This window comes from Strongylocentrotus purpuratus, unplaced genomic scaffold (genome assembly GCF_000002235.5).
Source record: "Strongylocentrotus purpuratus isolate Spur 01 unplaced genomic scaffold, Spur_5.0 spur5_scaffold_1, whole genome shotgun sequence".
NCBI classification, from domain to species: Eukaryota; Metazoa; Echinodermata; class Echinoidea; order Camarodonta; family Strongylocentrotidae; genus Strongylocentrotus; species Strongylocentrotus purpuratus.
The window spans coordinates 35,812,829-35,957,007 of record NW_022145594.1 but is presented as its reverse complement, the minus strand read 5'-3'; the positions used below and the strand labels follow the sequence as shown (position 1 = coordinate 35,957,007).

Genomic DNA, 144,179 nt, shown 5'->3' with positions numbered 1-144,179 from the left:
ACTGGTAACCAAGCAGCCAAAATCGGTAATATTTAATTTGTATTGTTATCGATCATATACAAATCGTTTTCACATTCAGGTAGTTATACAAAACATTTCGGTACAAAAGAAAGAATACATGTTAGTACAATACAAAATTTGATTTTCAAGCAGCTGTGCCAAGTAAAATTGTTTTGACTAAAATTCGATGTATTCCGACGTAACAACTTTTACATGTAAATGCATTTGGAAGAATTTGAATTCTGTCTCAGAATATAAAACAACATACATGTATACATGATGGAAAAACACGAATAGTATAAAAAAAAAAAAAAACACCCCTCGGTTATTTCAAATAACAATAAATATCGAAATCATCTTTTACGTTTTTTAAGTAACACAATTGAGGACATTTTTTAGAAGGGAGTGTAATCACACTTTGAGTATCCTTAGTTTTTAAATTTTAAACAGAATGAGATTATTGTAAACACTCGTGTTAACTGAATTTGTCAGACGATATATGGGCGCAAAACTGTAATTAGGTGGTCTGTTATCAACAGACCACCTATTGTTTTCGTCAGAATTTTCTTTCTTTATTATTATTTATTTTTATTTTCCGCACTTTTTTGTGTAGAGGATAACTCAAGATCGGTTTAATCAATTTCGTTCAATATTGACACAGTCATAGGTCATTGTCATGAGACGTGACAGTAACATTTTCAAGGTCATCAAATCTTCATGACGTCATCCAGGCGCCATTTTGTGTTTTTTTTTGGTACTTTTTACTCATGATCATATCTTCATAACGGATAGGCATTTCTCATTCATATTTATCATGATTAAGGTCAATATTCGTCCGGTCAATTTCAGGTCAAAAAACGCGCGCGCATATGTACGTCCGCGCGTTAGCGCGCGCGCAAAAAATAAAAATGCTCAAAATCGTCTCAAATTCATTTTGCATACGTTTCAGGCCATTTTAAGCATTTTGCAAAAAAACGTGCACACGCGCATGGGCGCGCGTTTTCGCGTTTCCTGGCATTTAGCAACATAAAATCGCCAAATTTTCTCCGTCATCATATTTTAATCATTTTGCCAAGCATTTTGATACATTGTTCACCCGTTTCTGCCCATTAATAATGGAATGAGCGTCCGTTTAAGATAATGTCCGTGCGTGCGAGCTATTGTAATACATAGCATATATGGGCAAAAACATGCCATTTTAAAAATCGAAATAGCTCTTCAGATAGTCCGTCGACCCCCAATTTTTATATCATGGTTTGAGAAAACATGAGTTGGAGATATAATTTCATACCACCCTGACTCGTTCAAAGTGAAACAAAGTCATCATATTGGCATCTAAACTCAAACAAATGTATTTTGTTGATGACGTCATTTTTGTCTTTGTTTAATTGAGATTATCTCACTTATCGGGGATCGATTTTCTTCCATATTTTAATATGTTGTAGCTGAGATAATTCTCTATCACAAATAAGTCATTTATTTTGTATTTAAATGACGTCATCATACTTAAATATTCGATTAAATGCGACAATGCATAATTTGTCATATTTGCGTTTTATGTCTATGGGAGGTCACTTTTGTCAAAACATGAATCTGCATGACAAGGTGTTTCGACCAGTATCTCGGTTGTTATTCAACAGTTTTCTCCCAAATTTTAGTATGTTGTAGCTGAGACTATTTGCTATCTAAATATTTCCTCATTTTTTTTTAATTAGTTGTCAGGATCATGCTTATGCTCATCATCATCATTAACATTATCGTTTTTATCGTCATATAACATTATCATTATCATCATCATCATCACCTTTACTATCATGATCATCACCATGTTCATCATGATCATCATTGTTTACATGTCTATATAACTTCTCCCATTCTCAAATCTATCATAAGACTTAGACAGACCACCTTATTCGTCTTCGTGACGAATTAAATTCTAGTATCAATTTCGTTTCCATCTACTGCCACACAACCATACTCGATTCTACACTTATTTGCCATGTATTCATTTCCTCACAGTTGTACCAATATTCGTCATCCTTGTAATTGGAGCTGTTGCGATATTTGCTTTTCTATGGAGGAAACATTCGCGTATTTTTCGCAGGTTCACTACTGGTGGCTTTGAAACAGGTAATAGTCCTTGAAATGAAATAATTATGTAATCGTAATCTCTAAAAAAGAAAAATATTATCTGTAAATATTTGATCCTGCAGAAATTATCACCATGAATATACCGTTAGTGTACGCTATAGATATGCATATCCCACTCATCTATTTTTAAAATGTGATAACAGCTACATCATTGTATTCGGACAAAATGCAAGGTTTGAATAGTTTCAAATCAAAATCTGTTGCCACTGAGCTTACGAAACAAGATAAATCATATAATTAATATTTATTAAAACAAGTATTCTGCTAATATCTCTTGTGTTAGATATAGTTTGACATGATTATTTATTGTGTTTTCTTATGAGAAGCCAGTTGATATATTTATTATAAAAACATGAATAACCTAACAACACTTACCTACATATTAATTTAAATGTTCACGGAGCCATCTAGAGAGGTTTTTTCTGTTTTGTTTTGTTGTTGTTTTAATGAATTAACTTCTCCAAATTAAAGTCTAGTTCAACGCGGTTTTGAAGCGACCAATACTTTCAGACTGGATTCTATAATATATCATTTTAATAAACAAGGAATAGTTCAGCAGTGAGGGCGAGGCTCACTACCCAGGAAAAAGTAAAGGGCTCACGATTTGATAAGAAGATACCTTCAAGTTGATATTGCATTACATTACTTGTTTCATCTTACAATTGTATAAGAAAATACCTCCGAGCTGATAATGAATTCAATTTAGTGTTTTATTATTATTATTATTATTATTATTATTATTATTATTATCAATATTATTATTAATATTATTATTATTATTATTATTATTATTATTATTATTATTATTATTATTATTATTATTATTATTATTAATATTTTTGTGTTATCTTCATTTGACTAGTGTTGATCCTCATATGGTTATCTAAAATATGATTTTTCCTAGGGTTCCAAAGCTCAACAACAAGTAATCCCGAGGAAAGAATTCCAATGGTGGAAAAAGCCAATATTGCCGGTAAAATTTTATCCGAATATAATTTATGTTTATTATAAATGTTTAATGCAGCAGTTGTAAGGATTAATACTTCATTTGCACTTTTCGAAAATGCATGATACCTGTTCTATCAATAAATGGCTAAATGCATTTGTATGTGGGGTTGAAGAACGCCTTGTTTAAGTGGTACCAAGAACCTTAGCAAAAGGGGATGAAGATAATCTGAAAAGTTTTTTACATTTTATCAAGGATGACAAATAAAGGAGAAAGGTCTTTTTAGGATCCAGGAGAAAAATAAAACAATTCACTAAAAACACCTAAAAATATACAACGTTTTAATAGACGCTCAAATTCACAACTGTATGGTTTGTAATAACACGACGACATTAAAGAGATTCCCTCCTTGTAACAGTATGACTCGGTATCCCCATTAATGCACCCATTAATTAATCATCTTCAGGAGATATTTCCTTCTATGAACTATGGTCGCTCGCCTATGACACGCCAAGCAATGACATGAAGAAATTACACCAAGTCCTTCTTAACCTAGGCATCAAAGACGTCAACAAAGGATTGCCAGCACCAGATATATATGAACTTCTGTGTAAATGGAAGGATGGAACTAAACAAGAACAACACGCAAAGCTCTTGCAATCTGCACTGAAAAGTGCAAATTTGGAGAGGAGATGGGTGGATCTCTGTGGTTTGTACTTTCATCATGATCTAATGAACATCATTCAATCAAACTAACATATTAATTTTGAATATTCCCCGCGTATATTAAGGATTAAGTGAGGATATGAAGGAGCCTAAACCTAAGTTAACAGCAAAGTTTGAAGATATCAATAACGTCGTTAATATGTATAGCTGAATAATCTGCCCTGCGTATGCGCAATGGAAAACACATAAATCGTGTTTTTTTTTTTCATTTGCCTCTGTGAAAAAATAGTGTCCTGATTTAGTAATAATGAAGCTCAATTGATTCACGAAGAAATACGCTTGGAAAAACGACGTCAATATTTGGGTATTACATTGTAGGATACCTGAATACATTAGCATGATTCAATTACCTCTGTGTTTGAGAAGACAGTGGATGGCATCAATACTTGAATATTGCAATATGAAATACATGTTTGATATAAAGATTCGAACACATAACTGTTATGGAAGACATTTGACGCTCGTGGTAGTCTGCAGGCATAGACCTTAATTATACAAGCTTACTGTGACAGGAGCAGCTATGTCAGTCTAGAACCTATGCATAGTCTCAAATTAAAGACACTGAGGTAATACAAAGTTTTGGTATGGGGTCATGAATCTGGTTCAAATGAACATATAGGAAGCAAATGAGAACCTACAATATTCAGTGATCGTTGTCGCGGTTGAAATCGAGTCTAAATTATCAAATTGTAAATAATAAACTACACTGCCGCTTATATAGTTGGAATATTTTTGTTTTACCCCAATTCATGGAATTATTTTAAAAATCATTTAAAAATAATAGATCTAGATAATAATATACATTCTCAGATTTTATTGAATAATAATTTGACAATGTGTGTGTTTGCGTGACTGTTAAAGCATGTGTATACTACTATGCTTATCAACCAGGGGACCTACGCCCTTAAGTCATAAATGACAGTAATGAGGATTAATGTCCCACAAAAGGGCACTAATATAGCACATCGACACGGTTTTGATCCTGTGGCCTCACAGTTACGAGGCCGTTGCTTTGTCACTGAACCATAACTGTTCGCAGCGGGGGCTAGGGTAGGGGCAGTTTCCGTAAATAAAAATAAAAAATAAAATGCAATAAATTTTCAATAATTTATTGCATTTTACCCCGGTCCCCATCATAACAAAATCCTCTGGACGGCCTGGCTCAAGGCATGGGCACACAGAAGATTTGTTTATGTTGGGAACTACTGGAGACTGGATCCCGTTACTTCATCTGGAAAATATATAATAAATCATTTGAAAGAAGCACGTTGACATGGCTGTTAAGACCTTGAGTCATATTATATCGATCGATGGATAACTACTACGCTTCAACAAAATAATTCAATATTTTATTTTTGAGATATTTTTTTTTTTACCCGTTCATGTAAAATTTTGTTCAATAAACACGATTTATTTTAACAGAACGGCGACAAATGACAGATGTAAAAGTGTCACAAGTGACATTGGATCAGATAATACTAGACATTCAAAGTCCCACGAAACTCCAAAAGTTCCTTCGTAAGCTGATGCCAGAACAAACTGATAACATCGATGTACACGAAACGAGAAATGACCCCATTGTTGAAGCCTCAGAGTTATTGAGGAGATGGAGAAACGGCCCGTTCACGGAAAACCCCAATGCTGTACTAAGCCTGGCATTAGAAAGATCCGGATGCTCTCAAGTTGACAGGACTTTTTTCGCTGGTAAGATCTGAGTTAGGCATTAACATATTACATTTCGATTGAAAGCCAAGTCAGGGGTATTTTGGTATTATGTTCTTCTGCAGGGCATGAACAGTTTTATATGAATCAATCTATTATTGAAAAATCTCGAATATATGCTATGCGAATACAAATGTTGAATTTCTAAAATTGAATAAAAGTTTAATTAATGCCAATCACTGTTTAGTATTAAATGTGAAAGTCGTAGTGCTATACCGATACTACTTTTAGTATTCTTCCAAGGACATGATAATCGTATGAGCCAGACAAAACAATAATCTTATTAAGAGACAAGTAAATATTGCCCTTCTATTTAAAGGTCGGGTGACATGCACATATAATTGATTCCTGTTGATGTACAGGGTTGTATACAACTCATATTTTGGTATTCAAATATCTAAATATGTTTCATATATTTGTATATATTGTTTAAAATACTTTCCTCAGACTTGCTAAGCTCCACCCTAAAAAGTTCTCCAGATCTCATTCATCTTGTCACATCATCTGCCAAATATTATTAAGCTAACATGAGACAGTGGTATGTAATTTCCCCCAGCTCTGCACATGCTCACAACAAGAATTGCATTCTTTCATGCAATACCTCCACATTACCTTTTTTTTTCCTGGTGATGCCACAGCACGTCTGACATGACAACTCCTATGTTGGTATTGTTTGGTCTATTGTAAACAGGTGGTAAGCTCTGGTGAAGCTACATACCACTGTCTCTTGTTGACTCACTAATGATTGACAGATAATGTCATATGATGAATGAGATTTGGAACTTTGTTTAGGTTTGAGATTCGTAATTCTGAAAACATTATTACAAAAAAAATAAAGAGCTATGAATTACATTTAGATGCTTGAATAACAAAATATGAGTTGTATGCAACCAAATCAAATTCGAAACAGCAGTGGTTTTCTAAAATACAATAATTTGAAAAGATCATATCAAATTATAAAGATTTTTGGTGATGGTCTCAACCAGTAATTATCAAATACACATAATAAGTCTTGTAATGAAATATAAATATCGACTCACAATGCTTATCAATTAGACAAGTTATAGACAAAGAGAAAACAAGTGTCTGTGACATAAGGATGACAGGTAAATTTTACGTTTTTCCTTTTTTCAGGAATGGTATCATTTTGTGAACTCTGGTCATTGACTCGCAAGATGATGGGAAATGAGAAAGAGGCACGTGACACCCTCGAGAAACTTGGCATGGATCTAGGAGATGGGCTGACAGAAGAAGAAATGTATTTTCTTCTGTGTGGCTGGAAAGAAGCATACACAGCGAGTAATCAAGGGAAACTGTTACGTGATGCACTCGAGAGAGCTAATTCAAAAGAAGTATGGAAAGAAACTAGAGGTATGTCGCAATTGCCAGTTGACCTAGGTCACTACATGGTTATTTATTGATTTACAGAAATATTTAATTAAATCACCTATAATATTTGAATCTGTTTGTGTAAGGGTGTGTTTTTGTGCGTTATTGGTTTGGAAGGTTTATGGGTTTGAACAGTGCTATATACAAATGTGTATGTCAACTTAATAATTAATTGCTGAAGTTCGCATTTTTTTTAATGAATTAGGGGTCCCGTAAAAGTATGGAACTATTCATTCCAATATGCTATATATATATATATATATATATATATATATACTCGATTAGCCGAATAATTTTGAATTTAAATTAATGATGAAAAGGATTTCTATAATAGTATGACTTGCAATGCTAATCAGTAATGAACATTAATTTCGCATATTTGATATATCCATCCAGAGCTCAGAGAGAAGAGTATTAATCATGTTTCTGATCAGACGTTAGAGCATATCCTATGGCACATACAAGATCCTGAGAAGATAGGAACATTTCTTCAAAAGTTGACTTTCAACGACTCAGAAACATTTTTGGATGTCTCACGGGGGATGAAAGAAATCATCAAATGTGCGATGGTGCATTTGGTAAAGTGGAAGCAACAACGATTCGATGAAAACCCTATTGTACTGCTGAGCCATGCTCTCGATAACACGGCGTGTAGCCCTTTGGATAGATCATTTTTTAAAGGTCAGCCTGTATGTAAATGTCTATGTATATGTCAATGTATATGTCTAATTTCCCAGTGTTATAATTTATCGTCGTATTATTTATTAAAATATATTTCCTATTTCCTAAATTGTCCTGTATAAAATATGATATTTGTTTAGCTTTAACCTGAATAGTCAGCTTTACATTATTGAATGACTTTGGCGGTGTTTATTTGCACTTAAACTACATAATATGTCCTTTCGATTTGAAGTAACGCATAACTAAATCTGACTAATCATAAAATAATGAAATATTCTGTAGCCGAAACGATGTAGTTCTACTGGACTTCATTAAGAACCTGGTCATATGAATCCGATAGCAATATTATGTAATGTTATTACTATTAATATTATTATTATAATTGTTATAATAGATATTGGTTCGACTACTATTATTATTGTTGTTGTTGTTTAGGATTGTTACCATCATCATTTTCATTGCAGTTGTTGCTGTTTGTAACGTTAATAACAAGTATTAATGAGAATAATTTAATGAACATCACATTAAACAGTCTTTTATTTACTTTGAATCAAACCCTCCTTTTACTCCCGAAGTTATTTTTATTTGTTGATATTTCATTTCAACTAATAGAATGATGTTCGTTTGTATGATTACTTTATATTAATTCTAATGAATACTTGAATTCAATTGATTTTTAGGAATATTTGAGTAAAAGTGCATTTCTAAATTCAGATTACCACGTCATAATTATATGTTATTGTACTCCTTCAATTCTAGTACCTTTTGAACTAATGGCAAACATCATTGAAAGCGAGGTTGAAGGGTTTGTCGACAGTCTGACGAGAACACACATTCAAACTATGGCGCCGTTTTTAAACATCGACAATAATGAGGATACTATTAACGTGATCAACAAAGCAAACAAAGATACCATGTTCAACACGGAGGCCATGATCACTAAATGGATAGGAGAGGTGGAATGCAGCAATTATGAAAAGAGATGGAGGCTCAAAGAGGCAGTAGGAATGATTGGCCGACCAGACCTTACAGGTAAAAAGTGTGAATTTGGTATTGTACATTAATTCATTTTTGGACTGATTACTTGAAGAGCCCACTTTCTAAACACAAGTTTAATTGTTTTGTTTGGTGGCCATTATATTTTTAATAGTTAATGTTTTAGTTTCTTCTGTCTTCGTTGCCAATCGAAATGTAAATAAATGCATAACAGTATAACAATCTTTGTTTAATGACACGTCAATATGAACACAAACACACGCACACTTACACACACACAAATATATAAATACCTAATATTATTGCATCAATTTCCTATCTTGTACATGATAACCGCTTTGAATTAATTGGACAGAAATAAACATTCAGATTGTTGTGCTTCTAATTGTGGGTAATTTCCCATACTTCTGATTTCATGCAGCTTATATTCTATCTGTTTATTTAGGACACTTCCAGAAAGTAATTCCTGAAATTCACGTGGGTGTAAACAAGGGAACAAACTCAGCCGCTCGTCCCAAAAGTATGGTATATCCATAAATTTGGTAGTTAAACAAAAATTATGATTGCAAGCTAGAAAAGAGTGCCTAACCAAGATTTGATTTTGCTTAGAACGGCTGAATACTAATAACTTGTATTAGAAATATACAAAAATTGAATAAATGAATATTTTTCGATTTAAATAATATGGTAGAAGAACAAAATGAACGGAATTTTGAAACAATCAATCACATTTTAACTACCCGCACATTTATTTATTTGTGTCTACATCACATTTTGTTATGAAACAACGAATGCATGAGATAACAATTTACATTCTTAGTAAGACACAGAAATTAGATAAATGCCAAAATGTAATTGCAACACACTCCCTTTAAACCATTCTTAATGATAAAACCACATACCATTCTAGTATTTATATAATCCCAGTGTGTATTACTATGATTGTGTAGGCACCAACGCGAATTTCCACCTGAGTGATTTCATGGAAGACGAGTTTCAACGGATCGCTACTTATCTTTCTGCACCTCAACTTCGAAAACTATTTGGCGACGGTGATGATCCCCTAAATACGATTCGAGCATTTGTTGAAGAGTGGTTGGCAAAAAACCCTAAACAAGACTATAGGGAAAAACTCCGTAGAGTGCTTAAATCTGCCGGATTTAAAGGTAATATACTTTCAAACGTTTAGCATGTTACGTATATTCAAAATATTATGTTAATATCATTTTTTAATTTTCCAGCTAATAATCGAGGTTTAGGCAAAATAATCGTACATTTAAGGCATCGTTTAACAATGTTAAATCTGAGATGCACTGCCTTACGTGTTATTAGTCTCTGTGATATGGTGTAATATTGAAGCCCTAACAGAATTGCGCTTCAAAATGATCAAGAAGTGCCTAAACTTGTTTTCCCCATTAGACTGTAGTGTTATGAAAAACATTTGGGAAACGGTTTTCAAATTTTGTAATTCCAATCATAGATATCTTGATCATCAGACAGGCGATTGGCTTGTAAAAGTTATGGGGTGCTTGACTGACCTAAAGGTTTATATGTTATCATTGCAGCATGAGCTAAATCCAGGATTTTGTTTCAGAACTTGAGAGAAATTTACCAGATCCCTTTAAGCAAGGATAGTATTCTTCCAGTTTTGTTTGAGGAATTCACCAACTTAGTTTTGTTTTGTGTAATGCTACATATATATCTTTATATGTATATATGTATGTATACATATACATATTGTGTTTATCCAACGGATGTTGTTATTGTAACTGCCAAACATTCTTCAATACTGATGTTTGTATCTTTAGGCCTGATTCCAAATACATCGGGAAGCAACTTGTATCTCTGTGAATTGCTTGACGTTGCGTATCGGCTCTTTCTCGAAGATGTGTATCCGTTAGCAAAGGCTCTGGGTATTTCTGGTGAGATGCTCAAGCAACACAAAGTCGAATATGTTCCTGATCATCTCAATGAAGGAACTACTGCTGCATTGATGAAGTTCAGCAAGACCCACACTAATGAGAGGAAGGAAATGTGCGAAGCGCTGTCTAAAGCGGGATACAAGGACATTGCCCAAGTACTTGAATATGGTAATTTAAATGTTAATGGATGGGGAAGTACCTTGGTGGCCGGACAGATTTGTCCATGTAAATCAAATGCGAGAAAACAAGACCATAAGACTGTAAGCAAAGGGTCATATTATTGCATTCTTGCTACTTGCCAAGTCTTATTCCATTTTCTTGTTGTAGAACTGGCTTGGGGTTCACCAGTAATCAGTGTCTTGATGAATTAAAGAAGCCACAAAAAAAAGAGAGAAATATAAAACAATGCTTGAATTAACCTAGTTTACTAGTTCAGAATTTGATTCCACAATCTCAATTCTATCTACATTTTTGAATGTTGTAACTCATCCAGGTCACGAGACGTCTTTTGCTGACGAATTTGCTGTAGCTTCAAGAGCAAGAGTTGATGAAGACGTACTTGTGAAGATATCAAGAAACTTAGGAATGAGTCATACCAATAACTCAGAGACGGTGCTTAGAGACTGGAAGGCCATGGTTCATCCACCATCGTACAACCAAAGAACATGTTTGGCTGATGCCGTCTTTCCCGTCCTTGGGGCAAAAGTGGCTGATGCTATCCTCTCAGGTATATCCATACCCTTAACTAATTTGCATGAATATTCACAGGTTGATGATGTTTGGTGATTGTTTTTAATTACCATGAAGGGGCGGATCTAGCTTTTTGCCAAGGGGGGGGGGGTTGACCCACTGGCGGATCCAGGAATTTTCCAAGAATCGCGTCGTTTTAACTGTTTTACTTTTCAAAAACAACGTTTTAAATTTTCCCCTCCCCCTTTTTTTCTTTCTCACTTGGCTGCCCAAGGGAGGGGGGGGGGTTAAACCGCCGAAACACCCCCCCCCCTCCCTAGATCCGCCCCTGCCATGTTTGTTACTAAGCAACTACGTAACCGACGGCTTTAAGTCCTCTCTGGGAGACTTATTATTGAGGATTAATGCCTTACTTTGAAATTGACTTGATTTAGAACATAGGACCACGAGACCATTGCTCTACCACTTAACTTCCGAGCCTCCTCTTGTTTATGAGATGGACTACTATAAAGAGGGGGAGGGGGTATTTAATTGTTACATTTTGTCTGATAATCATCATAAATTATACATTATAGGCATATCCGTCAGTTTGTATCATCTGCTGGTTAAAATAACTAATACAGTGTGCGTCCAATTTTAATAATACAAAGTGAATTACAGGAGCTTTTCTGATCATTAACATTCAGTTTTGACTCAAATTCCACGTGTTTCCAGGGCAATACCGTGAAGATGGCAACGAGAGTTCAGCGGTCATTCGTACAATAAGTACTGCTATCGAGTCTTTTGAGCTATCTCTGGTCAAGAATATCCTCGGTTTGAAAGACTCAAAGAAGTTGCAAGATGAGAAGGGCATCATTCAATCTCAGAGAGCATGTCCCCAAGATGCCCAAGATGAGAGACTACCTACATGTATGACCGAACGGGATCATGGTATAAATATTCGTTGCTTACATGTACAGAGTGCGGAACGTGTTAGAAAATGAAAGAGGGACAGGTCCGATATAAAGAAATATGTTAAAAATAATGAAACCTTTAAAACAAAAAATAATCTGTAATTCAGTTAGAATAATCACCCGAAAAGCCTGATCAACTGGCCTATACCGACAAGTAAAATAAACACAAGACTTAGCGACCGTATTGATTATTCAAGATATTTTTATTTTTTTTAGATTTGGTAGCCAGTTATAATAATAATAATAATAGCCTAATAGTCCACTCCAAATTTTATTAAACCGAAACGGAAATTCTTTTTGCCCAATTGATCGTAAGCCCGGCAGCCACTGAGCAGCGCCAGATCGACGTTGCTCTATCCCTTATTGTTGAACGCCAAACAAGGTAGCAACAACTCCCATCTTTTAACGTCTTTTGGTAAAACGCGGCAGGGGTTCGAACCCACGACCTCCCGGTTGTGAGGCGGACGCTCTACTGACTGAGCCAACACTCCGGTATATTTGTTTTCTAAGGAAGTCGTGCGCAAATGAGATACTCATTGTAATCTTACTAATTTTACTGAAATCGAAGAAAGTCAAGGAACGATTTCCAATCCTTTGAAGTTAGATATGTCTCTTGAATTGGAACTATTTTTTTAACAAAACAAAAACACCAAAAGGCAAAGGCCAAAACTAATTGTGTTCGATAAGTAATCGGACATTGTGTGACTTATGTATCAATAAGAAAAAAAAATACACAGCGACAATGGTGACGGATCTCACACATTTTGATAATTCGTATTAAGATACATCGGGAAAAATGTTTATGTATGGCGTGATTTGTTATTACTTGTAGGTGAGAGCGTAAAGACTGAAACGGATAATGTTAGAGCGTACAAATCATCGATCGTACTCATGATAGCACAGATTCTTGGCGTGACGGTAGCTAAAAATTGGTCTGCACAAGAAAGTTCCATCAGACAAGTCCTTGAAACCTGGGAAGAAAAGATCAAGAAGAAGCCGTTAAACAAAAATGAGAGGAGAGAGCTAAGTGATAAACTCCTTAGGGCTGGTTTCAAGCAATTTGCGTTTGAAATAATGACAGGTAAGAAAATAAAAATAAAAAAGAAGATTCGATAAAAACAAACGTTGTTGTGTTTAAACAAAAATAATTGTTCTCCATTTAACAAGCCAGGTTTTTCGAAAAACATCATTAGGTACAAGTTCGCCGACAAGTCTTAACTTTTAATGCAATGTCAGTAAACCTGACATAAGAAGAAGAAGAAGTAAAACCTGAATTGTTGGTCGATTTCGTGAAACAGTGCATTGGTCTCTTTTTTGTTTGTTCGTTAAATGTCTGTTGGTCTTTTTTTCTCGTTTTCTTATCTTATTTTAGCATAAAAATTGGTGTCAACGTAAAGAGTTGACACACAAATGAATAAAACAGAACAATGATTAAACCGGCCCCTGTGGAAATCGTAGAATCACCGAGGCAAGTTCACCTCTAAACGAAACTATCCCATAGCATGAAAAAAGGTGTCAAAACTTAAGTTTGAATGAGCACGACACCTGACCACTTTGATGAACTTATTTTCGTCGATTTTCTTTTTGTTAGAAAAAACTTATGAATACAGAACACAGTTACTTGAAGACCCTTCGAAATTTTCTATGGAACGCCGGCATCTTTTGAGAGAGCTCATAAAATCCCACTGCTCACTTCCTTTAAGGACATACCCGTCACTAACCTTGTGTTATCCGAATTGTAAATTGTAAATGGCCAACATAACATTTCAACATTTATCTCTGTTTGTATGTTAACTGATAGGGTTCAACAATATAATCTACAAACGTTTTTAAAATATGACAGATGAAACTCATTCGTCTTGTCGTTTTCAAACCTAATGATAACATATATATATATATATATATATATATATATATATATTTATACATTAGGTCTCAGAATCACTAGATCAGTGCTTGCCAATTCAATCAAATTTTAAGTTTAAAGCGTATTTTCATTAAACCCATTACCTTGACTAAGTCTGCGCATTTTTCTCAAACTACATCCAAAGTAAAACAAAAACATTTATATTGCATGGGAATCTGATTGCTGTTATTACTGGAAAATATGCCTTTATTAAATACCTCAGCATTTTATTTCCTACATACAATTCCCCATTTACTCTAATTTGAAAGGTTTTACATCAAGCCCGCGAAACAAGTCAAAGAAGGAGAAGACGCATGCCAAGAATGACAAGCCTGCCAACCAAGACAATCAGGACAGAAGGGGCGATCCTGAGAAGCATGAAAGACGTGGCGAGCCAAAGAAGGAGTATTACAAGAAAGACAAGAACAATGGTAAACAAAACGAGCAGGATGAGCTGGACGATAATAGAGACTTTTAGATTTGCGTAGACTGATACGTGTGACGTCCATTCAAGGCAGTGCATTAAAAGGACGTCGACCGTAGCAATCAACATTGTCTTCGTGCAAATCTAAAAGTCCCTAATGAGAAGCATGGAGGGCGTGGAAAGCCATCCGAGCACGGCATGTCAACTGAGCCCGCCAACCAAACTGAGACAGAACTGGAAGACAAGAATGACAGTGCAGACACGACAACGGGTAAAAATCCAAAACACGATAATGAAGTTCAAGTCGAAGAAGCAAAAAAAAAATAAAGCTCTGGGCGACAAAGGGCGAGCTAGTCAAAATAACAAGGACAGAGGGACCGAAGAAGAAACCGACCAACTCATCGAAAAATAATCTAAGCAAGACGCGCAAGTATGTAACGTTAATTAAAGGTAATCACATAGATCTGGCTCAGGAGAGTCAACCTCTACAGAAATGTATATTTGTTACAAACCTTTTGAAAATATGCAAGTCATAAACTGCTAGTCAATCATTTGAAAACCCCATGAAGTGTAAGAACATGTACCAAAATATGGTTTCAATGTTTACAATAACATTGGGAATATTAACCTTAAACTAAATGTTGTACACCTGATTTTGTTTCGCAATATTCTCTACCTTACATTACGATTTATCTCTCTTTCTCTCCTTCTCACTTCATCCTTTACTAAAAATATGTTTATTTTCGAACATAATGTAGCTCTAACTGTCGTATTTTCTCTTCCATTCATATGATTATACATGGTCCTGTTGTAGAAACACTATTACATAATTGTTTGATATCGTATTTTAGTTACTAAAAAAATGATGAAGCGAATCGTATTTGTTTTAAAACAATAAGATAATAAGGCTTGACTTTATATCTGCTTGTTTTGTATATATTTTTTAGAGCTTTACGTTCTATATGCGCTTGTTTTTGTTATAAAGATTAACTAGACGTTATAAAGAATTCAATTCCATTGTTAACACCAGTTGTTTTGACAAGTTTCGGAGCTACAAATAAAATGTCATTGCGAACGTTTCTGATTAAAGCTGTGTTTTGTTCGGTCACATCAAATATATTTTTGCAAAAAACATTTAGGTTCATGACATGTATATATCGTAAACACATACCATGCACATATCAGAAGGAGATGCATTAAGTAGACTGGTATGTCCACACTAGCTTGATATAATGATTGTCTTCTTCTATATCCCTTTCTGTGATTCTCTCTCTCTCTCTCCCGTTCTCTATTTCTAAATATATCCCTCTTTTAAACAAAAAATATGTCTATCTTTATTTATGCCAAGAAGTCGAATAAAAAAAAATGAACACCTGATTCGGTCTGATATTTGTTCTTCCATATTCAAAATTATCAGTGTCACAATATTGTCTGTTTCATCTATTGCCATCTGGCATACGACATTGTAATTTCACTTTCCCAAAGTGTATTGCTAAAGAGATATTCAATCTGAAAGGATACGGCTCGACACAAACTTATGGGTGGTTACTAACCAGTTCACTTACATATAATTGCTGATACGACATCCATTATTTCCCTTTTCTCCGATCATCAGTCGTAAACGAAGAAAATAGTAGATATTAAACAGATAAAGATCAGCAAGTACCACTAAACACAATGTTTGTTGTTCATCATGGTAATCAATTTGTCAAAATGCATGTTTTAAAGTTTTAATAATACATTGCATGTAATCTATTTCGATTTACTGTTTGAAAAAGATATGTCAGTGTAACCACGATTCGGGTTATGTATAAGATGCATATGGAATTATTTTATAGCGACAACAGCAGCAGCTGCAGTCCTAAAACAATTTCTAGTTGTCTGCCATAAGGCCTGTGATTAATACATGTACACTGTATACAGGTGGCCATGCCTTGAACCAGAATGCATGGCCGTGCAGAGGAATGTTTTCCGTAGGGGACCGGTGGAAAATGCAATGAATTATTGATAATTGATTGCATTTTTGTTTTGCTATGTGAGGGGCTGCCCCCTACCCTAGCCCCCGCTGCGTGCAGTCATGGTTCAGTGGCAAAGCAATGACCTCTTAACTGTGAGGTTCCAGGATCAAAACTGTGTTGATCAGCTATATTAATGCCCTTTTGTGTGGCATTAATCGTCATTACTGTCAGTTATGTCTTAATTACGTAGGTCCCTAGTTTGTAAACATAGTATCGTAAACATGCTTAAGCGGTCACGTAAAACAAACACTCTCCAATTATTATTCAATAAAATCTGAGAATGTTTACTATTATCGAGGTCTATTACAAATAAATCATTGTCAAAATCATTCCATAAATTATAATTATTTTTTCTCCACCTTTATGACCAACAGTGAATGTGTCTTGCACGATGGATACGGTCCTTTCTGCCTGATTCTATACGAGTAAACTTATGTCATAATTCTTCATAAGGGTGGCATTATCGCAGAGCCGCTTTATCCAATCGTGTTGAGATGTTATAGTTATATCGAAATGTTTGTATGGTAAATTCTAGTAATTTAGTGGAAAATGATTCTTAAGGCATACATATTTATTGTGTGTGTTAAGCCCTATAATGATTTTGCAGTTTGAAAAATTTCGGGAATAATATGGAGCAATGAGTTTTGTATGGACATGTACGTTTGTAGTTATATGTATGCCCATATTTGTTTGTGATTTTTAAATATGGTTTCGAAGCACACATTGAAAAGGTATTGATAATTAATTAACTTAATTTCATCAAGAAATCTCTTTACATATTAAGTGCAATTGAGGTTTGCTTTGATATTTTGTATTATAGCAATTGAGATGCAATATATTTTGTAATCAATCGAATTGATGTGGCAATTTGTGTAAAAGAATGTGTGCGCGTGTGTGTATGTATGTTGTGTGTAAGCTGTGTTCGCGTGTAAATAGTTACATACTGTGTTGTTGTTATATATAACCATGATAAATACAATGTTACCGTCATATCATACAGATTTCCATAGAATATTCGTTTAATAAAAAATATCCATACAGTGTCTCCGTCAATGAACAGTATGACAGTTTGGGCATTTATTTATGGTGGAGTAATGGTATTAATTGTATTGGCCTTTAGTGTAGTTACACAAAGAGGAAGAGTAGAAGTTGTTGTAGTAGTAGTAGTAGTAGTACTAGTATTAGCAGTAATAGTAGTATAAGTAATAATAGTAGTAGTAGTAGTTGTTGTTGTTTTAGTCATACATGTAGTAGTGCTGTTTTAGTCATACATGTAATAGTAGTATTGGTTATTGTTGTTGTTAATGTTTAAACTAATTATCCATGATAAATTTCAGGAGACCAACATTACGAATATTAATGAAATATTATTTGCAGGCGGTACATATCTGAAGATTAGGAGTATACAGAAGTTATATAAATAACCATGGCATGCATTGTTTACTGTTTTTAATTGTTTTATTGCGGAAATAAAAAGAAATGTTGTATTTTACAAATAGATGCTTTGGAGAATGTATGAAAGCTAAGTATTTCAATTACAGTGATTACACAACTGGGGTTTATTCTCTGTGACCAATTTTCAATACGAGATGAAAACTGAGATACAAATTTATAATACTTGCATATCATGTCACAGAGCGTGCGCGGAACAGTTTTTTTTTGTTGTTCTGTGCTTATAGTAATTAGTGGGCAAATTCATCATTTGTTTTGTATAAATAAAAATAAGATGATATAATTATACGGAGAAGGCCTACCCTTATCTCAACGTTACCCTTGCTTTGGAAATGATTTATCAGAAATATCGTCGTTTGCACACACTTTTCATATTGGAAGAGGCATCACATTTTGTGAGAGCCCCTCTATCTCGAAATGCTTTTACATTACCCGCGCTTAAAATAGCCATCAAACTACATTCGCATTTTATGAAAAAATGCTTTGTAGAGTTCATCGAGTTGGTAGAAATGCGTTATTGTGAATGTCGTTGCTGTTGTTATAGTTTGTGTGAAGGTCTTCATAGCAATTTAATTTTTCGTTTTACTCAATCTTATTTTTTTGGGGTAAGAGTATATCTGTCATAATATCAATGCTATTGAAATATGAATGTAATTGCCATTATAGTTGCGTATTGGTGTGAATTTGTGCAAGCTAAATAGAAATACAATTTGACCAACTATATGTGTAATTTGTTATCATGATTAATCATTGGTAAATTGTGTTGATATTAAATACGTTGAGAAACCACAGCCGGTACACGGGTATGTTGAGGTCTTGCCCTCCAACTATAAATGTACCTGATTAATATCAAATATTGAAGTATTTCTGTCAGTCAGCATGGTCAGTTCAATACAACAATAATAATACTAGACACATGTACATACCGCATATATTCATCCTAGGGGATGCTCAAGGCCCCAATACAATTTAGTAGTATTGCCCTGAATTTAACCCTGAGGTTAAAAGCATTCATGAAATAAATTCCTACTAGGTACCCATTATTAAAGTAAATATGATGTGGAATGGCTATTGTAGATTAATGTCTTACAAAAAGCAATTAGTGTTGCGGCGAGACTCAAAACGCGAACCCTATGATCTACAGCCCGATGATGAATCCATTGGACCACGACACCTCTATCATCGTGTATTATATGAATATCTAAATTCGAGGAAAGTCTACTATAACCCCTAAATGTTATATCAGTATAATTTGTATTCACATTTCCTACTGGAAGCGAGTCTACAATGTATTTAGTATACGTGACAAGGATAATTTAACAGTGGATGAGTTAATTTAATGTATTTCTTACGCCCTGACGAACCCCTAATAATAGGATAGTGCTTAACATGGCAAATGATATCGTACCTTGCACGTAGCCTCAAATGATGTAAGAGGCTCCGAAACAAACATTGACAATATTATTAGGCGAGGCGTCAAAAATAAATATACCAGCCAGCGGCAGCTAACTGCACTTGTGCGTCCTGGCTGCATTTTTTAAATTAGCTCAGCCGGCTACCGCTGGCGGTAGGGAATGGCGTTCAAAAGCATACGCCGGCTGCCGCCTTTCGAATGGAAACCGAGCCTCAGATCCCATCCTGGCGCAAGCCGGCTGGGCTAACAAAAGAAAAATAATTGCCCCAGCCAGGCTTCGGCCGTAATTGCAGCCTCGATGCGCCAATACGTGAGGCGGCAGCCTGCTGGTATCGATATTTTTGACGCCTCGCCTTATAAGACTTCTTCAAAGTTCACATCTCGATAAAACTAAACGTTTTTTTCTCTTAAAATTCTTTCCTAAAGTTCACTTTATCTTTGAAATATTGTCAGGTGATTAGTTAATAATTGACATTTATGAACCACTATCGCGTGGGTTCGAGTTCTGTGTGCAATTCTGTTTGATATTCACACATGACAAAGAAAATACTGTGATTCACACTATGATACATATATCATTTGGTCTTCCTTACAAAGATTATAATACAAAGGTTGTAAAATGTCTATTTATGTTTATACAGGAGGCATATAGCTCTTTCGAAATCAGTTCTTCAGTAAAACCTTTACACTATTTTTGATATCCTTTGTCAACACATGAAATTATATTTATCATCTGATAAATGTAATGATTTAAATCTATGAGCTGCGAACACGCGGTTCAAAAGCGTTCGTTCTTCATACAGCTGAAATATATAAGTAACTATGATCAACTTGGTCTAACTCTGTTTATTTCATATACAGTTTGTTATTAAAAACTGACCTGCTGCAAAATAGACTATAATTTGAAGCATGGTTTTATTAGAGTATTTCAATCAATAAGACATATACATCAAAACGTTTAAGAAAGAAACAAAATCAGGTAGTTAAAAACATTTACATTATTTATTGTTTCATTGTTTGTTCATTTTGTATATCTTTTCAGAGCTTTATGTACGATATGCACTTGTGTTGCTTTATTTAGAATTAATCAGGTGAATATAAAGAATTTCGATCCTATTCCTTTGTGCATACTTCCGTTGTTTCGAAATCTTGTATTTTGTAGCTAATTACAGTTTCGTATAATTGTGGAAGTGTAGGAATGTAGCTGTTATGTTTTAATGCATTAATGTAACAATCTTTGCAAATCACGTACAGTCATGGTTTGTATACATCATACAAACGTACCTTTTTTCCATGCAGAGACCAGAATGGGATGTAGGATCACATTGTTTTGATGTGTCATGCCAATGGGCACACCAACATGTACACGCCAACTCGATATGATGATTATCTTGTTTTCATTATCCCTCTGTCTTTCTCTTCCAATTACGTACCAATTTGATCAAGAAATTTCTTTACCGAAGTTTAATTGATGATACCATATTATATTACATTTTTTATCATAGGAATTTATATGCAAGATGTATTTGCAATCAATCGAATTGATATGGCAAAAGGTTTGCAGGACTGTGAATGTGTTGTCTAGATATTGAGAGTGTGCGCGTGTCTGTATGTGTTTATACGTGGATATATGCGCGTGTGTGTGTGTGTGCGTTTGTGTGTGTGTGTGTGTGTATAATTAGTTATATCCTGTGCCAAATATATATAACAATGATGACTAAACGTTACGTCAGATCTTACTTTTCCTACATTATTAGTGTGATATGTCTGTACAGCGTTCATGTTAATGTAGAGAAGAAAAGTATATTCATTTACTTGTATCGTGTAGTAATGGTTTGAATTGCATTTGCCTTGGTAAAACTTATACGAAAAGGAAAAAGAGGATTAGTAGTAGAAGTGGTTGTTGTTGTTGATGTTGTTGATGTAGTAGTAGTAGTAGTAGTAGTAGTACACTGTACAAAAATAATAGTCGAAATAACTCAATAAAATTGAGGAAAAGAATTGCCTTATTTTTATTAAGTAAATATTACCTACGGCATCTTAAGTAGAATTTACTTATTTTGCTGAATAAATTTTTACTCAGTTAAATCGAGTTACATTAACGTAAATAATTTAAGTATTGTAATCATTTTAGATAATTAAAAAAAAGCTATGATAGGATTACATATTGCACGATTTGGTACCCATCTAATCTAACAAGTAACATCCACTAATCATTCACTACTTCTATTTAAGATTTAACCGTATATATATATCTACCACCATCACAAACTATTACTTACGCTTCAATTCGACACATATTGAAAGGCTCCAAATTTTATATATACTTGATCGTAGCATCTTAAAAGGAAAATTGGTTGACAATTTCCTGAAATATCAAGTTTTGATTTGTTTTGAACTGGGTAACAATTAAAAATTGTCTTGTCTTTGCTTAGCCATGTTAAATGAATTAGTAAATGTTTTAAAGTCCTTCAATTTTCATTCAACCACACAAAAGAATTGTTTTATTTAAAAAAGAGTTTAATTTGGTCTTAATGAATATTCATAAATTATGTAAATATTTTTTATTACGCACTGCATCGGTCCTTACTTTAAAAAGATAAGAATAATCAACTGAAATTACTTAAAGTTGTTATGTATTTGATTTTACTTAAATATTCCACGTATTTTCTACTAAATTGAAAGTTTGAGTTAGCAAGACTTAGATTTAGTGCGTAAGTGGCAAAACTAATGTTTTCAAGTAAATTCTACATGGAAAAAATACGTAAAAATTACCAATGAACAAATTCTTTTTTTACAGTGTAGTAGTAGTAGTTGTTGATTTAACAATTGTGGGTCAATTTTGTTTACTAAACATCCACGATATGTCTAGAGACCAAAATGAGTAAGATTTAGGATATGATATTGAAGGCTGTATTATTCAAAGAGGAGGAGTTTGCAGACCCCATGGACATAATATTGGAAGTGTTTCAAGTTTTAAATTATTTTAACATATAAATATAGGAAAAATTATCTTTTACACTTTAATGCTGTTGACATATAAATCTTAAGATATTATTTTTTGTTATAATTTCCTCCACTAAAAGGTTACTCCTTGGTACCTTAAACCAGGTTCAATACGAGGTAAAAACTATCATGTCACAGGGGGTGCACGGAAGTGTTATTTCTGTTCTAAGCAGGATGTAGAGATGGGGCATTTTCAGCATTTGTCTTGAATTAATAGAAATAGGATGAAATATACGTAGAAGGCCTCATCTGATCCGAACGTTCCTACCTGCTTTGTAAATCTGTCCTACAACCAGAATTTTAGAATAATTCAAAAATGTTAACGTACATGTACACATTTTATACTCAAAAGAGGCATCTAATTTTCTGAGAACCCCTTCCACCACCTATTCTTTCAACTCTGCTTATCAGAGATATAATCAGCAAGGAAACATTAGGAGGAGTTCATGCGTTCCAGAATTGTGTACATGAAATATGGTCTACAGTTCTGACATTCAGTAGTCGAAATGCGATTTTCAACGAAGATTTGTTTCTAAATCTGTTGGGTTTAGTCGATATGCCTTCAAATCAGCAGCGACTAGAATTCAAATTATATTTCACATTTGATTATAGAAACATGCATTGTAGATTTGTCATTGAATCTGATATCAAGTGCACCAGCTTTTAATTGACTAATCCTGTTGTGAGGGTCTGTACTTTGTCTCTTCCTGGAACGTTTGGTTGAGGCGTTCTTTGTTAATGTCTTTGCTGTTGCTGTTTAATTGTTGTTGTATTATAGGCCTTCGGAAAATGTACGTATATTTGTAATCAAAGGTTACCTTTTATACATATGTAGAAGTATAAATGACATAATGTTATCGATGTATGAATGCAGTTGCAATCATTATTGCGTATTGGTGTGAACTTTTGAAAGCTAAATAAATATACAATTGGACAAACTATGCATGTGTTATTTTGTTCTCATGCATAATATACCTAGATATTAAGAGTTCTAAACCCTCTAACTATAAATAGACCCGACACATCGAATATCGCTGTGTTTCGGTCGGCAGGGTGTTGTCAATATTAATTATGATAATAATAGTAAAAAATATTAATAATATTAATAATAATGATAATAATAATACAAATAATAATGATAATAACAATACTAATAATGATGCTAGTAATAGTACTATATATATTCATGTTGTACACACCCCCATTCTAGGAGAGGCGCAAGGCACAAATAGAAAGCAATATTATTATATTGAATTTAGCCGTAATGTGCTAAAAGCATTAAAGGAATACATTTCTACCCGGTACCCATTGACTACAGCTGGGTGGAGAATGACAAACGTGGATAAATGTCTGCCCATTTAAACATTATTGCAGTGGCAGAACTCGTGTAATCCATGTATAAATCTGCAGCTCGATGACCTATTCAGTAGACCACGACAACCATATTATAGTAAATTATATGAATGACATCTAGCCAAAGAAACTAGTTAAATGGCTGATGCTAATAGATTGAATTGGCAAGTTCTAATTAGATATAATATAACTACACAATCTTGTTATCAATGTATTAACTCTGCCTACTGGAAGCTAGTGGTCCCTGGGTTAAGCCTATAGGACTACGATAATTCAGTCAATGGCTTAATTTGAATTAATTACTTCGCCCTGACGTACCCTTACTAATTGGAAAGTGTTTAACTCTTATCCTGCCACAGGGCTAATCCCATTGTGCCAAGCCACAAATCCCCAAGTGCCAAATTAATTACGAGATAATCGGATTAACGCGATGGTACTACCAAATAGCGCGTGCAAAACACTAGGCACAGTCCAATGGACATGAACAATAACTGATATTACGAATGCGTGCAATCATGCAAGAAGCAGAGTAACAGTAGCTAATTGCTCGCGTGTACACAGCACTATAACAACAGCGTACATGCAGCCTTATGGCAGGCTATGAGTTAAAGGGATCGTTTAACAATGTTAAATCTGAGATACACGGTCCTACATGATACAAGTGTCTGTGATATGGTTTAATATTGAAGCCCTAAACAAAAAAATCGCGCTTTAAAATCATCAAGAAGTGCCTCAAAAAAGTAAAAATCTTTGAGGGACCGGTTTTACCATACTCGTTTTCCCCGATAGACTGTAGTGTTATGAAAACCGTTCGTCGAACGGTTTTCTAAATTTGTAATTCCAATCATTAATATATTGATATTCAGACAGGCGATCGGCTTGTAAAAGTGGTGGAGTTCCTGACTGACCTAAAGGTTTATAATTATCATTGCAGCATAAGCTTATTCAAGGATTATTTCTAAAGGATCTAAGACAAAGTTACCGGATCCCTTTAACATAACAATTGATATGTCACTTTGAACGTAGCCTCATATGACGCAAGTGGTTTATAAACAAACACTGAACAAATATTTGAATAAGACGTATAAAACACACCTTCCAAATTCACCTCTCGATAAATCTAAACGGTGTTTCTTTGTTATCTTAAATTTCTTGCCTAAACTTGCCTTAAGTGCCCTTTATTTTTGTAATGTGGCAGGTGATGAGTTAATATTGACTTTTATGAATCACGATCGCCTGGGTCTCAAGTTCAAGTTCTGTGTGCAGCTATCATAAATCTATTTGATATTCACATATGATAAAGAAACTAATTTGCTTCATGCCATAATACATATAGCCCTCAGTCTATTTACGTGTATACAGGCAGTATATATCTCTTTCGAAATCAGGTCTTCAATAGGATATATACACGTGTTTTTTAAATTCTATGTCAAAACATGGAATTATATTTTACATCTGATCAAATTAATGATCTATGAGCCGGGAACGCGCGGGTCGTGAGTTCTTGTTCTTCATGCAGCCTAAAGATATGAGTGACTAATACTTTAAAAATTAAAACGATAAAGAAAGCACTTGGTCGTTTCTAATAACAATGAAAACTAGGTATGAAGAGAGAGAGAGAGAAAGAGAGAGAGAGAGAGAGGGAGACAGCAAGTATAATTGAGGTATATTCCGGTGATGAATTTTCAATTCACCCTTTTCGAAATCTATGTATACATTTACTTTTAATTATGGACCTACTTTATCATTACAATTCTGTTCATGAAACTTTTGAAATTTATTTGTAGGTTCGTTGCAAACAGGTAACCATCTACTACATGTATTAAAGGTACATATAGATAATACAATAATGAAGTGACATCATCAACACAAATGACCTCCCCTCTACCCTCCCATTAACACACACACGCGCACGCACAAACTGCACTTAACGTGAACACATGTGAAAGGGAAGCAATCGGTTAAAATAATTGAATGGAATATGGCAGTTAGTGCACTGAAATGCCCACTTCACCAGTAACGTTGTAAACAGCGAGGAAAGAGAACGTCGAGGCAAAAAATGCAACAACATTTAAATGATGATGACAGTTAAATGATAGATTGTAAAGCGCCTCTACTATATAAATGTACTCCACTTTGCTAGGGTAAAGAAAAAAATCCTTAAAATGATGTATTACTGACACACAACCATATTCTAATTGATATAAACACAACCCCGATTAACTTCGATTAATATCTCTCAGTTCCAAGTTCATATGATGAGGTAGAGGCTTATCGAATTTAATATCCGCTGAATATTAATCATTAATTTACTGACACTCAAACGCGTGTGTCCCAAGTTCAATTATTGTTATTTATAGTGGACCTTTCTATTCTACATGCTTTGCAATCAAAATGCTTAGATCATCCTTAGTTACGTATGGAAATATCTTATCGAATTTCTCAAACACTCAATCATCACTGTCTGGACAATGTATATGAAGCCCCCTCAAACCTAAACAAGTGAACAGCAAAAAGGTAAAAACAAGTACATTGGTTTTAGAGGTAGGAAGCTAGTGGCGCCGCTTAGCTCGAAATAAGACATACCTAGTTACTAGGCTTTGATGACATAAATGGTATATTACATGTGAGTGTGCGTGTGTGTGTGTGTGTTTGTATTTGATGGGTGTGTGGAATGTGTGCTCAGGGGTTATAGCTTATATATATTCAGAAATGAAAATAAGCAATTCATTTCCCATGCCTACCAATTCGACGAAACAAAGTAATATTTTTGAGTTATGAACCTTCTTGTCTTTAAAGAGTAATAGTTAGGTACACAGACAGCTGTGATTATTAAGCATGTATTTTTGTCCGTATATTTGGAATTTCAAAGTAGGTGGTTTATAATACTTATTTATGATGAGGTCAAGAAAACAAGCAATAGTGTTAACGATTACTACATTATCCAAGCAGACAGTGCGCTGTTCGGTGGGCCGAATTTAAAGATTTAATCAATAAATTGGATCATAAAACTTGTGATTGAATGTGTAGGTGCCACCAGTGTATAACTTGTTATCCACATCTATCATCAATGAGTCCAACACATGATATATCGTATTTTTTAATAATTTAGTCAGTAAAATAAATGACTTTTGCACGCATTAGTACACCCCCCCCCCCCCCGGCCAATGCGTTTGGGGATTTTTGTTATAGTCACAGCAATACACTTGTTAACATGAGGAACACAAGTACCAGTACTGTTCATATACATTACAAGTTATACAAAGTTTTGGGAAATTTTGTAAATTGGGTGATTCTTTACAATTGTTTCATATTTTTTTTTTGTTTGTTATAGTTCCTGTCATCTTAGACTAGTACACTTTTCAACATGAGGAACACAAGTACCAGTACTGTAAATTTACATTACAAGTAATACGAAGTTTGGGGACATTTTGAAAATTGGGTGATTCTTTACAATTTTGATATATTTGGATGCCCCTGTGATGCATTATGCGCACTGGAAAAAATTAGGCCATAAAACCCGTCTGCATACAAGTAAAACTGAATATTAAAAAAAAAATACCAGTGCTCCCGGTAAATTTTGAAGAATTTCAAAGAGCGCCTATGGCCGTACATTGGTAGCTACGACTATGAAAATCTCAGAATATGTAGTGTGATATACAAATTTCCAAACGGGAATAGCTGATTGGTCGATATAAGTCAAGAAACATTGTTCTATAGCTTAATTAATATATTGACCTTGAGAGGGAGCTATACACCATAAAGAGTTTATAATTTACAATTTCATAACTTTGGACTCGAACCGCGACAACGATCACTGAATATTGTATGATCGCATATGATTGAAATATGTTCATTTGAACCAAATTCATGACCCCATACCAAAACTTTGATGCATATTTTGAGCCGTCGAGCATCGTTCTACGTTTGCATAGCTAACAATAAATGAATATGCAATATGATTATTAAATGTAAACAAATAGTATAAATATGTAAAATTCGTTTCCTGCAATTTTTATACAAGAGTCGGGGTCGTTTGAGTAATAATAGGCACTTATATTAAATGCAAAAACCGTCGTTTCTTTCTCAAATGTCGGAGATTAGTCGGTTTGTAGTAGGCAACGACCCATTAACACCAGCCGAAACCCTACCCGTTTTTGCAGTGTAAATGCTCGCTCTCAATCACCGGTAAATTATTCCGTTTTGGGGGCGACATGACTTCGTCGCAATCATGCAGAGAAGCGACACTCGGCGCATGCGTCTTACATACCGAAAATAGAATGTCTAAAAACTGACCATTTTGTATAGGTTTTCCCAGCATTGTAAATGGTAGATTAAAATATGCAAGCCAAGATACGTTGGGCAGAACCAGACACGGGATGTTTGAGAGAGAGAAACGTAGATGGGGATCATAAATGCACGGGAAGATAAAACGAACGAGAGCGAGTAAGGGGGACATGAAAACTGAACGAATCTAGATCATTACCAAATATTTAAACTGCCAACTGCAAACATATAAATCCCTATTTGTTTAAACAGAGAATGTTTGTTTAGGACCCTAAATAGCACTCAAGCTTATCAGAATACAATAATCAAGTATCATAAGACGTATGGCAATTTGGTGGTTAATATTAACTTCTCAGTATAAGTAAATGTTACAACCGCGCATTTTCACCGCGTGAATGAAAGAACTTGAACATGGCGGATCGAAGGAAAGGACTGCTTCTCTTGGCATGTGTAGGCTGTGTTTTGCTTGCTAGCTTCTTAGGAGGTAACTATTAGTAAATAGTAAACGGGAAATTGTATGCAATTACATATACATGTACATATATATATATATATATATATATATATATATATATATATGTATATGCTGGGCCTCATGCTTTTAGGCTCTTATAATATAATTTCCAAAATTCCTCCTAAACACACTCCATTGCGGGAATGCATGGAGCATTACGGGATATGGTGCCTCATGATACCGGGATACCCGTATGCTCATCTAAGACGAATGAAAACTATTGTATTCATGCTTGATCTATGGAGTAAACGTTTAACGGAGTATGGGTGAGTGTTAGTTTAAGCAGGGATGTGATAACGAAGGAATGGAAACTCTTGTAATCTATTCAAACGCATACGTGAGTTCTAAAGTGGTACGGGGTCATGAATTGGGTTCAAATAAACATATTGGTAACATATGCGATCCTACAATATTCAGTGATCGTTGTCGCGGTTGAAATCGAGACTAAAGTTATGGTATTGTAAATAATAAACTCTTTATGAGAAACTCTTTATGATCTTTATGACGATCCTCTCAAGTTCAAGATACTAATTAAGCTATAAAACAATGTTTCCTAACTAAAACCGACCGATAAGCTATTCCCGTTTGTAAATTATATATCACAACTATATATTCTGAGATTTACACATTCAACAATCGATGAGAAATTATTGAAAGGGACAGCGAACATTTGCTGAAATAACATGTTATGATGTAGGAATTCTAAATCCTGATATGTCATGCGCTTTTTATCTTACCACCTGGTCAACAGTTGCAGATTAGCGCATAACTTTTCGGCGGCTTGGAGCATGGGGTCAAAGGAGAGCAGCTTGAGTCCACTCCTTCTGTATCACCTCCCTGGTTTAAGGGGTGTTACTAGTAATGGGTAGGCAGTGCGTTTGGGTTTCATTTTTAGTTGGTGCTCTGACATCTGCACCGACGATTACTTTTGTTTCTGGAAAGATATAGGAATACGGTTGTCGTTGGGTTTTAGGTGAGGTTTTTGTTCAAGTGTAAGTGGGACAGGGTTGAAATAAGGAACTAATTTAGTATATAATAATACAACCTAGTAAGGGTTTTAATAGGGATGATCCATATAAGATAACTTTGGAAGAGTTTGATACGAGCAAAGCGACAGCCAAAGGTGTTTGGACTGTTTCGAAGCTACCGAGGGAGGATAATTACACTCATACCCTGACACTTGTATCTGTATCATTTGTTTTATAAATGTTTAAATGGATCATTGTTATTTAAGTAGATCACCTTTTTCTGTAACAGTAGGCCTACACATTGCTATTGTACTTACATAGTTAATAGCTATACAACAAAATCATGGACGATTCTTTCATTTCATTTCATTTATTTATTTAAACACGGTAACTCTCTCAGCCTAAACGGTTGTTTTTCAGAAAGTCTGTGTTAACGGAATAAGAAGTATACAAATCATATCACAAACAAAAATCAGTAACAAAATAAAACAAAACATAACCATATGCAAGATAAACGAATCAAATAAAAACAAAGGAAAACATAATTGGCATGGAAAATATGAAGAATAAGAAGAAAAAAAACACATTAAATATTATAAACAACAACATACAAATTAACAATAATGAATCAAAAGTAGATACTAACAGAGAAGTGTCTTGTAAACCGAGAGTCTGATTGACTCTCCTCCCAAGGGTCAGCCTCCCCCGCTACCTAGATCGTGACATGATGTTTTTCTTTTAAAACAGTTGTATTCTCTATGACTTTTAGTTCCTATAAAATTGTGTTTTAGCATTTCGCCCCTCTATAACTTAAACTCCTTAAATTCGTTTGGCCTTTTAATAGGTAATGTGAAATTATGAAAATAGTGTCGGGTCTTATACACAGGGTTGCGCTTGTCAAAGAAACGTAGAATAGGTTTTGGTGCATTATTATAAAATATTTGGTTCATCACTATGAATGTCCTTTTTTTTAAATCTTTCTAACATGTTATCTAAATTCAACAGTAGGAACGACTGATCTGTTGGGAATCTTGGGTGTTTCCTTACGACAATATTTTTAGCGCTTTATTATATAAAATTTGAAGATTTCTTAAGTTCGTAACCCCTGTATTTGCATAGACTGTATCACAGTAATCAAAATGATATTGTAACATGGGGTTATAATTATCCTTAGTATGTATAATTTAAACAAATAATCTTCTTATTTCGTTAATATGTAGGTTCCATCTTAGATTTTTTTTTCCAGAATTACGCCAAGATACTTACACGATGAAACTCTAAGAATGGGTTTACTCTTTGTTGGTAAATGTATATTAGGATCAAGTCTGTTTAACTTACTTCTGGTGCCTATAACAAGAAACTCACATTTCTTAACATTTAATTTCAGTCTGTTGCATTCTAAATATTCACATACGGATTATATGTCTTTGTTTAAAGTTGTTGTCAAATCTTGAACATTGTTACTACTGAAATATAAACACGTATCATCAGCATACATTAATACCTTAGAATACTTTACTGCAGTTAGTAGGTCGTTCACATATGTTGAAAACAGCATGTGTCCTACGATAGTACCTTGCGGTATGCCGCAATTAAAGTTCCTTAGTGTTCGAGCTTATACCATTCATTATAATACATTGCTTTCTCCCTATCAGATAACCTTCAAACCATTTGGTAACTTTTTCAGACATACCGATGAAACTTAATTTTTGCAGAAGGATGTGATGATCAATACCGTCAAATGCTTTTTGAAAATCAAGCATAACAATCCCTGTTTTGCACTCTTTGTCTATATTATCAAATAGATCTTCTGTGATATTTAAATGTGTAGTAGTAGTCGTGCAGTGGTTTGGCCGAACACCTGACTGATTATTACATAGTAAGTTGTTGTCATTTGAAAATTTATATCTGCTTGAAAACAGTTGTTTATATCACTTGTGCTAGTACTGGAATAACCAATATTAGTCTCTACTTGCTTTATTCTTGTTTATCTCCATTTTTTTTTATTGGATTTACACGTGATATTTTCCGTTTAAGCAGAACAATTTCTTGAGTCAACGACATATTTATAATATGACGCATTGGTTTGGCAATACATTGTAAAATATTCTTCATAAACAGTGCTGGGATCTCATCTGGCCCTGTAGCCTTTTAGACAAAAATGTATTTTTAATTCCATTAAAACCGTGCTTTCGGAAACATTGGCAAACCATGAATGCACGGGAAGAGAAAACGAACGAGAACGAAATAGTCATTGAATTAATTCAAAATAATATGGTAATAGATAATTTCTTTATTGATAAGTAACTGTGGAATATTATTGCAGACTTTCGTCTTACTAGGTAAGAATTGCTGCATAGATGAAAGAAGAGTATTGCTATCAGAGCTGGTGTCAATGCAATTTCCAATATTCACGTTTTGCTTTCCTAATAACAGCAGTGACTTTATTTCTTAAGGATTTATAAATGCGCCAGTCAGGGTCATCTTTTGACTTTTGGGCAGTCTGTTTAGCAGCATTTTTCTCTTCAATCAAATCTAGGATGTTTTGATTAATCCATTTTGATATTTTATTCTTGATTCTCATTCGTGTTATTGGTGGCATTTCATCTAATATAGAATTCAATTTACTCTCAAATGCTCCATACGCCTTTTGGGGACACACACATTCTTGTACACAATCAAAATTAATGCGTTCAATGCCACTTTGCACAATATTGGGCTTCATTTTTTGTAATCATTCCTCATCATTCTATATTTATGCATTACATTACAATTAGGAAGTTTCCCTTTTACACAATATACCATAAAGTGGTCACTCAGAGTCACATACAATACTCCACTTGACTGAATTTGCTGGGAATGTTCCGTCACAATCAAATCAATTAATGAACTTGAGTTATTTGTTACACGAGTTGCTTCCATTATAAGTTGATCACGTCTATTATCGTGCAATATTTCAGAGGGTTGTTTAGCTTGCCACTGGCAGTTTTTCTTCGTCATGTCACAGTTCTAATATCGTCTTACCTTATCATACTTATCGTAACTATTACAACCAACGGCACTTTAAATTAAGGACAAATAATACTGCACTTAGCGTATATACATGTACTACAGACAGGCAGTAGGTTGAAATAATTGAATGGAATCTGACAGTTAGTGCACTAAAATGCCGAGGAAGAGAATGTGTTGGCGAGAAAAGAAAGAACAGCAACTTTGTAATGACGATAACAGTAAAGAGATAGATTTATATACCGTAGCTACTATTTTGTATATGAACCCTATTTCCCTTAGGTGCAAAAACACACTTTAGAATGTTATATTAGAATATTATAATGATGTAGTCTTTAATCTCGTTTATCTTTATTCCTATCTCTCAGTTCCGAGTTATTTCATGAAGTAGAGATTCATCAAATTTAATATTCGCTGACTAATTAATGATTAGTTAACCCGTAATACGCGTGCGTCCCGAATTCAATTGTTCTTCTATTCTACATGCTGTACGATCGAAACACTTATACAATCCTCATTAACGTCTGAACATATCATATCAAGTATCTCAGACACGCAATCATCACCGTCCGGAAAATGTAGGTGATGCCTTTCCTTAGCCCTTAGAAATAAACAGCAACAAGACAAGGAAGGTGCAATGAGATAGACAATATAACATGCGAGTCAATTCTATGTTTAATTACCAGGTCACCATTTGTGAAGAGCTATGACTAAAGAAACATATATTTTAGCGTAGTCACTGACATTACAATCATCATCATCATCATCATCATCATCATCATCATCACAGTAAGTAATAAGCTAAGACTCCGCGGGGGCATGACGTCTCCGCCAGCCTTTGTATTCTATTTCTTTTTAATGAGATCGCCGACCGAAGTTGGTGCAGCTATCTCCTCCTGAACCCTTCCCTCGGGGTACCGGTGACCGGTGCCATCGTCCGCGGGAGAGTCTACTCTTTGGAATTGGCTATACTCCGCCCGAGGCCCTCCTCCGTGTCGACGTCCAGGGCGAAAACAGACGCGATATGCATAATGCATGCTATGCGTGACGGCAGAGATACCTCATGCATATTCAACATTACATCCGTATCAAAGAGACACACAACAGATGATCATCAACTCACATAATGTTGCGTATTAAATGCTCTAAGCAAAGGGCGGGATTACCCCGAGTAAACCATCATGCTATAGGATGTGCTTTGTACTAGCTGCACAAGCCAGAGAGATACACGGGGCTAATTCCCGTCGACGTCCAAACTTAGAGACCTATTTCCATCATGATTGCCGCGATTTGTATATAGTTTTCGTGAATGGAGGTATGAAATAAAAGCTTATTTTGTGATTATTGCGGCCATGTTTACTGAATTTTGATTATCATTTTCTAAAGGAAAGTTTTCACAACAAAACCATTGGACTGACAGTTCAGTTGCAAGCTAACTTCAGTCAACACACGTACATTATACACGGTGCTGCTGCTGTCACGTCGGCCGGAGCGCTTTGACTGAGTGAGCTGCGCTAGAGTCGAAGAGTATGGGGGGGGGGGCAAGCAGGCCAATATTCGTACAACTATACAACTACACATACGTCTATCCATCCATCGAAGAACCCGTCAACACAACAGCGTGCGGGCCGAAGTGCCAAAAATTAGTTTCTTATTTTTACAGTAAATTACAAGAAAGCATTAAATAAGGTTATGAATTGTACATTTGCATATTAATAGTTCAATATCAACCAGACAGAAGCATGTGATTTCATGCATTGCAAAACAGTCAGTTGCGTAATGAGTAAAATTGTTTGGGGGAGGGGAGGTGCAGACAAAAATATGCATCACCATGCACCATTCTTGCATGTTACATGAAGGCTCCAAGAAACGTTTTTCAAAGTGGGGGGGGGGGGGTTCAGTTAGATCGCAGCAGGTTGAGTGTATATAGGCGTAGGGTCCCAGGGTTTCAAGGGGCTATAAACCCCCGAAAGCTCAGGGGTTTTAGGCATTTAATTAGGGTCAGATGAGCATATTTGTAATACTTTATTTGTGACACTGGAAGGTCACTAATTTGCGTAGTGTTGCGTACCAACTACGCTGGCCTACGTTACTATATGCTGAGGGACGCAAAGGGGTACGCAAGATGGACGCAAACAATTCAACATGTTTAATTTTTCGCGTACTTTCGGCGTAGAAACTTGACACAGAAAGTATGCCTACGCAACAGTGCGCTACCCTACGCCAGATCGACAAAGCAGTAAAAGCTTTCCACACAGTAAGCATCCGTAAAGGTCCCGTCACACAGAGGGGACGCATGTGGGACGCACGGCCAGCGCATTGGAAATTTGCAATTTGGGCCAGTGCGTTGTTGTTCGCTAGGCGTGCGTCATCACTCGTTACTCGTTCGTCGAGCGCGCGGGACCCACGCTATGCATACGTCGTCATTCGCTGTGTGCGTCAGGATTTTTGAGCATGCTCAAAAACGTGCGCCGCGCGGCAACCCACTGGCCAATATTGCGAATTTCCAATGCGCTGGCCGTTCGTTCCCCATACGTCCCATCTGTGTGACCGGGCCTTAAAATCGCGTTTTACAGGTTTCAATTATTAGAAGTAGGCTACTTAGTCAGCCGATGATGCTCAATCGTTGTTTAGTTTAGCTGCCAAGGTTCCAATTATGAATCACTTAATTAAAAGGATGGATGATAAATAAGACAAAAGAAGACCAATCAAGAATTTCAGGTTGACCTGCACCTTTTTTGTAATGGATCATATCTAAGAATTAGATTTCAATGTGAGAAGCGTCACATTTTAAAACTAGGCCATGTAGGCCGAACTGTGAATTTAGAAAAGAGGGAAAAAATACAACCATTGTCAATATTTGATTTGTCTATTGATTTGATATCAGTAATTTTATCGAAAACAAATTAAGGACTGATATTACAAATCACACTAACATTCTTTATTGTCTTGTGTTTAAATTTGGAGAATTTTTTTAAAAAGAAACTAACATCAGCGACTAAAGATGGCGTCTTGTGGAAAAAGGCTTTTCCTTTCAGGATGCGTATTTTATGCTCTTGTTTCATGTTTCTTAAGAGATGGGTTATATTTTATAACATTGTCCGGGGTTGTCCATATTTTTAAACTTGAAGTGATGTTTACGTTTTCAAATGAGTAATTTACCAAGATTAATTATCAAATATGAGTTAATTTGAAACTTCGAGCGTGTACAGAGGCTTCGTTCATGCATGTGTTTATCAAATCCAGACGTGTAATAGTCGTGTAGTTGACAAATTTGACTAGAGATGAAAGGATTTGTGTTCGAGAACCAGTGCGGCACTTGTTTCCTTTGCTATTAGATAATAATATTCGTTAAACAATCTACACCCAGGTATTTAATAAATACTGGTACGAATAAATTCTTCTAATGGTGATTGAATACGATCGCAACTATTTTCGAAAAATCAACTCAACCGTAATTTCAATACCCTATTCGATATCCCATATAAATTATCTCCACATTATGTAATACCTCATTGTCATGTTCGCAGGTTTCAAAGGTGATGCACTTGGCCAATACGATTTTTCTAAATTGATAAGAGCCAAACTGGTAGTCTAGCCTGAGCTGGAGATATAGCTTAAACACCTTGCATGGTGGAAATAAGGCCTAAGAAATTATCCAATGCGGGTTTCTTGAAAAATGATTGAAGATGAATTTGTTGTCCGATACATTTATATTTTTAGGTGCTGCTGGCGATGTACCGGATGATGTAGTGTACACTGATTTACACAAAACTGTTAGAATTGGAGACAACATTATCCTTACATGTCAGTTTCGTGGGAAACCTTTAGCTGTCTACTGGAAGAAAGGATATGACCCACGAAGAGCACCGAACCTTGTTTCATGGATTCCAACCGATAATGTGACAGGAAAATGTGAAGGTGAAAGGCCATGTCAGATCATGGAGATGAATGAAGATCATTCGTTGGTCATCAAAGAAGTCGGCATAGCAGAACAAGGTCGATACATCTGTAGAGTATCAAACTACAAGGGGATACTGATACACAACTTTACAGACATCAATTTATTGTGTGAGTATATTCACAGACCCGATACAGTCCATGACTTTTTTCCCATTCATGCTAAGAGACTAAACATATCTTCTTTTGTCTTTTGCCTTTTGGCAGGTATTTTTTTCAAGGGGATACTTTCTTTTAGTAACCAATGTGTGTTTAGGATATTATAAAGAGAATCGCATGTTATTAAACCAATTTTACACAGATTGTCATACTGTAAAACAACTATTATAATTATACACCGAATATGGTGTGTATCTCCCAACCATCATAACACTTTATTATATGCCTATTGATCAGGCAACAGTGAAAGAGAAGAAATATGACGGAAAGCAACATACAAATCGTTTTCAATCTTTTAGAGGTGTTGTAGTCTAGTGGGTTCTATTCCGGACTGTATGTCATAAAGTTCGCTGTCCCAATCCCAGCCCGGAACGTATTGTTTTTGGGCACTACATTAATCTATATGTATCACTCTTCACCCAGGTGTAGTAATGGGAGCCAGGGGTGGTTCGCTAACAGCTAAAATTAATCCCTAATAGGATAAAGTTGTTCTTTGGCCAAGCTCGGATCCAGGGTTTCTTAGGGGGGTTGGGGGCCCAATTTCTTTTTTATTAGTCATTAATACTATACTATTATGGGTAGTAGCAGTAATCGCAGTATAAGTAGTAGTAGTAGTAGTAGTAGTAATTAAAGAAGTAGTAGTTTAGTAGTAGTATAGTAGTCGTAGTAGTAGTATCCGTAGTAGTATACGTCAAACAAACGTAATAAAACTAAATCGATTTTCCACAGTAGTTTTGCAAACGCCAGTAACAAAATATTATTGTGCATATAAAAAGTGGAATCATAAATAAGAAATGACCTCTTAACAGAACAGAAAAATAAAGTATCAATCAATTATTTATACACAGTCGTTTAAATTGTTTTACTGTGTTATTATTCTTGAATTTACATGTGGTGGTTATCGGTACAGACGTCCCATTTGGAGGTAGGTGGTTATTGCGGGAAATAGAGTATTAGTGTTGTAATTATTAATAAAGCAATTCGAAGTGAAATAAATAAGCTTTTGTTTGGACATATGTCACAATTAAAACGATACGTGATATGTTAAACGACATTGTCTTTTTGTTGTAGCTGCTCCAGCAGAACCTTACCCAATCATCAAGCAATGTGCCAACGATTCTACACCGGTTTGCAGTATTTCAACAAATGATTCAATTAAAGTCACCTGCTCGGCTACGAGTTTCTATCCGGACCTAGACTTGTTCTTTCTACATGGCTCTCAAAAGATCGCGGTCATCGGAAGTACTGAACTGACAAATGATGATGGGAAAAAAAACAAATCAATATCCATTAAAGCTTCAGCCAGTGAAACGTCATACATCTGTGTTGCGTCAGACATTCCTGGATCAAAAAATCAGAAAGCTGCGACGATATTCATTAACTCACCCATGATTTCAACAACCAGAGCCAATGGAGGATTCCCCGCTCCATATTCAACAACTGCGGTAACCCTGGACAAAACTTTTAGTAACAGAATCTCCAAAATTGGTAATGCTAAAACAAATATTTTCACTGCTAATAAAATGCATCTTCTATTACATTTGTGTGTGTTTGGTCCCAACAATTTCACAACGACTCAGCCAACCGCTGAATAAGTGCGGCGGGGGGGGGGGCTAAGAGGATATATATATATATATATAGATATATATATATATATATATATTTTTTTTTTTTTTTTTTTTTTTTTTGTGTCCCAAAATTTGCAAATTTGGCCGATCGGTATAGGGGGGGGGGGGGGGGAGGGGTAAGGTCTGTCATTTTGGGTCATCGATTACCACAATTTTTTTTTTCTCTTCGAGGGATACATTTTATAGGATTTTGTGAAAGAAACGTTATAATTGTTTTCTTTTTAATCTTCATTTGTGGCTGTCGGCTGTGTGACAATTTTGAAAACGAAGCATATAATGATAAACATTACATATATCATACCAACAAAAATTGGTGCTGTGCACCCCCTGGAAAAATTTCGGGGGTGCTATAGCACCCCAACCACCCCCGCTTCCCAGGGCCATGCCATGTACTGTCACAAAAACATGGAAGACTTTATGAAATCTATTCCACACTAATTGTATTTTCTGCCTTGTATAATTCACAGTTCTGCCGATAATCCTCGTCCTTGTAATTGGAGCTGTGAGTTTATTTGCTTTCTTCTTGTGGAAACATCCCGATCTTTTTCGCAGGATAACCATTGGTCACGAGGTTACAGGTAATAGCACTGGAAATGAAAATGAATGTGAGAAAGTGAGTTATCGTCTCTGTGAAAAGGAACAAATTATCTGGAGAATTTGTAATCCTCCAGTAATTTTGAACTTGAATAACACCGTAAATAGCAAATATAGACTACATATATTAAATACACGTTTAGCTCACATTGCCCAATTATATATGTATGGCATGTGATACATTACATCATTGGAATCAGAGAAGGTGCAGTGTTGGAATAGATGCCTTCCCCCCCCCCCCCCCAAAAAAAAAAAAAAAAAAAAAAAAAAAAAAATCAGTTTACATTTATCGACGATTGTGTTCTTGAGGGGTTGCTATTGAGCTTGCAAAAAGTGATATACCATGTCAAATGATACTAAGGAACTATTTACGTCATATCTTCTCCAGATTAAAGTCCATTTTAGCGCGGTTTCATTAACGACCAATACTCTCAGATTGAATTTTAGAAGAATTTGGAAGTCCTTGTCACAACTAAGGAGAGGGAGTGATGGCGTGTTGGTCCAGTGACAACTGATTTAATACAGAACTCAGACAAAGTAACAAGCGACGCATTATTTTAAGGGAATTAAGTTTAATTCCAGTCTCCAAACAATGTTTCCATGGTCAAAGTACGGAAATATCAATGTTAGCGTTCACTACGGAACATAAAATTCAATAGCGGACCAAGCATACAAATCATATACAAGTTATACTTTGCTTGCATAACAATCCATCAAAGCAAACTACCAAGCTTCCTACCCTGGTATATCCCAATACAAACTTTCATACATGCATTTAAATTAACATTTCACTGTTTTAGTTCAAGTTTAAGTCCAAAAAAATTTTCAGTTCAATTCCTGAACTCTGCTTAAACATGGAACCTGGTCTAAAGAACTTGAATTGGTGATAAAGTCACAATTTTGGGCCGAAAGGTAAATAAATTTAAACTGGAAAAGTGGAAAATAAAGCAGCGGTGAAATAACGACTGCAGAATATCCCTCGATGTTCTTTTTAGATAAGCCTAATTAAATATATAACCCGGGTGTAATTATAACAAGCTTGTCACATGCTTTTGTTTTTATTTTATACCTCTAACATTTATACCTCTGACATTTTTACCTCTGACATTTTTTCCTCTGACATTTTTTCCTCTGACATTTTTACGTCTGACATTTTTTCCTCTGACATTTTTACCTCTGACATTTTTACCTCTGACATTTTTTCCTCTGACATTTTTACCTCTGACATTTTTTCCTCTGACATTTTTACCTCTGACATTTTTACCTCTGACATTTTACCTCTGACATTTTTACCTCTGACATTTTTTCCTCTGACATTTTTACACCGAGCCGAAGTCAACTCGTTGACTGTCCAATGTGGTCGAGGTCTTCGCCGTTCAGCGGACTACTGTTCACTCGAGTGACTCAACACCTCGGATATTGGAGTGCTCAAATGAATGACGTGGACGTTACGTCGTAGTTTACTCCATATATTACGCCGTGGTTTACATCCTGGTTATTAACATTGACGTTTATGCCAGGGTAAAAGCCAACATTAACGCCATCTACGTCTCCTTAACAATATACAATCTTCATCTTTAGGCTGTTATAATAACCTTAATTTTTCCAAGAATAATCACAATGAAAATTTGAACTTTACATTCTAGTTTCATAATATACTTTCATGTTTCTGGTATTATATAACACACAACAATTATATAATACTGAACAGCATCGATATGGAAATAAGAACATTCCTCTTCTCTGTCAAGGATAATATTACATATGCAAGACTATAATCATAACATGACTTATGATTTAAGACTTCAGGTCAAAAGAGCCTTCAAATGATTTTCTTCCAGCTTTATCTTATCTCCATTAATTACTGTCTTTGACACCATGCTAAATAAATTAAAGCAAAGGAGAAATAACTAGATTTCACGTACAGTTTGACTGGTGACAGGAAAGCTTGAAAGACAGGAGCAACCCGTGTCCAGTACAGACCATTCTGGGGCTAGCTAGACATACGAGAAACTGCCACCCCTAGTTTCAAAAGGTGCAACCCAAACATGCTGCCGTCGCCCGACTCTGTCGGCCTAGCTGAATCCACCAAACCCCAAGCAGGATAGCTGCTGCGGCTACTCTTAGACATTAGCACTAAGATGTCTTGCCTCTCCAGATCCTAAGCTTAAAGTGCCCAATATTAATTCTAGCTAGAGTTCCTCCCGTATAAGGAATTTCAATCAACGTCCAAGCTACTAAAATATTGCCTTTACTTGCTTAACAACGAACCTTTGCAAGAAATCACCCTAATATTAATTAAGATTAGAATTCTAAACTTGCAATAAGCCTTAGACTGTGCTGGACAAAAGGAAGGAAGCACATGTATAGGAATATGCTAATAAGATAACTGCACCAGGCGCCCCGGAAGCAATTTGGGATGGGGGGGGGGGGGGGGTTGGCAAACGTTCCAGGGGGCTAACCTTCAAGGGGCAGTGGCGTAATTGGCAAAAACGTTTGAAAGCCCCGGCAGAGGGTCAAGGAGCTAAGCCCCCGGAAGCTCGGGGGTTTTAGGCATTAAATTACAGTCATATAAGCATATTTAGATACCTTATTTGTGACACTGTTAGGTTACTAATTGGTGGAAAGTCCAGGGGGCAGAGCCCCCGAGAGATCAGAGGTTTTAGGTATCAATTACGGTTAGAAGAGCATCCAGGGGCCATATTTAAGGCAATTTAAGTGATCCGGAAGCTAAGGGGTTTTAGGTATTTAATTACGGTCAGATGAGCATCGAGGGGCCCGCCTTAGGGCCCTTGGTGGGGGTCCAGGGGGCAGAGCCCCCGTAGCCTCAGGGGTTCTAGGTATTTGATTACGGTCAGATGAGCATCCAGGGGACCGTCATAGGGCCCTTGGCGGGGTCCTGGGTGGAGCCCCCGTAAGCTCAGGGGTTTTAGGTATTTAATTACGGTCAGATGAGCATCCAGGGGCCCTATTTAAGGCATTTGATGTGGTCCGGAAGCTAAGGGGTTTTAGGTGTTTAATTACGGTCATATGAGCATCCAGGGGTCCGTCTTAGGGCCCTTGGTGGGGATCCAGGGGGCAGAGCCCCCGGAAGCTCAGGGGTTTTAGGTATTTAATTACGGTCAGATGAGCATCCAGGGGATCGTCTCAGGGCCCTTGGTGAGGTCCGGGGGCAGAGCCCCCGTTAGCTCTGTGGTCTTAGGCATTTAATTACGGTCGGATGATTATATTTTGATACCTCGTTTGCGACATTGGCAGGCCATTTATTTTTTCTCTCTTTCTTGCTTTTTCTCTGTAACACACTTTTTTCAAAAAGTGAGGGAGGCTCGAGCCCCCTAGCCCAGCCGTTTCTGCAGGCCCTGACATGAAGGCTTCTAAATAAGCATATTTTTTGCCCGACTGTAAATTTGGGGATTTCTAATGTTTCAACAAACGCATAAAAAAGGTATATGACTTACACAAAAATTGAGAAAAAATGCCGGGAAATCATGTTATTTCAGCAACATTTGTAAACCACTAGTATCGAATAAGAAATTACCCCACCCCCCCCCCCCATTAGTAACGCGAGCGTTTAGGGGCTCAGGTCTTGTCACCACTAAAAAAAAAAAAAAATAGACACGCTTTCCCATCATCTCACGATATTTCCACGATATGCGCGTATCGCTTTTGTAAAAACCTCCATATAGGTGACATGCGGAATGTTTAAGAAAATTGAATTCCTGTTAACTTTCCTTTTCTTTGAATGGAATTTTATATGTGATTTAATTCCGGTTGTTATTTAATACTTTCATGTTCTTTTGGGTTGAAATACAAACCATCTTTACTCCTTTACTGCATTTCTCTTTTTGTGTGGAGGGGTGGGGGGGGGGGCAGGGGGTGGCACTTGCCCCCCCCCCCCATTTTTTTGGTAGGGGGGGGGGGGGCAAGTGCCACCCCCTGCCCCCCCCCCCCCAATGCACTACGTATCTTTGGACAATAGCAAAGATATGACTAGACTTACTAATTGGGTCAATGTTGTAAACAAAGTCTGAAATACACTGTTAGAAAAAAATTAAACAAGTTGTTTAAAATTTTAAACAACCACAAGTTAACCAGTGAATCGCTCAACTGTTGTTTAAAAATTAAACAACTTGAGGTTGTTTACGTTTTGAACACTTAGTTGTTTAAAAATTAAACAAAACTTTTAAACAACAGTTGTTTAGTAATAAAATCGCACAACTCGGTTGTTTAAAGCAAGTTGTGTAAATGTTAAACAATAATGTTTAAACTACTAAGCAACTGTTGTTAATTCAATATTACTGCACAACTGGGTTGTTTAAAAGGAGTTGCTTAAATTTTAAACAGAACTGTTTATGATTATTATCTGGTTGTTTGAATTTGTGAAATGACCTACTGGAACCACTCCTGCAATAATCACAACGATTACACTGTAACATGTTGATCTTGTTGCCAATTTACTTCAACATTTGTTCATCATATTCATTTAACAGTGACAGACAACATTATTTTTATTTGTCTTTATAACTTCACCTAAACCCCATCGGCGAAGCCGAGAAGAACCAAATCGTCGCCTTGCCCTTGTTCCGCCATTTTCGTCTGCACACTAGCACTGCACTAGCACTGCATACTTGCAAGCATGTACTATGTACGTACTCTGTGCATATCGCATGTGTGCACGCAAATTTCAATCGCGTATCGAGAAAATATCAACGACGCGAAATCATGATTGGTTAAATCTATCACGTGATTTTTCCCCCGGGACTTTTTAAACAACTCTGTTTAATTAAATCTTTTTGTTTTTTAATAGATAGTTGTTTAAGCCAATTGAGCACTGATTTTTCGATTTTGAACAACGTTGTTTACGTTTTTAAACAACATTCTTTTAAACCTTGATATTTTAAACACCGTTCCGTTAAACTGTGTAGGGATGACTTGTAACAGTCCTATTATAATGAAAAAGTTAATGGATTAGCAAGGTAGGAGAAAATCATCACCCTGGGAAAAGTACAGGGTTCTCAATTTGATAAGAAAATATATGAGATTGATTTACAGAATATAGTGATTTTCTTTCCGTCCTACTTTTCTTTTGCATTTGATAAGTGTTCATTCTGCTATGATTATCGAAAATAGAATGTCTCTTTAATTAGCTAAAGTCACAACTCAGAGCAGCGACCGACCGATTTGTACCCTGCTCGGTCGTCGCTGAAATTCAGGCATCGCCAAACGATTTTTGGAAAAGTCGAGCAGGCTGTAGAGCCCAAGTGACGCCTGGGCGATGCCCTGTCGATTTCCCGTCTGTCGCCGGTCGACTTTAGGTCAAAACTGGGCGAAATCGGGGAGCTTCGCTGGTCGGCGTCCCGGCAGTGACCGACTGATGACCCACCGATTCCCGAGCGGTCTCCCACCGGCCACCGGCGAATTTTAAAGAAATTGCCCGGCGGCCGGCCGGTGATCGGCGTGGCACAAAAATATGCTAGGTGCCTGGACGATCACCGCCCGGGCACCAACCTAATCGAGCGTTCCTCGTCGAGCGGTCGAAAATCGAAGCCGCTACGTCAAAGGCTTTGACCGATTTCGAATTCGCCGCCCAGTGACCGATTGATCTCCTAGCGGCGACCGGGCGAAATTAGCTAAAAACTCGTCGCCAAGCAGGCTACTCTTTGGGGTTGTGAGTGACCATAGCTTAAAGTTAACAGTAGTGCAACGACAGGGCATCCTCAGGAAAGAATTCTAATGGTGAACAAAGCAACGATTGCTGTTAAGTGACTCTCACACTCTGCCGTGTAGGCCTACCGTGTGCCACCGTGCGCGAAAATGTCTGCGGACGGTGGAGAACGGCGGGGGCACACGGTGGTTCGTTATCAAAGCGGGCAACACGTTAATAGGGCGTTGGTGCTTATTTACACCCGGTGGGACCCGGCGAAAGTTTTTGGCATGTTCAAAACTTTGGCCGGCTGGCACCGGCCGCAAGTAAGCGGCAAGAGGGCGGTGTTGAACGGTATGAGGAGGGTATGAATACGTTATGAAAACGGTCACACTGTATGAACACGTCCCAACACGCTCATAACCCGTTACAGAACGGTGATGAACGGGCCAAAAAACGGGTTGTAAGCGGGTTGTGAACGTGTCATGAACGTGTTGATACCGTGCCACCGTCTTCATAACGTATTCATACCGTTCTCATTACAGTGTTCATACCGGACTGCCAACGGGTGTTTCCAAAGCGGTACCGCCTGATTCTGACGGCGCCGCCTCCCTAACGCATGGGTAACATCCTGTTAACGCCTTGACGTTCCCATAACGTCCAATAACGGGTCCATAACGTGTCCTTACCTTCACAGTAGCGTCATATGAACGTGCCATTACCAACAAATTTACTTTTGTCACCGTGTGCCACCGTTTGTCACTAATTATTGGGTATATATAGAGGGGTTTCGTCAGATGTGCTTTACTTTTTCTTGTCATGACGTCAGCAGTCCGGGGACTCGCTCACAGGACGCTCCGAGCGGTGAGGGGACGCTAAGTGACTGGTAGGTGGCTGCTACAAACCCGGTGCACACGTTCGAGACCCGGTATGGGCCCGGTATGGAAACGGTCAGAAGATGGCAACGAAACGGTGAAAAGATTAATTTTATGAATTTTTTTGTTGCGGCCGGGGACAAGTTCGCTCAAAACCCAACGTTCTGGACTCTGTTGTTTTTTAATAGCCCGGCAGGTGGACGGTAGGCCTACACGGCAGAGTGTGAGAGCTCCATTAAGGAGGTCTTTAAATCCAGCTTCGTTTTAACATGTTGCTCCGATTGTCTCATTTTCGCTCGCTCGATTACTGCAGCACAAACATAACTCGTTCGACGTCACTACCAAACTAGCCAATCAGCTGTCAATGACGTCATATTGAATGCGGCGGCAAATATATTTTGTGAAATTATCGAGAAATTGACTATTTCTAATTGCAAACTAGTTTTATTTTTGGATGGAAAAGCAGCCATTGTTATCTTGACATTCATTGAAGTAATCAGAATAGGGTAAGTTACTTCTCAGATGATTCAAGAGGTCCATTTTGTAGATATTTGTTTAATTTCTTAGAATGTTCCACTGTGTTGCATGATACCGGGTGTATGCCATTGGGTGTGATGTGTTCGCGCGGTATAAGTACAGGCCACCGCGCCGTTGGGTGTTTTCTCGTACTGATGTAGGTGCAAAGCTAGAATGGCTACCACGCCCACTTCCCTCTCTATGCCTTTCTGCACATTCCTTTCCTTCTCAATACAATAACTTTCACCTGCCTAAGTTATTCAAACCATACCGCCTCGCCACTTCCATTACGTAAGCATTAAAAGGATCCGCATATACAACATTATCCTGCTATACGTTGTACTGCAGGAAAATTCCTAAATTATGCAAATAACATGAAGTATAATTAGAATTCTATTAATAATAATGAAGTACAAGTCGAGGAGGGTTAGCATATTTCCAGGTGCTAGGCAGTGAGATCACACAAAGGAAATTCAAAGAAAAGAATTTCAAAAGAGGAAAGGAACCTTATAAATAGGGTTCGCGGGCGCACGTAGCCATCTTTTCAAAGAAGGAAGAGGTGTCAACAAACGAAAACTCTCCCCAAAACAGAGTAAATATTTGTCCAAAAACCGAAATATCATATTATTGATCATAACAAAAGCTACAATAGATCAAATCCATTCAATCAATCATAATCAATCAAACAAAAACTACAATCGATCATATCCAATCAATCAAAACATAACTCCTGTCAAACAACAGCTAAAGTCCAAACAGACATGAAGCCAGGATATATACACTCCCAATTAAAAAAGAGAGAAGATTCTGTGATTTGAACAATAACAAAAATCCAGAAGGGAGGGAATCTTCAGCAAAAGATCTTGAAGGGAGGGACCCTCCTCGACTTGTACTTCATTATTATTAATAGAATTCTAATTATACTTCATGTTATTTGCATAATTTAGGAATTCTATTACATAACATTCGTACAAGTCTTCAGAGGGTTAGCATATTCAAAGAGCAGATCACAGAATCTGAAAAAAGACGAACTTACATGAATAAACAACCAACACTTGAATTGCAGGTGTATCAAATTTTTAATCATAACACGAACCTCAAAAATAATGAAGCATAAAAGGATTACTCAGATCTCCTTGACTAAATCAGTCTTGCTTAAAAGTAAACTACGATCACGTGAATCATGTAAATACATCTCTAGTAACCTAGGATTTTCCTTTAATGGAACTGTACCAAAAATTGATTACCAAAGAGAAGCGAACCTTCTTCTCATTTAACATAGAGCCCTCTTTCGTGATAATGTCATGATATAGAACATAAATTTCAAGAAGCTTGAGCTAAAACCGAAAAAGCGAAAGTTCCATCTTCAACGACGGGTTTGTGGTAAAAGGTTTTGAATGTTCGGGCATTTGACCAGTCAGCTTTCTTCATTATTTCTTTCAAGGTGACCCCATGAGCGAAAGCAGAAGAAGTAGCGGCACTCCTGAAACTGTGCGCCGAAAATACTGATGTGTCAATGCCTGAAGCAAACAAAGAGAATTTTAACCATCTTGCCAAAGTACTGGAGGTTACCGATTTGTGAGGTTTTCTAGTTGAAATAAAGAGCTTCGTTTCCCCATGACATTCACGAAGAGGTTTGGTACGATTAAGATATTCCTTAAGAGTTAACAAAACACACAACTTCTTATTCGAAGGAAAAGAAGGAAGCTCAACTATTTGCTTAGCAATACCCTTTTTTGGAGTAGTCGTTTTTAAGACATCCATGACCTGAAAAACTGCACGATCATCTGAAATGTGCATGAAAGAGATATCTAAATGATTGAGAGTCTGTGTACGTTGCGCTGTAACAAGTGCGACTAACGACACAAGTTTTTGACTCAAATGAAACAAAGAAAGTTGATAATTTTCTGCCATTGAACACAAATAATCCAAAACCCTGGAGACTTCCCACGTGCTTTGGTACCTTGGTTTAGGAGGGTTTGCATTAAATATCCCCTTCAATAATCTTATTACCATGGGATGCTTGCCAACTGGAAAGCCTTCCATTGGTGGTAGTACAGAAGAAAGGCCAGAACGATAAGAATTAATAGTAGAGTAGGATTTTCCTAAACCCTGTTGAGCACTAAGAAAATTAATCACGTTTACAATACACGAGTCAAAGGGATCAAGCGATTGTGAATCACACCAGCGAAGCCACTGTTGCCAAGCCGATTCATATTGTTTGTTGGTTCCATCTCGCCAAGAGAGGGCGATGAGGCTGGAAGCGTGTTCCGAAAGGCCCGCTGAGCGCCAACCTTTGTTGAGATAATCCAGGCGGTTAGCTTGAGGTTTGGGAATGGGTTTGAATGTCCCACGAGAGAGTTCGGAGGTAGTAGAAGGGGTGGGGCGACAAGTAACTGAAGGATCATGGGATACCATGGCTGGGCTCGCCACAAAGGAGCGATTAGAAGGGCAATGTCCACCTTGTCCTCCCGAAGCTTCTGCAAGACCCTAGTAAGAAGACAAAAAGGAGGAAAGAGATATATGTTCAATGCATTCCAAGAGATGGTAAAAGCATCTACTGCAAAAGCACAAGGGTCATACTTCCAGGTTACATAACATGATAATTGATTGTTGAAACGAGAAGAAAACAAATCAACGTCGAGACATACATTGAAATGCTGACAAATAGAGAAAAACCTATCGGGACAAAGATGAAGCTCTTTGTTTAGATCTCTACGTGAAAGCGTGTCTGCCTCAATATTTGCAATCCCAGCCAGGTGAGATGCAGAAAGCCAAATATTACGTTCAAAACACCATGACCAAATGGCCCGGGAGATTCCATCTAACATGGAGATACGCCCACCAAACTTCTTAATATAAGATACGGCGGAACTATTATCAGACTTAATATGAATATGGGCATTCATCCGTGAATTGCATAATGATGATAATGCGTGTTGAATTGCAAGCAATTCCAGAACATTAATATGTAGATCGGCATATTTAGATGACCAAACCCCTTGAGAAAATGAATAATCATTCTCACAGAAAGCTCCCCATCCCGTGCTACTCGCATCTGTACGTAATGTGATGCTGATAGGAGGCATTTTAGCGGGCGTAGTGAATGCATCCGATGGGATCGAGAGCCACCATTGAATTTCGCATAATGCGTCGGTATTGAGAGACACAAAAGAATCGAAATTCCCACCTGAAGATTCAAGCGCTTTAGTTTTGAAAGATTCCAATTTGCGGTAATGAATCCTCCCTTTTGGAAAGGCCTCAAATGAAGAAACAATAATGCCAATGAACTTCGCAAGGTCCCGAACAATGACCCGATTCGAAGCTAGAATAGAGCTTCCTACTGATTTCAATTTCTCCACCTTCTCACCAGGTAAACTTATCGACATACTAGCCGAATCAATGCAGAAACCCAGATAAGTTGTATCAGTTTTAGGGGATAAACAAGACTTCTCGAAATTTATTTCGAATCCCAAAGATGATAATAAATTACACACAAAACTAGTGTGCTCGAGACTTGCTTGCCTCGAATTAGCGAAAATAATTATATCATCCAAATAAATCATAGAACGAATGCCCCTGCATCTTATAGCGGCCATCACCGGTTTCAAAACTTTTGTAAATACTCTAGGTGCTGAGCTTAGTCCAAATGGTAAACATTGAAAACAATAATAGGCCTTCTCCCACGAAAAACCTAAGAAACGGTGATGATCTTCATGAATCGGGATTGAAAAATAAGCGTCCCTCAAATCAATTGAGGTCATGAAATCAGATTGCATCATCAGATCTTGAACATTTTTAAACGTTTCCATTTTAAAATGATCATACTTGACAAAAGTGTTCAGGTTTTTCAAATTAATAACTGGTCTGCGTTCTCCCGATTTCTTCGGAATCGTGAAAATAGAAGACAAGAAAACAAGGTCCTGTCTAGATGTTTTTCTAATTGCATTTTTCTCGAGAAGGGAAACAATCTCCCTACTAATTGCTTCCTTCTCTATAAGAGAGGCAACGTAATTGCTCGGTGAGCAACGTTGAAAAGGAAGAGAGCAAAAATCAATTTTATAACCACCGATTGCGTCTAAAACCCAAGAATCAGACGTCAGACGCGACCACTCATCTTTGAAAAACCTGAGTCTCCCTGACTGGGAAAGGTCACTTACTAGTTTTTTGGGAAACCGGGCTTGTTAAACTTGCCCCGATCTGCGTTGTACTTGGACTGTGGAGCCTTGGAAACTGTCGCTGGGGCGCGAAACTCCTTAAATCCAGATGGGCCGCTGTTGCGATCCCTCGAAAAACGAGAATAATCCCGCTTGTCCTGCCGATATGGGGCTGGTCGCTGATAGTTGCGCTTGGCACGCCCCCTGAAGTTCTGAGGCGAAATTTTCTGACTGACCAGAAACGAGTCTCCGACCCCTTTAAGGGTCGCTTGAAATTCACTTCCAAAGAGGCCCTCAGATACCGATACTGAACGGCTGCAAATACCCTTGTACTTGGGGTTAAAAGAGGGCTTCAATTCTTCCCTACGCCTCATGCTCACTTCGTAGGAGGCAAAACCGCTTAGTGTGATACCGTCGAGGGCGAGACGCTTAATGCGGTTGGTATCCACATCGCGCTTCTCCGAAGCCGCGCTCTGTAACTCTGAAAGAATCTCCGCATAGGGAAGCAAACCTTTCACAATATGAGTCTGCAACTTCTGTGCACGACTATCGGCAGCACGATAATTCGGTGGAATTGAGCCCCACAGTTCCTGGGGAATCCTCGGCGTGCAAACCGCTGGAGCATTCTCCGGTGTAAGATATTGAGTAGCAATCTTCTCAATGCTTTCCTTCTTCGGAGGAAGCGTTACTGCTTTGGTCATGCGAGCCGCCAGGCTATCAGACACAGGCGATCTGAAATCCAATGTGCCCTTATACAGGTCACAATCGGGTGGAAAGAAACTCGAAACTACATTCGATTCCACCACACCCGGTGTCTCCAATAGATCCAACTCAGGGTCGTAACTATCCGCCCTGCTTGGCGACGAACAAATAGATACACTGTTATCAGCGAAAATGCTGAGCAAGTCATCATCAGGTAAATCGCCCCCATGCTTCGCACGTGGGACTGTCTCATTTTGATTTGTGGACATAACATCCATAAACCGAGACATCTTGGAAGAAAGCTTCCTAAGTTCTGCGGACTGGGCGGCGACTTTGCCCACCAGGGATTCCGCCGGATCAGTCACCGTCGACTCATCGGCTCCCTGCTCGAAAATCTCCGTCTGCATGTCGAAGTCCGTCTGCATGTACTGTCGAAAGAAAATAGGTGTTCTTACTGCCACACACAAAAGAAAAGATGGCTACGTGCGCCCGCGAACCCTATTTATAAGGTTCCTTTCCTCTTTTGAAATTCTTTTCTTTGAATTTCCTTTGTGTGATCTCACTGCCTAGCACCTGGAAATATGCTAACCCTCTGAAGACTTGTACGAATGTTATGTAATAGAATACAAATCTCCCTGGTATACCTAAAGCTACAGTCCCATATACGTCCCGGACCGTCCCGGACCATCCCGGACCCCATCCGGGGTGATCCGGGATTCGGTCTGTGTTGACACCGTGTTGGCACCGGGGTGGTCCTGGATGGTCCTGGATGGTCCTGGATGGTCCTGGATGGTCCCGGGCGGTCCGGGAGTCGACCCCGGATGTTTTTGACGGTCAAAAACTGCCGGGGTGGTCCGGGACGGTCCGGGACAATAGTTTGATCCGGGGTGATCCGTGTAGCCACCGTGCTGGGTCCGGGGTCATCCGTAGTGGTGCCGGGGCGGTCCGTGTTGATCCGTGGCAGTCCGGGAGTGAGTTATTGAGCCCGGGTCACCCCGGTGCCCCTACGGATGATCCCGGACCCAGCACGGTGGCGACACGGATCACCCTGGACCATCCCGGACCCTATCCGGGATGGTCCGGTGTCATCCGTGTTGGCACCGTGTTGGCACCGGGGTGGTCCGGGACGGTCCGTGGCGGCTCCGTGCTGGGTCTGGAATGATCTTTACTGCTGCCGGGGCTATGCCTGGACGGTCCGGGGCGGTCCGTAGTGGTACCGTGTTGGGTCCGGGGAGACGGTCGGCGGTTGCGATTTTTTGAACAAAACATCCCGGACCATCCCGGATCACCCCAGACCATGGTCCGGGATGGTCCGGAGTGGTCCGTGCTCGTCCGTGCTAGTCCGGCTTTATATGGGACTGGGGCTTTACAGTCCAAACAATAAATATGTGCTTTTAACGAAGCAGGCGACAATCGGCGTAGCAGACGACACTTGATAGTAATTTTGTACGTGAGATTGCTTTGCTAAATATAAATTACTTTGTTAATAAATATCAACTAAATTTTCTTTTAAATTTCTTTAAACCATCATTGATATTTAATAATTCAAGAGTGAGTAAAAGAAACATACCAAACTATATAATTATATGAAATACTTGGTGGCAATTAGGGGAGTTTGACGTGATGACCGATTGCACCCCTCTGTTAATAACCGAATAGTCCATGGTGTGTCATGAATATTCATGATTTTCCTTACCTCGGCTAAATGTTTGCTTTTACTAAATTGAAAAATTACGGTGGGGGGTTGGCTGAAATGGACATGATGAAATAGGCAGAAGTGATCTATGATAAGTCATGCTTTTTATGTTTGGTGTGCTCGACCTATAATCTTGAAATCGCTTGGTGAACTAAGTCCAAAGTTAGACTTGTTTCACATGTGTATTATAGGCAATGACGAGCTTGCAACCTATTTTGAAAAATTACGGTGGGTGAACTTTCAAAAGTCAATGAGACATGTGGGCTCTAATGAAAGAGCTAGTGATAACGTACGTCGGGGTGAATGTGCTTTTCGTTTAAACAAAAAAAAAATGAATTTTTAAAGATTAAAAAAAAAAAACGTCCATAGGCTAACATGTTAGGCTGCTGACTCTGACCATGCTCTGAGGATAGGGGGCGTTGTGAAATGAGACTAAACGGAGCAATATGAGTATTTACTGCAGCACGTTTAAGTTATTACACAACGTGTGTACCTTTCGAACATTCATGATACTTATTCTTTCATCCAATACCAAAATGCATTTATTTCCTTAGTATTGATTAGCTAACATCTACCTAAAAAATAAGCCGACTGCTCACTTAGTAATCTACAAGTATTATTGTGTTATACTCTTTCATTCTGTTATAGATAAACTTCTTAAGATTAGTGTTAACCTCTGCCCAGTTTCTTTAACGACCAATTTCTCAGATTGATTTTAGAAGATATTAAAAATCTTTATTCTAATGATCAAAATTGTATAGGTCAGCAAGGAGGGCGAGTCTCACCAGCCCAGAAAAATAAAGAGTTCGCAATAATACCTCTACGCTGATAGTAGATTACAGTAATTGTTTTGACATTATTATTATTATTATTATTTTCCTGCTATTTGTTTGCGTATGATTAGTGTTGATCCTGCTATGGCTATCTAAAATATCATTTTACCTAGATATTAATAGTGCAACAACAAGTGATCACGAAGAAAGAAATCCAATGGTGGAAACAACAACGATTGCTGGTAAGTTTTCTTCAAATCCAGTTTCCGTTCATATGTTTACTGTAACGCTTTTAAAATATTACACATCACTTGTACCTTTCGGAATGTTCTTCCATTAAATGTCTGAGTGTATGTGAATGTGGGGTGGTATACCGCTTTCGATAAGTAATATCCTACGCTTGAGTAAATCGAAAGACGAATCAAAAAAGGGATTTTTGTTTGTTTTTGTAATCTGATTAATAAATAAAAGTTAAGATTATTTAAACATATTTGTGGCTTACACTCAGTAAATAAGATCGATTGATCGATCTGTATTGAAAATAAGTCAGAACAAATCTTGGAACCAGCGGGACTTAAACCTGCATCTACTGCTTGCCGGGCAGCGACTCTACCACCAGGCCATTACTGGTCCATGGCACAGTCACGATGAACTAGAACAAATACCTAAAGCTTTCATGATTCATTCTGACTCATTAATATTCATTAGTCCGACATAGGACAATAACTTTTATAAATGTAATGCTTCCTGGGAGAAATTTTAATTATTAAAACATATTTGTGGGTTACACCCAGTAAATAAGATCGACTGATCGATCTGTATTGAAAAACAAGTCAGAAAAAATCTTGAAATCAGCGGGACTTGAACCTGCATCTACTGCTTGCCGGGCAGCGATGCTACCACCAGGCCATCACTGGTCCATGGCACAATCATGATGAACTAGAACAAATACCTAAACCTTTCCTGATTCATTCTGACTCATTACTATTCATTAGTCCGCCATAGGAAAATAACTTTTATAAATGTAATGCTTCCTGTGAGAAGTTTCTGACTTGTTTTTCAATACAGATCGATCAATCGACAAATGTTGACGATAATATATTTGTAGGATTTGAAACCTGAGCTTCGGGTTGCGGGACAACCACATTACGACAAAATACCCATTATTTGTTCTCATATACTTGTTTGTATCAATTAAGGATATAATTGCTCATCATCTCCGTGGTCGTCTTCGTTTTGTGTTATCATCATCATCATTATCATCAAAAACAACTTATTCTTGTTCTATGTTTTCTGTTTCTATTTAGTCTTCTCCTCCTCTTCCTACTTATTCTTCTTCTCAGCATTCTCCTTCCTCTCAGCATTTCCCTCTTGTTCTTCTTCCCTTTCTTCTTCTTATACACTTGTGGTAATTGTTCTTCCTCTTCATTTTCACTTCTTCTTCTTCTCCTTCTTCTTCTTCTTTTATTTATTTAAGTAATATTCAACGGGCTGCTGCACCACCTATCACTGAGATAAAAAATAAAATGATATACAAATTTTATAAATTAATTAGGTTTGTATGGTTTCTTGTTCAATTATACGTGTGTACCTCTACTGTGATATAATATCATGGTATATTTGCGTTGTTATAGGGTCATCGGTATACTGCATTAAGTGCACGTTACTTATAGAAATTCATTTAAAAGTAAATATTGCGTCGTCTTGAACCTAAATCTCTAGTCAGAGAACGAAACATATTCGTTGATGTATACCTTTGCTGTTTCATGCAATTTAAACGGAAATCCAACTACTCCACAGATTAATATAAACTCTTTCTATATGCCCTTTTCATGTTACAGCACCTCCGAAGACGGTTACTCTCGAGGCGGTGAAGTCGTATGGTGCACGTTTTCTGTACCGGCCCCACGACGTGATACTGCATGCCGGCAAATATGTTATTACCGACACATACAACGGACGCATCGTGTGCATCTCCGCTACAGACGAGTATTCAGTGCTTTATGAGGACAAGCGTCCTGAGTTGCCATTTCGACCATTCAGTATTGCTGCTTTGTCAGAAACGGAAAATAGCTTTTTGATCACCGATACAAAAAATGGAAATGTTTTTAAGCTCAAATCTGAGAAGCTGAGTCCTTTTTCATCTACCTACAATGATTTCTACACTCCTTCTGGCATAACCTTGAATAGGAAGAGAGATAGGGTTTACATTGCAGATAGTGTTCAACATTGCATTCTTGTGTTTGATATGGATGGTACCTATCTAGGCCGGCGGGCCGAGAACTCTCTTTCTTCCCCATGGTTTATTGCTTGCAATTCACAAGACAAAATATACGTAACAGATGTAGAAGGAATACAAGTATTTGACCCAGAATGGAGATACCTTACAACCGTAACAATAACAAGAAATAAAAATACATGGTATTACCGCGGTATTGCAATAGACACACGTGATAACATATTTATCACTGCTCGCTCCCCAGATTCCGTATTCAACACGGAAGAGACGGTTGCAGCAATAGATGCAAACCACGTGCTAGTAAAAGAATACACTTCTTTCACAGGTAGCATGTTCAATTATAATGACCTTCGGGGTGTTTGTATCGATTATAAGAGGAACCGAGTCCTAGTTGTCAATGGCGAGAAACATTCAATTGCAACCTACACACTTTATTGAACAGCATTTTGATTAAAAAAGATAGGATATATGGACAAAGAGTGTAAAGCCTCCCTCTCCCTACGTCTTTGTCTAAACTGGCATAAATGTGAATGACTAAAACCATTGACATTTTAGCTTTGGGTAACTGTGCCGGCTCGTTATTGAACACAATCTTACTTCTTCAGAAAAAGTCTATTTGAATTACAAAGCATTTAGGCTTTTGAGCACACACAGATTTATTCTTTTACTCGAATATTTGTTTAAAGATACGTGATCAGTTTCTCATAATGTTAAGATTTTTTACGTTTTCACTCAGTAGGAATGAGTTACTGGAATTTGTTTGTAAACAATGCTTTAAAGAAATACCGAATTACAAAGCTACTCCACGAGGGGGTTAGTGGGTGCCTATCACCTTCTAAAAAATGAGAACCTTACTTGCTAGTAATAATTGTATTTTTACAGGGCCCACATTTTGGAATTTCCTTCCCAATAAATTGAAAGAATGACCCACTGCATATTGTTTCAGAAATGCACTCAAAAAAATATTATAATTTTTTTTTAATGCATTGTTGTTCATTTTTTCATTTCTCATCCATGTCTATCATGTTCAGAGAATTCATCGATCCAAACTTACTCCATACTAATCCTCTCTCTCTCTCTCCCTCGCTCTCTCATCCTCGATCTCCCTCTCTGTCTCTCTTTCTACATCAACCCACCCGTCTATCTATCTACCTGTGTATTAATCTATCTATCCCCCCTCTATTCCTATACCACTTGCATGGTGTATTTTGTTTCATTTATCTGTTTGTCTCAATCTAGGTTTTGTATATTCTCTGTTGTTTTCTCTGTACATGCAGAAGAAGTTTAATTTAGAGAGCCTACACGCAACGAGCCTAGCTTTAAAGTACGTTTACTTACCAATTCCGTATTTCATAAATTTTTAGAACTGTTACATTATTTGATGTTATTAATTACTATTATTCAGGATTATTTACTTTTATTCAAGTCATGTATAATCTTTAAAAATATCAAAATTTTGTAGAATATATTTATTTCTGTTAATTTTGTATGGAATATGAATAATATAGGTGACCAGTTTCATAGAAAATAGACGGACCATGGCTTACCCTGAAAAATATAGGTTCTCCAACCCAACTTCATACCCTTGATAGTCAATTTGATAATTTTTGTATTGAACTTCACCGAAAATTTGTTTACTGCTTCTAATGTAATTAAAAGTTAGATTCAAGTCATTCAGTTTAGCGTTCAAGGACGTGATTATACATTTTGACCTTTATATGAGTAAGATGTAAGTGTAAATTTAACCACATCGCTTTTGGAATCTGTTTGTGGCCAGAAGGACGCTCATATACCTTTAATGCATAGATAACGTCCTCGTCCTGGCTTTGAACAAGATCGGAAATATACAGGGGCGGATTCAGGAATTTCTTCCCGGGGGGGGGGGGGGGGGTAAGGTCACCGTTTTAGGCCAGCCATTGGAATTTTTTTTAAATTACATTTTATTATACATTTTGGGGGGCCGAAGGGGGGGGGTATGTCCCTGTTTTTCAGTACATTTTGGGCGAATTTAGGATTGCTTTTAACAAATGTTGGGGGCCGGGAGTGTGGGAGGGGGGGGGGGGGGGGCTCGTGCCCCCTGTGCTTCCCCCTAGATCCGCCAATTATATCCGCGTTTATTTTGTATTAATTAACTATATTATGATATAGTAATAATGACTGCTTTGAGTGACATATACGCTCAAGGGAAGGTTAAAATCGTGCTATATCGTGCTGCCAGAGGAGGCCCTCCCGGGGGGCAGGGGGGGGGGGACACAGTGCCCCCCCACTTTTCAGATACCCCAAAATTGCCCCTTTTATTTTGTAAGAAGTGCTCCTTTTACATAGGAAAGGTGCCCCTTTTACTTTGACAAGTGCCCCTATTACTTAGTAAAAGTGCCCCTTCCCCCTTTTCACCTCTGACGAGTGCCCTTTTTATTTTTTACACGCGCCCCTTTTCCTTCGACATGTTCCCATTTTCCTTTACAATAAATGTCCATTTTCCATTCTCATTAATCTTGAAATTATCTTGAATAAGTTTTTAATCTCTTTTCAGGTACGAGAAGTGCCCCTTTTCACTTTTAATAAGTGCCCCCCTTCACCTCTGATGATTGCCCTATTCAAAACTGAGAGGTGTTCCTTTTACTTTGACAACTTCTCCTTTTTTCCTTTGTTAGAAGTGCCACTTCTCCTTTTAATAACTACCCCTTTTTAAAACTCGGATGAGCACACCTTTCATTTTAACATGTGCCCCTCTTATTTCTAATAAGTGCTCCTTTTCCTTATGATAAGTGCTCCCATTTAAAAGAAAGAGCTCCTTCCCCTTCTCATAACTGCCCCTTTTAAAAATCTGAACGGTGCCCCCTTTTCATTCAACAAATGCACATTTTCCTTGATTATAAGTGCCCCTTTTCATATCTGGTTAGTGCCCCTTTTGAACTCTGATAATTCCCCTTTTAATAATGATACGTGCCCCTTTTACTTTCTAATAAGGGACCTATCCCCTTTTTACCTCTTATAAATGCCCCTATCAAAATCTGATGGGTGCCCCTTTTCCGTCAACAAATGCCTATTTCCCATTTTCGTAAACGCCTCTTTTTCATCACTGGTGAGTGCCTCTTTTCAGGTGAAAAAAAATGCCTCATTTTCACCTCTTATAATTATCCTTTGTACTTTGACACGTGCTCCGTTTATTTTCTAATAAGTGTCTTATCCCTTTCGATAATTGTCCCCTTTTCATGTAATTATTAAACGTGCCCTTTTTTTAAAGCGACTAAGAGCAATTTCCCCCAAAGTTCGCTCGCTGCACTCGCTCGCATTTAAAGATGATATAATTATGTTACTTATCAAAGGTCTTTCCAGTCTTCCGTTATATGAATGTGCTTATAACCCCATCACGATTGGCTTGTGTCCTCTTTATAAGATGTAATTTTTCGCACTGCGACCTCACATATCTTTAAAATTGTTCTCGCTCGCTTCGCTCGCTCGTAAATGCATATTCAGACATCACGACCAACTGTAAAGTATGATGCTTAAGCGATATATATGTATGAAGAGAAACAAATGTTGACATCATCCCTGATAATGTAATCACAATGTAGGGGTATATACCAATGTCTAACAAATTGTATATTTTCGCTTCGGTGCCCCTTTTTTTCCAGAAAGTGCCCTTTTTTGTTGGTGCCTCCCCCCCCCCCCCCCCCCAACTTTGGAAGTCGCTCGGCCGCCCCTGGCTATTGCCCGATGCGTGCCGAGGGTAATAGCACGATGTAACCTCCCCGAGCATTTTCTCCCTAATTCCTGTTAAATTTCAAAGCTGTTGAGTGTCATAACATCTATAAATACCTTGTGTGAAGAACTAAAGGATCATCCAAATCAAGCGGACAAAAATGCACACCATGCTAAATTGTATGCTTTAAAATGAATTCGAATGCACAAACGGTAGTCTTATGCAATCACATGATTATGATAAATTGAATGGACGATATAAGAAATGGGCTAAATCAAAGAACATATTGTAACAACAATTCATACAACGTTATTTATGTATTTGAATATGTTTTGTTGTAGTGTTTGTCGTAGTTTTAGTTTATATTGTTAAGAATATTTTCTGTCTTCAAACTTTAGCTTAACAATTTAATGTATTAATTCAAAATATATAATTAAGATCATTTTAAAACAAGATGATAGCTATTTCTACACATTCATATTAGCGTCCATTTAGTTCTTTTAAGTTTTGCTCTGCATTTTGACATTTTTTTACTCAGATGTCGCCGTTGTTTACGTTCTTTAAACCGAAATTATATGTCATGTTAATATTCTTGACTTATTGTGTCAATATACATACAATGAAGAGTCCGGCTGGAGACAATACTAATCTATGAAACAGCATTTTGTCTGTTTGGAAAACTATTATTTACATGTATCGAATGGCAAACATGCTGTGACACTTCAAACACAGACAAGAGCAGCACGACGTACATGAACAATTACTTAACTCTTATCGTGCCACAGGGCTAATCCCCATTGTGCCAGGTTGTTTTGGAGATAATCTGATTAACGCGATGGTTCTATGAATGGCGAGTGCAAAACACACAGCACAGCCCAATGAGCATGAACAATAACTGCTACTACGTAAGTGTGCACGCACGCACATGGCACTCAATAGGTAGCGTGCATGCAGCCTCGTGGCATGCTATGAGTTAATGACTTTCAGTTTTCCTTACAATAGAAGTTGACTCCCTAAATAGTTTACACTATTGGCATGATATCAATGTTTCAGCTGTAAACAAATAATTTATCCACAAATTTGAAGAAAAAGAATGATTTATCAGTTTTATAAGTATTGTGGTACCTGGCGTCTTACAAAGACGGGTTTTTATAAGGCATTTAGACGGAATGAGAATGAACTATGTTTTCCTAATTTACGTCGCCAAATGTGATGGTGAGAAAAAGAAAGATCTTAGTTTTAGTGAAAGGCATTTTGCAGTATCAAACTCTACCGATATAATCACTGCTCATTCGTTTGAAGAGTTACTGTCAATGTTATAGATTTTCTTTACCTAAACTGAGAGAATATGTGTACATTGTTTTGTCACGTGATGGTTGTCGAAAATGTTGCATTTTTAATCTGTGTAAAGGTTTCATATTCGCGACTCGTTGTATTATACGGCTTTGAATAAAAATATTGCATTACAAAAATATAATGTAGGTCATTTTACTTTTTTGTTATCAATTTATTTTTACTGTTTTTTAAACATTTTTTTGTTCATACCTTTTTCCCTCCACAAGGAGTTTATTGATTATCACTTTCAAAAAATAAGCAAACATATATTCAAGGTAATTTACATTTATATCATAAATAAAATTGACTACTCAAAATACAAATATTTGTTAAACTGTCGAATTCAAGTTCAGTTTATTTTACAACCAATACAAATTTTACAACAATATACCAATGAAACAGAGCCATTTGGAGACAGCATGCTGAGGCCTTCATCATGCAGTGGATCGATAATGGCTGAAAAAGTAAAAAGTAACAATGAAATACAATAATATATAAGGCAATATATGTATACACCATGTGATAATATAAGAACAATTCCAACACGAACAGTACCACTAAATATATATATATATATATATATATATGTTTGTAATTAATGGGTAGATTACATATGTGATGGACCAGAAAAAGCCATTGACCTATCTAGGCCAGTCCTTTTTTTTTTATACAAACCCATTAGTATAATCTAATATACAGCAAATATTGACAATAAAAACATTACATTAGCTGGGACAAACATACATATGTACATAGGACAAGCAGCATTGAAGGTACTATGCCCCTTTTGCAGGCCAAAAAAAAAGAAAAACTTAAATTCTAACTGCATTTGAAAGATAATACTAATTTAGAACTTCCCTAAAAAAGGTGGGGCTTGAAAATGTCTTCATGTGGGAGAATAACGACTATTAGTTGTCAAATTGACTTAAGGGCCATAGAGCCCAAAAGTAATAGTCTTGATTTTCAGACAATTGTACCGAATGGTCATACGTTTTATGCTGCGCAACGATTCAATCAGTTTAATCTTGGCCATCACAAGAAATGTGTTATTGATGTAGACACAATTTCATGTACCCTTTACAACTCTTTTCATGTATGTTATTACCAAAGAAGAAAAAACCAGTCAGTCACTCAATAGTATCTGACAGTGAAGTCTAGCAAGTAAACGTGTTTCCTTGCATAATTTGAATATGAGGACACTGCTAACGTTTAAATTTCACAAATAGGACATACATGACATATTCTTAATTCCGGCAAAGTTCTACAGGATTTGAGGTTGGCTGCAAAAGGGACATAGTACTTTTAAATAAAGTTTTACAAACATATTATAACTCGATATTTGTTTTTATTTAAGTTGACGCTTAAAAGTAGATAATGTTAGACATCCCTTGATATAATCTCGTTGTTCAACTTAACGGATCCCTTATATCTAATAATAGTTCTTGACAAATTATAGCGAAATTAGGGAATATAGAGTTTGTTTGAATTTCTAGTACTATATTGATTTATATCTGTTTTTTAAAATAAAATAATCATTCCAACAATCAGGCAAAGTAGTTATATTGTAGTTATATTGTACATGTAAAAGAACATTAAAGCTCCAATACGTATATACTTTAGATTATAACGTTTTACAAAATTCAAGTTAAACAATAATGTACCTGTATGAGCTCTATAATATGAGTTTGTTATAACCCTGACGGTTCTTTTTTTGGCAATAGAAATAACTTTTGAAGCAAATACGAGGCACAATTGCCCCATACAATTATACAATAATTGAAATCATAGCGTCAAACAAATTTACAAGTATGCACAATGGTCAAATAAATTTAAGTCTGTTTAAAACCTTTGTTAGAAATATAATTGATGTTGTCCTTTCAAGTTAAGTTTTCATCAATAATGAAACCTCAAAAGGTTACTTGGTGTACTTGCCTAATTTAGGCCTATATACTATTTATGCAAATCTTAATAGCAACTTCATTTACATATTCATTTCTCGTTTTGAAAATTACTTAGTTTGTTTTTTTCTAAATAAATCAATAATTTATTGCCAAGGAACCACTTATGTATTTTGAGCAATGAGGGAAATGAAATAAAGTATTTACTTTTACGGGGTCTTTACCAGATATAAACAAAGTGGTGTCATCAGCAAATGAAATATAAGATAAAATGTAACTTAATAGTAATAATAATATCTAAGATTTATAAAGCGCTGGTATACAGAAACAGTTTATTAACGCTTTACAAAACAAATTAAATTGAAATTACGGTTAAACTGAATATGTAATTAGGATAAAAAAAGAAACGCGAAATGAACATTCCGCTTAATTGTACGAATTACTTAACTAACAATGTATAACAATAACATGATAATGAAAAATGAAAATGAAAATACTGTAATGAAGTAACATTAATGAAACTGCAATACTTATGTACATTGTATAATGAATAAATTACAAGGAGACAGGACATTTGGTTATAAAGACGGTATGATGATGGGGAATCACTTCGTGTTGAATAGATAGGTCTTACGTCTACGTTTAAAAGCGTCAATAGTTGGGGATTCACGGACATAGACGGGGAGATTATTATTAGAAGTTGCTGGACTTAAAAAATTGAGCTCAGTCAGGACTGCTGAGTGATCGGAAGGAAGTCCTGATACGATGTCCATGGCCACAATAGGATGATCAACCTCTCTGGAAATCAAGAGATCTAAGGAATGACCGGCTTGATGAGTTGCTCCTTTTACATGCTGCCGAAGAGCAAACGTGTCTAAGATATCAAAGAACTTCCTAGCATCTCTGTCAGTTTCGTCGTCAACATGGATGTGAAATCTCCCATTGAGCACAAGGTGATGCTGATCAACGGTTACGAATTCTAACAGTGTCAGAAAATCTGCCACAAAGCTGTCATACATCAGTTTGTTTGTAGACGAGGGGGGGGGGCGGCCTATACATTGCAAATGTCTTAAAAACCACAGAAGGAGAGGCGGGGACCAGAACGTCGATGTGCTCAAAAGATAATAATAATAGCCTAATAGTCCACTCCAAATTTTATTAAACCGAAACGGAAATTCTTTTTGCCCAATTGATCGTGAGCCCGGCAGCCACTGAGCAGCGCCAGATCGACGTTGCTCTATCCCCTTATTGTTGAACGCCAAACAAGGTAGCAACAACTCTCATCTTTTAACGTCTTTTGGTATGACGCGGCCGGGGTTCGAACCCACGACCTCCCGGTTGTGAGGCGGACGCTCTACTGACTGAGCCAACACTCCGGTTGATGAGAATGAGAATTGTTTAGAGCAGTCTCTAGAAATGTTCAAAGAAGAGCGATATATAATGCATATACCACCACCCCGACTCTGGCGGTGTTCATGTACCACATGTTATTTAGTACAAAATATTATGATCAACATAATCAAAAGCTTTTGATAAGTCTAAAAATACACCAATTAAAAATTCATTAAGTTCATAAGCGTTCTCTAGTTTACTAATGAAATAAAGAAGACCATGGTAAGTACTATAACCTTTTCTAAAAGTCAATTGATCACATAAAATATGATCAAATATTTTACTAAACGAGATAACACGCTTAAAAACTGGAATTACCTTCAACATTTTCGTAGCATCGGGAAAAATACCTTGTTCTAAATCATTTAAAAAATGATTTATTGCCACTTTTAAAAACGGAAATTACATTTGCAATTTCAATAGTATCAGGGAAATCACCTTGTGTAATGGACAAATTTAAATACCAGGACTTTGATTTCATTACAATTTAAAACCACATCAATGATATCTGTGTCAGTAACAGGCCGTAAAAAAAGATTGAATTCTAAAAGTTACCCTTCAAGTGCTCGTCATATTTCGTTGAACCAATTTCGCAGGTGATCAAATTATCAGAAGTGTGCTATCGTTTTTGCCCGATTGTAGGCCTACACGAATAAGAGTTTAATACAATTAAAATTCTTCGTTTATCAATAATCTGTTCACCATCAACTTCAATATAATTGACCCCATGCTTTAATGCTTTCTGTACGTATTAATAATCTTGTTTGAATAACAAGAACCTCCATCACTTTAGTAAGCATATCCCTCGTGTAACACTGAAGATGCTTAGGTTATTTGTGTCATCTTTTCCACATTTCATAAGGCAGTGAATTTTTTGGACCAACATCTGGTAATATGATTTAATGACAACAATACTTAATTGGTCGATGCAATTGAAGCATTATCCATGGAGTTAAATCAAATATGTTATCATAGGCAAAATTGGCTATCAAATACGAAAGGTGTATCTACACACACCAAGCTTGAATATGGTCTTTACTTCCTAAAAAGACAATGGGAGTTATTCGGACAGTATCCCGTTTTCTAAATGCATGATCTCTTCCGCGAGTTCATGACACCCAAGATAAAACATATTGTTGTTTATCTTTTTGCGGTGTTTTAGTTTGAGCTGTGTTACTGCTAGCTTCGACTTCCAGGAAGATGGATCAAAGTCGTTGATCCACTTGTTGATCCCCTTGATCACGGAAATGATATTTTCTTCCAGGCTCTTTCCTCTTTTCAGATCTAGTAATTTGCAGAGATTGTTGATCTTGTCAGCTTCCAATCTTCTGCAGATGTTTCTGAGGACATTTTCGTCAGCTTGCATCTTTCCTTTTCTCCCTATGATGGGATATTAATATAATATTATTAAAGATGCCACTGTCTTCCTACCGTTTAATTACTAAGATTATTTATGTTTTAGGTATATGAACAGAAGTTTGAAACGTCAAACTTGGAATTGCATAACTGCCACGTGAGAGATTAAAATCGTAGATTCCCTTTTAATAGTTGAGTTGAGAATTTAAAAACAAAAATTAAATGATTTATAACTACGATAACACATGAAAATGGCTTCAGTTCACATTCTAGGCATCAACTTACATTTGGTGAAAAGAGTTGTAGACGATATATTTGTACAAAAAACCTCGTACTTAGCAGCTTAGCTATCCGCAGTAGCGAAGTTATGAATAAGAAATATCTAGACTGGACATGAAGTGCTCATTTCCATGAAAATAATTTCAAAAGAATCCCTCTAAGTTCGATTTTTTTTCGATGTGTGTTGTGCAAGCAAATTTAGACAAATAGAAATTAAAACAAATGAAAATTGATGCAAAGATTATTAGTAAACTTGGTCTGGTAATAATGATTGTAAAAAATAATGACATGCTTTTTACTGCCTACGATAATGCATATCAAGGCGTTCTATACCTGCTAAAATCTGATCAGCAACGTCCTGTCTCCCTGCAGCCCGAAGGCAAGTTCCTATCTCACGTCGGTAGTGGTATGGTACGGGCCGAATCTGATGTGTCCATCGCCTTACAACCTCGACGAGATTAACCTGCCCCTCGGTCCCGAGGCATGCTGCTTGATCATCTTCACCCAGTTCAAGACGTGTACAGATTTGCAACCTCTCGGCATTCCATAGGACAGAAACTGTAGAGTTCAACTCACTCTGGCTCGGCTCATAATCTGAATATGCGTGGAAATTCAGGGACAGAATTGTAACGATGATCATATTATTAATACAAATGATTATCATAATCATAATAATATTGACATACATATAATAATACAATGATAACAATTAAAGATACAAATGATGATAACAGAAGTTTCCTATAAATTCAAACATTTCCAAAAACCCGAATCTGCTTTTCATTGTATTGTAATATTGTGATCATTGTATTATACGAAATGATTTATATCGCCAACACACACACATACACATACACACACATATATATATATATATATATATATATATATATAAATACATCGTACTACAGAGAGATATTGATGTATCTAAATATACACACGATACAATGGCACCCGTTTATGGTAAAGATATTACAGTTGCTACCATTCCCTCACTATGAAAACAGATGTATCGAAAATAATAATTGAAATGTATAACAAAAAGTGTACAGCAGAAAGCACTAGACATTACTTTAATGAGGGTATAATGGATTGCAGAGGATTGGTCCCCTCTTTACGTCATTCGAGCATGGAGTGCCATTTCTTCCTTCAAGGGAATTCTAGCCATGATACAATAGTATAATACTATATTACTATATTATTGGATTTACTGTTAGATATTTAATTATGTTTTGGAAAATCACATGATTGGTTAAACAGAATTCTCAAAAAAACTTCCAAAGCTGTAAAAACATTTCTTAAAAGCAACGATTATTGTGTTGTTAACATCTGAATCGAAGCAATTACACATACTACTACAATGTACATTTATCTATTATTATTCGTATTCATAAACCACTGAAAAATATTGTCTAACCTAAATAGACTGATCGCGCTAAACCCTCGTATCCAATATTTCTCAAAGCAAGGCAGAAATCGCGGCGGCGGTGAGTGTCAGATTTGGGGGTTCTTTTCCAGAGTTGTTGCAGAAGGCCAAATGAACCTCTTTCCAGCTCTGGTGATGAAGCTTTATACTTGGTGATTTGTTTTGGGTTCATCCCGAGGGCGTCGATGAATGGGAGAACATCTCTCATCAGCAAGTTGAAAGCAATTCGAAGTAGCTCAACTTTATACAGGTATTTTGCAGGCGCCACATTGACGATGCATTCTATCAAGATACAAGACAACAATATTTCCAGCCATGTCTACATATGTATTGAGGGTTCTTTCAATAGTTGTTGCAGAAGGTCTAAACTTTCATTTTCAATTTCCTGATATATTTATATAAATACAGATTTTAAAAATATATCCAGACGCACGCAAAGACAATTTACGCACAAACACACTCACACATACACACGCATACGTAATCATCGGTTAAACAGAAAATGCAAACGAAAGGTTAACAAATGTAGTTTTTTTTTTTTTTAATTGATATTATGGAGGTAAGGATTAATGTTAATGTTTGGGAATTGAGGCCATACTAAGTTGATATTTGACGAAATTGCAGAGAATAATTCATATTTCATTGCAATGGTACCTTAAACTTCAATATATTATCGACATGAAATGCATCATCAAAGCGAATTCGATCCATTCAATGAAAAATAAGGAACGTATTTAATGAGGCCTGCAATCATGGGAGAATGAGACAATAATGAATGACTGACACACCGAGAACGAGAGTATTCAGGATTATGTATTGGCATCTAGCTCGATCCTTGACAGCATTGGTTTGTTTTGGAAAGAAAGACAGATTATATGCATTATAAGAAGCATGAAATGCTTTTTTTTCAAGTTTTGTTTTACTATCTGAATACTAGTGTTTTAAGGTAAAATACCTTTTAATCCAAGTGTTTCCAGAGACTTTCGCAGTTCACTGTGGCATGTTTCCTTCTTTCGATAAAAACTTTTCCATCTTTTCAACATGAACGAGACCGAACGTGGTGTATTTGATGGCGAATCACCAACTATTTGCTTTAAGTTTTCTTCGTTTTCATCATTACCATGGATCTCTTCTGAAAAAATAACACATGTTTATCATAGTTAAACGACAATTTTGTTGGGGATAGTATTTTTTAACTCCTATTTCTGTATAGTTTTGTTCTCACCGTTCTTCTTGATGGCGATTATATTTTCTTTAATTACGTTGTAGATCTCTATTTGTAATATAGATATTTCTGTACATCAAAATATTATTTGAAAGTCAATATACTGAGGTATATCGTTTTACTGAAGTGTTTCCAAAACGGAAATAAATGAAGAAATCAACTTTATAAAACCTGAAGTGAACAATAAACATCGATTGCTTAAAATGTAAAAGGAAATTTAATCTTAGTACCTCATTGGGCCAACTTAAAGGGAGAAGTAAGAAAAGCTGATTAGAGCACCAAATCGAAAACAAATTAGTAAGAACGTTATGAAAGCATTTGTAATTAATATTCTTTGTACTTTACACATTGGTTGAATCAGTATTATCACTGTGATATAGTGCCACATAACTCTCTTATTTGTTATAAACATATAAAGTGACAAGAACGAGTTTTGTTTTCCTTGTGTCACTATTTTGATTTATATTCACGGCTAAAATTACACATATTGTACTTTTCCTAAAGAGAATTTATGTCAATTTAGAATAAAAAAAACTATATCACACTAAATAACTAAAATAATTATGGCAATTCAAAATTTACCTGATGCTTTTTTCGGATGTGATACTTCATTTGATGCAGCAAGATGCGTGTTATTGCCTTCAACATCTGTTTTACTGGAATGTTCATTACTGTCGGCATGACAAGTCCCATCCACTGTGGTAACTAAAAAAAAAAATAATAAAAAAAGAGGAAAGTTTGGTTATCCAGATTTGTATGTTTACAAAACGTGATGCCTATAGAATAATATATATAGATTAATTACTTCATACAAATTGAACTGGAATAACATGTATATGTACAAAATTAGTATAAACGTATACCAAAAGAAAACGATTTGAAAAAAGGGCATTGATAACAATTTTAATAGAATGAAGGATGTCACTGACGTATCACCTTGAATACCATATACATGTCTGTTGATCTTAGCTGATTTATTTCGTTCTACTATCAGCAGATATAACGCCCGCCCCCTGCCCCACAAACCCAGCTTTGAAATTCAACATGATTAACAGATCACTAACATGTATATTTCATGTTTTGATGTCGATCTGCTAAATATGAGCTCCTTCAAAAACTTGTCGAAATATTTTTAACAATTCTGAATGCTTTTTCTTTGGCGCGTTCAACATTCACCACATTTTTATCATCGTTATTATCATTTAAAAAAAACAGAAGTAATTACTTTAAGTTGAACAAAAAGTGGTCTATTTTTACACTACTAATAAAGTTGCCCAATGAGGAAATTATGATGTATTGTGGGATGTTTCAGTGTTTTGGGGCTATTCGTAATTTGTCCATGATAGAAGTAAATGAATGATTACCTTGTTTATCCTCGGGAGCTTCGAGCTTTTGGCTTGCCTTCTTATCCCCATTGTCGTTTCCACTTCCGGTAGATGTTTTGTGAGGAGTTCCGCTGTACGCTGTAGAGATATGATTACCCTATATGATACTTTTAATAAGTTCGTATTTAAAGTTGTTTTCGTCAAATCCGTGTAACACTTCATAAATAAGGGCGGTCTTTAAAACTTCAGTCTAGTTAATTTTGAAAATTATGAATATCATATCCGTATGAAATTTCATGTATATCGTCCTTGTTTTCACAAAGTGACGGTAGTGAGGAAAATCGTCATGCAAAGTGAATGTAATTTTTTTTTTTACTACCGTCACTTCGTGAAAACAGCGACGATATCTTCGAGGCTTACTCAAGTGTTGTGTAGTAGTCTAATCGGAAAAGCAATTAACACTTAATGACCCTAATTTACAAAGGAGGTTTAAACTTAACCGTTGGTTTAAATCGTCATTTACATAACCGATAGTCTAAAAATTAACGCAAAATAAGCGATACGCGATCCAATATTAGATGGGTGCAAGGTAAGGTACGCTTATTTCTTGTAATTTTTAAACCATGGGTTATGTAAATATGGGTTTAATGTGGGTTAAGTTAATCTTCTTTTGTAAATTCGAACCAATAACACAACATCGAATGTGCACGGTTGTTTTTTTTGCAGGATAATTTTAAAGATCACTGCAGTGTAAAGGTTTGCAATGCAATATGTTTTGGGTTACCCCTTAAAATGCACTATTGTGACTAAACTATAATTCATGTCCAATTTAATTTATGTCATCAACAAACACTGTCAAATGTGGATTAATGTGGCAAAGGACTTTAGCGCCGGGCTGGGCTTTGGACCTTTAGCCCTTGGATTAAGAGTCAAGTCAACGAACTACTGACTTGGCCAGATATCTCAAAGTATATATGTACATACATACTGAAATTATTTGATACAATTATCGGCTAAACAAAACCAAGAAACCAACAAGATACATACAGCCTACTTATTAACCATACTGCTCAATGTCTCTTCTGTGGTGGTAGTGTGTGTGTGTGTGTGTGTGTGTGTATGTGGGGGTATTTATTCTTGCCTTTATCGGTGTTTGCTTCAATCCGTGTTGCATGTTGATGGTGACTTGGCTGCAATTTCGTGTTTGCTGCATTGATGAATTCGGCTGCTATTTCCAAATCTTCATCCGTTACCTCAAACCCTACAGAGAATTTTTTCAAAAATTGTTCATTTCAAAGAAACAATATATCGTAATTTGTTTAGATCCACTTTTTTAGTGAAAATCTTAACTTTATTAGCAATCTTTTACCTTTGTCTATTCAGACCTTCTACATCTACCATAGATCATTAAATCATGCATACAATCTTTCCAACCAAAGCGGCGACATGGTAACTGTTTAACAATGGAAATAATAAGAAGGAAAACAAAATGATAAAGTGCAACAATCACCAAGACAAATTGACCCTTGATGTATGGGGTTCCTTTTCCCTCTATGAACTGTATTCAAAGGATGTTCATATTCAGTACCATCAAAACACACAATCACACCCACACACTCAAATCTGCATAATCATTACATTGAATGAGTAAAGAATAGTTTATCGTTTGGGGTGTACAATAGGAACATTTGTTTTAAAAGTTGTTCGTCAATTCCAAAATAAATCATGTAAGAGAACACATGTTTATCTTACCGCGACAATTAGCCTTTGTTAAGGTTAGTTGGAAGCGTGTAGCAAGCTTTTCCAGTGGCTCGTATGAAGTGTTTGTTGCCGAGATCATGTTTTCCCAATCTTGTGGTTCAAGATGTTTTTCGTCTTTTCCGTCTACGTTTAAGGAGATCAGCATTGGTTTGCAGAAATATGCCCTTCTCTCTTTCGGAAGGAATGACACAATTTCTCTTATGTCATCAATGTAGGCACTCTCATGACCTGAAGAAAAACACAGATTAGACGAATGTATCGTGTGCTATGGAAGAGGTCAATCGTTCTTCTTGCCACGACCGCCCCCCCCCCCCCCCCGACTTCAAAAGTTCAACCAGCTCTCCGGGATCCCATACTCACAAGCTTGTACGACACGTGCTATTGAGACACAGAGTGCTCCATGGTAATTTCCTACACTAACCACTTAACGTTAACCCTAGCCCTAACACTTTACATAACTGAATACCAAATCCAAACCTACCCTAAAATCTACTTCAACTATAAAGCTCACGGTGTACTTGACAAAATGAAGCCTTGAGCAAAATGTGCCGGAACTTAGCTCTCTCCCCATACATTTCAATTTTTGTCAGTTTGGCCTATTTTTTCAAAATTCGGAAAGATACCGAGATAGCCTCATTCTTTGACCAGGATGAAACACTTTAAGGGACCTTCATCCATCAATTTCCGAGGTATGAGTACAGATAAATACTACCCTACAACTTACTGAACTGATGGGGATAAGGGTGTAATCCTCCAGGGTCTTTTCCGATTGAACGGTTATGGTCGTTTACTCCAAAACAATCTGTACGATGAGGCAAAATAATGGAATTAAAATGCAAATAATTAATATTCATCTCTGTTTCCAAAGAGGTATGAAATCACATTCATTATGATGATTACATGGATAAACGAATGACTCATTTCGAGACACATACTGTAAAGATAATTGACCATCTACGCTTTATCTACAAATGATCGCTAGTATTAATACCGTATTAATCTTTCCAAAACTTGTATGTCTCCAATTTATTCTAATGGACTTCTATAACAAATATTTTTTTTAAATCGTGTCAAGGTAAAACGCTTCTCACTAATCAAATCATGACGACCAATCTCGATAACTGCTTGAGTGAGTCTACATCTCTTGTCATAGTGGCTGCATTGTTGGCGATCGATCCAGTCACGAATCATTGACTGGGTGTCAAACAACGATTCCGTGTTTTCATTTATGGTTGCGGAAATCTTCTGATCATCGGAGACTCCTGCAGCCTTTGCCAATCGTCTGCAATGTCTACCAGTCAGACTATGGACACACGCCTCCACTTCCTGTGTAGATATAGGCTTCTTGAGATGATCAGGAACTGGTTGAGAGAATAATAAAAATGAAAGCGATATATGATAACTCTCACTTTATAGTGAACACCTTAATCTTTTATAATTCTGAACTTTGTTTGCCTTCAAAGTTCGTCTCGGAGTTCGTGGTGCGAAAATTAGACCCGTTTAGATTATGAGGAGAATCAGGGATAGTCTCTACCTTTGTTACAACGGACGCTTGCGGAATTCCTGAACAGGATCAAACGAGACCCAATCTTCTCTATGTATTAATGGATTTAAAAAAATACTTCAGGTGTTAAGGCAAACATTACACATAGTTTCTACAGTCAAATATACGTGTTTACCTGTAAAGCATTCTCTATCCAAGGGATGCATCCTGCTGTCTCAAGAGCTAGGCTAAGCAGGACGAAAGGATTTTGCTGAAATGGACCAGCGCTCCATTTCCTCAGTACCTGTGTTGCTTCTCTGATTGATTCTTTGGTCACTACTTGACTGAATTGCAGTGTCTTGTTTGCGGCATGATTCTTTCGGCCAGGAATCAATTCGCTAAGGAGGTCTTCTACCTTCCTGGGATTTTGAATATGCCACAGGATGTGACTCAGTGTGTCATCAGGCACATTGGCATCCCTCTTCTCGCGAAGGCCTTGAAGAAAAACACACTTGTAATTCAGTGATAGTCCTATTCACAATTTCTTATTTAAATAGTTATCACAAGATCACTATCACATGTATAACAATGTGATATAGTATTACAAGCAGAAACGGGATTGGAAGGGGATAAGAAGGACATTTGTCTTTCTATTTAAATCAGTCGTCTGAGGAAAATTGTGTTAAATATGACCCAAGAATTTGTACATGACAAATACATTATAATAGATTGGAATATCGATGATAGCGTGGCATATATGCGCATTTATTTCCTTTGCACACCGTTAAAAATGAAACTTACAAGAATGATTTTTTTTATATTTTGTATTTAATATTTAAATATAGATACGAGGGGTATTGATATTTACATGTACAATGCTCAGCAAAACAATTACGTTGTGAAAATCTAAGTTTTTTTTTTTTTTTTTTTGGGGGGGGGAAGTATGTCTGTTTCGGATTTTTATGTTTACTGTTATCTATAATTTTCCCCACAAACAATTAATTTTTTTCACAATGCCAAATCTGAGATGCATGGGCATACGTGTTATCAGCGTGTGTGATATGGTGACATAATAATAATAATTATAATAGTAATAATAATAAAAATAATTATTAATTTAGAGAGGGCAGAAATTATCCAACTTTAAGTATGTATTCTACTGTGCTACACGAGCGCCTGATATGCTTAATTGCACAGTTAATTGAAAAGATGTGTTTTCAATTTTGATTTGAAGGTATTTAGAGATGGGGATTTCCTGACTTCAAATGGTAAGTTATTCCAGAGTTGCCTCAAATAAGTAAACATCTTTGAGTGACCGTTTTTACCATACTCATTTTCCCATTATATCGTAATGTTATAAACACCGTTGGGAAAACGGCTTTTGACATTTCGAATTCCTGTCATAAATATCTTTATAATCAAAAGGGCGTTCGGCTCGTAAACGTCATGGGATTCCTGACTGACTTAAATGTTTATACTTGTGATTGCAGCATGAGCTTAATAAATGGTTTTGTTTAGAATCTGAGACAAAGGTACCCAATCCCTTTTAGAGGGATCCGGTAACTTTGTCTTAGATCATTAAGAAATAATCTTTGATTTAGCTCATGCTGCAATGATAATTATAAACCTTTAGGTCAGTCAGGAAGTCCATGACTTTTACAAACCGATCGCCTGTCTGATTATCAAGATATTAATGATTGGAATTACAAATCTTGAAAACCGTTCGCCGAACGGTTTTCATAACACTACAGTCTGTTGGGGAAATGAGTATGGTAAAACCGGTCACTCAATTTTGTTTTACTTTTTTGAGGCACTTCTTGATCATTTTGAAGCGCGATTTCTGTAGGGCTTCAATATTACACCATATCACAAACACTTGTAACATGTAGGACCGTGTATCTCAGATTTAACATTGTTAAACGATCCCTTTAATCTTTTTTTTCGAATGTTATTCTGTTGAATCGCTCAGTTACGATAAAGTATATATTTATACAGAGGACATCCTTACCATAAATGTGCTCCCATACGTCTGTCAAATTGGCTGCGCATAATTCATCTCTCAGAAGGTTCATCTGGTCGTCATGTTCCTTGTTCCTCCATTCACAAAGGCCTTTATAAATCCCATATTCGGTAGGGTTCACATCGTTGATACCCATGGTGTTAAGTAACCTTTGCAGCTTTATTATGTTGTCCTGTGAACCGTCGTAAGCCACTGACCAGAGCTCAAAAAAGGATACTCTCATCCCTGCAACACAGTAAAATATATGTTATATTTTATTTAATTACATTAAGATAGGAAATGGCTCTACCAACAATATCCATGACCGAAAGAAATACACAAGCTTTGAAAGAATGTCTAAAATAGATTATTTATTATTTTAACTTTCCCCGCTTCTCTAGTTAAACCCCTGTCAGCGAATGTTTTTTTTTCCATGGGTAATGGGGTAATTAAAAGTAAAATAAAAAATAAAATAATTATAACAGGCACTACGAGCAAAGGGATTCAGACACATATACAAGGGCACAGTATGTATTAGAGTCCCTATGAACGTTATCCAAAGAAATTAATCACATGAAATATATATATATAGGGTTTAAGGCTATATTGGGTAATGATTCTACCTGTAAAGAAAGTTCTATCGACTGGACGGCATTCTGCTTCCTCCAACGCAATGCTTAATAAGACCACCTGGTTCTCATTGTCTGTTGTGGAGCTCCATTCCTTCAGTTCGTTCACCATGTCCTGTTTGCGGATGCTTTTCACACTTCCTGGCGTCTCTGGATTGTGTGTTTCTCGTCCAGGGATCAGCCTGTTGAGGAACCTATTCTTGAGTTGATGATCATCAATGCTCCGCATGATCATTTCACATAGGTACTCAGATACCTTTGAAGACGTGTTTGCTCTTTGTTCTGGTAAAAAGGGAAAGAATGCTATAATAATCGATCATTATGATAAGGATAATAATATCAAGTTCTTGTATAGCGCTCACGTATGTCAGATTCGAGACTCCTAGCGCTCCATATACAGTGCGCCTCATAACTAAATACGTAACTCTAAACACAAATGGTGATTGTGAAAACAGTATGAGTTGAAGAAAAACAATTTCTTTGTTTATTGAAACAGACAGACTATGCTTCCAAGTGAAAATATTGCCTATTCTGAAAGGATAATTACATTTTATAATCGTTTAGTTTCTGCCTTATGTACGCATTGGACAAAACTTATCCCCCATTATAAAAATGTGAGGTGCCCCTTATTTTGATCATTGTGGAAATACCACGGGGCTCTTATCTTCGCTCTCTTAAACAGAAGCAGTTCTTACGAATTCTAAAATCACTGTTCCTGTCTATTATAGACCATGTTGCGTACAATATACCCTTTTCTTTCACCGTCGACATCATCCCTTACTGCATGCGGATAGCTAAAATCTTGTCCTCCTTAGTAAAAGAAACACATGTAAACAATCTTTTGATTCATTAATTCGGTTTTAAAGATAATGTTTACTACATGTCATGCTCGGTTAATGTTTGGTGAAAATCACCTCTTGAAACAATAATGCATACACGCCCATTTCGGCTGCTTTGATTAATAGCCCAGTTCAAAGAAAATCATTAATATTTCATGAATACTGCCATAGGATATTTACCACTCATATCCCAAACTCTCTCAAACTTTGCTTTCTCTAATGAATCCCTAAGTATCATAGTTTGATGTTCCCTGGTAGTATTGTCCTTCCAGCTGCAGAACAATGTGTATGCCCGCTGTTTGCTGAGGTCTCCTTCGACATCGATGCCTAGTTCCTGGAACGTACGACGAATCCCCGCTATATCCAAACATGTACTCTCCGTGTTGTGCAGCATGCACCAGATCTCGTAGAATGACAAAGTACCTGCACGACGAAGATGATAAAGATTTCTTTGTCAACTATCCAATTTATAACAAATATTATTTTAACGACAAAATATATATGTTCCATTCCTCAATATTTCCATAAAAAACATTGCTTTATTTCTTAACAAAGTACATTTCGTATAATTATACATGAATAAGAAACGAAGTGTTGGTTGTCATCTTAAGAGACGTCACATTTTTTATGGCATTCAATAAATTGTTTTGTTACAACGCTTTTCATGTCAAGTATTTTAGCATCATAATATCATACGTTTACACTCGATAAGTTCTTACGTGTAAAGAATGTCCTATCGATTGGACAACATCCTGCGTCTTCCAAAGCAAGGCTTAATAAGACCATCTGGTTCTCACTGTCTGTTGTGGAGCTCCATTCCTTCAGTTCGTTCACCATGTCCTGTTTGCGGATGCTTTTCACACTTCCTGGCGTCTCTGGATTGTGTGTTTCTCGTCCGGGGATCAGCTTGTTCATGAACTTATTCCTTAGTTCTTGATCATCAATGCTCCTTAATATCCTTTTCAGGGTGCCTTCAGATGCTTTTTCAATCACCTTTGACCTTCGTTCTGAAAGGAAATAATTCCGAATTCATGCACGAAACACGAATTAGTAGTGCTTCGATTGTTAAACGATACAATTTCAAATTCCTCTAGGTTCAGTTCACTCCGGATAAACTTGGCCAAAGTAATATATCACATAAAGCAAAAAGATAACATGGAATGTAATGAACTTAAGATATATAATAACCATTGATTACTAGAATGAAATACGAAATCACAAAGTTTATTTTGTTTAACTTTCCTTTACACGGTACTATAGATTGAGTGGACGAGAACGGCGTGAACGTCCACTGATCGTGTGAGTCCTTAACATAGGGGAAACAATCGCCGTGCGCGGGCTCGCTCTCAAAGGGTTAATTGGCAAGCCGTTTTAACATTTATTCATATTTCTGGATTTGGATTCTTGATATCAAAAAATTATTTTTTGTTGTAAAGCAATTGTAATGCTTGATATCAGGAATTGAATTGTTGATATCACGAATTAGGATTAAATGCTATAACGGCTTGCCATAGACAAGCATGATCAGTGGACGTTCATACCGTTCTCGTTCCGTTCTAAAACTCCTTAACGATAAATGAAGAGGACTATGACTGCCAGAAAAATATTGTGTTGTACCTGTTCGTGAAACATACAATTTTAAGAATACTAACCTATTATTTTCCAGGCCTCTTCATATCTGGCTTTATAGAAAGCATCTCTGATGAGCTTTGCCTGATCGCCTAAGGTAGTCCGGTCTTTCCATTTACAGAGAGCGCTGTAAGTCTGCCATTTGGTTGAATTCTCCTTGACATCTTCTACTCCTAGTTCAGTTAGCGCACGGCGTATTCCAACCATATCAATACCATTGGTGTTGTAAAGTAGTACCCAAATTTCGTAAAAGGACACGTTCCCTGTGAGTTTGGCAATAGAGCAAAAACATGCAACGAAATAAATTGAACTTGACAAGTGTTATCTCCCTCTTTCTCTCATTGAAACAATGCAACCATTAAATCAATATCCCTTCCACAACAATTTCCGTACTACCCCATTGCAAAACTCGAATACATATAATGCTACCAAAGAAAGTTCCATCGTAATTGTACAAACATTGAAAGTTGTAACTATAACAAAATGTAAATTATAAGCTTTCTACATTATATGAAATAGGTGTAAATTTGTACAGTACCTTTTTCTGGCTCTTTTTCCAGTATAGGAATCGACTCAGGGTCTGTGTCTGGAGGGTTGACAAATCATGTAATGCAATAATAAATAAACACAACTGGTATTAATACACGATTGGCGCAAATGAAACTAAATATTTGAAATAATACATTTATGAAGTAGCTTGTATAGATAGACATCCAATTTGAGGTCCCGAAACATGAATATTTTGAGGTCCTACCCCCCCCCCCCCCCCCCGAAAACCATTGTCTTACCAAATGTTGTTTTCATTTAGATTAGTGAATGTTTAAGGATAACTGACAAGGTGAGTACAATTTTCCGAAGGGTAAAGAAAATCTCCTTATTCATCATTGTCAAAATATATTTGCTCGTTTTGTATTTATTTATTCCTGTTATAGCAAACTTGTCGGATATATTTGTCAGCCCTACACCTGGTTTAACTTTTCAAAGGGCTAGCCTGAGTACCCTACTCTATTTATAGGTTGAGGAATCGTACAATTGTCTTGTACACTTGGAGTAGCTACCGAGGTGCTATGGATATGATATGAAGGGGTGCTATAGAAGGGTTTTTAGAAAATACAAATTTTCGAGGAAAATTAGGAATAGAAGTATGGTGAATCGGAGGAACGTGACAAAATGGTTAGCCCAAACAAGTTTACTATTTCTCTGGTTAGTTCATGTCCATGATATCGTGACACTACCTCGACCCAACCGCCATTCGGTCACTCTCTTACAGACTATTTTATCCTGTGATGTGTCCAAATAGAACATAGATACACGATTCAAAACGAGAATAGTTATAAAAGTGAGTGTATTTACCCTTGGTCTGCCGATGTTTTTTCCAAAACACGAAAGCAAGAAGAAAGCAAGTCAATAATATCACAATCAGAAATATCATCACAATAGGCACGACTGTAATAGAAACATAATGAAGGTTGTTACTCTCTGACGAAGATGTTCTGCCTTGTTGCATAACAAAAATAGACCACCTGCACAGGACTCGTTGAAATAATTGATAGAAAGAAGATTATACAATTTTTGCAACACATAACAACATGTAGTTGCATATCCTCTAGTGTTCTGAAGTGTTGATATTTGGTATATGTGTTATCTAGTTCTTCCTGTTACAAAAATTGTCAAATAAGTGGCATTGCGGATAAGTACACAACAAAAATATTCAGTAAACACAGTTGACCTACTAAACTACATATAACTAACACTAACAAGAACATTAACACTAACACTACGTGCATGTTCTGTAATATTAAAATGACTTATTCACATAATTTCGACTTAATTACTATTTTCATATTGTCATTACTGTTGAACTAGGTTAAAGATATATGTTTATTTTGTTAACGAGCACTATTTGTTAACTGTTCTGTATAAACGTTATAAAAGGTGTAAATATGTTCATGTTTATTCAGGGTCCCATGGAAGACCACTACTTATTGGTGAATGGGCTACCCTGTCAAAACATTAAAAATAAATAAATGAATAAATAAATGAGCATATTGTACACTTATTCGTATTAAAAATGTCCTGAAAGGACGAAATTTCGGGTGGAGGGTATTACTAGATGGCGATCCCCATTACAAAATATAAAAGTGTCAAAGTTGTGTATAGTTTATTAGAAGACCTGAACATTACACATATGCATTACGATCATTCTTCATCGTATAGTGCTATAATCCGTAGTCGGTCTGCTATATATATTGTGTATAGTTCTTGCTAGTCTGTATTCTACCTCATATCTTTACTCCCAGAGCTCTTCGTTTTCTGTCACCTTCTCTCTCTCCCTCACATTTCCTTTTTTCTACTTCAAACGACTTCTCTCTCTCTCTCTTTCATTTGTTCTTGTTTCTGTTTTTTCCTCATGCTCATACCGCGAGAGAAGGGGTGAAGTTCAGAAAACATTTATTTCATTTGTTTAATGCATTTTGTGCATTGTCGAGATTCAATTTTTAATGCAAGTTTTTTTTTTAATTTACATGTCAGTTTTGTTATTGCTATTATTATTGTTATTAGTATTGTTGTATCTGTTTTTTGGAACAATCGAATGTATATATTGTTTATGTTTATGTTGCTTTTATATGTATGCTACTCGCCAGTGGAGGATGATTTTTTGTATTTGTTTTAATCAGACAATGAATTATCTTGAATCTTGAAACTTAAATATATAATTCAGTTTCATTTAACAATTATCACCTACGTCAATATAATGATGTTTTAGTTACAACTTGCCTATTCAAATTAGTTCTAAACCTACTTAAATATTCTTACCAATATGGGAAACATGTTTTTCACTTTCCACAATATTCGTCGCCACAATATTCGTCGTATACAGCGGTGTTGTTTGGTCTTGAAAGGATGAATTATGTAGAGGTGTCTCGGATGCGTTGGTATCGTTGGAAACAATGGGAGCTACTAAAGCCGTAACAGTTCTTTGGCTTGTTGATCCAGGAATGTCTGAGGCTACACAAACATACTGTGTTTCACTGACTTTAGCTTTGATGGATATTGATTTGCTCTTCGTTCCATCATGATTTACTGCTTCCTCGACATTCAAGATATCAAGTCTGTTCGCGCCGTGTAACATGAAAAGATCTACGTCCGGATAGTAACCATAAACAGAACAGGTGATGTTGATATGGTGTATGGTGTGTATTACACAAGATTGTCTCGAGCTGTTACATCCCTCTATCACCGGGTATGGTTCCTTCGGGGAAGCTGTAGTATCAGAAAAATCAACAGATAATGAAAGCATTAATAGTTAAAGTCACTGAGTAGTCGGCTCTCATGGGAATTCGACACCGTTCGGGTGTTTACCCAATAACAGGTGTTGTCAATCACCAGGGTTAGCCTTGAGTTTTATGACCATTGGACCTTATGTAATGCTTTGATTTGCCCGAAGACTCTCGAGCTCTCCGAGAGATTAGGGGGTAATTCTTGACTGGACTATGGGTTTGCTGTGTGCAAATTTGTACCCCCATTAATGGTATTTCCACCAAGTCTGGTGTCAGCGAATTATGGCCTTCTGCACATGGAAACTGGCGATCCACTCCCTTTAAGCAATACAGTAGGCAGGTAGCCAATAACAAGTTATGTTGTCATATTCGTTTATTTATTTGTATTGTGTTTGGGTGGTAGAGTATGAAGAATGTCGTTGTAAAGTTTTTTTTTTAACGGTAAGCCTGACAATTAGGTTTCTTGTTTCAATTCTTGTTGGTAATGTATTATGATTTGAATAATGTATAAAATATGTTAACCTGTTTGACAAGTGAGATAATACGATACAGTATTTAGAAACATGTTAAACAAATTATTTATACAGAATTATTAATTCTTTAATGTTGGTAAATTTTTGGAGAAAGATGTGTGTATTTTGTTTTGCACAGCGATGTGAATGATGTATTAGATACGTGTGCTTTAGAAGTATTTATTATTATCATTATTATCATCATTATCTTCTTCCTTGTAATACAAGTTCTTTAATTATATTTATGTTCCTACTTATAAGTTGTATTGTTTAGAAGAAAATAAATGTTCATTTGAATTGAATTGAATTGAATTACTATTATTATCATTAGAGGGATACATGCATGTTTGAACGTGGCAACATCATCTCACCAAATACGTTTAGGTCTGTAAAATTGTGGATGAGGATTCCCAAATAGTTTGATACTCTGCAGATGTATCGACCTTGATCTGCTATCTTCACTTCATTTATGATTAAGGAAAAGTCATCATGCATCTCACACGCCTTGTCCTGAACACATGACCCCGATGGCGTCTCTCCTTCAACCCGCGTGATCACGTTTGGAGCTTGAGTCGGATCGTAACCTTTTTTCCAGTAGACGGCTATCGGCGTTCCGTAAAAGTGGCATTTCAGAAAAGCTCTATCTCCTTGACGGACAGTCTTCTTTAAGTCGGTGAAAACAACACCGTCTGGCACATCATTAGCTGAAACTGTAGTGAGAAGTTAAATCGAGTTTATTCGACCACACTTTTCGTCAAAATGAAATTGTTAAGAAACACTGTTTGGTACAGTACACACTTATAAAAAATGCTGCAATTGGGGTGCAGATTTGCATCACCCTACGCGTATTTAACAGAGGGTGCTGCTCAAGGTGCTGCTAGTGGAGAAGAACTGTACCTTATTTCTTAGTGGTATGACCACACTTCCCCATCGTCTGACGTCATTTTGGCAGTGCCTTAAAAGGGCGTCACATGTAGCAGTCAACTATGTCTACGTGCTAATCTTAAAGTCCCTATTGACTCGATCCTTACATGCTTAGGAAAGTAAATAAGGTTCCGAAGTCCCAATTATTTTGTAAGAGTACATTGGATTATATTGATTTACCTGGTATTTTTTTTGGTTTGAGGGGGGGGGGGGAGGAATGATCTTTTATTTGTTTGACTGGCTCAAAAATGTGGAGTGATGATTGAAGCTAAGTGACTGTTTATGAAAAGTGCTTTATCAAATGAATTTTTAATTTTTATTTTCGAATGTAGTTTACCAGTATTTCGGATGACTTTCTGCCCATTTTGGAAACTTATCCAATTATCATCATAGGCTTATGGGTACTATACCGTGTGAGTCAAAAACAAGTTTACACCTAGAAAATTGATATTTAAAAAAAAAATCATTTATGAACAGTAAAGTATCATACGTCTTATGAAAGAGTGTTTTATCCAAATCATTTGGTATCATTTTTGTGTGGTATGTGTTCACGCTTGGATGAACATGAGGCATTGTTTGCGAGAGTGCAAGAATCGACTTGCGCCAAAGTGATGCCTACAGCATTTAAAAATTATCTATGAACAGTAAAGTATTATACATCTTATGAAAGAGTGTTTTATCCAAATCATTTGGTATCATTTTTGTGTGGTATGTGTTCACGCTTGGATGAACATGAGGCATTGTTTGCGAGAGTGCAAGAATCGACTTGCGCCACAGCATGATGCCTACAGCATGTATTATGTTGCGATTAGCGGAGTGAGAGAATGAATTGAATGTATCAAATGAAATGCATTCGATATGCTTTTTGCAGAAGCAAATCCACACACACACACAAATGTACGTTGACATTTGATATTCGATATTTGATATGTGTTGCATGATTCATTTTGTTAGGGATGTTATTTGGATCTGCAAAGACCGAATTAATACCCAAATAAGAATCGTTTTATTCAAACGTCACACAAGCAACTTTGGTGCAAATCGATTTTTGCACTCTCGCAAATAATGTCTCCTGTTCGTCTAATCGTGAACACATATCACACGAAAATGATACCAAATGATTTGGGATAAAACACTCTTTCATAAGATGTATAATCACTTACTGTTCATAGATGATTTTTGAAATATTTAGCAATTTTCTAGATGTAAACTTTTGTTTGACTCACACTGTATTTCCGGTAGAATATCGTCTCTTGCCAGAATACCATCTTTCCAGTTTCCAAATGTCAATGCATTGACAATGCCAATGTAAATTTTCATCACAACAGCTTTAATAGATCAAATATACACATTTTATTAGGAAAAGTGCCAAATTCTCGTTTGACAAATATTCAAGCTTTGCCATTACTTTTAAGAGTGTAAGTTCAATACTTTTTGTTACACAGGAAAACAATAAGTTTAGTAAAGGGTTTATCCCTTACCAATTAATTACAATGAGTACCATATCAGGTGCCATATTAGATAATTATCACAGTGACAGGCCCCTGAGTAGGCCTATACAAAACTTGATGTCTTTGTTACAAGGAATGGGAAAGTCAATCAGTGGACATGTTAAACGATATTCCAAGGTATTAGCCGAGCAACAATACCCAGCTTTTTCATAGGTTTATTTTTCATTTGCGGATTTTTTTTTGCTCAGGATTATTTGCTTCCATATAAAAAAGGAGACGTTGATGTTTTCAAAATGTATTATGTTAACGTATTTAAAGAAATCATTCAATCAATCAATCGAATTTCCGACCTCTAATCGATCACGCCATGTCCAAGAGAGAAAAAATATACTGCCAATGTAGCCATAGAACATATTATGTACAAATTAAATGAGGAAACCTAGGGAGGACCAAATATCTAATTTGAATAAAATAAATGTTAGAAAGGATGGTTTATATAAGAAAAAAGAGACAATAAACATATAAAAAATACTGATCAGTATGATTTGTTAAGTGTTTACCAAGCATATCTTGCTTCTATGAAACCATGCACTCGTTTATTAGCAACCGTACAAAGGCAAAGAACAGATTAGAGTACACGCTCTACATAAGACCGAAGATGATGACTCTCCGCTAACACAATTGCAAACAAACAAGACTGTGTGCTTCACGAGGGGGTGTCAAAAACAGTTTAATGGTAACAGAAATAAACCGAAATGATAATGACCCTAAGAATAAATTGATATATATATATATAATCAGCCTTAAAGAGGTTTGTATTTCATCTCGATAGATTGTTGTATATCAATATGAAAAATATTTCCCTTCAAGTTCTTATTGTTCATGTTTAAAAATAACACTATTAGTAGAAGTATATTGAGATTAGAATTTACTTTCAAGAACAAGGAGCGTCTCTGAACTTGATTATCCAGTCTAATATCGACAATATACTCAACCGCGATTTTGAGCTTCCTAGGGCGGTGGAACGTCTTTAAAACATTGTGAGGACAATATATGGGTAAAGCAAACAGAACTTCGACAGATGATAAAATAGACGTTTACATTATCCTCCTACTGCGAGTGGTTGTAACTGGGTATACTGAGGTGTATTCATGTATGTGCGGTTGCGTGCTTGCGTGCATGTGTGTTTGCGCGTGTGTGTGTTAGGCCTACACCACCCAAACTGCCTCTATTTAGATTATGATAACAATAATAACCTTCATTAAATTATGTTAATAAACTTAAATATGATGTTTAAAGATGATGTTATTCACTGTTCTATCTGAGCCGCCATCTTAAATGAAATTATAGGCCTAGACTGTATAGGTACCTGCAAAAACTGAACACTTTAGCAATACCCTCCGAAATTCAAATCTCACAATATGGATAAGGGTCTATTTTTTATCCGATTACAGTATGAGTATCGTACTTAAAAGAGTTCTGGCTGACACACATGTTGCATTATTTTAATATGAATTAATCATATTTACCTGCAATGAAGCATGCAAGCAGTACACATGCATGGAGAAACAGTCTTTTCTTTTGATCCTCCATTGTCATGTGCAATTGTGTTCAAAGTGGGAAAACGCGGTAACAAACGAATGCGTACAACTGTAGTGCCCCAGGTCCATTATCAATCAACAGTCAAAGGCTGTGTATACTTTGTTTATTTACTCTCATAAAATATTAAAACTCATGATATTTATAATAGCAGTAATGTGGCCTAGTCTTTGGTTGAGTCACCCGAATACAAAATAAATGTATGGGTTCGATCCCTGACACTGCGTTTCAATCCATAGGATAACCTTTTTTTTTTAACAGCCTACTTACTTCATGTCTCATGATATCTAAGTTCACTTGTCCATTGCGCCATTTCACATGCGTAATGTGCATATAAAGGTGTTTATCTCGAATAGCGAACGAAAACTTGAAGGTTACTAAACCCAAATGCAAGAAGGAACACATATGAATAGCTTAATTCCAAAAGGACCTAAATCCACTTTTGATGAAAATTGCGTTATTGACAGAACATTGTTCACTAAAGTACCTGTCTTTCACTAAATTTATTTACCTAAATTTTGGAACCAATTATGAAAAATCGTACCTTCTAATTTCACTTTTCCAATGACACCTGTACAAAATCTGATAAACAGTTTCCTTTTTCTCTGAAGTTACACAATTGGATTTAGCTCCTTTTGGAATTAAACTCTTCATATGATGATAAGTTTTAACGAAATTGCTAACAGAATTCCAATGTAAAAGATAACAACCAAAATAGACTTATCTGTCTTGTATCATATACCTGTATTGAGAAGGGAAACTCCTTTTCTTTTCGACTGCCATTGAAATAGTCAATGTAAATCAGTGAGCAATTTTTTAGGGGAATGAGATAGATCCCCTAAAACTATTTAAACAAACCCTTTCCTGGATTGTCTAGTATCCTCGTGTCCCCGTTCTTGTCTCAATTTTTGTTCCGACGTGTAATGTTTTCCACTTTCCCCTTGCCATTTCTCCCTTCCTATATCTCCCTTTCCCCCTTTATTTCTTTATTTAACTATTTTGCCTCGATAATATTTTTGTGTTCATGTCCGTAACATATTTATTCACCGGACCTATCCTGTACAGTCGGCCCCTCCACTGTACGTTATACAATGATCACTCTTGATTTGACTTAGATTGGTTCCATTAATATATAGGAAAAAAGGATCACACATTAATTTTCATCTTTTTATACCAGACCCTACCTTCTCTTTTGCCTCCTACACGAAAGGAAATATCATATTAACTTAGATTTTGGAAATATATTTTATTAAAAAGGAAAGCTTTCTTTTGTAAGTGTTTATTTGGCAAGGCCTCACAGTTACCATCGCATCTAATTTGTCATTCCTTCATTTACTTTCCACTGATGGTGCTGGCACACCATAACAGCAAAAGCAAAGAAACATAGATATTACATGTGCATGAAGCTGTAATAATATAAGTTCATCGTCAGCATCCGACATGCTTCCATGTCATGTACATTAAAGGAAACCTCACCCCAATAAATAATGTTACTTCTTCTCTATACCCTTAGCCCATTAATCTACACGATTCCAAACCAAAGTGTATGAGAGAGGCATAAAGTAAGAAAAGTGTACAGTTTCTCAGCACGATATGGACATCGCCATTTTCTTGATAATGTGACGTACTATGTGAAGTCGTTTATCAAGTAAAATAGATATTACATGTATTTTACATATTAGATATTACATGTCGTTTATCAAGTAAAATAGATATTACATGTGCATGAAGCTGTAATAATATAAGTTCATCGTCAGCATCCGACATGCTTCCATGGTTTCTTTACAATTTACTGGCATGATCTTATTGTTGTTTGAGCGTGGCTGACGAACAATGCAGAGTCTGGATTAACAATAAATGAACGAGACCCCCCCCCCCCCCCAGTAGGCCACCCAGTTGAAATGTATATGAAATGCTTTCAACGGCACAAAACAACAACATGCTCTCGTATAGCGCAATGGTCTTTGTCATGTACATTAAAGGAAACCTCACCCCAATAAATAATGTTACTTCTTCTCTATACCCTTAGCCCATTAATCTACACGATTCCAAACCAAAGTGTATGAGAGAGGCATAAAGCAAGAAAAGTGTACAGTTTCTCAGCACGATATGGACATCGCCATTTTCTTGATAATGTGACGTACTATGTGAAGTCGTTTATCAAGTAAAATGTAGTCAAAGTAATGGATTTGTCCTTGTAGTCCAGTAGACGGTACCATATAACATGTACATGACCAGGAAAAGTTTTCAAGAACAAGGTTTTTTGTTGATTCGTGTTCTAGATGGGTATTGAAGTAAATTCAGCTTGATTGCCAGCTTTTCAAGGGTGTTCTTTGACAAGGAATTCATTTATGACACCAGTTGTTATTGTTAAGTAACGCAATTGTCTTAAATAGCATAACTAGCACAATGAACTATTTAGTATATGGACAATTTATGGACTTCATTGTCATTGTTTATCTATAAAGTCTGACAATGGTGCAATGCAACATTGTAAATTACTTTTTAAAGATTACGTGAGAAGATATTACATGTTGATGCAGTATAATTAGCCTTATTAGCATACTAATCTAATAAGCACTATGTGCAATATGTAGTAATGTTGCTAATCTTATCCAGGAAGCCTTAAAACATGCCTGGATAATATGATTTTTCCAAGATTGTCCATGACGAGGGATTCATTATAACACCATTTTTTTTTAAAGTAATGCAATGGACGTTATATGTAATTATGGTACTTATATGCCTATCAGCATATCTGTAGAATATCAATTATCAACCTAAATCAAGGAAGCCTAAACAAAACCTGGACACATAACTGTTCTACTGGCCTTCATGGCGAGGCGTTCATTCTTCGACCAAGGACGATGATGCAGTAAGTCAGTAAGTGCATTTATCACATTCATCTTATTTTTGGTACATATCTAATTAAAATAATTTTAATTTATATTTGTAGAGAGGTTACTTTGAATTAACTTAGTAAAGAAGGCTGAATTAAATATTCAGGCGATTTCGGCTTTTCTACACCAGTGTATATACATAAAAGTACTGCAACACTCTTAATGGTTGGGTTACAACAGGCCCAAAGAACATGGAACTTCTGTCACTTTATTAATTTCTCATCACTCAGCACAAACTATTATTTATTGACTTAAAAACAATTATAAATGAACATAAGAGACCAATAAACAATACAAGTTATGAGAGGTGTACACCTAAATGAATACCATTTTTGAAAGCACCCCCTCGTTCGTTCGTATAAAGAATATCAAGGAGTACGTCATCTACATAGGAAAATCCTTATTTTAAAAGCCAACTGATGGCCTCACCATCAAGCTCTCGAAGTCCTGAATCACCGTGAGGGGATTCGTAGATAGGATAAGCATCGATGACATGATCCATAGTTTGGATCTCTCCGCAGGCACAGTTTGGCAATGAATCAGCTTCATTTTGTTGCAGGAAATATTGTGTACGACCAACTCCAGTTCTGATACGGTTGACGTTGACACATGCTTTCTAGAGAGGTCGCTGGAACTTGGTTTTGCTCAGGGCTCTGGGATGAACTCCTTCAAGTTGGTAGTAGACGAATTCCACTGGTCCCATGGACACAAGGTCAGGCGCGTACACAGGGGGGGGGGGGGTTATCCCCCCTTTTAGTATGTTCAAGTGTATATCCCCCCCCCCCTTTGGACTTATTTTCCCTTGATAGTAAATGCTAATCTCTCTCTCTAAAAAAAAAGAAAATCCCATGGCGACCTAAAAAGGTGACCTTACCCCCCCCCCCCCCCCAACGGAGCCAAATGTCAAATTTTCAAATTTCGAGACCAAAAAAACAAACATAAGGTGACCTGTTACCCCACCCCCCCCCCCCCCCCCCTTCAAAAAAATCCTGCGTACGCGTGTGCACAAGGTTGATGTTGTCCTGCTGATACTGGTTGGCATACCACCAGCTCAGCCTTGCCTGTGCTTGCATCATATTCATATATATCGTTTCGTTTGACATGGTTTATGAAGAGCTAGAAGGTGTCTGGTTTTTAACACAGGGTACCAAATGTTGTTCTTTATGTTCTTTTGCACAAATGTATATCAGTTAATAAAATTCCTATGTCAGCTAGGACAATGCAACCTGTAAATATTGACAAAGACGTGTGTATTATAACAAATAGTCAACATAGAGAATAAAGCAATACTACTTTAATAGTATGGTTTAAGATATATTAAAACGAAGAGGCTTAGCTCATAAGCCTTTATCAGATATACACATTATACACCGTTAACAACAGGGGGTTGTTTCATAAAGCTGTTCGTAAAGTTATGCTTGACTTTACAAACGTCTTGAAAATGAAGTGCCAGATAGGATGCCCAACGTTTTTCCAAAGTCGTTAACAAAGTGTCACTATATCTCCAATAACCTCAATTATTAAATTGTAGCAAACAATATACTTTGCATTACAAATGATTGTTATAATAAGAATGTTAATCTACATAGGCACAGTTCAACTTAAGTTGATGCATTTAAAAATGATTGAGCATCCCGTTTGGCTTTTCATATATAAGTCATTCGTAAAGTCATGCGTTACTTTACGATCAACTTTATGAAACACCCCAAGAACTAGCCATGACCCTTGTCAATTTCTTGTATTTTGTTTGTTTTTTGTTACTAAAGAATGAAAATTAGACTGGTTGAATGGGGGCACCTGTTGAATGCGGGATACCACATGATTCAGTCCTTGGCCCGATATTATATTTGATAGATGTCAACGATATATGTTTTCATCAAATGCGTTATAATCTATATTAATTGAAAACGTTAAAATTTGATTATATTACGATTCTTCAAATTGCACTTTTTATGTTTCGATTACAAAACGGTAAACTATCTTCATATCCGCTTACCCCCACACCCCCCCCCCCCATTTTTCAATATTTACAAAAATATACACTCTCATCCTACAAGACAAACCGACAATTCCATCTAAAACAACCGACAACCTATTAAACCTCAAACCCATTCGACACACATCACACACTAGTTCACACACCTGGAACTCTCTCCCTATGGAAATTCGAAATCTAAAGTGGACATGTTCTTTTAATTCCACTTTTGTTCGGATTCCGCAACCAACACACCATGGGTGTCGTAATTTCAATTTACGGTCACACCAGCGATAAAAACAATAATGCAACTTAAATGCCCGTGCTTAAAGACAAGGCTGAGTAACTGTTCTGGGAAGAGATTAAAATGATTTGTGAGCGTTATCATTCTAATTCTGCAAGTATGGAAGAATATCGGATACAAATTGTTCCTTGAAAAGCATGGCTCTTCAAATGCTTTCATATTCTAAATGTGGCATGAAGCAACATAAAAATCGGAACGGATGTTTATGCCACATGTTCGTGTAGCCCCATATTCATACTCCTGTGTACGGTGCTTGTAACTTTAACAAGACGAGGCCAAATTTATTATCATTTTGATAATTCCAGAACCTTGCAGTACACACCATTACTTTATATGCTAGATGATCAATCTGTTCTGATTGATTCCAAACCGATCCTTTCACAGTGCAATTGCATGACCAGAACTCAACTTTATCTTTAAGTTTTGAATAGTACACGGTATCAGCAGGTTAATGTCCTGGGTATATTCCCTTTGAACCTGTTTTTTTTCCATCAGACTAACAACAGCACAACAGTTTTTTTTCTACTGTTGCCTGAGTTCAGTAATAATATACATAATGCCAAGTGGCCTCCCTATTTATCATGGCTGACTTTGGAATGAATGTACGTGCAGCATGGCGATAATAGCAAGTTCATGATTATATAGATAGCTTGCATCGCAATTAGAACAGACTTACCATGTAGCGAGCACACATGAAATATCATCCATATATTGTATGAAATGCAGAGCAACTGTATAAATCGGGCCGCCATTGTCATTCATGTGGCGACAACGATCCAAATATACGCTATGTTGTGACAAAGTAAAACCAAACTGGCTAAATTGTGTCTAAAGATGGCACTGGATAATGCATACAGCCAATGCATAAAGTCTTTCGTCTGCGGCTCTATTGTCAACGAAACGGAGTTTATTAAAGCCTTTGGTTAATTCCGCTTTTTGCTACGGAAGGCAGCCAGTGAAAATGAATTCGTTTAATACAATTATGGAAACGCAAGCACTACTTTAAACAAACATAACTTTGTTATTCCTAGCTCATTTTTCCCTGATTGAGGTGTCATATGGAAGGGCAGAAACTCAACTTTCTGGAAATGTAATTTTCTCTTTGAATCTCAGATACCGACCGGCAAATTACTTTTTGGTTTATTCTCTTTAATCACTCATGCGTGAAATATGCATTAGATGGGTTGCATCAAATGAAAGAAGAGGATCTAAGCTTTACAAATATGTGTCATTTATCAATTATAATTGTGATTAAGTTATGATGAAATAGCGATAGTTCTCAGTTTCGTTTTTGCCTGGGTCGCACTGTATATTGGATCATTTGCACCACCTTTACCATTTATTTATGTTGTAGACTCCCTTGCAACTTGATTATCTGAGAGAATGTATTTATATCATACCCTTTAAATTAAAGATTGGATAATGCAGATAATCAGATGTTGATAAAAACAAGGTAAACATCGTGGGGCATCTTTGATGTGGCGTCAGACGGACAAGTGAGGGAACAAAGCGAGCGATGAGAAGGGTTTTAGAGGGGGTGCCCCCCCCCCCACGTTAAAAGACTTTTGAATCTATATTTTTGTAATCGTGCATTTTGGAGCATATTTATGGTATGTCTTATCGACTTAAAAGGGTATTAATGATTTAGGAATGGTAGGAGTTTTGCTCTCTCAAAATTTGCTCTAGATATTTTAACTCAAAATAATCATTCAGGTTCATCAGTTCAGTTATGTTTTAAGCATATATGAATATCATAAACATGCATTTACTCTCAAATATATCCTGTCAAGGCACACATTTTGAAAATATTGTATGTGAAGTCACCTCTCTCTCCGTCTCTCATGGTAAAGTTGTTGTCCACTTTTTGCATTTAAAGCCCCTCCCCTTTTTGCTCACCCAATTATGAGACTGTGACATTTTCATGCACTTTGAATAGGAAAATGACAACAACTTTACCCATTACCAGGTTGAAAAAATGGTAAAGTTGTGACACAGGTTTTTTCACCATGATTTGACATTGAAAAGTCAAGAGAATATAATTTTTGCAGAGGGAATAATCCATTCCCTTATCAAAATTACTATGATACAGTAATCCACTTTTATTCCCTCTCCAAATTTGAAAAAGTGTCCTCTTTAACATAATACTAGACAACCCCTAATGTGACCAACATAGTGAAGCAAATGTAAAATATTGTTTTTCCTTCTACTTGAAAGATCAAACTTTTTTTTCACTTAATCTTATCACACATTGTTCTATTTTGGTATTAGTACTTAGATAATATATTTATGAAAGTAATTTAACAGTTTGTATGTTGATGTAAACAGCGATATTTTTTTAAATAATTTTTTCTCAATGGAATTTATTGGGCATCATAGTCATTTTCTCCAGAAAATATGACCATAACATGGTAAAGTTGTTTCACAGGAACCAGTCAATTCTACAGTTTTCTTCAATGTCATTGCTCATTTATATAGAAAATATCAATCATATAGCCTCAACAAAAAAATTTACCCTAAAAAACAACAATTTTGACTCTAAAACTCTAACCCTAATCGTGTTACTTGAAAATTTCGCCTTTGTTTTCTATTGTTTAGTTCACTATTTTGGTAAATGTGTGCCAGATAAAAATGACAGTAAAATGCAAATAATACAGGGAAATGCCCTATTATCAAGATTTCCTATATTTTGAATATCAACATTTAATGAAAATGATCATCCCATCCTCCTAAAGCTTAAAAGTAGTAGAGAAAATATGTTCTCACTTTTTCATTTTTTAAAGTCCCCAAAAAATAATTATAGCGCCCTCTACTGCCACCAAAAGTTTTCTAAAGTAATGCCTTCTACTTTTTGTATTAACTATTCTTTTATTCTTATAATGTGTGTAAATAAGACCAGTCAATAATACTACATGCTGCATTTTAGTTACATGTGTATCATTTTCATAGCATTGAATTTTTCATTATTCAAGATTGATAATAATCACATCTACAAACAGTTTTAATCTCTTTTATTTCAAAAAATACATGTAATTTAAACAATTTCTCATACGGTGATAGTTTTCTATCCCTTATTTTTTTTTTTCCTTCAAAGCAAGCATTATGCTTTATAATAACTACTGGACACCCATGGCTTTTAAATACTGTATAGCGGAACTTGAAATTGAGGAATAATGCCTTTTAAAAAACGGCAGTGAAGCTAGAGGGGGCAGAGAAGGGAGCCTGTGCCCCCCCCCCCCTCTTTCTCGTCCTATGCCACTACAAAAGTACAATTAACATACAGATTCAGTTTGCAACCCAAAATCTGAGTTATTTGTACAGCGCATTTGAACATGTATATGGAAAATACGATATAAATTCAGTATTATTATAATTATTATTATTATTTGAACACTGTTCAGCCACTGATCCATCAAGCCCCAAATAATGTAGGCCCAATGTTCATTTCTGTTAGTAATGTACCAATCAATAGCATTTCAAAATCTTTATCTGCATAATTACATTATTTCCTCTTTGATGACCACCCCCCCCCCCCCCCACATAGTCTTTAAAAAAACACGACTTTTGTTGTTGTTTTGTTCCTGTCACATAATGTTCTTGAAGGTATATCTGCTTTATGTGCATCTTATATGTATGCCTAACAACCAATAAGGAGGGCAAACAGAAATGAATATTTATCACCACTATTGGTTGTTGTTCTTGTTGATATTTCATTATGTATCACACTGTTAATGTTTGATTTTTATGTTCCTGGAAATCATATTAATAATTAAGTAAACTAAATCAATCAATCAATCAATCAATCAAAATCATCATCACCCTCATAATTATCATTATCTATTAGATTATCTGATCAACAGCATATCTCGACAAAATGAATATGTCGATTAAGAGATTTGATTTGTATTGTAACTTGAAAAACCATTCTGCTAAATAATAGTACACCATGCAAATGCAATGTTTGGTGAAATTTTCATCTTCAACACACAATCAACATGAGCATCATCTTCACGATCATCAGATTGTCACAATCATTCCCATCACCATAGCCATCTTCACTACCAACACTTATGTCATCATAAACGACATTAGGATATGTAGAACAAAAATATACAAAAGATGTTATATTTGTTTTAAACATATTGCATTGTGTAATGTTTTTAATGGTTGAATGACAAACAAAAATATATAACAGTATAAAGCGGTCACAGTCATAACTTTTTAGACAGTTTTCATATTAAGCATAACAAAAACAAGGGTTAACAACTGTAGCCGAAAAAACCCACAGAGCTTTACCAAAATGTTCATTTACATTCACAGTAACGAAAGAAACAGAATCTGTTTTTTGCGGTTATTTGAGATTTAATAGAGGATGTTTTCTTGTTACCCTGAATATCAACATCATGACAATAACAACAATTACAACACAAACTTTCCCAACTGAATATAATAATAATATCAAATATTTAGGAGCGCTAAAAACAATAAGTACCATAGCGCTTACAAATACATATATATATGAAAAGAGGACAACAAAATGTTCTCACATGAAGTAGATCCCATAGATCACTGGGGAAAAGGGTAAGTTTTGAGGGATCTTTTGAAGGTGGCAAGACAGGTAATTTCCCTTATAGAAAGAGGGATGTTGTTCCAAGTCTTTAATGCAGCTACTGCAAAACGTTTTTCAGCTGTTGAGAGTCTAGATTTGGAATGATAAGTTTACATGCGTCGGCTGCTGAGCAAAGATTCCGAGATGGTGTAATGTGTATATATACAAGGATAAACCGTTGTCGTACTTTGACTTGACATGTTACACTGCTACAATCCACCCCTAGGAAGGACCCAGGTATTAATTTTTTGATCCATTTATACAAGTATCTGCATATGCATACATTGGAGCATGGAGATACCATGTCCAACTCTAAGAACTCTCTGCATCGTGGCCACCAACAGACAAGACTTTTGTACACAACCCCCCCCCCCCCCCCCCCCCCCCCCCCCGGCCATAAAAAAGGCGACACTACTCCGTGCATTGAACAGGCGAACAGTATTACTTTCTTGCCCGGACCAGGGAATACAGGTTATACATAACCCCCCCCCCCCCCCTTGCAAAGAAGGCAAATAGGTCCCTGCATTGAACAGGCGAACAGATGAAAATACAATGCCATTTTATTTTGTTGACAAGCGACAGATTCCTTAGTGTTACATGATTAATTGTTTGTAGAAAGCCTTCGCTGAGCATCCTAGGGGTCCTTTCCTAGACATCGGGTCATACACAGCATTGGTCTATAAGGAATAGAAAATGAATTATATGTTAATTTCAATTTATGCACCATATAAAAAATGTACTTCTATGATTCAATTATATGTATTATTTTTTTCATATAATGGCGAGTTTGACCTCATTCCAAGTAGCAACAGCTAACTATGAAATGGACTTGAAGGGTGTTCTACAAAGAGTTAAGTTTGACTTAAAGTCATACGTAAGGGCCAATTTGCATACGTTATTAAACGCAAAATCTCATTGGTAGATTAGGCAACTAGGACTTTAAGTGCCACTTTAAAGGTAAATGTCCCATTTGCAGGCCAAATAAATGAAAAGATTAAATTCCAATGGCATTTTGAAGATATTACTAATTTATAACTTCTGTCAAAAGTAAAGGGCTTGAAAATGCCTTTTTGTGGGAAAATAACGACGATTAGTTGTCAAATCGACATTAGAGATTGCAATCACTGAAGTAAATTGTCTGATTTTCAGACCCTTGTACCGAATGGTCATATAATTTGTGCTGCACAAAGACCAGATCAGTTTAATTTTGGCCATTATAAGAAGTGGGTTATTGATGTAGACAAATGCTGCATGTTACAGCTCATTTATGTACTATGTTATTACCAAAGAAAAAAGAAGTCAGTCAGTCACTCAATGGTGTCCGACAGTGAAGTCTATTTATAAAGTAAACGGGTTTCCTTACATAATTTGAATACTAGGACTTTGCTAACGTTTAAATTTCACATATAGGACATACATGCCATATTCATGATTCCTGCAATGTTCTACATAATTTGATGTTGGTTGCAAAAGGGACACAGTATCTTTAAAGTCAAACTTAACTCTTTGGGAAACACACCCCTGATATTGTATAGGAGGCAGTCATAGTAGACCAGTTTAAAAACAGACTGAAAATTCACTTTTACTAAAGTGCATAGGGACTGAAAAGTGATATGAGCTATACAAATACAGTTTATTATTATCATTATCTATGCATCTAATACTTCACATAATTTAGCTGTAGTATATGACAATCATTATGCTTACCAATGCTCGAAATGGCCTTTTCTTCATCTTGGACGCATTTGAAAGGGCAGCCTGTAAAATGAGCTTGATCATTGTCTGCTCTCCATCTGGTTAGAGGAGTCTACGCTGACACGTTGTGTGCTGAAAGAAATGTGGAAAATATAATTTCTTACTCCTCAAAAAATAGATTTCTGTTTCTTTCCAATACTTAAAGGGATCCGGTAACTTTGTCTCAGATTTTGAAACAAAATCCTGGAATTAGCTCATGCTGCAATGATAATTATAAACCTTTAGGTCAGTAAGGAACCCCCATGGCTTTTACAAGCCGATCGCTTGTCTGATTATCAAGATGTTTATGATTGGAATTACAAATTTTGACACTACAGTCTATTGGGGAAAACGAGTGATGATTTTGAAGCGTGATTCTTTTAGGGCTTCAATATTACACCATATCACAGACACTGATAACATGTAGGGCCGTGCATCTCAGATTTAACATTGTTAAACGATGCCTTTAAAGTACCTACATACATATGCATGTATCTACTAGCAGTGACATTTGTTTACATGGCAAGTATTTTTTTCTTCTAAGTTTGGCGTAACAGAATTTTTGTTTACATTTTATCCCACAGAGTACCTAACATTTCATTCAAATAAATCTTACACACTGTACAAAAAAAATTCCTCTACAATATTTGTAAGTAGGATGGAAAAGACAGACAATTGCCCATTACAAATGTTTTATAGGAAATGTGTATAACAAAAAGAAAAATTATGCTTACATTTTCTTGGAAAGCAAAATTATTAATCATTTGAATATTGGTTTGGACTATTTATCATCTACAAGAAAGTTACAATCCACGTCTCATTTAAACACACTTTATTGTGGATATACAGTGTACTTTATAGAAAACAGCCCTACATGTATTTCAGGTTCCCCCGGTATCTATACTAAGGTGAGTTTTGAGAGCTTTTGTCACATAAGATTAAACTTGTTTACAAAATGCTGCCCTAATTTGGCAAAAGGAACAAGTGACAACAGTGACATTTCATGTAAAAGAGTAAAAGAGCAAAATGCATCTGTCATTTACACTGACCCCAATGCAATAGCATGTCTTGCCTAACATATCTCTAAGCAGGACGAAGAGCCCACTAGGTATAATATGTCTTTGCTTCCTTTTGACAAAGCAGGGCAGAATGTTTATTGGACAGTTAAGGATGTGTTTGGTTTCTACAAGCTGGTCTATAAGTACTGACAAATGTTTACAAGTTTAGGTACATTACTACATTTTAAATCTAAACTTATGATAAATCCATTTTAATCACACTCCCAAGTGTGATTTACTTACATGTGACTTTGTTGTGCTCAATTATATTAAATTGTGACAATTTCATAATTTTCTTGATATCCAAACATCCTGCAAGAAATACATATTCCCCCAAAAAGATAAGTTGCAAAAGTCTGCCCAAATAAATATTTCAATACCTTTTCAAGAAATTCCTTAGAAAATATCTATAGCTGGTGGTTTCTTCTATTAAGGTTAAAAGAAATGAGTTTTCAAGAAATAAATTTCACTAATTTCTCATGCTCAAATAATATAGAAATCAAAAGATAAAAAACTTTTAGGACAGTGGGAAGGGAACTATATTGTCATGGAAACATTTTTTTCTTTTAAAAATTAAATGTAGGGTGTCCTGTCATATATTAGCTATAATGACTGGATAAATTTGCATAGGGAACAATAGGGATTTTTTTCTTCTCATTTAATAACGTATCAAGATAATTCTTTCAAGCTTACCACAACTGCTTCCCCAATACTTGGTTGCCAACTTTGTACAACAGTAAGCTGTAAACGAAGAGGGAAACATGAAATCAGTATAATTGCATTAAATTCATAACATTCTATTTTGTTGCTTCTTATTTGAGTGTGATCAGTTAAGGGTGAGCATTCTGTCTTACAGAGAAGAACAAAGTTATCATAAGATCAATTCAAGGCCTATCACTACCTTGAAATTCATTAAAGTTGTTATTTCAATAGGTAAAATGCTTTTTTCTTGGGTCAAACTCATTGAATGTTAATGACTGATGATATAAGGTAAATACATACAAACAAATTGGGAACCAGTGCATTGCCTAATAATTTCCATATGTCACACCACTGTTCACATCATAACTTGCCTCAATTGCTTTTGTTAGGAATTATTGACCTAAGTTACATTAATTGCTTGCAGAAAAATACTTCTTTAACATTTATGGAAAAAATAAATTACACATTGTGCAGTTTTAATTAGTTTAGGACATATACTAAGTTTGTCTGTATTGACTACTCAATTATGAAAGGTGTACTGTTCATTGCAAGTACGTGTAGTTAAAAATGCTTATGTGATCTAACAGAGTAAAATATGAAGCTAATAGCAATTGTAGTCATCAAAACTCCTTAGAAAATTCACTTACAAACATAAATCTCTTTTGCATGTTATGAAAGACAGGGTACAATGTATTCTATGGTTTATTTTGGATGTTACACAATGTTAACATTTCAATCAGATCATCAATTTCTACAAACTCTACACTATAGATGTTTAATCAGCTTGCTTTGTTCTTTGCTATAAACTACATGTACAATGTGTCATTCAAGAATATCACTGAAACATGCATGTACATGTATGAACAAGCAAAACATTAACAATTACAACAACAACAAAATGTAAAAAGTTTCCCGGCCATTTTAAGTTTTAGAAAAAGGGAATCCTAATGCATTGTTCATCCTGAGAATTGGACATTTTACATGTATTTTGTATGTTTCAGGTTTTAATACTAGTTAGTAACAATAACGCTCTTAATCTTAATATGTATTTATCTATTTACTTGATGACCGATGGATGGATGGATGGATTGATTGGTTGGTTGAGTGATCTTTACTCTTGCTGTGCCGATATCATAAGTGACAAACAGTTTAGGTTAAACATGTATCTTAGATTGCACATTGCTCCAACATGTATTTGGATATCAAGATATTCAGAGCATAAATCAATCATTCTAGTTATCTGTGAAATGTGAAATATAATACATTATAGATTCATAAAAACATTTGTTTTCTTCTTGATCTTTCAAATTTCTGTTTGACAATAAACAATGGTTAAATAAGCAAGAGAAAAAGGACAAGCAGTATTAAAGCCCATTTACATGTATATTTCACACTGCATGTACCTTATAAATGTACAAAATACATTTGAGGAAGATACAATATATATGTTTAGGATCATTGAATAAGGTATTAATGCTGTTTTCTTTTATACATGTACATGTATGTAAATCTTGTTGGAAGGGTCAAGCGTTTGAAAGGTATTTGTCATTAGTACATGTGAGGGTAATGAAATGAAAGGAAAAATTTATGAATAAATTCATTTTGAAGAGGCTTCACCTTATTGCCCCCACAAATTGGTAATCCCTTTTCTTGTAATTTGGAAATTTGGCAGAATTACAGCCACATGAACATGTGTTTTACAAGTTTCTCTAATAGGAAATGGATACTAGAACTGATTATTGTTTTATGAATACATACTGTAAGCCCTTGTGCTAATCAATTGTATTTGTACATGTACATGTATGCAACCAATGAGTGTGTCTTGTAGAGTGCAAGCCTATTTCATAACATTTCTTGATAAATTGTTATCATTTAAGAGAAGGTTCATTGATTTTCAAAACTAACTTTATTGCAAAGCTAGGTGAAACTTTAATTGGACAAGGTTATCAAAATTCAATGCTTGGAAACATTTGAAGTAAGGATTATTATCAATTACAAAGCGCTTAAATACAGCCCCGGCATAGCACCTGAAGAGCTCTCTGAACACTTGAGATGTGTGACGTCACATTTTGAATATGATTTGCTCAAGCAAACGCTGTCCCATGACATCTCAAACATTTTCATTGCCTGTTTTTTCATCTTCTCTTCAGTTATTTCTCTCACTTCACTACCCTCAGGCTAAATGTTTAATCTATTGCCTCACTCTAAACCTCGTGCATGGTATTATTTTGATAAAAAATGCAGCGATTTAAAAATTAAGGAATCCATGTAACAAAAATAAGACGCCATTTTATTTTCAGCTGCATCCACGGTGGTATGTTCGGCATTTCAAGAGGAAATTTTTATAAATCACCCAATATGGAGTTGACCTCAAACTTGTACGATGGCCATCTGTTAGCTTACCAGTTTCTAGTGATACATAATTTGCCATATATATATATATATACGGACTTACAGATATATGTGATTTTCTTTGAACAGGCACTGTGAATGCAAATTTAAGTATTGAATAATGGCAGTAGTAATCCTTTCTACATAGATTAGTTACATGTACTTGGTGCTTTTTTAAAAGATATTGTAATATATTTTTAGATTTTAAGCTGGCTTTCGATTCAATCAACCATGTTCTTCCTTTCAAAACTTTATTGTTATGGAATTCGTGGAGTTACCCTCAAATTTATTTTGCAGTCATCTAAATGATAGAAAACAATTCACTGTTTTCGATTCTAAAACTTCAAGTTTACAGTCAGTTTCCTGTGGAATTCCGCAGGGGTCAATTATAGGCCCCCTGCTCTTTTAAATTCATTTAAATTATTTACATTCAGTCTCTCCCATTTTGAATTTTATACTGTTCACGGACGATACCAATATATTTTATAAGCATAAAGATGTCGAATGCCTGACCCAAAATCTGAACAATGAACTCCTAAAAGTTAGTGAGTGGATAAGCGCAAATAAACTGCAAATGTTATGTTGTTTTACTTTCCAAAGATGTGTGCTAGTGAAGTAAAAATATATATGAATGGGAATTTGATTAAACATACAAATTTAACAAAGTTCTTAATATTGATAAAGATAAAGTGGAAAGCACACGTCTATGAAGTTCTATGCAAAGTGTCTAGAACAATAGGAACTATGAGTAAACTAAAAGACATCTTGCCAACCAATATTCTTACAATGTTATACAACTCACTAATCTTGCTTTACATATCCTACTGTAACATTATATGGCTTTTTGTAAACAACATTTACTTGATCATATTTTCCTCACTAATCTTGCTTTACATATATCCTACTGTAACATTATATAGGGGTTTTGTAAACAACATTTACTTGATCATAATTTGCTTGATTTTATCACACTTATATATCTGTAGCATATCCATGTCATGTACACTGGGTATTGTTTAAGTGGGTGATTTTGAGCTTTTGGTTATCTACCAAATAGTTTAAATTGACCATCTACATTCTTTGGTTATATGACATCATTTGGAACACCCTCTATGAAAATGAAAACCTGATGATTTGCAAACACACAACAATAAAAATATCAAGAGGAGAGGTTGAAAAATTGAAATCTTACATCTATATTTGCCCCTCATTTAAACTACTGTAGTTAAAGTATGAAAATGTCTGTTAAGTGTTAACAGTCTAATGTAACGTCCGAAACGTGCTAACAGCATACCAGAAAGTGCTGTTAAAATGGCTGAATAATTTTTACGAGTCCCTTTTGTTGAGATTTTTTCAGATAAAGTACAATTATGGATTTACTGTTTAAAGCAGCAAGCAATGCCTTGCATCACAAAGTGTGGCTTCAATATTGTATGTTTTATAAATCAATTTCGCAGAAAGTTGAGATATTTTACAGAAAATTTGATTTACTTTTTTAGCATCATATTTCTTAATATCTTTATATTCAAACCTATATAAAGTTATCAAAATAGTTTCCTTAACAGGAGTGTTCATTGTGAAATCGTAACTTGCAGATATGATCAAAAATGGTGTTAACAATGAAATTGTGTAATGTCCGAAACAGCCTTCTTGTGCTTACACAAAAATGATTGGATAAGAAAGACCTGATTTGTGTTTAGACTTGTGTTAAGACTTATGATAACTCATTTAATAAACATTTATGAACTCCAGATATCCTAAAATATGGATTATCATCATTAAAATGGTATTTCTTGATTTAGACATTAAAAGTAAACTGTTAACAGAAAATTGGTTTTAACTTTAAAATAAATATTGTAATGATGCATTGCAAAATTTCTTTGTTTTGGTGGTTAGCTGCCTTGAGATGTTCAAAAATGTTATGATAGATAGTTCCTGCAGTTCATATCTTCTGCTACCTCTAATGAAAATTGTTTCGGACGTTGAGACAACTTTTTCAATTTTTGACTTTATTTCTAATATGCACTACTATAATTTGATTTCATTTCATTTTCATAGAATCACTTGGAGTAACTAATAAGCTTATTCAAACTATATACAATCTCATTAATTTATTTTTCTAGTGAGTTAATTGGGGATCTACATTGTTTACAGAAAATGTAACATCTGAAGCAACATTTTCAATTGTACTGTTCCATCAAAATACAGGAGATGATTCAGATTACTGTTAACCTTCTTTAAAGTCCCTGTTCAAAGAAAATCACAAATATATGGCAAATAACGCTTCACTAGAAACTGGTAAGCTAACAGATGGCCATCGTACAAGTTTGAGGTCGACTGCATATCGGGTGATTTATAAAAATACATATAAAACCACCTCCATTGCATCTGGGATATACGAGATATTCGCCAGAAAAATAACGATGTTTTAATGATGTCACATTATGAACCATCCCTGCCCAAGCAGACGACATCCCACAAAAAATGAACATAATTGCAATGCTATTATTTCTCAAATTATAATGAGTTTAGTGAATATAAATGTGATGGCATTTGACACCATTCAAAAAGGGGTATGAAACCGATTCTAAATTCTTTTATTTGTAAATACACAGGATAGGGGTTAATGATCAATCAAAGAAACCACACTTTCAAATTGAAAAAAACCCTGAATGATAGCATGGACAGCATATGTTCCCTTTTGAAACGCCGAACTACCACAGTGTATATGCAGCTGAAAATACAATGGCATCTTATTTTGTTTACAAGCAATGGATCACTTTATTTAAGCGTTTTGTAACTGATAATAATCGATACTTTGAATGTTTCCAAGCTTTGAATTTTGATAACCTTGTCCAATCAAAGTTTCACCTTTGCAATAATGACAATAAAGTTAGTTTTTAAAATCAATGAACCTTCTCTTTAAGATCCAATTATGCTCATTAATCATCAATAGAAAATAATCATATTGTTTGTAGCTACATATTTTTTTCAGCTCCAACCAAAAATGGTATGTCAATTTTGTTACAAAATTCTGTAAACAATTTGCTGTTCAGGGATACCTCATGCACATAAAGCAAAGTTGACAATTTTTCATCAAGCTATGGGAGGTCAATCTAGGTCCATACTACAAGAAAAATTGGCAACTGATTTCTAATACTTTATCTTTGAAAAGTTTCAGGCTCTCAAAGAGCCATTTAGCTATTTGGTTTTTAAGAAAACAGTGAGTGCCTTATAAAATCTAAAGTCTTTTTGGAAATTCTGAATATATCTGATAGGGAAGTCAATTTCCCTGACTAACATTGGCAAGTGATTGTATTAGACAAGTTCATGATGTTCTTATATGAAGAGCAAAAGAGTACTGGGAAGTCAACACAAGATTTCTATCTCCCACTTTGAGAGACTGAGAATATCACTGATTCTTATTTGAATAAGTAATGATGGGAACTTAACTTTATCAATTATCAGTACACCTGCGATACCCTCCACAATATATCCTAAAACAATCCATCATATCTAATTATGTCTTACAGGCCTTCCAACTACAAATAGTTCTTTGACATTAACTAATCACATTGATAAATGTGAAGATAAATTGCAATCACAATTTGTGAAACAAAATCACCATGATAATGTCAAAACTGTGGACAACTAGGTTTATGAAAATTACATAAGTGAGCTTCAAAGCTTTTGAAATAAAAGAGAGAGCATTTTGAGAGTTCACATCAGGCAACCAGAGGCTGCATAACAATGGGCCTGGAAGTAGGTGTGGATGGGGGGGGGGGCTCATTTGTACACCAAACAAAAAGGTCCCCCTTCCACACTTATATAGTCCGAGCTCGATGCTTGGCTGCACTTGCAACATATTTTAATTTGCAAAAGCAAAAAACAAAAGATTGCCCTTAAAGAATAAATGGCCCTTTTTACATCATTCAAAACAGCTATATTGAGGAGAATGGGACATTATTGGCATTAACTGCCTGAACATCATTAAAAACACAATCCATCTTCAAAAGTAAAGAAGAATTCACTGTTGACAATAACAGTGTTGTATAAAACATTTTGCTTTTGGACATATTTAGGATTGCTGTATATTCCATGAGAAAACATCATTAAAAATAGGCATCATTGCAGGGGGGGGGGGGGGGGGATTCCCTTTGTAAACATACTGTAAGTAAATTAGAGCAGTAAATGAAAATGAGGAATATCGGTGCTCAAACCTGACTTGCAGAACTTTTTATGAGGGGTATTTACATATCAATACACTAGCCAGAAACTTACCACAATCAAATCGCTTCTTGATCCAGAAGGAACATCCTTACATCCAGGCTCCTATTTGTAGGACATAAACAAAAATGACAGGGGCATCGTTCATGGCAGGTAATACAAATGGAAGTAAACATTAGAAAATCATAAGTTTGAAAACAGTTTATAGGTAACGTTGTACAATGTAATTCTTGGTTAAAGAATTTCATTTCATTTCATTGATTGGTTCAACCATTTTTTTTAAAACAAACATTCAAAACTACAAGCTCGAAGGCTTGACTGCACCTGCAACATATTTTAATTTGCAAAAGCAATAACAAAAAGAAGCTGATATGCTTTAAAAGACAAACAAATTCAATAGGAATAAAGTGAAAGGACATGAAGATTTAAGGTACATAAAATGTTTGAAAGAGTTACAAAGACCTACTCTCAGGATTACTATTTTAAGTTTTAAGAGTCACATACAAATAAATATTCATAAATCAAGTTTGACTGATGATGTCTCTCGTATAACAATATCCTTGAATTTGGTGTGAACTTAAATGGTGTTTATTCCCCTTCATAATGATGCCCCATTTGTAATGATTATCTGTATGTAATCATGGAATGTGCAACAAACATGAGTCTAAGGCAAAATTAAAAGTGAAATGTTGCAAAATGCATTGTAATTGTCAGGAACGCATTCTACATTTGTTTGAAAGATGTTGAGGCCTTGCAAAGTAATTATATGCAGGACTAAAAGCTGTAAACTGACAGACTTGCAACAAATGTATGATGTACTCAAACACAATGCAACAAATGTATGATACTCAAACACAATGACAATTTCTCAATTAGCTGATTACAAATGCATTTCATCTTTATACAAACAAAGTTTAAAAACAAGATTGCCCTTAAAGAATAAATGGCCATTTTCACATCATTCAAAACAGCTATATTAATGAGAATGGGACATTATTGGCATTAACTACCTGAACATCATTAAAAACACAATCCATCTACAAAAGTAAAGAAGAATTCCCTGTTGACAATAACAGTGTTGTATAAAACATTTTGCTTTTGGACATATTTAGGATTGCTGTATATTCCATGAGAAAACATCATTAAAAATAGGCATCATTGCAGGGGGGGGGGTTCCCTTCGTAAACATAAGTAAATTAGAGCAGTAAATGAAAATGAGGAATATCAGTGCTCAAACCCGACTTGCATAACTTTTTTATGAGGGGTATTTACATATCAATACACTAGCCAGAAACTTACCACAATCAAATCGCTTCTTGATCCAGAAGGAACATCCTTACATCCAGGCTCCTATTTGTAGGACATAAACAAAAATGACAGGGGCATCGTTCATGGCAGGTAATACAAATGGAAGTAAACATTAGAAAATCATAAGTTTGAAAACAGTTTATAGGTAACGTTGTACAATGTAATTCTTGGTTAAAGAATTTCATTTCATTTCATTGATTGGTTCAACCATTTTTTTAAAAACAAACATTCAAAATTACAAGCTCGAAGGCTTGACTGCACCTGCAACATATTTTAATTTGCAAAAGCAATAACAAAAAGGAGCTGATATGCTTTAAAAGACAAACAAATTCAATTGGAATAAAGTGAAAGGACATGAAGATTTAAGGTACATAAAATGTTTGAAAGAGTTACAAAGACCTACTCTCAGGATTACTATTTTAAGTTTTAAGAGTCACATACAAATAAATATTCATAAATCAAGTTTGACTGATGATGTCTCTCGTATAACAATATCCTTGAATTTGGTGTGAACTTAAATGGTGTTTATTCCCCTTCATAATGATGCCCCATTTGTAATGATTATCTGTATGTAATCATGGAATGTGCAACAAACATGAGTCTAAGGCAAAATTAAAAGTGAAATGTTGCAAAATGCATTGTAATTGTCAGGAACGCATTCTACATTTGTTTGAAAGATGTTGAGGCCTTGCAAAGTAATTATATGCAGGACTAAAAGCTGTAAACTGACAGACTTGCAACAAATGTATGATGTACTCAAACACAATGCAACAAATGTATGATACTCAAACACAATGACAATTTCTCAATCAGCTGATTACAAATGCATTTCATCTTACAAAGTTTAAAAACAAGATTGCCCTTAAAGAATAAATGGCCATTTTCACATCATTTAAAACAGCTTTATTAATGAGAATGGGACATTATTGGCATTAACTACCTGAACATCATTAAAAACACAATCCATCTTCAAAAGTAAAGAAGAATTCACTGTTGACAATAACAGTGTTGTATAAAGCATTTTGCTTTTGGATATATTTAGGATTGCTGTTTATTCCATGAGAAAACATCATTAAAAATAGGCATCATTGCAGGGGGGGGGGGGGATTCCCTTCGTAAACATAAGTAAATTAGAGCAGTAAATGAAAATGAGGAATATCAGTGCTCAAACCTGACTTGCAGAACTTTTTATGAGGGGTATTTACATATCAATACACTAGCCAGAAACTTACCACAATCAAATCGCTTCTTGATCCAGAAGGAACATCCTTACATCCAGGCTCCTATTTGTAGGACATAAACAAAAATGACAGGGGCATCGTTCATGGCAGGTAATACAAATGGAAGTAAACATTAGAAAATCATAAGTTTGAAAACAGTTTATAGGTAACGTTGTACAATGTAATTCTTGGTTAAAGAATTTCATTTCATTTCATTGATTGGTTCAACCATTTTTTTAAAAACAAACATTCAAAATTACAAGCTCGAAGGCTTGACTGCACCTGCAACATATTTTAATTTGCAAAAGCAATAACAAAAAGGAGCTGATATGCTTTAAAAGACAAACAAATTCAATTGGAATAAAGTGAAAGGACATGAAGATTTAAGGTACATAAAATGTTTGAAAGAGTTACAAAGACCTACTCTCAGGATTACTATTTTAAGTTTTAAGAGTCACATACAAATAAATATTCATAAATCAAGTTTGACTGATGATGTCTCTCGTATAACAATATCCTTGAATTTGGTGTGAACTTAAATGGTGTTTATTCCCCTTCATAATGATGCCCCATTTGTAATGATTATCTGTATGTAATCATGGAATGTGCAACAAACATGAGTCTAAGGCAAAATTAAAAGTGAAATGTTGCAAAATGCATTGTAATTGTCAGGAACGCATTCTACATTTGTTTGAAAGATGTTGAGGCCTTGCAAAGTAATTATATGCAGGACTAAAAGCTGTAAACTGACAGACTTGCAACAAATGTATGATGTACTCAAACACAATGCAACAAATGTATGATACTCAAACACAATGACAATTTCTCAATTAGCTGATTACAAATGCATTTCATCTTATACAAACAAAGTTTAAAAACAAGATTGCCCTTAAAGAATAAATGGCCATTTTCACATCATTCAAAACAGCTATATTAATGAGAATGGGACATTATTGGCATTAACTACCTGAACATCATTAAAAACACAATCCATCTTCAAAAGTAAAGAAGAATTCCCTGTTGACAATAACAGTGTTGTATAAAACATTTTGCTTTTGGACATATTTAGGATTGCTGTTTATTCCATGAGAAAACATCATTAAAAATAGGCATCATTGCAGGGGGGGGGGGGGGTTCCCTTCGTAAACATAAGTAAATTAGAGCAGTAAATGAAAATGAGGAATATCAGTGCTCAAACCCGACTTGCATAACTTTTTATGAGGGGTATTTACATATCAATACACTAGCCAGAAACTTACCACAATCAAATCGCTTCTTGATCCAGAAGGAACATCCTTACATCCAGGCTCCTATTTGTAGGACATAAACAAAAATGACAGGGGCATCGTTCATGGCAGGTAATACAAATGGAAGTAAACATTAGAAAATCATAAGTTTGAAAACAATTTATAGGTCATGTTGTACAATGTAATTATTGTTACAAGAATATCATTTCATTTCATTGATTGGTTCGACCATTTTTTTAAAACAAACATTTAAAATCACAAACGATGTTCGAAAGATATATTCAAAACATATTTGACATACAAAGTAAAAATGGTAGAATCATTGACATATAGTAAAGACGTGCTTAAGGATATGTCAGGAGGAATAGGGTTCCAAATAACAGAAAAATTGTTTCTTACAGATTTAAAAAATATAGTTGTTTCCTGGCCAAAATTTAAATGAGTCTCGCCCACGAGTATTATAATAATGAACATCATTAAAACACCAGAAAGCAATCAGTGAAAACTGAAGAAAAAGGGAAGTGTAAAATACAAGCAGTTATGAAATTTGAAAGTATGCTCAATTAATCAGAAGTTGGATATCTGCAAAATATTTTAAAGTCTACAATTTTTTGGGTAGAGAAATAGTCATCAATTTCTACTTGTTTTCCAAAAAATCATTTTCTAGCACCTGTGTCCTATTGAACCAGGGAGTGCCTACTAACTCTTGATTATGTTGATCTTTCTTTAAAATAGATCTATTCCTTTGATCAATTAAGGATGGTTGTGTTGTGATAATTAATGGGAAGGCTTCTCACAAGAGAAAACATATAATTACAAAGTATTGTGTTTAACTCATCAACTTGAAAACTTTAACATGTCTTAAATGTCTTAGCTTTTATATAGAGTTCCCTTTAGATTTCACTATTTTGTTTCTTGCTTTTTTTTAAACCAACATAATAACAAGATGGACATCCACTTTCATGACTGGTGTTACATACAGGTACTTCCCTATTTTAAAAATCATTATCCTTATTGACAGAACTGTAAGCGATGTCAGAAAAACAAAACTTGTTCAACCTGAACAACAAGGAAGTCTACAGCTTTTTCAGGCTGGGGCAAAGACTGAGGTGTTACAGATACAAACAAAAAGCCAGATTCCTAACTTACAATACAAATTAAAAATAGAAAAGGACTTTCATTTGTGTAAAAAAAATTGGCAAACTTACAGTGCTAGTTGACACTCTCTTGGAAGAACAGCTCTGGAATCACTGGGAGCACCTCCATTCGTAATTCTCATCTCATTCATCTGCTAAGAGACAATGACCAAAACTTGTACATTCAAGAGATGCCTTAAATTTACATTACCTTAGTTTTAGCATAAACATCAAATTTTTCTTTTAAAATTGAAACCAATTATGTCATGTAGTGATTATTGAGCATTACTGGTATGACTCCAAACTTTAATAGCGCTCAGCAAGTTCAGCAAGCTCAGCAAAATAAAGTTGGAACTAAAGTTGATTAAAAATGGTAGTTTTAATTATTAAAATAGAAAACCAACATACTATTAAAAATACAAATTAGATAAATTGGAATGGTTTCTGTGACTAAATAATTCTGAAATTCATAAGATACATCTAAATTAGACTCTAGACCCAACTCCACTTCTCAACTAAATCTACAAACACCCAGTATGGGCACATCCTAGGTATTTACATGTATTCAGTATGTTGAGGTTTTATCAAGCTGATGGCCATGCCCTTACTCGCACTAATGTAGCCAGGGGACAGGGCGACACATGCCTCCTTAATAATGCTTTTGGATAAAACTTATTTGTTGTTGTTGGTTTTTATGGCGTTTTCCATAGTCATTGGTAACATTGGTAAACCAAACTGACGTTATTGGTACAACAAACTGACAGAATGCAACACACATACCAACAAAAGGTATAATTTACAAACAAAAATGGTAGAAGAAATACCATTTTCCAGTTGTGAATGTGTGAAAATTATCACAACTCTCTTGATTCACTCACACAGAATTGTTATCTTTAGTCAGTTGTAAAATGTGTCTGCCAATTTTATTTTGATTATATTTGGTTATATTTACATTTAGGTCCAAAGGATGAACAGGACAACATGATATGAGCTTAAAACTTAAGCATCATGCTCTGTTATTACATGTAGCTTTGAAAAAATTGTCAGAAAATTGATTATGATGTACCCACATCATGTGTGATTTACCAACAACAACAGTTAAAGAATACATTTTCAAACGGTAAAGTGTAAAATTGTCTCAACCTGCTTCCTTTGCTCACTTAAACAAAATGTACTTCCTGTCCTCCATCTGAATGAAATTTCTTTCAAGTTTGATGGAGTTCCAAAGGACCAACAGAAACAGAGTTTACTAATGTATACCTAGCATGATAATGAGCATAATTAATACAAGACCTGTTTGACAGTAATTAATTAAACCTGCAGTAAAGATGTGAAACAGGCAGGAAATCAGAGGACAATGATATTCTGGAATTAGATGACTTCCCTAAGCTGGGGGATGCAAAACCTCCCACTCCCTTCCCTTCCCCCAATTCAGGGCAACCAGCTCATATTAAGGCAGCAATTACTTGCCTTTAGCCACTTTTATTGGTTTTTCATAATTTGTTGATAAAATATCAAACATAAATCAAGTCAATCAAACAAAAAACAAACAAAATGCAGCAATACAACAGCATACAACAAAAACAGTGCTTCGTAACTATCTACATGTAATAAAAGCAGTCACTTTGTCTCTTCCACATATCTATCCTCTGTAATTAGAAAAAAAACAAGTGTCTAATTAAGTAGAGGGATAAACATTTTTGCATTTAAGTATCAAGTATGTAGAATTTGAAAGATTAAAAAAGCAATCATCATAATAATTTGCTTTCGTAGATATACAGACAGGATTACAGATCATAACAGTTAAATTTCCTTTTCTTCCAGAGAGGGAGAAAAAGAAAGTAGTTTAAAAAAAAGGTAGTTTCAGAAATTAATATACTGTACTCATAACTTAAATCTCCATTTCCGAAAATGAATTGGAAGTTTGTCATTTTTCTTAGCAATACGATATTCAATATCTTTGTTAACGGCAATACATGTACATGCTTTATAACCGTAAAAGGTTGGTGGTTTATTTTTGAATTTGCAAACATACATGTAAGTATAATATTTAGGTAAAAGAAACAAATATATTAGGAATTTATCGACATTATAACTAAACATCTTTTCAAATGTTGAAACATTTTGTACATCAGGCTTTTTGGTTTCCTGAAAAATAACTTTCATATTTTCATCCCAAATGTGTTTTACAATAGGAAATTCAATAAAAACATGTACCGGTATATAGGTTTCAGGGGCATTAATTGTTACAAAGGGAACAGTTGGGGGAGTCCTTTCTTTTGATTTTATACAAAAAATCATTCACACCTAGTGCTTTAAGAAATAAATTTGAATAGAAAGAGTGCATATATGTACTTATGGTGGATTTAAAATTATTTACATGATTTTTTTCACATTTGACCTCATCAGAGTTGTGAAAATCATTCCTAAATATCATTTGTTTGTATGGAACACCTGGTTTTAACATGACACTGTATGCATATTTTGGAATTTTCTGAGTTTTCAAAAGTGTGGACTGTGGTTCTAATTTCTTCAATAATTTCATGTGGGGTTAAGTGAGACTAACCACTCATTTTGCTTATTTTTCACATTCAAAAGTTGCATTTCCTCCTGTCCTGTGCACTACTATCATAATCAAGAAAAGGCTCCTCAAATAGTTTATTACCAGGGTGAGGAGGGTTGAGTAAATCACTAATAAACAGTTACCTCTGTCTAACCTAGCTATCCTGATATATGAAATGTTGCTTTCATTTTGAGCAAACGTTTCTATTCAACCAAATAAACTGACAAGAACCAATTGGGAAAAGGGTGAATCAAATTCAGCTTCCAAATTTTTTCCCCTAAATATATAACATGTTTGGAGAGACTTGGCCAATTGACTTGAGATTAATCTGTTAAGAACATATTCAGATGCATGTGTGTTCCATAGAATATCCTTACTATCACTAAAATTGTTACAAACAGAAATTTAATAGACTTCCACCAACTGTCATAATTATCATGAAGGAGCATTTTAACCCATGACATTTTTTTGTGAAACAGACGAAAGTAGGGGTCAATCATTCGTAAACCACCCAAAGAAAATTCATTACACATGTATTGTCTTTTGGCCCTACCATTTCCACCACTCTATATACATCTAAACAACAAAGTATTTAATCGTTTGAAAAAACTCTGTGGTATTTTAACACATAAGACAGAAGGAAGAAAAAAAGGAGTAGTGGCAACAATAGGGTCTTTACAACACAGAACTTCCCAACGAGGGATAAGATTCTACCAGCCAGCACTTTAAAGTCTTTTTAATGGATTTGAGTTTGGTCCTATGATTAAGTTCATATAGTTGATTTAAATTCAAAGAAAAATGGACACCTAAAGTTTTTAAAGTAGAGTTATTCCACTTTTAACAGTTAACAGAAAAGGAAATGCATAAGAGCCTTTCTTAGAACCAATCCATATTGCTTCTGAATTAGATATATTGAGCTTACAACCAGAGCTATCAGAAAAATTACCAATAGTGTCAAACAATCATCTAAAAGAGGTAACTGAGCCATTAATAAAAGATGTGGAATCATCTGCTAACAAAGATATTGTTATGTATTGCTAGAGGCATGAGCGTCCCTGGACGGTGTGTGGGCTCTATAAGTTTACACTATTATTACATTATTATTATATTTTCAATTGTTTAAACAAATTGTTGGCTTACACCCAGTAGATGCAGGTTCAAATCCCACTAGTTCCAAGATTTGTTCTGACTTGTTTTTTAATTACAGATCAATCAACCAATCTTTATTTACTGAGTGTTAGCCAGCAATTTGTTTAAACAATTTAAATTTCTCCCAGGAAGCATTACATTTATAAAGATATATATTATTTTCAACTGGTACTCCTTCGCTTTGAAAGTTTTGTCTAATAGTAAGAGCCATAGTTTCAATAACTAATAAAAACAAGTATGGAGATATGGGACTTCCTTGAAAAATATCATTTTCTCATGTTAATAGAATTTATCAAATTTCCATAATTACATACATAACTTTTTTGACCAGAATAAAACATTTATATCCAGTTAATGAATTTATTACTGAAATTAAATGCTGTAATACACCAAGAAGGAACTGATGAGAAACACTGTCAAAAGCTGTCTGAATGTCAAGCAGAACAATTGCACCTGGAATTTTCTTTGAGTCTGTATAAGATTCAATTTAAATCTGTTATCAACCAGAAATTGTTTCCAATATTCCTACCCTTTAAAAAAAAAGATTGGTCAGGGTGAATCAAGTATGACAGACATTTTTTCAAACGGTTTGCTAAAGTTTTGGCTAAAATCTTGTAGTCTACTGTTAATAAGGAAATAGGTCTAAATTTGGGTAGATAGGAAGTATCTCTATCTTTTTCAGGAATCAAAGTAATAACTCCATTCTTTTGAGAGGTAGACATTAGTCCATCCTGCAGAGAAGAAAATTTACACAAGTTTAAAAGCATATCAGAAAGGTCTTTCCAAAAAACTATATAAAACTCCACAGGTAAACTGTCCAGTGATGGTGATTTGTTATGACTCATTGAATTAAGTGTCTCCAACAATTTTTGCTTAGTAATGTGTTTTTCAAGAAAGTCTTTATGAACTTCATTTAATTGAGGAAGTTCAATGGAATCTAAGAAATTAACCATTATACCATCCAAATTATTATCATTGCATCTTCTCTTATACAGGGCTTGATAAAATGAATGAATTTCTCCCAAAATCGTTTGTTGATTTACAATAATGTCATTACTATCATTCTCTAATCTAAATATACTCTTCTTTTCTACAACTCTGTTTTATAAATTACAAAAATATCTGGAACTCTTCTTCAGTCCATTGGATTAGAGAACGAACAATAAAACCTTGGGTTTCTTCATTTTTTTTCATTATTTTTTGTCAAGAAGCTCAGTATTATCTATATCTGCACCTAATTTGATATCTAAATTCTCAATATCTTTCAATTTTTTTTAAATATTGATAATTCTCGGTTTCGTTTTTTCTGGGACGCAATGTATATATAAAGAGGTTTTGAACTGTGACATTCAGTAATTTTGTTTCACCTTCTTTGAAGCTTGGATTAAAAAGAGGGATGTTTTCACCAAACTGATCTGATAGTAATGAAATAAATTGATAACCAACAAAACTATTGTATATGGTATACACTAAAAACATAAATCCATTAACAGTCCCTCTGCTATGAAAAACCAGTTCAAATATTCATCATTAGTTGCCATATTTGTGAGAACAATAAACTTAAGAGCTACAGTGTTATTTTGGGCAACTGAAAAGTCATGCATAAAGTAATAACAGTAGACTTGTATTATACAACATAACAAATCCTGGTTATTACTGCAAGTTTTACAGGTTACATGATACTGTATTTTTCATCTCAAATGTTGATCACTATCTTTTAGAGTACCGGTAAGTTTTCTGGTAGTTTCATTTAGAGTAAGTTTTCTTATACATATATCTTTTAGAGCAAGTTTTCTTGAAGTTTCTTTTCTTTCTTCTAAATTTTTCACTGCTTTGCCTTTAATTATTTATAATCCTTTCCTTTTGTCATTGCTCTATAGAGTAGTGTCTTTATCATTTCTTCTTATTTCATTAGCTAAAACAAAACAAAAATAGTATATCACTTTCTTTAGAAGTTCTCTATTTTCTATGTTCTCTATAGCATCTTCAACTTGTTTTCTCCTGACTTGAAATAGAGTTCTTGTATCCATAATTAACATTATCTAAGAATAGGGTCGCATTTCATAATACAAAATTTTTGTCGTTATTCCTAAGGGTCCCTATTCATAATACAAGAAAAGAGTCACTATTCATAATGCGGGAAGACAGTCGCTATTCATAATGTGGAATGAGGGTCATATTCATAATACGAGAAGAGAGTCATTATTCGTAAGGACCACTATTCATAATACGAGAAGAGAGTCATTATTCGTAAGGACCACTATTCATAATCGAAGAAGGGAGTCGCTATTCATAATACGAGAAGAGGGTCGCTGGTCATAATACGAGAAGAGGGTGGCTATTCATAATATGGAAAGAGGGTCGCTATTCATAAAAATTAAATAAGCAGACAGAATGATAATAAGAAAGGGAAATATTGGATGGGGGACACCCCCACGGCTATGGTAAAGCTATGGGGGGAGGGGGCGGCTCATGGCCCTGAATATTTGTTGAAAACTTATATTGAAAACATACATTTCTGAACAATTAAAGAAAAAAGGCATGCCCCAGTAATCTAAACAACCCATCATCCCGGGCCCCCAATCATCAATCAGCCCCCCGGAAATAAATATAAATGTCTGACATCTGAATGTCCGAGTTGTCATCATTGGCATAAAGGGCAGGGGGCTGGGGATATTTCATATGTAATGATGTGTTTGTTCTGCAATTATCTATCTTGTTTCATGACAATTTATGTCGACCTCGTTTGGTTTGTTCACTTTATTGTAATTTTATATTTTGGTTTGGCTGTTTAAAGTTATTGATTCTTTATATATCGTGTGTGAACCAGAATGCATGCAGAAATGGATTTGATTAATTATTGCGTGTATTTTCCGTGTTTGCTTTGAATTTATCATGTCTCAAATTGATTAATGTTGAACTTTTTCTGAACCTGCACGCATATTTGTATTTACATTCCATATTTTTCCTGTTTTTGTTCTGTATTTATCATTATATCCTGCCCCCTTGTTGCTACAAGGGCTAGATATCCCACCCCCAAAATAATAACATAACCAAATTTCTCACATATTTTTGTTGTTGTTGTTGTTGAACTAGACCTTATATCAGACCTCCTTACCCATCATCATCACCACCCCCACCCAACAAAAAAAGACAGTAAATGTTTGGTTTATATTCAGATTGCATTACTGCGAAAAACCTCAAAGGTCCAAAAGTGTTCAAGCCCCCTTTTCCCCAAACAAAACACAATATCAAAGTGCCCCCCCCCCCTCCCCGCCTCTCTACAGGGAATTACTTAGCTTCTGGTCCAGTCCAACTCCTAATGTTTTTGGTGTTAGGAAAGTTTCAGGAAATCAAGATTGTGGATGAATAGAGTTAGGTTAATTAGTATGATTACCGGTACTAGTATCCTGAGGTACAGGTGTATGTATTGAAAATCTTGAAACTCTACATTGGCGAAAATTGAAAAGCTTCTGGGTGCCTGTCCTTGACTTTTGGCACTGGATATGACATATGGCTAAGGCTATATAATTTGTACGTCCATAGGTCCTATTAAAAACCATTTCCTACTAAAACATTGCTGTATAAACAATTACTAGTTTCTAAAATAGCATGGGCCTGCTTGTTCTACTTAATGTCTCAGTGGCGTAGCCAGGATAAGATCAGTAAGGGGCAGAGTGGTGGGGCAAGATTTCTCACAATGGGGACAAATTATGATAGGATAAGTTGTTATGCTTTACTTTATTTTTGTCATCACAGAAGTGGGGCAAATATATTAGCTAGGTTATGAGGATGTCTCTATATAATTATCAAAGATAAAAGGTAATATATACTTTTAAAGGTAAAGACCAGTATTGGAAACGCCCCAATTTCAAAAAATGAAATGGAAGCTCTCATTACCAATCATGTGAAAGAATATGTTTTGACTAATACATGATGATAAAAAATTTGCCGGGAAACCGCCTACTAATTCATATATTTGGTAAATTTGTTTCTCTCATGGTCTGGTGAGAGATAAAGGGTAGTCCCATATACATCTTTCTGTGTATAGTGCTTGTAACTTTACGACGAATGGGCCAAATTTCCTATCATTTTGATGATTCCAGAACCTTGGAGATGCTAGATGCTAGATGATCAACCTTTTCTGATCGATTCCACAACGTTTCTTTCACAATGCAATCGCATGACCATTACTGGTCTTTACCTTTAAAGAAAGACATAATACAGGGGACGCCAGCACTGATTGCATATGGCATGACGGTCACAAAATCATATCTTATTTGGCTAAAAATCTTGATAATCTCGTATTATAAATCGCCACCCTCTTCTCGTATTATGAATAGCGACCCTCTTCTCATATTATGAATAGTTACCCTCTTCTCGTATTATGAATAGCCACCCTCTTCTTGTATTATGAATAGCCACCCTCTTCTCATATTATGAATAGCGACCCTCTTCTCATATTATGAATAGCGACCCTCTTCTCATATTATGAATAGCGACCCTCTCCTCGTATTATAAATAGCGCACCTTCCTCATGTTTATGAATACATGTAGCAACCCTCTTCTCATATAATTGAATAGCGACCCTCTTCTCGTATTATGAATAGCAACCCTCTTCTCATACATGTAGAATTAAATAGCGACCCTCTTCTCGTATTATGAATAGCAACCCCTTCTCATAGAATTGAATAGCGACCTCTTCTCGTATTATGAATAGCAACCCTCTTCTCATAGAATTGAATAGCGACCCTCTTCTAGTATTATGAATAGCAACCCTCTTCTCATAGAATTGAATAGCGACCCTCTTCTAGTATTATGAATAGCAACCCCTTCTCATAGAATTGAATAGCGACCTCTTCTCGTATTATGAATAGCAACCCTCTTCTCATAGAATTGAATAGCGACCCTCTTCTCGTATTATGGATAGCAACCCTCTTCTCATAGAATTGAATAGCGACCCTCTTCTAGTATTATGAATAGCAACCCTGTTCCCGTGTTATGAATAGTGCGCGTATCCCTGCGTGTATCTGACGCGAAGGCAATCTGCATGTAATCGAAAAGGCTTGACTCGAACTTTAATTTATCTTTATAAGGAGTAAAGCATAATTTGTTGATTAACGTTCTATTAGGTCTTCTTCGATGTTGTATAAAACAAATAATGAATGTTTTTCATTCGTTTAATAGTGCAAATATTTTCATTCGTTGAAAGATTAACGTTAATTCTATTCAACTCGGCTGACGCCTCGTTGAATAGAATGTTAATCTTTCAACTCATGAACATATTCGCACTATTGAACTCATAACCATTCATTATTTGTATACTATGTAATGACCCTTAATGTGAATTATGAATAGCTGCCCTCATCTCACATTATGAATAGCGGTCCTTATAAATAATCATGCCTTTATGAATAGTGACCCCTTTTCCGTTTTATGAATAGCGAGGTTACCCCTGTAGATCACCCCTGCAAAACAAGGGGTACGTAAAAAGGCTGCTATATTAACCAGCAGAGCCAATTGGCCCTCTGCCCCCTCCCCCACAATTAGTTTTGGGAAGTTTTTTTGGGGGTTGATTTGAAATTTCATTCTTAGAAGCGACTAACAAATAGTGGAAAAATACAGTTTTTAAAATGTAAAAATGTAAAGTCTTTTCAAAACGTACTTGCTCTGCTTACCCAAGCAAAGTCTAATTTGATTCTGATTCAATATTTACAGAATAACTTATGAAACACATATGACACAAAATTACCAAATACCTTGGACTTGCCCATACACGAGCATCAAAACAATATGGACTTGAAAATTTGAATTGTTGATATTTATCGTTCTAAATTTCACAACTATCCACATCAGGATGTATAACAAACCAAAGTACCAGTACTGTGAAAGAAATTTGCTGAAAACACAAGATTGGTTGGCTTTTTAAAAATTAGTTTTTAACCTTAGAAACTGCCATGGACCCCCCCCCCCCCCCCCCCCCCCCCCGACCAAAGCTTCAGTCTTGTAGTTGTATGATGGGGAGCCCTTTGTCTGTGCATCTATTATTAGAATACATACATGTAGGCGATTGAGGCCCTCCCCCCCCCCCCCCCCCCTCCGATCGAATAATGAAAAAAAGGGAAAGAAAAAAGAAAAAGAGAGAAAAAAAGAAGGGGAACGGAAAAGGAAGATAAAAGAAGACGATTAGACCCCTTCCCCCCTGATCGTAAATTTGCATTCAATTTTCTGACTAGACCTGTGCCCCCGTATGATGCCAGCTAGTCCCCCCTCAACTTCTGACTCTAGCTACGCCAGTGCATATGTTCGGGATTTATGACATGATGGAAACATTTTCAAGGGTTGTAGTATGTGAATATAATTACTGAAATAAGACTAAATCAGTACTAATGTTATGTAGATCTAGCCTATAGTAATCCCAGACAACTCGCCCTAAAGACAGCTCGCCCTTGGAAAACTCGACACAATACCCTGGACATCTCGCCACAATACCCTGGACAACTCGACCATGGCGAGTTGTCCAGAGTATTGTGGCGAGATGTCCAGGGTATTGTGTCGAGTTGTCCAGGGTTGAGATGTCTTTGTGGCGAGTTGTCTGGACCCCGTCTAATGATGTAGCTGCTAGCTGTTCGTTCCCCCAGTGATTTCTTCTTAATAACATTCTATAAATTAGGTACCTGTCCTTGTCTAGACCCTCTACAGATACTACAGTATACACAAACCTAACATTACACTAGTCCAAATCAAACAACACAGTAACACTAAACAACAGTTATAGTACTAGTATTTATAGTATATTAGTACCTGCATGATCTGACATGTACATCATGTACATGATGTAGGCCTAGGGCTAATTTATTGAAGATACATACAATAATGTATGTAGGCGGCTAGGCCTACCCTGATTTAATTAACATTGACTTGTAGTTGTACACATTACTTGATCTTACTGTTACTAGTGTTATAACTAACCGTTCTACGACAGCACAGTCACAGTCACAGTGGCAATCAATTAGTCAAGATAATCAATACAACAAAGATGATAAGGCAACAAGTATAATTACTCACCCATAACACCATCATTCTGTCAAACTATATATGTAGGACTCCATGCATGCAGCATGCGCATCCATCAAGCGCCTTGGTAGTCTCTTTTAAAGTCTATGCGATAATACACGCAGGAGCAGGCTCGTGTGTATTGTCAATGGTGATGACAACACATTTACCAATTTTCATATGGAAAGTTGTTGCTTTGGGCAACAACTTTACCAAATCGGTAAAAAAAGCAACACATTTACCATTTTTGCAACAACTTTACCATTCACAGGCAACAACTTTACCAAAAATTGGCAACAAGTTTACATGGGAAAACCCTCTCTCTCTCTCTCTGTCTCTCTCTCTCTCTCTTTATCGATTTATTTTATTGTATGCATTTTCACTCTCCTCGGGCCGCTTTCATGGTAGTTCATTGTACATTGATAGTCTGTGCAAACTACTCTACGGTAGATTCGGGTTGATTTATGTTATGCCCCTGTCAAGTTTTAAAGGTTTTCGCATAGATTAAGGATATTTACGTAGCTACACGGCGTAATTTACCACGTGTGCCTCCCCCATTGCTAAGCAGACATGAAATAATAAAAAGGATGAAGTTAAAGAGAGGCTGGAAAGTAATTGTGGTGGGAATATAGGACCCTACATAACCCCACCAATCGCTAGGCTTGTACATGTACTTGGCAATAAAGTAACCCATACTACTGCCCCTACCCCCTCCCTCCTACAAAAGCATTCCCCTGCCCCGTTAATGGCCTGATCCATGCTACTTCACTGTGTACATTTACATACATTATGTGTAGAGGCAAGTTCGTTAGAATCGTGCTTCTTTCTATTTGAAAGGATTATATTGCATACACTCAAATTAAATGGGATTTTTATTGAAAGCCCCACATCTCGTGCCTGCACGCTTTGCGAATAGGGTGCGAAGTCCACCTTTCCATATTTTGCAATGTTTGTTTCATTATGTTGGCACTTCGCCCATCCAGTACACGCATCAATCTCACGTCGCCCTTGCATATCACGTGAACAAAAATAATATCCACAACATTAATCTTAAAATGATATGGGAGCTTATACATGTATATCATGCAACATGTATTCATGAAATTGACGTGGCCTTGCGCTAACATTATATGCACACTGACATTGATAAGAAGGGTATGCACAACAAAACTGATTTAATTTGGAATTGTAGACTTATTGATAAATATGATTTATTCTACAAGATGGCAAATTCTTATTTAGATATATTTATGTAACTGCTTGGGACTATGCAAACAAATGGCATTTACTAATCTGTATCTATTTTCATGCGAATGGGAAACAAACGAAAGAGAAAGAGAGAGAGAGAGAAAGAGAGAGAGAGAGAGAGAGAGAGAGAGAGGGAGAGAACAAATTATGAAACTATTACCATATTCTGTTCAAAGGCTTTGGCCGTTTTATTAACACATGTTTGTATTAAGAGAAAATTTGAGCGTAAACCCTTCCAGACATTAAGGAAAATGCTAACGTTTATTTTAGATATGGCATAAGTTTAATTTGTGATACAACTATACAATAGCAGGTCTTAAAGGCAAGACAAAGTTGTGGTATGGGGTGATGAATTTGGTTCTAATGAACATATTGGAAGCATATGCGAACCTACAATATTCAGTGATCGTTGTCGGAGTTGAAATCGAGTCTAAAGTTATGAAATTGTAAATAATACACTCTTTATGTTGTATAGCTCCCTCTCAAGGTCAAGATATTAATCAAGCTATAAAACAATGTGTCTTGACTAAAATCGACAGATATGCTATTCCCGTTTGGAAACTTTATATCGCAACTACATATTCTGAGATGTTCATGGTCGCAGCTACCTCACTCTAAAAAAAAAAGATAAAATTTTACACTTTACGAGGGTAAAAAGGGAACATTCATGTTTGTTGGGTAAAATTTGACACAGGGGTGGTTGGGTAAAAATTTACCCAGCAAATGTTTAATGTTTTACCCAACTGATGTGCAATATATTTGACCCAATGTAAAAGGTAAAATGTTACCCAACGACAACCATGTTCCCTTTTTGACGCAACATTGGGTAATTTTTACCCAACGCGTGGTTCAAATATTAATCTGCATCGTTACTTTCTTACCCCGGAAATGCGCACAGTCCAATTTTGATATGACACTATGGCAAGCGTAATTAAATGTCGAAGGGACTTGGTGTTTCGCTCAAGGTTGGGTAATACTTTACCCAACTTTTTTAATCAGAGATTTTGCACAGCAAAATTTACGACCGTTACGACCGTAGGCCGCTATTTGAAATTTATTAAATTAACCGCGAGCACCGTTAAATTTGTTTATTCAATTTTACTCGAAAGCTGAAGTGTTCCAGGGGCTAAATTTTATAGTGCTTATAATACATCCACAGGGACATCCAAATATATCAAAATTGTAAAGAATCATTATCCATCCAATTTTCAAAATTTCCCAAACCTTTAAAATAACAATCTTGCTACAAATTCACCCTGTACCATTAAGTATCTATGTCTTTTTTTACATGGTAACTTAAATAATTTCACTTGCACACATGCCATTTACAAAATAAGCTGACTTTAGTATGGGTTTTAAGCAAACACAACAGTCCCTTTTCCTTTTTTTTTTTTCCTTCTTTTTTTTCTCTCTATCATTTATTAATTGGATAATAATACGTACATCAGTTACACAAACTTATCTCGATTACAAAAAAAAACACATGAATTATACTTATATCACAAAAAAAGAATTATACTTTTTTGTTTAACATAGTCAACATTTTTCAACAATAGTCCCTGCTATAAGCAAAGACAATAAGTTCTGGTATTTCAACACAGAAGTATGAACAAGGCCCAACGTTACGTTTACCAAATGGTAACCTATTGAATTTTATTTTAATTTATTTGAATTGTTTTATTCACCTACATTGAAACATTGAAACAAAAGATATATATAAATGTACAATGACAATGTCAATATAAGATAAATACATGACATAAATTATAAAAATACATGTTCTACAGCGATATACATGTACATTATACAAATATCAAAAAATAGTTATGAGTAATGTTAGTGTCAAGTAAAAAAAATGTAATGACTATTTACAATGAGTTTGTGATCGATGATAAAAATAGAGTTTAAAAAAGCACATGTGCGAGTCGAGTCTGACTCTCGTTAAAACCTGAAATAAAGTTCATTGAAAAATACACCATGTGTTTCCTAATCCTATAAATAAGATTTGTGTATAATATTACAATTATTAAAGAAAACGAGACTGGTTGCTATATACCTCTAAGGTTACACTTCACATTACATCTGAATCGGAATATCACATTTGTTTTTGTATATGTAGGTTTATGTACGTCATATGACGCGTTTTTACGCGTTTTTTGCAAACCTGGTTTGGAAAAACGCGTCGAAACGCGTCGAAACGCGTCGTTAGACGCAAGAAAACCATAGTTTGTCGACAAGCCTCCTTTGTGAATTCGGGCCTATGGCTTGACCTACCTTGCAACACTTAATATATGCAGTTGCATTCTGACTATTGAAATACTATTATTCTTAACAGCTGAACGAAATAATTTGTATTGAGGCACTTCACAAACACTTATGCATTACATACATTACGAAAATGGCCTATTTGCATCTATTTAGGTAAATTATATTATCAACTTAAGAACAGCAAGTCTAGATGTACTACTCCAACTTTACCCCTCCTCCTTCAACTCTCCTGAACGTGGTCGTGTAAATAAAGTATATTTCCCACACTTCTCTAGCTTTCCATTTTATGTCTCACACATAACTCAATTATTTGGGATTAGCACCTTTCTGTATCCACTATCAATTCACTTCGCATCATATGCTTTTTTAACCCATTGCGTGCTGGAACCTGGTGGTCCCTTTGTTAAGTCTATGGGAATTAGATGATTTAGTAGTCAACGGGTTAACATCTACAGACATGTGGAGGATACACATCTCAACATTCGAAAATATGTACCTTCTCTGTACGATTTCTTTTTATTTTGTTGTGACTTTCTAAAACAAACCACAATCTTTTTCAGTTTTCATTACAAAAGAAAGAAGGAAAAGATATGACCAAAATATTTTACCAAATAGAATTCAAGTCTATTCTGTTCCAGAGTGTCTCTAAAAAATATTACGAATGACTGTCTTCAATTTATGCAATTAAAATTCTAGTTAGATATTATCCGAATTAAGAGGTCTTAGGAAAATCCGAACTGGAATAAATGTGTATTTGCATTTTCAAAGTGACATGTTTTTATTCCAAACTTTCTTCAACATATCTCCATTAACCTGTCTACGCTCTCCTGTTATCGTAATTTTAATGTGAATGTATCTCGAGCATATCTCGAGTATATCTGGGGAATGTCTATGCGAGTAAATTGTCCCTTTGATATTGGCATTTGGAACACACATTTATTTGATTTGAAGCTTCAAGAAACACCATTAAATCAACACAAACCAATAGATGAACCGTAAATCCCCTAAAAGCAAATACATTAACAAATAGAACGAACAAGAATATGAATGGCAAATACAAAATACATCATATATCATATAAACAAAAAGAGCAAAACATTAAAAACACGTTTCAAAGCTATGGTATACACAATCCATCCACATTTTAATCTATATAGGTACGGCAAATATACAGGCTTTATTGATAATCGCCCTTTTTTGCAAACTCTAACATTTTGGATGTCCCGAACATTTTCCACAATCAGCAGTAACTGTTTACTTTTCACTGCCTGAAATGAAAATATTATTTGTGGATCAATCTCAAACTGCTTCTTAAACAAATACATAGATATCGGTGGGTATAGTAATGACATAGCTTTAAGCTTCGTGTTTCTTTGGGGGAGACACTGCGATTGTCGTAAAAAGGGTACTTTTATATAATTGTGTTTTCTACCATTTTGTATTAATGCTCTGAAAATAGTGGATGAGTATTTTCATCGTAGCCACACTCTAAAACCAAACACCTTAAGAGAACACAGTTTCAACGTATTTCGTGCGGATTGTAAATCTTAAGAAGATGAATACGACCTTCTCCCCACAAATACGATATGTCCAGATATCAGATTCAAAAATAAAAATTCATGAAATTGAGAAAATGAATAATATATCAATAAGTATTGAGTAAGGATAAATTAAAAAGAGACGAGAGGCACAATTTTAATCATGAATTCCATAATAAACCCCCTGATTATCAAACTTTCTAAGATATACTCACATTATCCATTTCACTTTACAAATGGGTACGACAGCGTACAATGTATACATAGCATTGCAAACATGACAACAGAAAGCACCGATTTATTTTATTCTCCCCACAATACATTTATATCACGCTATATGACACACAATTTCCACTGTGTTAAAAGATACGAACAGTTTTCCCCACGCATCGGGCGGAGTGGCCCTTCCAAGGCCGTTTGCAGACACGTTTGGAGATCAATGCATATAGAGCAAATGCCGTATTATTAACATTAGATAAAATTGGGTGGACCATCTAAAAGGTAACTATTTCCACCTTCATAAAGATTGAGTATATGAACATTCCAACAAAACATCAGAACTAATAACTATAACTATAACAAATATCTTAAGGGAGGAGGTAATTAATCGTAACTACATAATGTTTTAAAGATTGGAGTGCATGCGTACATACCCTACGTATTGGTCTAGTATAACAACACCAGTCTATACACTACAAACCCACACAACTTGGCGAAGGGTATGTGCGGACTACCACAACGAAACTTATTGAAAAAATATCTTTCCGCCTGTGTACAACCGTTAACAAATAAAAATGACAATAATACTTTCATTTCTACAGCCCACACATATAATTTACATTATACTATTACCATGTTTTTAGTCCAGCTGCTCTTCACTAAGCATTGAATCAATCACCTTATACCATGCACCAATATTTATGACATGTTTATTGAGAGTAACACAAATGTAGATTCATTTCTTGTCAAAGGACATTATGGCTACACAATCCTAGGGAATCTAGGGTACTGGAGTAGCATGATTTCCTCTGCAAGTTCGGAAAATCCTGCCTTGAAAAGTTCGTTGTTCTCATGTTTTCGAAAATCGAATTTGTTCTTTACCATTTTGTTCAGCGTAGGAATTTTGTCAAAGTGTTTCACACAATTCTGCATCCATTCCACGACGGCCGTTGATGTAGTAGTCCGATCCTCCTGACGTTTTGTTGTACGTAGTCCGAGGTGTACGTATAGTCTCTGCAGTTGATCGTCCTCGAGACTGTTGCAAATGTGTATTGCTACTGCTCCACTCATTTGCATATGTTTGTACAGACCTATGAAGAGAAAGAAATCAGTTGGAAAATGTGCGGTTGTTCAATAATTTCAAAAAATAACATTGAAAACGAACACATTATCTCGTCAAAGTAAAAGGAATAATACCAATGAAAATGATGATAATAGGAAAAGTATGAACAACAACAAACATAAACATGTATTGAGCGCAGAAACAATGCACATGCGCTGCAAGAGCAAGGTAGTATAAATGAACATCAAGAAAACTTTTTAGCATCATCACTTGGTATTTGGGCATGCAAGGTTTGTCGATGCGTTACTCACCTCCAAGGACTTCCTCTGCAAGTCCCGTTCGCCCAATTGCTCGAAGACCATGAACCAGCTTCGAGCTGTGGTGGAAAGGTTCCGGTCTGAACTGATCCCTCCATCTCTTCATAAGCATCAGGTTGTCGTATGTCCCCGCGCTCTGCTGTCTAGCCCGACCTATTGACAGGACTGCTTTGTCTGCTTTTTCAGAATCAAGATGCTTCATCAACATTTCCATTTCCTGTTGTGACAGTTTTGAAGTGACGTTGGAGAGTACACTAAGACTTTCATCGTAATCTGTATGTATAAAATAGGACAAAATAAGTCGAATCATTTAAGTAAATCATCAGCAAATCTAAGTCTGAGAAGATATTGTTACAGAAATTTACAATAACCTAGCATTTCTATTTTCTTATACATTTGAGGTACTTGAGGAGGCTGTTTTAGAAGATCATTTGCAAAATATTTGTATCTTTTAAAAAATATAAATATATACCTTTTCGCAGAGTGTTTATTATGGCGAACTAATGCTTGTACGTTTCTCCTTGTATATAACATACTTCATTGGACCTCTTCATGTTCGGAAGATCTTTTAAATAATGATATTGATGTCATTTTTGACATAATGCTAACGTACTTGAACTGATTTCAGTGTAGGATAGGACAGATATCTTTATTTTCATTTGGAATGTGAAGTCATGGTATAGTAGTCATGAACGCATATGGCTTCGGTACCTACGTTTATTGGAAACCTATGGCTGTATAGGTCAACATATATGCCTGTACACGTTCAGTAGTACCGGTACAAAGTTGGCTTAATTATCATTGATCGAACACGGATAATCACTTCTCCGTGTAGACCCGCAGCAAAGATCAACCATGTTGACCATAATGAGAATATCTCACGCTAAATGGCTATCCGACCATATATGTCGAATGCTACGGTAAGCGCAATTGAACAAGCAAAGACACCGGTCTTTAGGCCAAGCAAAAACACTGGCTCCCTTAAATATACCGTCGCGAGGGAAAACTTCCTAAATCTTTGTAAAGCCGTCTGTAGCAGTATCTCTACCGTTCAGCTGGTCCAACAAATCACACAATTTAGCACTGTTATTTCCGAATTCAGGGCCGATGTGTAGTTTGATACACAAGGCACACAACTCATAGATTAGAATATTACACTGACCAATACTGTTCTTCTAGGTTCACAATTATCATCCGAATTAGCACCCATGTCAGCTCAAAACTCCATCCTGTGCCTATGCACACATTCAATTGGATTTTTGCATAACAAATAAAAAGGAAAAAATTCTTTTAATCAGTGATATCAAAAAAGCGGCTAAAAAAAGGCCCCATCATGTATAATGTTTGCTCACCGAAATAAGCTAATCGAGCAACATCCAGATATCCAAGACTTCTAATGGCGACACATAAATCACGCCGAATATGTGTGTCGATATCCTTCGATTTGTTCAATAGTTGTAGTAACAGACCTACGGTTCCTTTCTGAGATTCTCGCACTATTTTTCCGTTGCACGTATCCATGTTGAGAAGTGCAGCCAAAGGACCAACGTCATTACATAGTAAACTGAACGCTAAACGTACCATCTCAGCTTTGTACACATGTTGTGGAGGGCGCCGATTAACAATGCATCCTGGAAGATAAACGAGTAGACTTGAGTAAGTAGCTCAGATGTCATTATATTACAAGTATCTCAACCGTGTACCAATATTAGTATACAGGCAGAAGCTCATGTAACTTGGAGTGCGTAGCAAAGCGTCTGACTTTGTGAGACTATGCAGACTTTTACGATTTGTAGCGAAAATGTGTAACGATCTATTCTATGATTGTAATATGTTTGACATGAATGTTTCTTGACATCTTCGTAAGACTTCGTTGTTCTTGGTTGTAGATTGAGCAATATGCCTTTGAAGGTTGTTGCACTTGGGAAAGAAAATAAATGTACGAACCTGATAGTTTTATATCATGGAGCATTTTTCTTAGAGTTTCTCGACGGTTCCCCATGTCTTGGCTATCCCTCCATTCTTTGAGATGCTGGAGAGTGAAAGACTCCTCTCTGATTTCTTTCCGAAGCCTTGATTTTAGCTGGTCCATCTGTTTACTGGAAGAGATGCTTGCAAATACGTCCTTTAGTTCCTCGTCTTTTAAGTCGAGTACTTATAAAAAAAAAAAAAAATGGATTAAATGAATATATGGCAGAGAAATATATACAGTTTTGCAAGTGTATGCGGACAGATATTTTAAGTGACCCTTTTTCGGATAATGTTATGGTGTTTGAAGCAAGAATACATCTTCAACATGTATCTAAATATAATTAACTGATTTCTAGGTCCTTCAAACCATATAAGTAATATAATATGGTAAACATCGAATGGAAGCGCAGCTTTCTGTTACAATAGAAAACAATAATAGTCTAGCAAGAAAATAAACATTAGTTAGTTTTATTATTTGACCGCCGCAGTATCCAGCAATATAATTTCACGTAAACAAATAAATATTGTCATTACTGCAGATTCATCGGTAAAAGTTATATTTGCACGGGGTAAGTCATCTTTATTCGGATTCCATGAGAACAAATAATATTATATCGATGGAGACAATTACCATTACTGTTATTCGTCTTATTCAGCACATCTTTGTGAATTAAAACAAGTTCCTTCATGGAACGTGCTTTAGGTCCTCTCAGATTATCGTCCCTCCAACCTCTAAGCTTCTCTTCTATATCCTCCCTATCCTCATCAACTGAGATGCCAAGCCTCTCAAGAAATACTGATACCGCACATGTAGGAAGATGCTTCAGCAACGCCTGCAGATCATCATCAAATATGGTAGTACTATCTGTGTGTAAAGCAAAGGTCAGTAGTCACAGTAGTAGTTTAAAAAATGCTAGGATGGTACATGTTCCAATATTTATGATACAGTTTAGACCTTTATTAGCTTTAGATAATAATGTTGAGCGTCGGAGGGCTCAAACCAAGTAAATACATATCTAGATTGATTCTAAGATATGAATACATTGTTTTCACTGTTATTTTTTCGAGACTTCCCTTTGTTTTGTAAAATTAAGTCTTACATCAGGAAACTTTTAGTTTTTTGTAGATCAGTGCACAGTCTTTTAAAAAAAGCGTATGTTTTGTCATTTTCATTTTGGAATAGAATACGACAAAAGTGAAGGCCTAAAACAATTATTTGACAATCAATCATATTTTTGCTTGCAAAACAAGCGGGAAAGTGCGACTGTTAACATTTATATATATGTTTGATTAAGGGAATAAAAAGTTTGGCTATATTAACTTGGGCAAGGATATAGTATTAATAAAGCAGTAAATATGAATGATTCTGACAGGAATTAGCCTTCATTATTCGGATGGGGAGAAGTCTACCTTCCAATATGCCATTTTTACTTTTAATAAGTGTTGAAGTAATCGAACAAGATTATGCGGCGAGGGATGGAGTAGTACTTGTGTTCCTCTTTAAATCGGAGTCTATGTTTTCATTATATAGGCGGGGAGGTAAATAAAGCACACAATGATTGTTGTTAACTGACTAGAAAAAATGCAAACTCACTGAATTTCTTGGCATCTGGATGTGGTCTTTGTACAGTACCTCCTGTTTCAACCCGATAGATGGTTGTCCCAAATGAATCTGAAACACAGAAGAAGAAAAAATTGATAATGTTTATGCCTTGTCTTAAAAGTAGTCTCTTAACGTATATATTGAAGAAGAATGAACATGTCCCCAAAATCGTGATGATTTACCTGATACAAGGCTCTTAAGTATCACACACAAGTCAAGATGGTCTCTTTATATAATTATAAGATTAATAAATAACTTAATCAATTAATGAATTGATTGGGTAGTGAACATACGAAAGAATGAATAAGTAATGAAAAAATACATTACAAAATGATCGTTTAATGGATCTAATACCTGTCATGTCATGGCGACCAATTTTGATGACGGCATCATCAAGCCTGCATCTCTTCTCGAAGTTGCTGCATTCCTGTCCATCTACCCAGTCAATGATCATTGATTGAGTGTCGAACAGATCGTCATTATTGTCATGAATGATGGTGGTAATCACCTCCTGATCAGTGATTCCTACAGCCTTAGCAAGCCTCTTACAATGTCTTCCTGTCAGTCTGTAAACGAACCCTTCTACCTCTTGTGGGGATATCGCCTTCAGCAGATGTTCAGGAACTACGAACAAACAAACAATAAGAAGTCACGAAATGTCCAGTGTTTATATTGTAACGAAATCGTTATTTACATTACCTAGCCTTATGCCTAGGTCACATATAAACCGGGTCCCGTACGATTTTCCCTACCCGGCGGCTTGCCGTGGATTTAGAGACCGTACGGGAACCTTCCGATTTTCTTTTCTACGGCATGTGCGGTCACATATTCTGCGGCGCCCGGGAGGTGCCCGGTGAAAATTGGTCGAGTGAAATGCAAGGCGCCCGTAAGGATGCCGGCCGGTAAGCTACGTGCTCCGTCCGATGAGCAGGTGCACCCGTGGCTCCCGGAAGGATACTTTCCCTGAGGGAAATAATAACAACCCACAAATTGTTGAGTAATTATTTATGGCAATACCAGAATTTGATTCAAACGAAATTAGCAAAATATGTTATTGTATGACACTAACGCTGAAATAATGTCAGCAGTCAACTTCGCACTTTTTCGTTTATAATATAAACATAAAACAAGAGAGAAGAAAGGCAAATAAAAACAAGTATTTAGTTGCTAATGAGCCTTCGGGTAAAAACAGCCTATACAACACTTACCAATAAAGGTGAACCTTTTCAACCTCTCTCTCTCTCTCTCTCTCTATATATATATATATATATATATATAAACAGGCGTATATTTATTAGTGATATTTTCTAAAGCAACTTGTTAGCGATAATGTATGAAGATGGGAGGAAGAATGTGCGTATATGTGGGTGCGTGTGTGAGTGTGTGTTTGTGTGAGTATCTGCAAGCAAAAAATAATATGTGTCACGACAGATCAATATAAAGAGTTACCATTTATATGTCGGTCTGGGTGTAGTGGTATGGATTCCTGGTTGTCTTTTTCTGTAGGGAAAAAAAAGAAAGCCTGAGAAATTCCATTTGACTTTTCTCAGGGGAGTCCCACTCATAGTCGTGTACAAGGTTTAGGACGTATAATATGATGCGATATATAAATGAAACATCTGTTATCATTATTATTTGTCTTTAGCTCGTCAACATTCACAATAACTGTACGATTATTTTGCCTTGAGCCATCTTACTGTATGACAGAGCTTCAAGTAATTTCTCTTTGGTGTATTCAAGTTTATAGCATTGTTATTTTGGTAATCGTAAAAGTTCACGTACTTCATTAATATGCGTTTGTCTTGATATAAAACAAAATAAGCCTAAATCTATTGATATCACCCAGGGACGTTTTAAAATAATATTTTATTGCAAAGTTGTTTCGTTTTAGATTCCATTTCTTGATGATCCAAAGGTTAACCTAATACAAAGTAACAGATTAGCCTGGATATCATTACAGGTTTTCAGGCTTCATCGACATTTCTAATGACATTGTATTCATATCAAAATTGTAAAATATGGCTCAATAAAAAAAAGTATTTTGTATTCGTTTTTGTTACGAGGTAATTTTGTTTTCAGTGAAATACTGATGATGCTCAACCCAGTGATGAGAAACCATAGATATCAACATACTTTGATTCCTCAGTTGTTTCCTCCGGCACCAACAGATGATGATGGCAACACAAATCGAAATCGCAGCCAATAGAGCGATGACTACGATAACTGGTACAACTGCAAATAGAATAAAGAATATCGTTTGCGAATACAACTTTTCATAGTCCTCTTTTCTCGCATGGTGAGCGTCTCAACTACAATTTAATGTTTTCTTATGTGATGAATACTGCTTTTTTTCAATCGCATGCACTATAAATCAATCTGAAAATAAATTCAAAGTCTCATATTCAAAACTAGCGTTTTGTAACACTAGTCACAATTATAAAATAATGACGATTGAGAGCGGAAAAGTAAAACAAATATATGGTTTTGCTCAAACGAGTAGCCATTCATTATAAATGCTAATCATCCGTCATTACTGTTCGGTTATTTTTTTGGATCTAAATATGCTGGTCGACCCATGACCTATATGGGAATTAAAGTAATTTTCCGATAAATAAGACAAATATTCCCGCTTCCTTTTCTCATAAAGCAAATGGTACATAAGATCTTGAATTATGACATATCAACCATCAGGACCTTAAAAAAAGTCCAAACACGATTGACTCATTCCTGAACGTCGTACACATTTAGAGGTACCTTGTGTGGATAAAGTTTACCGATATTCTAGATCAGGCCCTCTCAACTAGTTTATTAGAAGTGCCAACCTGTATGTTTGACTTTGCTGCGAGAGGGTGTAGTGACCTAACCAACAAAGGGTCTAGATGATGGGAGTTGTATACTACATCTATCAACTCTACACAAAATAATAATTCATCGTGAGTTCTTACCAAATTTGGCTAAACCTCCATTCGGACTCGGTGATAACGTGGTTTGATTGAAGGATGTTCTCATGGTAACGGTAGATTCTAACAAGGTCACGGTGACGGTCACGGTCCTTAGGTCTTGCAATCCCGGGATATCAGAAGTGACACAAACATAGGGGCTTTCACTGGGTTCAGCGACGATGGAGATTGATTTGCTTTTCGTTCCGTCCATATTTGCATATTCTGTGATATTTTTTGCACCCATCTTTTTGGATTCGTGTAAGAAGTAGAGATCGATATCTGGAAAGTAGCTTGATGCTGAGCATGTGATGGTGATGCTATCAGAGGTTGACAGACTACAGGTTTGATCATCGTCCTTTGGAAGTATTCCTCGACATTCATCGATAAGGGGAAAGGGTTCCAACGGAGGAGCTGAACAATTAAAAAAGTAAATTTGCTTTAATATCAACGAAGCTCATCAGATCTTTAAGTGAGAAATATCATGTGACACATAGAGCTATTTTCTTCAATATAAATGTTCAAATTGAATATATCAATACCAATACAATTATTAGTAGTATAGTAAAAGTAAATTATATGGTGTACAACATGTAATAGTAATATTCTCTTTTTGTCGTCATGATTAAAATTAAAAAAAAGGTAGTATAATTGTATAGCATAGGGATATTTATCAAAGAATCCTATAAGGGTTAATTCTCAGTCATATTGTTGAATGAACACAGAGTGATATACTCACCGAAGACGTTTACTTCTGTGAAGTTGTGAATCAAGATCCCTTTGTAGTTTGAAACTCTGCAGATATATGTTCCTTGATCTGAAACTGTAATGTTTCTGATGATGAGAGAGAAGTCATCGTTCATATAGCAAGACCCGTCACGGACACATGACCCGGATGCGGATTCTCCTTCCACCCACGTGATCAGGTTGGGTGACTTCGTTGGCTCATCTCCTCTCTTCCAGTAAACGGCGATTGGCGTTTCATAAAACTGGCATTTTAGAGCAAGCTCATCTCCTTTCTCGGCAGTTTTGTGTGAATCGGTATACACAACGCCATCAGGTACATCACAACTCACACCTGCATTAAACAAGGAAGAAATATGAACAAAAATACGGTGGTTTATTTAATTCTTGACGAAATAATGATACTCCCTGCAGTCGTACATTAGCTTTCTTGCAACGAAAAGGCTAAGAGATCGTCTACCTTGACTGAAAAATATGTGGAATGACACTTTCCAGTACCAAAGGTTGTTAAATGCATCATGTTATTGTTTTGTGCTTCCCCAACAAAGCAGTAGTCGCCATATCCAACTCGAACCGGGTTCTGCTGCCTGCTGCTGCATATAAGCCAGTTCACGGTTGCAGTCTGAGCATGAGCAGAGAAAAGTCATTGCAGAACAAATTTTGAAATTCACAGAGACAAAATACTAGATACGTGCTCATGAATGCAATGTAATCATTATTCATTTATGCACAAGCAGTGCACTCCATGAAACACTGGTGGAAGTATTTCTTGACAAGGGAAAACAAAGGATATTTTTGTAGCACCTCCATCGATGTAGGAGTGATTATTTCAAAATGTACAAAGTGGGGCCTTTTCATGTTTTGAAGATATGTGGATATTCGGGGTCATTTGGGACATGTGCTAACCATGAACTGGTCTATAGTTACGCTGGTCTGTGGAAGCTTGTGTTAACTTAATCGTGGCAAGTTGGTCCGAGTAGGAGCATGCGGACAACTATTGGTGTAAGTGAAATATACATGAGGTATTCACTGCTATTGGGATTAACTTACGACGACTAGCAAAACCTTGTCTGAGCAAGACTATTATATGGATTTAAACCCGGCTCAGTGGAAGCCTAGATACATTGCATCATTTTTAACAATAAGGCACGGGGCATAATACAACTTTTAAAGGAAGTACATTTGTACTGTCATGCATACATTGCAAGACGTATACAGTAGGGTTGCAAGACATGTAGAGCAACTTATAAATCGGGTCGCTATTTTATTCATACGATGACAAGGATCCGATTTTCTTTGTTTCAAAGCATATAGTCAAAAGCTAAAGATATGGTTTGGAATTCCCCAAACTTGCGTCTCATGCTTCAATTCCTGCCATACACGCATTGCGGCAAAAGGGAGCGCGTCATAATTCACTGATCTGGTGAACCATTCTGTAGTTACGGTGAGAAGCATAAGGGGATGATTAAACCAAACCACCCACATGGACAGTGAAACCCTCTTTACTTGATTTTCATGACAAATACTAAGAATCTATCATAATGATCTGCATATTCCTTGGTATTTTAAGGCATGGTGTATACAATATAGATATTTTATTTTTCTGAGAAACCAAGTTGGCCAAGTTGTATTTAGATATGGCTCTGACCATTGTATGTGTAAATGAGATATCAAGTGTAAGAAAAACGGATAGGGAACGAGAGAAACAGAGAGCTTTTACTTGCATATGCCACGAAAAGTAAACAAAAAAACTTCCAGTTTATTGTCACCATCCGAAACGCTTCTACCATTTCTTACCAGTTGTACTAACGTGATCTGCATACAATTTTGACAAATAAATTGGGTTTTCACGTTGTGGACGAACAATGCACAGTCTGGTTTAACAATGAATGAGTCAGAGTTTGATTCCGCGTCATCGAGCATGTGGCATGACTTCTGTCGGTGAAGAACCCCGTGAATAACATGAACTAGCTTGCTGTTCGTACCGAACCGAGTGGGCCGACCCAACGAAATCTGCCTTTGTGACTACTTCACTTGAATGAATAAAATGCTTTCAATTCTACAAAAACAAAACACACTTTTGCATAACCGTAAATTCTTCGCAACGTACATTTGAATACAATTTTGGAACTTTGGATGAGGCCCAGGGAGACAGATTCCTGATACAATTAGAATATAATTGGGGTATTTTTATCAAACGGACCTTATATCTCTTTATTATAAAAGGATGCACCAACAAAATTATTCTACATTCAAAAGTGTCCCATAATTGTACATCTCTCTCGCATTATTTCTTTTTACCCAAACTCTGTGGTAATATTTAGTTTTCTTCTATATTATGCTTATATCTGAATGCACTGAGGAAATGACTCGGCTAAATTTCTATTTATATTCATGGTCTCGTTTCTCATGGTCTGTGAAGAGATAGAAAGGTGCTTATGTACAGTGCACATACTTCTCATTTAGTCTTGGCTCTCAACACGATACCACTCTTGTTGATTACGTTCACTATACGAGTGGAAAACAATTATTAATAGTTATATTCAGCCAATGCTAGAACAAAACAAGTTGTACAAACATACAAAGATATTTGCATTTTAACGAAACATTAAGTGAGATAATGCAGAGATGAATGGAAAATAGCTTCTTACATGTGCTTTAGTAATATCGCAACGAATAGGCTCAGCTTATGAGCCGTTATCACATGTACTTATTATACACAGTTTACAACATAATTCGTCGTACCCTTTGCAAAAGGTTGCGTTTTGTTTTCGTTACTGAAGAATAAAAGGTGGAATGGTTAAGTTAGGGTATCTGTTGGATACTGTTTAATATAAGCTTTAATATTTCACATTCTCAAGATACAAACAAACCAACTATTCACATATTTCAAGAAATACAAAGCTTGGTATTAAAGGAATAAATAATTTAGTTCTTAAATGTATACTGGATCGGTTACATCTATTTTGCACCGGTCCCCAACTTTAAATAATCCTCTGTTTGTCCATGCCTTGAGCCTTAATGCATGGCCGTACAGATGATTTTGTTATGTTGGGGACCGGGGGGGGGAATTCAATTAATTATTGAACATTTATTTATTTATTTTTATTTTTTTTTAATTTGTGGGAACTGCCCCCTACCCTAGCCCCCGCTGCGTACAGTCATGGTTCAGTGACAAAGCAATGGCCTCGTAACTGTGAGGCCCCATGATCAAACCGTGTCGATATGCTATATTAGTGCCCTTTTGTGGAGCATTAATCCTCATTACTGTCATTTATGACTTAAGGGCGTAGGTTGGGGTAAACAAAAAAATTGGGGTAAACAAAAATTCCAACTATATGAGCGACAGTGTAGTTTGGTACGTTTATTTTACTTACTGTTTAATTTTCAGATATCAATGATAGTTTAAAGATATGGAAACATTTCTTGTATTTTATATTTAGCAAAGCAATCTCACATACAAAATTACTATCAAGATGTACGTTCAAGGCAAATTTATCTGTGGACTGTGATGTAGAGAGTTTACTCGTCATTGTAGATTCATGATTAGCCATCTGTTATTTATTAGTCTTTAATTGTCGACACACATACAATTACCACACACACGAACACTCTCATTTCCCCTTCCCAACACACCATTTCCGCACACCTGGTTCACACATCATACCTAATGGCATTACCCCTGCAACATAGTGGAATGTTTATGCTGGCAATGGTCCAGCGAGCGAAAATGAGACAACCGGAGCAATATGCTCGGAAAAAAAACTCGTAAGAACTCTTGAATCGATCGTAAAAGTGGCGAAATCGTAAGGATCCGTGAAAGATCCGTGTATGTGGAGGGGGTATTAGCAGTCAGGTAAAATAACCGTCCCTCCCCCCCCCCCCCTTCCATTCCAGCTTTAGTACTGATGCTGGTGCTACCTGTACAGCACCCAAACACATGGCTACTAATTTTGCACTAAGCTTCTATAGGTGCTATAATTAAATATCATGTATATGTTACTACCTATCAGATTTTAAATTATGCTGGTACACATTATATTTTATTCCATTTTTCCTGACTAATGTTGTTATTTTATACCTGCATTGTATGTTACCTGTACTGTGAAAGCATGTACAATTCAGATTATGACTTTCATTCATGTCTTTAATAAACCTTGATTGAATTGAATTGAATTAGCATCCAAAGGTGCTTTTATTTTTAATAACGGTGCTGATGAACAGATATACGGGTTCTAAACAGCGCCGAGAGTACGTTTTACATGAGAGTCATACATATCAATATACATGTACAGTTCTCTTTTATTATGACTAAAAATTATCTATATTGTGTTATTTGTATGTCATTCATTCAATATCACGGTTAAAAAATTAGCTACAAGCTAGAAGCTGCTTTTCAGCAGGGCCACGAACAACAATTGAACTCAATCAGTAAACGAACCCAACATTATATACAAAATAAATCTCACAAATTATCATAACAGCATAAAGATGAAAACAAAAAGGATGAATTGAAAAATAGTTGGATAACTATCCAGATAAATATTGTTTTAGGATATCCCATTCAACCAAATTAGTATCATTATTGGAAATATTTGATACAGTTTATACAAGTATGCATCAATTGTGTCCCCATTTTAGGATGATGTACCCCACAGTATGAGCGACTTCATGTCTGTGGTATTATATCCCTCCATAAAACGTAACGTTCGGTTTTTCTTTCATCAGACTGGTACTCCCTTCACACACACGGATTGTTTTACGAATCCTTACGATTTGGCCACTTTTACGATCACTTTTTTTTCAATTTGATTTGATTTATTCGTCCACAATGTGGAAATATGCTTCCCACCAGCATTACAATAATACGAGAAACAGAGTACCATTATATGAAACATTCAAAACAATTAAGCAAATCATTTCAGAACAGAAAAAATCTCGTAATTTAACATAAATAATGTTTACGCCATCCAAATTTGTTAAACTTGATTACACGATTAGACATATCTCTCTGTTTAATAAAATCATCGTTGGTTCATAAGCATCATGAAAACAGTTTATAAATTCAAATAATTATGATCATTATTGCTATTGTTATTATTATTAGTAGTAGTAGTAGTAGTAGTAGTAGTAGTAGTAGTAGTAGTAGTAGTAGTAGTATTGTTATTATTATCTCTTAGCGAATTGGTTGAACATGTGGATAGAGGTTGGTACGAAGGATTGGCGGAAGCGTGCTCGGTTTGTGCGTGGGACGTTCAGTCGAGTTCCAGAACGGTTGAAAGAATACTGGGAGTTGATAGGGTGACTTTGATCTTTCATGATTGGGGACTTTTAGATCCGCACGAAGACAATGGGGATTACTACGGTCGACGTCCTTTTAATGCACTGCCTTGAATGGACGTCACACGTATCAGTCCACGCAAAACTAAAAGTCCCTATAGGCCCGAATTCACAAAGGAGGTTTGTCGTCAAACCGAGGTTTATGTGCGTCATACGACGCGTTTCGACGCGTTTTTTACAAACCTGGTTTGTAAAGAACAAAAGGAGGTTTGGCGAAACAAAAGGAGGTTTGACGACAAACCTTGGTCTGAGCTCAAACCTTGCTTTGTGAATTCGGGCCATAGTGTTTTGTTTCGGACATGATTCTCTGTTCGAACAAACAGTTTATATCAGTCAAATCATGCCCTATCACTCTCTGTGCCGCTCTGGGTCCCATTTCCGTAAAAACAAATCACATTGTATGTTAGAATGCTTTGTATTAATGAATGATAAAACAAAACCAGAATTGTTCTGTCAACGTAAATATTGTTCATCATTCTCAGAAAATAGAGTCTTTGGTTAAGTAAATAAAGTGTTGGTAACTATGCTTCCCAGGTACCTGTTCTCCTTCACCTGTTTAACCTCCTTATTATGAAGAAATAACGGATCGTGTTTATTTGATTTTTTCCAAAAGTCAAACACCATTTCCTATGTTTTATGTACGTTTAAGTGGAGGTAGTGCGCATCACACCACACAAAGCCTTCGCGGTTGTGACATAGTCATGTACACTTTGGGTGTGAAGTTACGCGTACTTTATGAATAGATATCTTACGAATTGTTTACGATTTGGGAAAGGTTTAAAAGCTGCACATTCGAACACTTTATTTTCAGTTGTTAATTTTGGGCTAAAAATCGTAAGGACTGTAAGAGTTGTTACGAGTTATTACGAGCTATTACGATGTATTTACGATTTGTAAAGAGTTGTCACCATGGGTGTCGATCTGGAATTGATAGCTATTGTTCAGGGGGGATGATCTATTCATTCATCCCCCCTGAACAATAGGTATTACGTAAGGATCGACACCCATGGTTGTCATGATTAACTACGACAACTAACTTGCTATTTACGACCTATTGACGTCTTTTTACGAATATTTACGAGTTATTTAAGAGTATTTACGAGTCCTTGCGATTTTTAGCCAACAAATAACAACTGAAAATGAAGTGTTCGAGTTTGCAGCTTTTAAACCTGTCCCCAACTCGTAAGATATCTATTCGTAGAGTACGCGTAACTTCACACCCAAATTGCACGTAAATACCTGCCAGGCGCGGATCCAGGATTTCTTAGGGGGGGGGCCCAAATTTGAAATTATGCGAGCCAAATATTGGTACGTAATGGTGACCAACAATGACGTAATGCGGGGGGGGGGTCGATGCAGGGAGGGGCGAGTTTCCCCCTCCCTCCTCCGCGAACGCGGAAGTTTTGAAGTTTCATTAAATTATTAGAGAAATAAGACGATTCTTTGGAGAGTTCTCGACTCTTAATCCTCGTCTGAATTCAGGTTCCCTCCTCCCGCGCTTCGCGCGGAAGCTTTTTAAGTTTCCTTTAATCATTAGAGAAAGAAGACGATTCGTTGTACCGTTTTCGACTGTAATCCTCGCCTGAAATCTGTTTTCCCCCTTCCGCGCGAAGCGTGGAAGCTTTTACGATTCATTGAATCAGAGAAAGAAGACGATTCGTTATACCGTTCTCGAAAATAATCCTCGTCGCAATTTAGTTCCCCTAAAATCACGCGCGAATCATTCGAAAGAAGACGATTCGTTGTACAGTTCTCGACTCTTAATCCTCGTCCGAATTCAGGTCCCCCCCCCCCCCTCTTTCCCGCGCGAAGCGCGGGAGCTTTTAAGTTCCATAAGATTATGAGAGAAAGAAGACGATTGGCTGTACAGTTCTCGACTCTTAATCCTCGTCTGAATTCAGGTCCCCCCCCCCCCCTCTCGCGCGAAGCGCGGAAGCTTTTACGTTTCATTAAATCATTAGAGAAAGAAGACGATTCGTTGTACCGTTCTCGACTCTTAATCCTCGTCTGAATTCAGTCCCTCCCCCCCCCCCCTCCCGCGCGAAGCGCGGAAGCTTTTACGTTTCATTAAATCATTCGAAAGAAGACGATTCGTTGTACAGTTCTCGACTCTTAATCCTCGTCCAATTTCAGGTCCCCCCCCCCCTTTCCCGCGCGAAGCGCGGAAGCTTTTAAGTTTCATAAGATTATGAGAGAAAGAAGACGATTGGCTGTACAGTTCTCGACTCTTAATCCTCGTCTGAATTCAGTTCCCTACATCCCGCGTTAAGCGCGGAAGCTTTTACGTTTCATTAAATCATTCGAAAGAAGACGATTCGTTGTACAGTTCTCGACTCTTAATCCCCGTCCGAATTCAGGTCCCCCTCCCCCCCCCCCCTTCCCGCGCGAAGCGCGGAAGCTTTTAGATTTCATAATGTTATGAGAGAAAGAAGACGATTGGCTGTACAGTTCTCGACTCTAAATCCTCGTCTGAATTCAGGAAGTTTTTAATTTTCGTTAACTCATTAGAGAAAGAAGACGATTCGTTGTACCGTTCTCGAAAAATAATCCTCGTCGGAATATAGTTTCCCCTCCATCCCGCGCGAAGCGCGGAGGCTTTTACGTTTCATTAAATCATTAAAGATTCGTATTACCGTTCTTGCCTCTGAATCCTCGTCTGAATTCAGGTTCCCCACTCTTGCGCTTCGCGCTGAAGCTTTGACGTTTCACAAGATTATGAGAGGAAGAAGACGATTCGCTGTACCGTTCTCGATTCTTAATCCTTGTCTGAATTCAGTTCCCCCCCCCCCCCTCCCCTCCTGAGCGAAGCTTTGACGTTTCATTAAATTATTAGAGAAAGAAGACAATGCGTTGTACCGTTGTCTATACTCTTAATCCTTTTTTAAATGTGTTCTTTGTCTGCTCTTTTTTCTTCCTACGTCCTCTTCCGATTTGGGGGGACCGCCCCCCCCCCCCCCTGGCTACGCGCCTGCGGTCAGATAAACACATTTTGATACCTTGTCCGACCCCGCAAGCATTTAGGGGCCCGCCTTAGGGCCCCTGGTGGGTTCCAGGGGGCGAAGCCCCCCCCCCCCCCAATCAGGGGTTTTAGGCATTAAATTACCGTCAGATGAGCATCTAAGGGCCCGCCGTAGGGTCCTAGGTGGAATCCAGGGGTAGAGCCCCCGGGAGCTTAGGGGTTCTAGGCATTTAATCACGGTCAGATGAGCATATTTAGATGCCTCATTAATTTTTAACACTGGCAGTTAACTATTGTTTCTTTCTTGCTCTAATTCTATTTTATTTTTCTTTAATATACTTTTTCAAAATAGTGGGGGGGGGGGAGCTCGAGGCTCCCGATCCCCGCCCCACCTCGGGCCTGACATGTAGGAATCTCAAGAATCATATTTCTTGCCTGGCTGTAAATTTAGTAATTTGTCGTTCTCCAACAAACACATACAAACGTATTTACTCAAAAGTGAGGAAAAATCTCGGAATTATGTCATTTCTTTCCCTTTCCTTCCTTCTCTCTTATTTTTTTTTATTGGGGGGGGGGGTCAACAGCCTGGGAGGCAAGGCCCTTTCGACCCCCCCGCCCCCCCCCCCCCCCCCCGATCTCCTTCTCCCCCTTTTCTTTTTTTCTTTCTCTTCTTTCTTTCCCTTCTCTCCTCTTTCCCTTTCCCTTCTTTTCCTTTCTTCTCTCTCTTTTTTTTTTTTTTTTTTTTTTTTGCGGGGGGGGGGGGGGCCAAGGCCCGCTCGGCCCCCCCCCCCTGGATCCGCGCCTGATACCTGCAACGACCTGTAAAGCCATCGTCACATGACCCGAATGAAATCGTAAAACCACGTAAACACTCG

General features: G+C 36.1%; 4 protein-coding genes and 1 long non-coding RNA gene across 8 annotated transcripts; all 5 read right to left on the bottom strand.

Annotated features, from left to right (window-relative positions):
* Positions 1-46,963: 46,963 nt before the first annotated feature.
* Positions 46,964-51,092, bottom strand: LOC115921082. 2 transcript variants are annotated; one of them, XM_030978149.1, is made up of 2 exons: positions 50,064-51,092; positions 46,964-48,393 (listed from the first exon to the last, which is right to left on the bottom strand). In XM_030978149.1, exon 2 carries the CDS (start codon positions 48,319-48,321, stop codon positions 47,227-47,229), a length of 1,095 nt encoding a protein of 364 aa, XP_030834009.1. In that variant the 5' UTR covers positions 48,322-48,393; positions 50,064-51,092; the 3' UTR covers positions 46,964-47,226. Both variants share the same exon structure in this region, with proteins under 2 accessions (XP_030834009.1, XP_030834010.1).
* A 12,670-nt stretch (positions 51,093-63,762) lies between these two features.
* LOC115921493 lies at positions 63,763-67,982 on the bottom strand. The gene is made up of 4 exons (XM_030978989.1): positions 67,818-67,982; positions 66,854-67,144; positions 65,770-66,030; positions 63,763-65,181 (listed from the first exon to the last, which is right to left on the bottom strand). Exons 1-4 carry the CDS (start codon positions 67,903-67,905, stop codon positions 64,862-64,864), a joined length of 960 nt encoding a protein of 319 aa, XP_030834849.1. The 5' UTR covers positions 67,906-67,982; the 3' UTR covers positions 63,763-64,861.
* Positions 67,983-68,658: 676 nt separating this feature from the next.
* On the bottom strand, positions 68,659-75,448 carry LOC105445461. Its single transcript, XM_030978739.1, has 9 exons — positions 75,279-75,448; positions 74,665-74,901; positions 72,939-73,151; positions 72,265-72,534; positions 71,898-71,975; positions 71,165-71,401; positions 70,554-70,673; positions 69,452-69,550; positions 68,659-68,792 (listed from the first exon to the last, which is right to left on the bottom strand). The coding sequence occupies exons 1-9, from the start codon at positions 75,394-75,396 to the stop codon at positions 68,659-68,661; spliced, it is 1,506 nt and encodes a 501-aa protein (XP_030834599.1). The 5' UTR covers positions 75,397-75,448.
* A 20,227-nt stretch (positions 75,449-95,675) lies between these two features.
* Positions 95,676-121,374, bottom strand: LOC105441954. 3 transcript variants are annotated; one of them, XR_004062731.1, is made up of 9 exons: positions 121,108-121,374; positions 110,400-110,482; positions 109,204-109,254; positions 107,957-108,007; positions 106,716-106,766; positions 105,471-105,521; positions 98,790-98,837; positions 97,012-97,131; positions 95,676-95,981 (listed from the first exon to the last, which is right to left on the bottom strand). It is a non-coding gene; the product is annotated as an uncharacterized LOC105441954 (long non-coding RNA). The 3 variants fall into 3 exon arrangements; XR_004062732.1 differs by having other exon boundaries at positions 110,400-110,479; positions 121,108-121,132; XR_972249.2 differs by lacking the exon at positions 121,108-121,374 and having other exon boundaries at positions 95,677-95,981; positions 110,400-110,831.
* A 3,631-nt stretch (positions 121,375-125,005) lies between these two features.
* LOC115921081 lies at positions 125,006-134,397 on the bottom strand. The gene is made up of 10 exons (XM_030978148.1): positions 134,268-134,397; positions 133,456-133,554; positions 132,772-132,822; positions 131,677-131,946; positions 131,314-131,391; positions 130,351-130,584; positions 129,696-129,902; positions 129,101-129,379; positions 127,743-128,021; positions 125,006-127,459 (listed from the first exon to the last, which is right to left on the bottom strand). The coding sequence occupies exons 1-10, from the start codon at positions 134,329-134,331 to the stop codon at positions 127,131-127,133; spliced, it is 1,890 nt and encodes a 629-aa protein (XP_030834008.1). The 5' UTR covers positions 134,332-134,397; the 3' UTR covers positions 125,006-127,130.
* Between the last annotated feature and the right edge of the window lie 9,782 nt (positions 134,398-144,179).

Bases quoted from the DNA above. Each gene is read 5' to 3' on its own strand.
- LOC115921493 (XM_030978989.1), bottom strand. From the start codon at position 67,905: ATGTTGAAAAGATGGAAAAGTTTTTATCGAAAGAAGGAAACATGCCAC. The intron at 67,145-67,817 runs GTATTTTACCTT...GTATCTTGATAG, and splicing joins GGAAACACTTGGATTAAAAG to AATGCATCGTCAATGTGGCG. The intron at 65,182-65,769 runs GTATAGAACGCC...ATCCCATCATAG, and splicing joins TGCTGATCAGATTTTAGCAG to GGAGAAAAGGAAAGATGCAA.
- LOC105445461 (XM_030978739.1), bottom strand. From the start codon at position 75,396: ATGGTGAACGAACTGAAGGAATGGAGCTCCACAACAGACAATGAGAAC. The intron at 71,402-71,897 runs GTAAGTTGTAGG...GTTTTTCTTCAG, and splicing joins CCCTTATCCCCATCAGTTCA to GTCATGAGAGTGCCTACATT. The intron at 69,551-70,553 runs GCAAGAATAAAT...ATATCTCTACAG, and splicing joins TGAAGCAAACACCGATAAAG to CGTACAGCGGAACTCCTCAC.
- LOC115921081 (XM_030978148.1), bottom strand. From the start codon at position 134,331: ATGAGAACATCCTTCAATCAAACCACGTTATCACCGAGTCCGAATGGA. The intron at 133,555-134,267 runs GTAAGAACTCAC...TTCTATTTGCAG, and splicing joins TGGAGGTTTAGCCAAATTTG to TTGTACCAGTTATCGTAGTC. The intron at 127,460-127,742 runs GTGAGTAACGCA...TTCTCTTCATAG, and splicing joins TGCAGAGGAAGTCCTTGGAG to GTCTGTACAAACATATGCAA.
- LOC115921082 (XM_030978149.1), bottom strand. From the start codon at position 48,321: ATGGTATCCCATGATCCTTCAGTTACTTGTCGCCCCACCCCTTCTACT.